We start from the raw sequence: 124,708 nt of genomic DNA, 5'->3' as shown, positions 1-124,708 counted from the left end.
AATCAACTGTGTCTTGTTCTTCTTGTTGCTTTTTTGTGTCTTTGGCTATTACTGAAGAATTTGCTACTGTCAAGTTCTGTTTAGCATCAAACCAATCTTCATTCTCTTCTTCATTTTTCACACAGCCTTGATGGTTGAAATAATTTTCAGTGTGTTAAAATTCAGACCATGGTATGTCATGTGAATGAATAACAAATCTGGATCTTCTCTGAACAGCTGGCAAAGAAAAGATTTGTCTTAATTTTCTGAGGAAAAGAATTTATATTGAAAACAAAAAGCAATTAAGAAATTATCTCGCAGGAGACATAAGAAGACTACATTTGGAAGAACTTCATCTTAACCGATAGCGGAGAAAGTGCCCAGCCCAGCCCAGCCCAGTCCAGCTAAGGTGGATTCCCATGTTAGTAGCACTCTTCCTAATCTCACCATGTAGGTGATGTCCAGCACCAGGATATTCTTCTGACACCTTAGGTGTAGGAGCAGGGACTGGAGACATTTGCACTTTGGGAGCTGTTCTCCAGGACACCTGATAGCACTCTACAGAGGGAGGGGTAAGCAGATATAGTTTTAGGTATCCAAGCAAGGGTGGATTGACATGTTAGTGGCATTGTTCCAGAGAGTACCATGTGTAGGATATGCCCAGCATCAGCTTTCTGTCCTGGCACCTTACACTTAGGATCAGGGTCTGGACGTTCATGCTTTGGAAGCTGGTTTCTCAGTCACCAGAGCGTGCTGTCCAGTGAGGTTTCGCACAGATGGAGTTTTAGGTGGTAAGTGAGGATGTCCGTGTTGGTGGCACTGTTCCGGAGGGCACCATGTGTAGGACATGCCCAGCTCCTGGTTTCATCCTAACACACTAGGCTTAGGAGCAGGGGCTGGACACTGGGACTTAGGGAGCTGGTTTGTCAGCTACCTGAGAGTGCTGTCCAGTGAGGTAAACCAGAGATGGAGGTTTAGGTAGCAAGGTAAAGTACTGGTGCCGGGACTGCGGGATCAGCCTGAGCCGAACAGGCTCCTCGCTGCTGTGTTTGGCCATGGAAAGCGTCGCCTCGTGCCCACCATCCCTGAGGAGCCGCCGTGGGTTGTGCCCCGGCCCAGGGACGCTGGTTCGTCACACGGCTCTCCGGGACCCTGCTGCGGGACCCCGGTTCGTCACACGGCTCTCCGGGACCCTGCTGCAGGACCCCGGGCACGGCGCCGAGGGGCTGAGGGACTCGGGACACGCGGGGCCGCGGAGCTGGTGCTGCAGAGCGGTTCTGAGGTTCACTGGGGTTTCTGTGACCAGCGCCCGGGGACACACAGGTGATGTGATAGAGAAGCGAGGCGGGAGCGCGCTGAGCCCTCCCCAGGGGATGGAGCCCCGCCCGGTTCTTCCTGGGAGCACGGAACGCGTTTCCTGGCTGTCCACGCACAGCCGGGGCCGTCCTGCAGCGGCAGCGGCATCAGCTCCCGGCACACAAAGCCCAGCCGGGAGCCGGGAGCATAGGGGCGTCCATCGGTGCCGGACTGCTCCCGGCTTTGCTGCTCGGGGAGCTCCGTAAGAGGGTCATTGCCCAGAACCGGCCCCGTGGGGCTCCAGCTGACGCCAGGGGCGGGGATGGGTGCCTGTGGAAGGTGGCGTGGCCGTGCGGCGCGGGGAGAAGCCGCTGCCGAGAGCCACGGCCGGGGTTAGAGAGGAGCGGTCGTGGTGGAAACCGGTGTGGAGCTGGCGTTGCCGGGGCTTTGGCTAGAGCTTTCAGTCCAGCTCCGCGTGTTCTGCCCGGGAATGTAGGAAGGAAAAGCAGTGAGCCGGGAACGGGGACCGCGGCTGCAGGTGACGTAGCTGGGGGGAGGCCAGGGGAGGGCGGGATGGGCGAGCAGGCTGGCAGTCGGACCCCAAAAAGCCCCGGCGCGGGAGCGCGACTTGTGAAATTACGGGGCGGGGAGAGGACGGGGGGGTGGGGGGGTGGGGGCAGGGGGGCGGAGTTTCATCTATAAAAGGGGGGGGGGGGGGGGGAGGGCTGGGTGATGCCTATGGTGGGGGCCGGGGGGTGCGCGGTGCGAGTGCGGATGGTGCTGGTGCGGGGCAGCTGGTTGTGGTACAGTCAGGGGCGCTGGGGCCTCCGGGTCCCGGGGAATAAAGCCCGGACTGACGGAATCTGGCGCTCTTACCCTCGCCGTCTACAGGTCACCGGTTCTTTCCCGGTCCCCGGCCGGGCTCGGTGAGTGGGGCCTTTAGGGCTCCAGCGGGGGCTGCAGCTCAGTAGAGCCGGGCCCGAGTTCGGGGACCCCCGTGCTCCCAGGACGTGGCTGGCGGGGGCTCCGAGCCCCGCTCCCCGGGAGAGCCGAGCCCTGCCGGGCTGGAACTGGCTCCGGGCCTGCCCGGGGCTTCCCGATGTGCTAAACACATAAATGTATTGGCTTTCACAAATCATAGGTGTGTTTATGTGGGTATAACTGTACGAGTTTACAATAACAGAAACAAAACTCGATAAAGACACAAGACTAGACAATAAGTTAAAAAGGTTCAGATCTCTTGATCAAAACAGAGTCACATAGCAAAAGAATTTGTAAAGGTAACAGAAAGGGGGGGGGGATGTGAAGCTTGATATAAGGTAAGCTAGTGCCTGGAAAAACATAAAGTACTTTTTTAGCTTAACTTAGGTTGTAGAAAGAGAACAATGTTTATGTTGTTAAGTCTGTGGAATGTAGTGGCCCCACTAAACATGAATTAATTGTTTCACACTAGTCTTCTAAAGTAGTTTTAAAGAACAATGTTTGTGTTGTAAATCTGTGGTGAGATAACAGGATTTAGTGGCCCCGGTAAACATGAATGAGTTATTTCACACCATCCTTCTACTTATCAGTTAGAGGCAGAGCCTCCCAAACATCTGCTAGCTTGGGAGACTCCTTGTCTGCCCATCCTGCAATAAATTTTGCAGGCAGAGCACACAGTTCTAAATCTTTGCTAGTTATCAGAATAATTACAGATATATCTGGTTGTGTGATTACTGGGGGGTCCAACTGGGCCAAAGGTGAAAAGTACACTGTGAGGAAGACTGCTTACTTCATCTTGAAGAACCCTACTCACAAGAGGAACACTGTTTACTTCATCCTCAAGGCCCCTGCCCACAATCACCGCAGAGCAGTGCGCAGATGCCAAAAGGAGGAGACTTATGATATTAAATTCTTGAAGCTAGTTACAATATCCCCTGCCTATACGTGGGAATTATGAATATGTATGTAACTAATGTAATAGTGAAAGTATATAAACCTGTAACAAATACTAATCACTTGCGCCTCTGGGTACGGTCATGCGCCCAGCGCTGTTGCTTTTGTTTTATTGACTTTGTCCCTCAATAAAACCTTGTTATCTCGTTTAGAGGAGTGAGTTCATATTTCACACCGAGAAGAGCATGGGGCTTGCTTGCGGGGAGGGCACCTGGGCTCCGGCACACGTGGCCTGGTCCTGGTGATACGCGGATTGATTCCACAACTCATTAAAAGTTGTAAAGTAGGTATGCTTTTTATTCAGCGCTGAGACGCACGGGGATAATTCCTCAAAGTCATGCGTGCCTCAGTGTTGTTACCCTCTACATTTATTCCCTAAAGTTATATATATTCATAAGGTTGCACAATACGCCTATACATATTCATGTCCTATCCCCGCTTCGTATTATAATGAGTTAGAAGGTCCTTTGCGCCTGCGCAGTACCGCCTCTGGTCATGGGCTTCATCTGGTCAAGATGAAGTAAATGAGTCTTCCTTTTCTTGAACTTTCCACCTTTTAGTTTTCACATATGGCCTTAGGGTTTGGTCGGTGTCCCAGCCATAAACCATCTGCTTCTCCCCCTTCAGGTGTCTGCTTTTCCTTATCAATAGCTGATTATCAGTAGAATTAGGCCTCTGCTTTTCCTTGTCAATAGAACCAGGTGTCTGCTTTTCCTTATCAATAGCTGCTTATCAATAGAATCAGGCCTCTGCTTTTCCTTGTCAATAGAACCAGGTGTCTGCTTTTCCTTATCAATCATTAGTGCCTTTGTTCTGCTTAGTAGGCATGATAGGTACAGACAATACTTTTGTTTAAGCAATTGAATTCCTCTAACCCCCTTGTACAACCCCCTCGTACATTGGCTAACCCTGTATTACTGAGAGAGGAGACTGAGGGCTGAGCCTGGCCTGGAACTGGGCTCGGAGCTGAGCAATAAAGTCCTGAGCGTTGGAGTCTGGAAACCAACCGGCTGCTGGGGCCACTTTGTGTTCAGACACAGAGACCGAGTTCTGCGGTTTGCAGGCTCAAAACCGGGGTCAAGGAAACCACATTTGGGGCTCAGAAATGGAGACCAAGCCCCACGTTTTGGAGTCTGGAGCCTTGCTCATGTGGTCTGTTGCGGGGCTCAAAGACAGCCCAGGTCCTGTGTTTTGCTGCTCAAAATCAGGTTCAGAGCTTAGAAACGAAGTCCCGTGTATGGAAGTCTTGACATGAGGTGGCTCAATGGGCTGATGGCTCAGCGCTTAGAAACGAAGTCCCGTATATGGAAGTCTTGACATGAGGTGGCTCAATGGGCTGATGGCTCAGCTCAGAAACACAGACCAAGTCCTGCACTTTGGGGGCTCAAAACCACGCTCCCTTGGCCAGCTTTGGAGCTCACAGGGACCAAGTCCTGAGTTTCGGGTGCTTGACACCAGACTCCTTGGTAAGCTTTAGCACTAACAGAAAAACAAACAAACAAACAAAAAACCCACTAAAATACTGAGATTTGGGGGTCAAAAAACCGGATTTAGGGCTCATAAAGAGATTAAGTGCTATGGTTTTGGAGTGTGAACTTGGGGTCACTCAGCCAGTTTTAGGGCTCCACCAAAGCCAGGGCCAGGATGCAGGGTTCTGTCCTTGGGGTAGCTGCTGCAACAAAGAGCTGGGGAGCAGAAAGCAGCCAGGGCCTGTACCAGGAACTGCAAGCCCACAGCCACAGCCAGGGTGGGGGACCGGAGGGAGCTGGTGAGAAACCGAGCAGCAGAAGGCAGGGGGAGGCAGTTCTGAGTGCCTTTGGCCACCCACCAGCATCGGGCACTAATGAGCCGCAGCTCCCCTGGTCTCTGCTCCTGCTCTTTGGAGACCCCCAGGAATCTCAGGCAGTCGCTCACTCATCCAGGCTGGGGGTTCTGATGCCAAGGTCATGCCCGGGTGTCCAGGGATGTCCAGCCTGCACAGCCCAAACCGTGCTGGCCTGTGCGGGGCTGGAAACGCTCTGTGTGCAGTCAGAGAACGTGTCTCCTTGCGGGATGTGGCAAATCCACCAGAACTCGCCTCACATGGGACCTTAAAAGCATTAATTGCACCACAAAGCACCCAGGTCGCGACAGGGCCTCCCCCTTTCCGCCCAGGACCATACGGTATCTGCTGCTGCCAGCGCGCCCCCTGATGGCTGCGAGCGGTACCGCGCCCCGGGGCCAGTTGTACCCTTGGGGGCGCTCGGCACTGCCTGGACAGACCAATCAGCGGCTGCCGGGGGGGTGCCGGGGGCTGCCCTGCGGTGCCGCCCTCTAGCGGAGGAAGAGCAGCAAAGCGGCGCCTGCGGCTTTCGTGAGGGAATGGAAGGGAAGGGTAGCGGAAACAAGAGCTGTGGGAGCAGTGAGGTGCTGCGGGAGCATCAGAGCATTCCAGTTGGTACCCTTCCTCTTATCCAGGGATTTCACTGATCAGTCTTCCACCTCTCCTCGAGCCCTGGGAGCTTGAAGAAATTCCTTGCTTCATGGAATTCTAAACTCCAGTTCTACAAAGCTGTCACTTCCACTTCCATTGCCTCAGCAATGTTGTACGTGGTCATTCCCTGCCCAGCCACGGTCAGTCAGTAAAGCATCTTGAGAAACAGAGTGAAGAATTAAGGCAGGAATGAACACATCCCCAAACCTGCTCCAGACAGATTTCCGGCTGCTGGTGCTGGAAACTAGCCCTCACGCCAGCCAGACCTAACCTGAACCCTTCAGAGCCACAAGAGATGTTGCTGCTGGAAATCCGTCTGCAGTGGGATTTGGGCCCCTGCCCTGCCTGCCCAGCCTGGATCCTGGCTGCTTTCGTAAGGCAGGATCTTTAGCGTTGAGCTGAGAGGTGTCCAGCACTTACCTCCCACCTCTGCTGCAGCCTGGCTGCAGCCCCATGGCTGCACCATGGTGTAACACCACATCTGGGTGTGCTGAAGTGAAATGCCAAAGGTGTTGGGTGTCTCAGATCCAACTTCTCTGCCATTCTGCACTCACATTGCATCATATATCCCAGCCTGTGCTGCCCAGCCCACCTGAGCTCCTGTACTCAGGTTGTAAAAGTAACACTGCCCCTGTGTCTCCGCTGGGAGAATGATCCCTGCCCCACAGACAGCAGCAAAGTCACCCCAGGCCCATTTTCCTCCCAGCCCCAAGTGACTGCCTGACTCCAACTCAGTCTCCAGTTACAGCTTTGTCACTGGCTGCAGAAAATGACCGTGGCCAACACCTACTAGTCTAATAAATGATAGAGAATGGCAGTTAAGCCACACAGGAGAAAGAAGAGCACAAAGTGCTCCCTTATACCCACTGGGTGTCCTTTCAGTACTCACCTGGAGCTAAATACGCTGGTTCTCTGTGCTGGTATTTACTTCTGAGATCCAAGAACAGTGACAAATGGGATTGCAAAACAAGATCCTGCCTCAGCACGTGCCCCAAGGGCTACACAGCTGGGAGCTCTTTGCAGTTCCTCTCCTTCAAAGGCACATTCTGCCAATCCCTCAGCAGCACTTCTGTGAATTCAGTTTAAATTGGCCTTTCCTGAACGTGTGGCTGTGACTGACACAGACCAGGTGAGGGCTCCCTAGTGCTCGGGGCATTTCAGAAACCCACCACCTCCATCAGAAACACTTCACCTTGTGCTGTTCTAACTTTCCACTGAGGTACTCACTCACTCCTACTTCCCTTGGGGGAATAAACCTCATCTTCCTTCTTCCCTGGTATTCCTGATGAATGAGCTCCCAGAATTCAGAGCCAGAAATCCTTGCTGCGACATAAATCCTGGCCTGATGCTCAGGATAGATTTTGATACTGATTTTACTCTCTGGCCTGCCCACGTTTTCATTGCCCTCTCAGCCATCATGTGTCACTATGGCACACGTGCCAGTGATGCTGTGCTGGAGCAGTCAGAGAGCAGGCAAGCCGCAGCGTACACACACACGCTATTGCACAGAAACCCAAAAGCACTCACCTTGAGGTGGCTCTATTAACTAACTATTTAGTTAAGGATTGCACCAGGATACAAAGCAGAGGGGATCGGTGTCCTCTGAGGGATCACAAGCATCTACGGTAACGTCCCACGCAACAGCAGTGTCACAGACCCTGCAAGAACAAAACCAAGTCTATAACTCATGTCCCGCACAGCAACTTCCCCTCTAACTGCTATAAGACTTTCAAATCAGGAGGAGAAATCAGAGCACAAGACAGCTCTGCAATGCATCAACATCTTGTGAGCCGTTCTGAGGGGAAAAAGCAAATACTCACCCATCACATCCACAAGCAATTCACCCAGGACACAAATCTGTGTCCTGCTCTACTTTCTGCAGGCTCTGTCCCCACAGCAGCAGCACATCACACATGAGCAGCACTTTCAGCTCCACAGGGGCAGTCCTATTCTGTCCCAGGAGAACAGGCAGCTTTGGAAGGAGGTGTTTCGCTTTCCAGATGATTCTTACTATTCGTCAGGCCAGATGGGACTGTCAGAGCCCCTGAGGCATGTAAATGCCTGATCCAAGCATGGGATCGATGCTCCTGTCCCTGTACATAATCCACAGGGACCTCCTGGCTTCTTAGAGCCACCCGTGCTGCTGGCTGGAAATGGTGACAGCCTGGTGCTGCCCTTGATGTGCTTGGGATGGGTCTGGGATCTGGGAAAGCTGGAGATGTTTCTCCCTTGTCCCCACAGGGATTATTTTAAATGGGTCTTTCTTGTTTCAGCTGTTTTGAGTTGATTTGAAGGGCAGTAGGAAATCAAGTAGTAAATGTTCAGTTCATAGTCTCTGCCCATGATTTGCCTGTTCTAATGAGAACACAAAGGTGTGAACTCCGCACACAAACACTCAGATCTGATGCCACAAATCCCAAAGACTATGGTGTGTGAGGTGACTCTGGGCACCCCACAGACGCTGCTCACCACTAGCCCTCCCTGTGTATCGCTGCTGAGGAGACACTTTGAAATGCTGTTTCTGCTCCCTTTTCCTCCAAGGGTGCTGAGGGCCTGGCTGAGAAGGCAGCCCTGGAGATGGCAGTTGCTCGGTTCCAGCTGCAGCTGATTGTAGGTTTCAGAGTGCCCAGCAGGTCATTATCACCCCTATGGTGTCACCTGAAGCCTCCCCGGGCACACACCTTTCTCCATTGTCCCTACCTCTGTATTTAAGCTCAGGTCAGGGTCTGCTTTTCATTTCCCTGACAGCTGTGTTATACATCTTTTGTTTTTTCTATTTAATTGGTGTATTCATTTTCTGTCTTTATTGCAAGAGTGCTGTTGGGCTGCCTTTAACTCCTGTTTAGGTACTGTGGGGTTGTGAATATGGGGGACAGTCTCTGTTTTCCTGCTGTCCTTTAGTTTAAGGTTTTTTGTTTTCTGATTTCATTGCCATTTGCCTGCATTGCTGAGCCGGTACCAGTGTGTGATTTCATAGGGGTTTTGATTCTATTGCCTAATACAAGAAGGCTGGAGCATGTTTTTTTTAACACATGCTGGTTAACTTTTGCCATACTGATTGCACCTAGAAATGTGCAGTTTGCTCACAGCACAATGGCAGAGCTTCTTCTTATCCTATCTCTGGTAAACTACTTATCTTTTTAAGCCTAGTTCAGATTAAAGGGGCTCTTCTGGTGACCTGTACCTGTGGAGGGGACGATAGGAGACCTCCTGAGAGTAAGGACATTTTTTCCAGTTGAAGTCAGAGTTGAAGCTTGTGTTCTTGCTCTGTATGTGGAGATGTAAGTAGGGTCTGGAGCACTCACTGTCATTCCTGAGATTCCTTTCCTCCACCCATAATCTGTATGAGGAGGGAGAAAGCGTGCAGTGATAATGGTGGGATGACTATTACCAATTCTGATACGAGGTCTGGATTTTGGGGGAGGCAGGAACAGGAAAGGCAAAACCTGCCATCCCAGATACAAAGGCCACCTACACCTAGTTCAACCTGGGCTATACAGACTATTCTTTCACCTTCTGCCTCCTGCCATGGAATTTTAGGTGGCCAAGCAAGGGTGGATTGCCATGTTGGTGGCACTGTTCCAGAGCTCACCATGTGTAGGTGATGCCCAGTACTAGCTGGCACTTTAGGCTTAGCATCAGGGTCTGGACATTCACACTTAGGGAGCTGGTTTCTGGGGCACCTGGGTGCACTCAGTGTAGGCAGTACACAGATAGACTTTAACGTGCCTAAGCAAGGGTGGATTCCCGTGTCGGTGGCACTGTTCTGGTGGTCACCATGTGTAGGTGATGCCCCACACCAGCTTTCTGTCCAGATACAGGCACTTTAGGCTTAGGAGCCAGGGCTGGACATTTGCACTTTGGGAGTTCTGCACCCTTTCTACAGGTCAACAACCTGATGCCGATTGCAAGTGACCAGTTGTGTCCTTTTGCAACTGGTGGTATTCTTCATGAGTCTGCGCAACTCACTGTGAATTATGTGAACATCCCAAACTTCATGGGCTCCTTACAGTTTTTTTTAGGCTTGCCTGTTCAATCTGGCAGGCTGCAGATTGCAGTTACATGCATGTTATTGCTGCATATATCTAACCTTTCCCTAGAAGACCCCCAGGTAAACTCTGCAACTCCATAGGAAGTAGCCTGCTACTCTCACTTTGGATTAATGGAGCCAGTTATGTTGGCTTCAAAGGATGGGGAAAATACAATTCCTGCAAAGGAATCGATAATATTGAGGGCTAAAGGGCAACCAGTGTTTGAGTATTAGAGAAAAAGAGGGAATAGGGGGGACTTCATAAAATTTCCAGAAATTTTACCAGACTAATAAGAATTTCACAGAAAACAAACCAAAACAAACCCCACCAAGTAATATTTTAATATTTCAATGGAAATAGAGCAAGTATCTGCTATTTCAAGTTCAGGAAACAATCTTGCAGTTGAACAAACAAGAAAATGATCATTTACACACATAGACCTAAGCATCTGTTGGCTATAGATAAACTACAGTGGGACTAGAAGTTTCCCTGCATCATCTTCTTGAGCAACAGGAAAGTGTGAGCTTGCAGAGGAAAGCAGTCATGTTTCCTGGGTTGTGAAAATAACATAATGGAAAGGGATACATAGCCCACTACAAAGAGAGAGGGGACATCTCAGAAGGGGACAAAATAGCAGTAAGGTTATAGGGGTCTGACTTGAATAGTAGGCAGGAACTGAAGGTCTGTTTTCCCACTATTAGGAGAACTATAAATAAGGAAGTTCGGAGCATTAGCACACCAGAGCAGGCAGAGTACTTGAAAGAGAGTTGGGTTTGTGGAGGTACAGGAAATATTCATATTTCAAGCTATTACAAACTTATTAATTAAATACCATAACATATACTTATGTCTCTTCATTTATATCCACCACCTTAGATTATAGATGTAGCTACAGGTAAGCAAGTAAAGGAAATTTGTAACATTAACAACAGAAGTAGATATTTCAAGCAAACTTCCGAATGGCCTGTGCTCAGTATGTAGCTTTTTTCCCCTGTATCTGTATCCTATTTCAAGGGTGAATCTGTTCCAGCAGTCTGGTACAGAATTCATCTGGGAAATGCTGGAGGAAAGTCTAATATTGCAAGTATTTTTGTTCACCCATCCTCTTTAGTTCCTGTTACTTGCCTGCAGAATTGGGTCTTATGTTAAAAGTATTAATAACCCCATTGTATCTTCTCTTGCTGCTTAAATAACTGGAATTCCAAACAATGGTCACATCAGAAAGTTTGCCCCTTTCTTGCCTGGATAAATAAGGAAAACTGTTGATTTTCAGCAACTGCACAGTGTCAAACCCCTGCCGCATGTCATTTCTCAGTGCTAAGGAAAATGCAGAATAAGGCTGCATTGACTGCTGCTGCCCTTGAGCCATCACATGTTATCTCAGGCTGTATTTAAGGATAAAGCAGGAGGAGGAGCCTACGTGCTGCTTTCACAGCTCTGTAGTGCACTGAAGGTAACTGCTTATATTGAATCGTAGTGATGGACACCATCACCCCACTGCTTTGGAAGATCAGTCCAGTTTCATGTTTGCTTTACTTTTTTCTGGGGGGTAGGACAGCATTAAGGTTTGAATGCAATGTTAGAAACTAAAAAATTATTTTTTTCTTCATGTGACTTTTAGCCTGAAATAAAGTATTTCTTTCAACTTCACTTGTTATACAAAGATATTCACAAATATATTTTACCTGCACTGTTTATTACAAATCCAGTTACACCATAACATTAGATGAGATATAGCATTTGGCAGGCTTTAGAAGACCACAGATGACAGATACAATAAACTGTTGTCACCATGAGGATGGTCAGACACTGGAGCAGACTGCAGAATCTCCATCCTTGGAAATGTGCAAAACTCTAGTGGACAAACTCGAACAACCTGATCTAACCAGATTTAGATGACTTCCAGTGGTCTCTTCATTCCTATTATTCTACTTTTCTGTTGATTTCAGACATTGGTAGGAGTTCCCCAAAAACATAAGAGAAAGTTTCACAACGGCTGAGCTCATTGATAACTTTCTGAGAGTAAGAAAAAGCCAAAATATGGGATGGCACTTAGTTAGTAGGAGGCTCCCCTCTGTTAGAAGGTGAACTAAGTGCTGGCACGTAGTCCTTTATGTACCACACTTCCTGCAGGAAAGCAAATCATAATCATAGATGTTCTCATGCACAAGGATAGTTCCTGCATCTCTGTTTGGACCCTATCATGTAAATACTCTTACTACCCTAAGAAGATAATTAAGCATAAAAGAGGTCATAACTGCCAATTCAGATACCTGAGCCTACCTAGTAGAACACATTGGAAAAGAAGATGCTTTGTATGGCAAGGTGTCTCCAAATTTCTAAATTCATCCTATTTATGTACTTGAGAGTGGTTTTCCTGCACTGTTTACAAGCTGCTAATGGGAACTTGCCTGCATTATTTTTGAAAGAATGAAAGGAATTAAGAATAAGAAGCTTTTGGGGCTTGGAATTTCCCTGTTCTTGGGACCGCTCAAAAATCCTTGGCTTCCAGTCAATTCCTGCTCTTATGGTGAAACCAGGAAAGTAAAATTTAAAAACTGATTTCTAACACAGATGTAACAAAAAAAAAAAAAAAACAGAAACAAACAAACAAACAAAACCCCAAACAAACAACGCACAAAAAAAAAAGGAAAGAAAGTTCTAATAGAAAAAAGCACTTGGCTATATTTTTGTAGTGTTGCTCTGAAACACTGATCTTCTGGACTCATAATTCACTTGAGAAAGGCTATTTTGTGTATGCTCTGTCTCCATCAGTAACTTATCAATAATGTTACAGTAGTAGAACAATACTATAACTTGGCAGGAAACACTTATTAGCCAATACATTTCCTCAAAACTACAAAAGTTCCCTTTTTCCATGTTGGAACAACCCCCTATTGTGACTTTTTTCATTCCATGCCAAGCAGCAAAGGCAGGGAAGACCTTGCTGGAGGTTCATAGCAGGGCCAATTAGGTGAAGAGCTTTCAGCTTGGGTCTTTCTTCTCCCTTCCCTACCTCGTTCAAGTTGTGACCCAGAAGTCTGTCTACCCAATGAAATATTACCATTTGGATGGCCCAGGAAAGATGACCTGGCTGTACTCCCATTGAGTTAGTCCAATAATATGGCTCTGACATCTTCTCTGGAGAAAGAATCACACATGTAGGAACAGGCAGCCATTCAGACATGTAAAAGGAAACACAAAGCTAGGCATTCTCCTTGAAAACTCAGGTTAAAAAAGAGAAATTTGCCTCCCAGCTAAGCCTTTAACTTGTAGCGTATCCCACAGTCTTCCCCAGCTATCTAAAGGGCAGAACTTCTAATGAGGTCATTTGGGAATGCATAGTTAGCATATTTTTTAATCTCTGTGCTTAAAAGTAGATTTGTTTTCTTAACAAGTGCTCTTTCATCAACCTGATGTGCAACATCCATAAAGACTGACCTATTTTCAAACCCAATTTGAGTCAGTCAGAGTCTCTACACAAGTTAGATCAAGTAATCTTCCAAAATATAGTTAACAGAAGTAAGATAAACAGCATCTCCCAAGTCTTTGGAAAGTATGATGCATCTCTGGTTTATGCACTTATTTCCCTCTAAAGAGATTACAACACAGAATGAATAGTTAATATGCATTCTTAACCAATATATTACTCAGTTTGTTTGAAAGGTTCAATTTCTATTATGATGTATCCTGCTGACAAATTTCAAGTAGGCAGAATTCAGGAATGCTTTTGGGAGTTAGGAAAGGGTAAACGTGTGTCCTTTCTGTGCATCCAAGAGTCTGGATATTTTCATTCTGCCCAGCTTTATTAAAGGAGAAAAAAAACACTGACAAACACCACCACCAAAACACAAAAAACCAGCACCAAAACCCAACATCAACAATAAAACTAAACAAAAAACCCACCCCAAAAATCCCACCGCAACACACATAGGACACTGTATTAAAAACCCCAAAGAAACAACAAAAAAACCTTAGTAGGAAAAACACACTGAAAACCCCAACCCCTCCTATTCCAAGAATATCAAGACTGTTAATAAGTGGCAACATTAAACAAGAAGATTATTATTATTAACAGAAATGTCATCTTCTTGGCTCATATGGACCTTATTCACCATGTAGTATCTACATTAAGTGTAGCATAGACATTAGGCATCCTGAGAAATGTGAACAAGGTGACACTGGGTAGAACTGGAGAACTTTGTGTTGTCTCCTTTCTTTCACTAAATTCTGAATGTTATTACTGATGCTTTGTGTTAAACAGATAAAGAGAATAAAATTCTCGGTGCTAGACACCAAGACTCACCATGAAACAGCTAAGGCATTCTTAACTTCCTCACATTAAGATTCAGAGCAGAGTAGGAAATGGTGAAGAGCCTACAGACAGCATAAAGACTTTTTTGCCTTTACAAACATAACTGAGAACCAAGAGTTAAGTTTTCTACTCTATTTCACCAGACAGTCGTTATCATTAGTTTTGGCAAGGCTCCTTCCCACAACTTTACTTTTTCCAATAAATAAACATATTTTACCACAGTGCTGTCACTGTATTTATCATATCACTAGGATGTACCACTTCAAAATTAAATAGAAAGCAACTGTAAATAAAGCTACAATTATAACAAGAGCTCCTAGCACTTACTTAGGTCCTTTAGACCCTGGTCTGAAACCCACTTCAGTAATGAGAGTCTTAAGGAACCTTAAGCTTCATCTTCTGGAGCACAGTGTCAGTATCAGTTGTGGTAGTGCAATGTCAACCATAGAATCATAGAATAGTTAGGGTTAGAAAGGACCTTAACATCACCTAGTTCCAGCCCCCCTGCCATGGGCAGGGACACCTCACACTAAAACCATGTTAGAGAATTAAATATTCCCATCACTTCCCATAATGAATCCTCACAATAATTAACCACTTTCAATACTATTTATCCGTGTTCACTCTGGAGAGAGAAAAGAACTTGCTATTGTTTAATAGAAGCTATGGATCAAGACCAGATTTTTTTACAATTATTTCATATTGTCTTTATTTTTTTGAGGTTTTAGCTTATAAGCATCTGAGATGCTGGGAATTAGGTATGACCTATATGAACTATACCATATATACCATATATGAGTTAGATATAGTCTTGCTCAGCCTACTTTGCATTAACTTTGTACACCAGTTTCACTGCACAGCCATCTTCAGCGTTGCCCTCCAAAATGCACCTTACAAAGTGTCCAGTTTTCATCAGTTCACACTGAATTAGCATCCTGCTTTCCACCCTACACCTTAAAACTCATCCTTCCTCTTAAAAAAAAACACCCAACCAACAAATTCCTGTGTGAAAATCTCCACAGAAGAATTCTACTATCAGCAAGCTTCTACATGAAAACCTCCAGCATAATTCCCTACCATCAACACATTCTTATCAGAAAACTTCACATTACCACAAAGATTCCCACTTGAAAAACATCTGGAAACAAAGCTCCACTGTCCCAATAAAAGCTAACCCAACCCCAATGCTGAGTGCAAACTTAAAACCAGGAGCACACTGTGATTATGTTGGCATGTGTTAACGCAGAGCTGGGTTTGAAAGCTGCCAGTTGTGTGCCTTACAGCTTCACATGGCATTCGGTATAACATCAGTATTTGCACTATATCAGCATTTGTGGCTCCTACCAGAACTTCTGCTTGCATTACAAGCCTGTAGACCCATACCCCAAGCAGAGAAATGTCCCTGCACATCTGAAAAGGTGCAAGTAACATGCAAATTCAGCATATTCAGAACTTCATAGCCACAGTCGCAAAAATTATCATCATCATCATCATAAAATTAGAGCAAAACCTTCAGTTCACCCTGTTAAGGTTCTCTGGCTCTGGTGCTCACACACAGACCCTCCAACACTGAATACTGCTCTCACTGCAGAAGGTGAAAATTGCAGAAATATAGTTAAAAAAACATAACCACTCCATGATTCTATGAAAAAACCCAAACCAAACAAGAAGTGACACAGCTGTGAGCCAAACCTGATGCTGTTTTACGAGACTAGAACTGGCAGTAATTTCTGGGTCACTTTCAGGAACAACATTTGCAAGCTTGATAAAACATTTATAGCTCCTCTAGCAGAGGATTCTCATTCCTACAGACCTTTACCACTGATGAAAGCACATGGCCCAAACACACCATCATAAAGCAAACAAAAAAACCCTAATCAGTATACTCCATTCTAAGGTACTCACTTTTTGTTACTGCAGGAGGCAAAACACAGCTGTGCCCTAACAGCTTCATTTTACCAAACTCTATAACGACTTTCCCCTTTTTCTTTCCCTGAACTACTGGGAGGGCCAGTAATGGGCCACAGCTTGTGGCATTTAATTTTATGCTGCTTCTGGCATAACAGGGCAGCTGCAGCCCTTGCTTCACTTTGGGCACAATTTTAATGAGCTCTGATGCTTTGGGTGTAATTACAGCTTACAGTTGATTTTTCTGGTTTTTTTTTAAGGAATTATTAACAAACAACAAATTCTCTCTCACTGTGAAAGGAGATGTGAATATTAAAGTTGTTTAGTCTGGAGAAGTTGTTTAGTCTGGAGAAGTTGTTTAGTCTAGCTTGGGGGACACCTTATTGCTCTCTACAAGAAGGGTGGAGCCAGGAGGTGCCTGGTCTCTTCTCCCAAGAAACAAGTGATGGGACAAGAAGAATCAGCCTCAAGCTGCACCAGAGGAGGTTTAGACTGGAGACTAGGAAAAATTTCTTCGCTGAAAGGGCTGTCAAGCATTGGAACAGGCTGTCCAGGGTAGTGGTAGAATTCCGTCCCTGGAGGTATTTATAAGAAGTGTAGATGCCCTTAGTGACATGGTTTAGTGGTGGACTTGGTAGTCCTGGAGGAACAGTTGGACTTGATAATCTTAAAGATCTTTTCCAGCCTAATTGATTTTGTGGTTCATTAAAAAGGGTACACTGGTAACCTAAAGAAAGCTTATACTTCAGGAAGATGCTGCTCATCATCATATGATGCTATGCAGGCAAATATCCCTGGTAAGCTCACTGGGGCTTGTCCCTTCCTTGGGGAATGGTGCAAGCAGTAAGACACAAGCCTAGAGGCCCACAGTGTAGATACAGAGTTGGAGTTTTCTATACCCCTTTGGTTTACAGGCTTGCCAGACAAGGAAATGCACAGTACTGGTCATAACTTTAAAAAATCATGCTTGTAATTTTCAAGAGAGCCTGAAAATACTGAAAAATAGCATTTCAGTGGCTCTGTTATCATTGTAGAGGTATGGAAAACACTTCCCATGCTAATAATGCTCACCATTCAAAGCACTTTGCTATTTAACTGAGAATTTCAAGTATGCTCAAGATACTGCAGCCTAAACCTCTTCCTTTAGGCAGAGCTGACTGCTATCTCTGAGGACACATCCTTCTGTGATTAAATATATCAGTGTACAGGAAAACCTCCCACCTTGTTATTGCTCTGGCTTTTGTGAATGGAGCAGAAAACACTGTTTGCCTACCCTGAAGTCACAAAGCCCCATTGTGTGGCATGGATAAATGAAACTCTTGAGAGGAATGAGCTGTTTCTTATTTTACTGACAGCTGCTAAGAGTCCCAGTTAACAGCACAATGCTGGCACAAGCTAGCACACATCCTAAAATCCACATTATAATAAAAATTTGAAATGAATATTGTAGCAAAATGCTGTCTTGGTATTTTTAATACATGTAAGCTAAAAAAAAAGAGCTTTTTTTTTTTTCTTTCTGAAGCAAATTGTTAATTAATAATCACTAAAATTAATACTTACATTAATAAATAGCACTGAACCCTGAGGTTCCTAAATAGACATCTGGGAAGCCACTGTCTGAAATACCTATTTCCAGGCTGCCAGTCCATCTGGGAGACAGTGGGTGAAGTCTGCCAACCGGAAAGCTCACCTCCACACAGAAAAAGTGTGCAGTTTATTGGCATTTCAATGTAATGCTCTCTCATTATCCAATTATACTTTATTTTGAGACAATCTTCTGTGACAATAGTTCATTGTGAAAACTTCACTGCCTGGACACACTTCCATTTGGTCAACATTTTTGCTAGAAGTGATAGAATCATTTAGGTTGAAAGGGACCTTTAATATCATAAATGATTGTAGATATTGTAAAAACAGGATTAGGAAAAAAAATTTCTTCTCTTTATACGGAGACTTGTTAGCATGTGGCCTTTTCAGATGCAAGCAGTTCCATTGTGATAAACTGGCATTAACATCTAACAACACTACTAGCTTCTGCTTCTGGTTTTCACTTTGGATGCCCATCAAAGTGGTATTACTGATTTGAATCAGCACTGCCTCATTTTGAGGCTGGTAGCTATGTTATGTTAGGCATTTTTTGTCGTATCACATCATTACCACAGAAATCAATTTTTAAAAAATTATATTTTTTACATGATAAATCCAGTCTTCATCATGAAGGTATAGTCCTCATCAGAGTTCAGCTGCTTTACACTTCCAGATACCACTTTTGAACTGTGTGAGATCTTTCTTCTTCATTCAAAGTGACATTCAGCTAATATTTATTAACTTTTCCACTGAAAACAGAAACTCTTCACTTGCAGACACTGCAAACTTTATATATACGTATGTATGCATAAAAGACCCTGCATGTATATAGCTTAAAGCTTGATTCCCTGTTACTCCAGTTTTACATTTGCCTTCATTTTGCTCAGCATCCAGCAAATTCAAAGGAAGCCAAAGAAAACCAGTAATACTTGTATCAAGATTTTTATTTTTTTATTTAATTTATCCAACCTTTTTGCCATGAAATGAACCATTGTACCTGTGGGCAACGTACAACCCAAAGCAGCTTTACCAGTCTGTAACATGTCATGTGGGAATGTAATAAACTTTTTTACTTACCCAGGTAAGCAATACCACAGAGACATATGCATTGATTTAATATATATCCTTAATACCTGGCACAGCAATGGTAACTCCTGTTAGATTTCTGCCTTGGTTAAACAAGCAGACAGACATGAGATTCCCAAGATGAGCCTTCAGGTCGTGCAGCAGAATGTAAGGGGACAGTTTAACTCTCTAGCAAGTGATTTTCCATTCTTGGCACCAGGCAGTGTTCCAGGAATAACCCTGTGGTTTCTCCCCAGAATCTTTGCAAAGATGTGCATCTTTTGGTGATTCACAAGCTTGTTTTTTCCTGGATTTTGCTGCCTGCAGGGTTATGAAGGCATTTTCCTAACTGGTTCTCTGGCATCCTTGGGAGAGACAGCAGGTAGCCCACAACTAAGTTTGTGTAGCTTAAGACGATAGTTTTAGCTGTCTGTTTTGCTTTGGTTAGCATTGACTTCGCAATGGCCAAGCACAGAAAGCCTGCAAGATGGAAATGGCTTAGCAGTAGAGGAGCAGGCATGCATATGGATAAGACTAACTAGGGTATTTCAGAAGTATTGCAGGGTCCTACTAAACCTCGTATTCTTTAGATCCAGCTCATTGCATAAGACAAACCCCAACACATCATTAGCTGGATGCACCAGTCAAAAAGTCAACTAGAATTCATTAAGTTCTGCTATTTAAAACTAGCTTTCTTATTTAAATGAGATAGGTCAGCACACATTTGTTCGGATTGCTCCATTAGTTTCCTATAAAACTACAACTGCTACAACTAAATTTTGAATGTAGGTTGGTATTTGACTGTAAAGTCTTTGATGCTGAAGGTGTCACTTTAACTGTGCCTGGTAATACAGGATGTTGTCTGGGGTCCACTGCAAGGTAAGTAAGGGGTTTGATAAATAAATTTCTTCTCTATATTAGTTTGACACCTGAATGTGGAAAAAGACAAACAGTTCATAGTAAAGAGATCTGGAAATAGGGAGATCATTTCCTTCTTCCAGCAGAGGCTGTGCTCATACTTTAACTGCTTTCTTATGGAAGCTTCTTGGACCCCTGCCAGTTGTTTATTAAGGGGATTAGGACTTCTGGCAACAGTCCTTGCAGAATCTAAGTGAAGTCTGAGGCAGTGAGGTTTGGCTGCAGTGCCAGTGTTGATTATCTTGTTGACTTACTTTGCCTTCCTGGAAAGGAGCATGATACAGTGAGACACTGATGTAATAAACCCCTACCTTATTATGGCTGGGATTTTATCCCACCCAGAGCTCACTGCCATTTATCTTCAAGTTGCCTGCATAGTGCATCACTCATGCTAAGTGATTCTGCCCCGAGATATATATCCACCTCTTTCCCAACTCCCTTAGTCCCCCAGCCATCAGCTTCTGTGAGCCTTGAAGTCCCAAAGGAGACCTGTGCTAAACATTAACCCTTCCCTTTCCACAAAACATAAAACCCAACAACTTTACCGCATGTCAAAGTCCTTATAAAACACACACCTGACATACAGCAGCACTGGGGCCAGTTTTGGATGTGCTTCAATGATGAAACTTACTTTTTATTACACATCAGTGTAAGTAATAGATTGGCAAAATTCAAACTTACCTCACAGGTCTGAATCTGATTTGTTGGAGTTGCACACATCCCTGGGTTAATGTATTACCATGTAATTTCTTACCCCAGTTTCAGACTGGGCTACACCATTTCAAGCCACATCACAATTTTCTTCTATTTTCAAAAAAGCACGTTTTCCAAAATTAATGGACTTTTCATCTGAAAGATATGCTTTACTCTCAAAGCTCTGTGGCTAATATAGCTTTCACAGAATGATTCACAGTTTGTTCTTTAACTGACTGTTGGAGATAGGTCTTTAAAGGTTTTGCATAATTTTTTTGTCTAAAAAGCTAAAATCTATCCTCAAAAGTATGGAATTTAAGGGGATTTTAACCTGAACCATGTAATTTACAACAACATGAAGCGAATCTACATCAGTTGTGTTTATAGGTGGAAGTGTCTTCCACATACCACCAAAGCATATCAAATAACCCATTATGAAACAGTTTCAGAATCAGCCACAGTCCAAATAAACACTCTTAGAATATGATCAGATTAAGTTGTTTAAAATACTGGGCATCTGGAAGTCATCAAACACTGACATCAGATGGAAATCAAGCTTCTCTTCTGAAAGAGCGAAACACAGGGTAGGTCTTAGTGTAAGATCAGCAACTTTTCTGGGCTGTTTCCTGCTCTGAAATGATTTAGAAAATGCTTTTAAAAAGCGTCATAGACATCCAAAAGGGTTCTATAAAGTGTTGTCGAACTGTTTGTATCATTTTGTCACATACTAGGGTGGCTACTTTAAAAAGAACAATGCAAGTAGGAAAAACCCCCACTGTCAAACAGAAATCAGCCCTAAAACATACATGAGACTCAACAGAATAGGTCAGCATGGAAAGCCCACTACAAGCATGCCAGCAGACCCCAAAGGACCTCTCTAGCATTTTGCTGGACAGAATACCTGGAAAAAGCATGTCTTTGACAATGATGCACATTTCTCTTCCTGCAGAAATTTAATTAGATGTGTTTTCCATGAGTGACAATGTGATATTTGAGGATACCTGTGGATAATAGAAGCAGTGAATACCCTTTACAGGCATAGCCTGCGTCTCTTAAGAAGCTGTAAGGGGAAGAAATTTAGAAACATTTGGGACATAAAAATATTTGTAATAAATTAGTTTAAGGTGATTAGAAACACAACAGTGATGATGACCTCCTCTGTAGCGTCTGATGCTCAATGAGACGATTCCTTTGATGCCCATGCAAAAAGTCCACTGCGGGATGATTTTTTTCCTAATCTGAAAAGTGAAAGGAAATATTTATTCATCTTCTTAATGGCAACACACAAAAACCTCTTAGTTGAGTTACAGAGGAAGGCAATATGCCCTTCAGCTCTTCTAGAAGATAGTATGCTACCAGGCTTTTCCTCCGAGCCACAGATATTCCAAGCCTGAGGACACGCCTGCCCCTGCCTCCCTGACACATTTGTGCCATTCAGCTCCATTCAGTGCAGCATTTACTGGGCTGAACATTGGAAAGACAGGACATCACACAGCAGAAGTGGATTTATATATCTAGTCCCCAGCTTTATTAGTCCCCTCCCCACCACATCCTCCTTCACCCTGGCTTGCAGACGCAGCCTGGGGTGTTACTCCTGCAGCTGTTAATGGCCATGAACAGAGCAGAGGAGCAGAAGCCAGGATCCAGCTGTGGGTTGCAGCTGTGCAGGGCAGAGGAGGATTCCTGTGTGGCCTAGGAATAACCATAGAGGGAATTGCCCAGGAGAGGATGAGAGGTGCAATATGGAAGATGCATTGCTGAAAAAAAATGTAGTGGAGCACATGGAACTAAGGGGAGAGATATGAAGTGCTGGTGGAGGGTAGGGATGGCAAAAAAGGAGAGGGAAAACTGCTTCAAAGCCTGCAATGCTTTGGTGAACAGTGCATTAAGAGATCCCCAAGGGGTTGAATGAGATCCTTGACTGGGGAGGGAGCACCAACTAAGAGCAGTGACAGGGAAAGCAGTTTGTTAAATAGGTTTTCCATGAACATACCAGCAAAGACAGAAATAACCTGACATTTACCTTCTCAGCCTTCCAGGAACAAAGTACTCTGAAATCCAGCTGAAGGCAGAGATATGTCTACTGTCTCCTCTGGATGGCAAATCTGTTAGCAAAGATGTGTATCCTTCTTCTAGCACACGGAGGCTATGAATTAATTATCCATGGTTGATTCAACCCTCTAACTCTGCAAAAATGCCTGCGCTAAAACTAAGAATTTCCTTGCTCCCAGGCAGAAAAGGTTAACTCCTTCCTTGCTGAAACTGCAACCTTTAAAAACCAACATTGAGTTTCAGATAGATTCAGGCCAATCAGCAGGAGCAGAAAAAAAGCTTTGGACAGACTTTAAAGCATGTGTTGAATTTGATTTTTGGAACAGAGGAGTTCTTGCTGGTTACACAGAATGCTGCAGGACTTGGTATCACTTGTAAACTATTCTACAGCAGTAGGGGAGAAAGAGTTTCCTCTGTAATAGAGGGTGGTTTCAGACATGCCCAAGTGGTGGCTCAAACAAGCAACAAATTCCATCCTTTTTTTCTTGCAAATGCCTGAAATCACATAGGATGCCCATCTGTCTTGTGTGGCTGATGCTTGGATATTTCCCATTATTTCTATTCATCCCATTCACAGATCACTGGAGAAACTTCCTCCTATCTGACAAGTGGTGCCTGAAGAAAACAAATGAACTCTCCTGGAGCCAAACATCTGACCGGTCTCAGAAGGACAGGGAATGGCAAGAAAACCCCTACCTCCAAGCACATGGGCTGGCACAGTAAAGCAGTGTGAAACCTATTCACCATTGGGTTCATCCTGTGTATTCTCCAGGAGCCCTCACAAAGCCTTAATTACAAACGTAAATCTAAATTCTCAAAAAGATGGGGAAGCAAATCATGAGGAAGGACATCAAAAGTGGAAAAGAATTTTAGCTTAAGGTAGACAAACAGCCTTCTGCGAATTAACAGAGACTTTACAGTGGATAAGAGAGGGTTACCAGGGATTCAACATGAAAAGTCAAGGATTAAAGGACTTTGAGTTAACCTTTTTTCAGGAATGTGGGCATCAGCACTTGCTTCTCATTTATTGTGTGATTTTAAGTAGGGAAGGACCAAAAGCCTGACCTTCAGGGCCATTTAAGGTAAACCAGCACGTTTTGGCTGTATGTGGAAGGCGTGAGAACATTTGGGGCTCCAGCTGATGCCAGGCGGTTGTCACAGCAGCCACGTGCTGGATGGATGGGAACTTCTCTGCAGCAGAACTTGTAGCCTGACGAGCCTCCCCAACCCCATTCAGAGCTGGTCCTCCTGACAGCTGCAGATGCATAGTGACATTAAACAAGAATGAATGTGCTAAAACCATGGACTGAAATTCAACCGGCAAATGCTAGCTTTTTTTTTTTTTTTTTGTCTTTTTTCTTTTTCCTTAGTGGTATGTTAAGAACATCCTGTGCTGTGTTTTGTACTGGAGAAGAAACTGTCCATGCTGAGCAATGGGTTACTCAGTACTTACACATCAGCTGAAAGGCTTCTTCTCACACTGTGGTATTTAAGGCTGCCCAATACTTCTAATAACACCCAGCTCTCCATTGCCAAGATGTAAGCCCTGAGCTGAAATATTTAGTAACTGAATAGCTGCACAGACTGAAACATTAAATATCATCTGGTTTTGGGCTGGGGTTGTTTTGTTTTGCTCTGGTTTCAGACACAGTCATTTCCAGGAGCAAAGCTAGGGAAGAATGCTTCGTCCACCCACACAGGCAAGGAGAAGCCAGACCTCTCTCAGCAGCTCCAGCACTTTCATTCCTTTGCAGTCTGGAGTGGGGGGAGAAATCTGACATTAAATCCTGAAGGCTGCCGCAAGGTCAGTGATATACCAAGAGCTGCTGAGCATTTTTGTTTAAATTCTCCAAAGATCAAGCAAATTTCCCTGTAACTGATACACTTTCAAACCACCTTGAAAGGAGACAGAAGGCAATGGAAGGAAGCAAATGTCCCTGGTATGCATCAGCCTGTGGCAGGAGGCTTGACTCCAGCCGCAGGGTTGGGGGACAATGAACGGAAGAAAGGGAGATAAGCAGCCAGGAAACAGCAGGGAAGAGTGAGTCAGAAAGACACAACAGTGCAGAAAGGGAGAGGTGAGAGAGGAAAAGCAAGACCAGCATCCAGCGGTGAACAGGAGGGAAGCCCACATCAGAGAGGAAGCCCTCAGGAAACATTGGATAGGATGTAGGAGCAAGGCTGCTGGGATAAAGGCTCCAGGAGGCCAGGGGGAGCAGGAAAACAACACTGGGAAAGGGGAGCAGAGGGACTAGAAGCTTCTCTGTGTAGTCCCTGGAGCATGGGATGGAGAAGCCTGGTTATCCCTTCACTCAGACAAACAACCTCCCAGAAGGAAAAGCTGGAACAAGCCGGGATTATGGATGGAAGACCTGCTGACCAGTGTCCATTTAGGGATACTCAGTCTGGGACAAATAAAAATAGGTGGTGCAGATTTGCCTGTCTCAGCAAAGAAAGGGCCATAAGAAGACACACCACCTGAGCCAGAAATGGGTCCATATTGAGGACAAAGATGTTCAGTCTTCCCACTGGACCATATAGGATCACATAACCAAAATCTCTCCAAGTCTCCTATTTTAAACCCTAGATAGCCACACACAAATCTTTATATGGGGAGGACAGATTTGCTATGTTAAGTGTTCAACATTTAGGAAGTCCTAATGTTAGAGCTGTTGATGGTTTGTGCATTCAGTCCCACTATATTCACCTATGATGGCATGATGCTGTCTTACAGTAACATATTATCTCATCTGTGGAAACCTGAATTTTTTAACTACTCGGCACCTCCTGAGGCTGCTGAAAACCCACCCATTGTACAGCATTTTGGTGGCATTCTCAGTGGCAAAATTACTCACAGGAATGAACAACTTTATCTTCCATGAGAAATTATCATCCAGAAAGCTAAACTGAAACCCCCAGAAATACCCCATAGCTGCAGGGACCCAGTTTGAGGCAGAATGTTTCAGAGTCTCACATTTTTACTGCATTTCACATATAGGATGTGGAAGGTTACTCCTTTATGCTTGCAAGCATATGGCATCTTCTGCCCAGGAATGGAGATGTGGTGCATCACTTGCTGTTCACAGTGCATTGCTTGGGAAAGGTGCTCAAGAGCAGAGCCACATCTCACCCCTGTCTCCCTTCAGTATCGCCCATTAAAGTGGGTGAGGTGGCAGCTGCCTGGCCTGAAGCACCATATCTGCCAGCACAGGATTACTCTAAATGAATAATCTCTCCTGCACGACAAGGCTTATTTGGGCCTTGTGTAGGCATTAAGAGCTGCTCTGTGAAGTAGTTATTCAGTTTTCCATGACCAACCTTGGATTGCAACAGTGGGTTTAGTTGGTGCTGACATGGAGTCTTTCCGCTGGGTTTTACTGCATAACCTGGGCTCATTCATAGGGAATTGCTGAGGGAGTCATTCAGCCTCAGAATTTCCTACGTCCTCACCTGCCCTATTTCATAACCATAGAGAAGCTGCCCATCAAAATAGCTACGGCTCCTAACGTGGTGCGGCTGATTCTGCATCTATAACATTCCACCAGGATGAGCTGAAAAATCGGGGTGTACTTTACGTCCAGGAAGAATTGTGCAAGGCAGCTCCAGGTTTGGAGCATGGGCTGATGCTCTTCAGAGGTTAGGAAGCTTGGAAAGAACTAGACACTGATTAATCCAGTGCTCAGGGGAGTGGGGTTGCCATCCCCAGGGTGACGGGTCAGAGGGGCTATCAACTGCGTCTCACCCAAGAACCCTACAGAGAACAAAGCTATTTTTTTTTCCCCCTGAAATAGAGAGAACAAGAACATTTTGACAAGGAGAGTCAAGTCCAAGCAGTTTTGCTGCCAGCCTTGGTATGAGCAGTGCCTGGTCAGCGCTGCTGCAGACGATGCGGTTACAAACAGCTTTCTGGATGTGTTACTATTTGGTGTTGTCCTTGTTAATACTCTGATGCAGTAACCATTCAGGAATGCATCTTATGCATTATCTCTATTCTATATCCTCAGGAAAGGGCAACTGTATTTCAGGGATGGTATCACTTTGTTCTTCTTCTTCTGTTCATTCATTTTATGTTGAAGGCTTGCAAAGCACCGGTATGAAGAAAAAGGTAGACATGGCTTATATGCAGCAGGACAGCAATTGTCACCAGAGCCTGCACCTACCCGTGCTTCAGCATCACTGTCCAAAGGAAATAATAATCAAGTAACCTGTACCATATGACGGTGAGAATGAAAATCCCCCTACATGGATTACAAAGCTCTCTCCTGCAGGACAGGGAGCTGTTGTACTGTCATACAGATGAAGCAAAGGACTTCTTTTACGTTACACAGCAGCACTGCCAGAGTGGGAAGAAAAGCCAGGCATCCCAAGTCTATGTGCTCCACAGACTATCAGGACTGCACTGTGAGCAGACATGACCAGCTGACATGAAATTTATTTCATGTGAGGGAAGAGAAACAGCTAATAGCCAGTAAATCTCTCCCACACAGCTGGATTTAAGTGTCACCAGCTGTATTACTTCCACAGTGCATAATGTTCATTTATTCATTCATTCTTACTATGTCGTTGACTTACCTGCCTAATTTATAATATACAAACCCTTTAAGGAGTGGATTTTGGTATCTTACAGGACAGCAGCAATGAGCAGGGGAACCAGACAATGGCACTGGCAGCCCTGCAGAGATGAGGACCCTTGCAGCCTGCTTTTTTCCAGCAGGCACTGGATTCACCCAGGGTGTAACTCAGAGCATACATATTTCATCCCATCATCAATGTTATGTTTGACTAACACTTTTCTCAAGCTTGATACACTAGAATCTTATAGTCCTCCCCAATTCCAGCTGAGTTCTATTACATGAGCTGTTTGATATCCTCCCTTTAAAACTGCTGACATCCTTCCCTTGCCCTTGCTCCCTGTCCCTTCCCCAGGGATGTTGATCTTGCATTTTTCTCTGAACAAAGGCTTTCTGAAAGCAGGAGCACCCCCGGCTGCCTCCTGCTACTGGCTCCCCCTGCAACCCTGCTCAACTGAATTGTGCTCTTCTCATTAGCATCAATGTAAAAGTTGTTCTCACCCTATAGACTCTGCTTATTATTGGCTTTAACAGAAGGAATTGTACACCTAAATAACAACACCCAGGCTGAAATCAAGTTCTGTTGTTTCCTTCCTATTGCTAACGTGTCCAGAGCAGATTTATTAAAACCAGGAGTCAACCCCTGGAGAAGCTAGAGACATTGCCTGTGAATACACAACTTTGGTGTTTGTTCCTCCTGCCTCCTCCACTGCTGAGCTGCCTTCTGATAAGCAACTTGCCAGGGTAATTATCCACAGAGATTTTAAGCTGCATGTTTTTCTCTCTCTGGGCTAATATAACCCAGATGTGGGAAAGGCATGGTTTTAATCAGTCCTTCCATACATCCCATGACACTTGGTCACATGTGCACATGTAGGTATTTGCATCACCCAGTAAAATAACTAGATTGTACACAATTAACAAGCTGGCTGTCACATACCATTTAGTTTGCCCTTCTTTTGTAGGAGTTTAGTACTGCCTTTGAACAAATTAGTTCTGCAATGAAACAAGTAAATACTCCTAATGATTATAGACTGCTCTTTCCATAGCTACAAAAGTTTTTCTAATAGATTGACTATGACCTTCAAGTAGCTTCACTGCAGGTAAAAAGGGAAGGTTAAAAGCTATATAAACGTATACAGACAACATATAAGAGCTTGGGAAACAGGTAAACCAGTGTTCTTCCAGCACTTGGACAGTCATTTAAGGGAGACACACCGTCAGAGCCCATATTAGAAGTGCTCTATAACCATCCAGGGTCTTTTTTTCCCGAAGCCAGTGATGAAGCCAGACTCTAGGGAGAACAGAGCCCTGCATGAACTGCAGGGTCACTTACTAGCACCACACTGAACAGCACAGGAATGACAGCTGCTTCTCTTCCCTGGTAACACCCATGGCCAGATGATGTTTTGGCAGGTTTGCTCCCAGATGACTCCTCCTCCGGTACAAATACTCTCAATATCAAACTTGGATCCAGAAAGTTAAAGGAATCAGCTCAATACGCATGGGTTCACATGGATTTCCATGGATTCCCAGCCATTCCAGCACTTGCTGCATGGGAAACCCCTACACGTAACAGCCCCAGACAAGATGTTCCTCACCCACCATCCATCTCAGGCGACTGCTGCCAAGACCTTGACCTTACAGAAGTGAATGCATCTCAGCAAGCTACCCTTACCTCTTCAACTGCTCCCTTAGCTGAGGGAAGAGTCAGGTAACCAAGCCTCCTGGCTGACATAGTGCAGAGAGGAGCAAACCCACCACTAGCACCACTGCTGTCCTTCAGAGGAAGCCACATCACCCTCTCCTCCTCACTGGGGATGCAAAAGACCAGCAGTCAGTGACATCAAAAACACCTGCTTCATCTTCTGGTCAGCAGCTTGTTGATCACATGAAGAATGGGCACGAGTTTCAGCCTAGCAAATAAAACATTAAGGACTTGCAGATGATCAGAAACCAGTTCACATCAGGAGATAAAGTAGATCTGTTTCTTTCCTTTAACCCTAGCAAGGGGAAAAAAATATGAAGCAAGAGTATTTTACTTTAAGAGAGGACTGAAGTAGATTCTGAATGGGAAGCAGGACCTTTACAAATAATTTGAGTAAAACATTACCTGTTAGCAGACACTGATGTGCCTTGAGTGCAGGACTGGGGTGACAGCGAGGGGAGGCACAAAGCAAAGCTCAGCACAACTTGGGGAAGATAAAAAGGATAACATTTACACCATAGACTCCAATTCTAAATTAGGTCTTGGGTCGAGAATTGAGTCTTGACCTAAAACCTAATTAAGCGAGATGTAAAATAACAACCTGCTTTCTTCAGAAGGATCAGAAAATGGGGACAGGAGGACAGCAGTAAACAAGATTAATCAGAAGTTTGGTTTTCTTGGCTTTTTGTACAGCAGATTTTCCTTCTCTCATTAAATGTCTGCTATTCACTGATTTCTCAAAAAGAGAATAAGTAAGTCCAAAGCTCAATAATTAAATAACCTTGACTATTGGCTTCATAGGACTTGCTGCTTCAGGGATGATGCTGACCTTGCCATGCCTACTGTGACCATCACAGGCCTGCTTGCTGCTAGTGTGGCTGGAAAACAAAGGAACCAGGAAAGAGAGCAGATGAAAACAGAAACACCAAGCCACAAAGCTCAAGATGCATCACAATGATGTTTCCAAATGCCAATAGCTTTGTTGTTGTTGTTTAAATAATTTTCATTCTTCTAATTCAGCTTCTGCTTTGAAGTCCTTCTGCTGCTTCCAAGCCAGCCTGTTGCAGCACCCTGAGCAAACACTGAACTAGCCAGAGGATTAATATTCCACTGCTAGCCTTTAGAGCCATCTTTCCCCTAAGTTACCTCCTCATTTTTAATTACCAAAAATAAAATAAAATTTAAAAAAATCAGTATTGCAGGAAACAGTTACATGCTTCAACTTGTTTGGTTGACAGCCCAGTGGAAAACTTACCCTGAAACTTGTGGTTATTAACTGAAATATTAAACCAGCATGATTCTAAATATTCTGTGTTTACTTATTATCATCATATTTTCAAAATACCTAACAATTCAATACTGTCTTCTTAATGAAAGGCAGCCCTAATGCACCTGAGACAATACTGACAGGTAGAACCCAACAGCCATTTACATCTTAGAGTGGGTTCCCCTCTGTAGATAGACTGCAGCAAAGAGGGCTGCTCTTTTACTTACCTGATTTTGATTTCTTTTAAACATGGGAAAATAGGAAAACAGATTATTTCCAATATGTTGACTCTGCAAAAGAAAAATCTATAAAAGCACAAGAATTAAGTTTTTTTCCGCTTTTTTATATTTTCAACTGTAATATAAAAATATGATGTTGATTCAAAAGTCAGAGAAGGTCCATGTTGATAACTACAATTCTTTTATTGGACATATTTTACTGAGCATTGAACACTTGTTTATGTAGGCACAGATTTAAGAATAAACCACAAAATCGAAAGGATAAAGTGCAGACCTGTACCGATAAGCAGGCCTGGTAAAGTCAGTATACTCTTTCAACTCAGCAGAGAAAAGAAAGAAAAAGGGGGAAAAAACTGCCATTATAAGAGAAGTATATTATAAATTACATTCTGTGGTAGGAGAACTATACAACCTTTCCTGTGAGGTCCACAGCACTGGAAGACTCAAGTCCCCTGTGTACAAGCACACTGAGTTTGCCACAGGAAATATCTTAAGACTCTGACTTACACAAGTCGTTCCTTTATATGAAAACTTAAAGGGATATTGATTAAAACAGTTCTCTTAACATCATTTCTTTATATATTTCAGAATAGAAAATTATGCACTCGAACAACCTCCCCCCAACAAAATGTTTCAGCAAATACTGATTGAGATGAGAATGAGTGAAAGCGGAAGTGAGTGCAAGCCATGACTTTAAGCGATGGTCTTTGCTAGATTTCATTCCTGCTTACATCTGAATTTTCTCATTAAGAAGATTCAGAAATAAAATGGTAAATTGGACATATCCTTGTCTTTCCCCATCTCATAAGGGCAGTTTTCTACAGCTATTAGTAACAGCAAAAAAAATATATATTTCCAGAGCTTGCACAAATGAAAAAAAAAATAAAAATGCAGAAAACAAGAGGGAGAATAAAAACTAATATAACCTAAAACATTATTTTGTAGTAAACAATAGAATATAACGTGCAATAGTGCAATTTCTCCTTTGCTGCTCCAACAATGAAGTCTTGGTAGATAGTCCACTGCAAGTCAAGGTACGGCATTCCACATCTAACTACGTGCTTGTCGGGCACTGCTGGGTTTGCCAGGCTTTGGAGCCAAGTCACTGTGTCCAGGCTCTCCCTTCCCCTTCCCGAGGTGGTGGAGTTTCTGATCCCAGCGCTGCATATTGAAAGGCAAAGAAATTACTAAAGAGATTGCAAAAGAAAAACTAAGTAAGTAACTTGTATGTAAATCAACTTCATGTCTTTACAAACAGCAGCAACAAAACATAAACCTTTGCTGTTTCCACTGTGTTAGCCTGGAGGAATGCGAGGTCACTGGTAAATAGAAAAACCAACTCCTGGCTTTCTTGTAGCCTCTGTGAATGAAAGGTTCTGGTGTCCCCAGCATAAGAAGAACATGGAGCTGTGGGAGCAAGTCAAGAGAAGGCCACGAGGATGATCACTGGAGAAGCTCCCATATGACAGGCTGAGAAAGTTGGGGCTCTCCAGCCTGGAGAAGAGAAGGCTGTGTGGAGACCTCACAGCAGCCTTCCAGTATCTGAAGGGGGCTACAAAGATACCAGAGGGGGACTCTTCATCAGGAACTGTAGCAATCGGACAAGGGGTGATAGGTTCAAACTTAAGCAGGGGAGATTTAGGTTAGATATAAGGAAAGAAGTTCTTCCATGTGAGGGTGCTGAGGCGCTGGCACAGGGTGCCCAGAGAAGCTGTGGCTGCCCCATCCCTGGCAGTGTTCAAGGCCAAGTTGGACACAGGGGCTTGGAGCAACCTGGTCTAGTGGAAGGTGTCCTTGCCTGTAGCAGGGGCTTGGAACTGGATGATCTTAAGGTCCCTTCCAACCTGAATGATTCCATGATTCTCCAAGTGAGAAAATAACTGAGTTCCAGAAAAAAAAAAAAAAAAGCAACCAACAAATGACACTGCCACTTGAGACCTAAAACTAAACAGAAGTCAGCCCACAGTGGTAATGTGGTACTCTGCGGCCCTGGATTTTGTGAGGTTCTGCCAAATCAAACAACAATTTGAATAAGATCTTCATATCTTTTCACTCATGTCATCTCTGTTGATGTGACAAATTCGCACACAGAGAAAATCCTGCATTTGTAATCAGAACAGTATTTTCCTGCCAGTCACCATTAGCGCTCTTGAAAAAAGTGTTGAGTGGAAGAGGAGACTGGTTTGCACTGGCACAACCATTAGGTCAAATCAACAGCAGAGCAGTTAGGTCAAAGTAAGAATATTCTGTGTAAAGTGACAATCCTAACAACATTGAAGTCATCTGACACTTTGCTGTTCATCAAAACATAAAAAGGAAATCCTTCCAGATCTTGCAAGGCATTAGAATACATTTAAATTAGAAAACATTAAAATACATTTTCATATATTGCTTGCATTTGAGCTCATTGCTTCCAATTCACCATGACATGACTACCTTACCATGAACCTCATTCATCTAAGCCAGGAAAGTAAATTTAAAATAGCTGCTAATCCACACAATTTGGTAAATGTACTGTATTTAAATAAATTACACTAAAAAGTGTAATTTTGTCTTGTTCTGGGAAACACTTGTAAAGCCCTTTTTTAATTAATCAGTATCACAATCCCAATGAAACAGGCCTGTGTTGCAGAATTCACAGCTTGCCTACAGAGATAAAACACTCCCACTGTTTGTTTTTTGAGACAGGTTTTGATTGCTGATGCACTAGTGTATTTTGGATAATTCAGTGTATCTCTTCAGTTCATTCAGCACGCATTTCTACGTAATATAGCAAATAACACACAAAGTTAACTTTTAACATGTGTACTTTGTTCCCTCATTTTGAAAAGATTAGGTAGATGGTTCACGGTATCTGCTACAATTGACTTTTGGTGAGGTATTTTCTTACCTTTACTTTTTTACCAAGACGATCCTTCCATTTCTCAGCTATGGAGCCTTCCACCAAGAGTAACCTACACAACAGAGACAACCAGTTACTCCATCAACAGGTACACACAAGCTATACAACCCAATATATGCAAGACTAAGATCTGTGTACCTGAAGAGACCCCTGTGCCCCACTGAATACCATTAAGGAGATGTAAAGAGTCTCACCAAGTTTCCCTTTCCTGGTGGCTCGGAAGTTCAGCTTTATTGGCAAGGAAACAAACAACAAATATGCTCCAAGGACAATCAGAAAGTTACCTGGAGCGCTCCTCGTCTTCATAGCCCATAATGATGTACTCTTCGTTGGCACTGAGTGGTGGGCACAGGCAGCCGGAGTTTGTGTGGAGGTTTACAGTGTCCTTTGGGATATTCACCAGCGAAGATTTTAGGATCTCCTTTACTTCCACTACTGCAGTGACGTCGTGACATTTAGTCTTCACCTCCTTCACTTTAGCCCGAATGACTGGGAAAAAGTCACAAAGAGTGTAGTTAGCAGCAGCAGATAATGCAGGTCACCCCTAAGCCATTCTTGGTGATCTCTAGGATTAGTCTTTTGCATGGTCCATTATCTAAAGCTCAGCTGAACTCCAGCAATGTCCCTGCCCCCATCACTTTATTACTTCATCCTCTACTAATACAGTCCAGGTAGCTTAGTATATCTCATAATAGTACTCCCATGAGCAAGAGTTAGATATCAGTTGAATTATGTCCTGCTTAAGTTGGGCTTTAACTTTAGCATCCCTTCTTCTTTGCCATTTCCCCTTTAAATATATTTTATTCATTCCTTATAGGATCTCCTTCTCCCTCAGGCTGTCACTGCTCCTTCTTGACTGCTTGCAGTACAAGGGACCAAACTTTATTTGTCACTCTCAGCCTTTCATGAAACATGAATGTGCATTAAAACTTCTCACATCTCATCCAACTACTGCTGGATGACAAGCCCTTACCTTTTTTTTCTCTCTCCAGTGACCCAGCACCAATCTGCTCTGCTCTTTATGAGCTCCAAATGCTCCTGATCTTGACCCGATGACCTGTCTAATTGTTTCCTCCCTCACCCTTTCTTTTTGCCTTAAGTTGCATAGAAAGAAAGTTGCCTTTCACAGGGAACACTTTTCATTCTTTCATGGTCACCAAGTGAACTGATACTACATGCAAATGCAAAGCCAATCCAGAGGTCATGCTCTAGAGAATGCCACATCTTTCACAAATAGCAGATTCCCTGGATACCAAATTTCTTCCAATCTATGTGAAAAAGGTATTATGGGAGAAAACCATGGACTTACACATCTTCTTTCTTCACATGCATTGCCCATAAGGACCATCAACTACCATGTATTGCAACCACATTAAATATAGCTGTCAACAATTAATTAGTTGTGCATTTAATATACACAATTTATCCCAAGTGATTCACTTCCTTAAAGCCTTTTAAGATTTTGAAACAAAGTCTTGCTGTGGTTCACAGTTATTTCAAATGCATTTTGAAGCCTCTTTAATTTCAAGAGCTTGACAAGATGGGCAGTAGCATTGTCAGTGACTTTGTACCATGTGCGGGTACTAGTCAATTTGTAATAAAACAACATAAAACCAACTAGTCATCTAAAAAAACCATTGATGTCTGAATAATATCATAATATTTTTAGCTTTTAATAGGATCTATTTTTAAAAGAAGTTTATCTGACCATAGTTGCATAAATGCATAATCTTAATAAATATTACATAATCTCTACCATTTAAATGAAGTCTTTAAGTTCACTGAGCTTAAGGGTATTCACATCATTAATGGGAAAAAGGATGGGCCTGATTGTTCAGTTCCTGCAACATGTATTCATTGGCTTCATTGACTTAATTGACTTAAAATAGTATGAAGAAAAGTAGCAGCCTGGACCTTTCATATGCCTGAAGACCAGGACAGTCTGGACAACAAAAGATATAATATGCACTTTTACAGATGTTACTGACAGCATAACAGGTGCTTGCTGCTGGCTCTGATATGCAAGAAGGAAAGAACCTTGTATGCCTGTTAGATCCCATGGTGAGTTTGCAGGCACGAAAGTGAGTAAAAACATCCTTTCCTGCAAAAGCAGAGCATACAGGAGCTGGAAATCAAAGAGACAGTTCAGACACAGCAGCCCACAGCGTCACTTTTGTCATATCCCCTTTCACACTAAAGAAGTGCATGAATCCCAGCTGCGTGTGCTGACACTGAAATAACACTCAATGTCAACAAAGATACTCTTTCACTAACACTAAGCTAATCCCCTCCAACCTTCTTACTTGGACATGTTTTGGGCCACATCCTCCATCTGTAATAAGTGCCATTGGATTTGCTATCATAACTGGGACCAGAGGCTTTTTTAATGAGAATCTTCCCCTTACTGTAGCCTTAAAAATGTTGGGAGCTGGCCATGCAGCTGTTCTTACCGTAGTTATAGTTGTTGCGTAGGTAGGTCTTCTGGGTTGCTTTTATAGGCTTGCATTTGCAGCGCTCTGCAAAATCAGACAGTTTTGTTCAGCATGAAAACAGCACATGTTCAGTGACCATCTCTCTAAAGCTCACTCCTAACGAAACAACTTCTTTATTACAGGAAAGTGAAATATTAAAAACCACAGGGCATTCCTGAGCTGTTCTGTTGGAAGATGTTGTGGAACTCATGGCTGGAAGATGTTGAGGTCTCATGTACCTCAAAGGTTTCCAGGAGAAAACTTGACATGCTGAAATTTAAGAAACCAAAGTAAACTACTTCAACCAACTAACCCTGTAACAACAAAGACAAAAAGACTTGGGAGTATGAAGGGACAAAATCTTCCATTTTAGGGCAATTCAAGGTTCAGTCTTGGTCTCTTCTGTGCTTGCAGGAGCTGCAGCTCTACATCCTTCTCTCTTCAGTATTGCACTTACTGAATGCCCTCCTTTCTGCATCTTTAATTGCACAGGCTGTAATACAGACACAGAAAGCAAATACTATGACAAAGCATGACTCGACATTTGATTGGAGACTACATAGCTCAGCTCAGTTTAGCAAACTGGGATATTCTGGCCAGCAGGCCTTCACTGTAAGGAACAGGACTTTTGTGGCTAATTCTCAACATACATTCCATCTTTGGAGTTGTATACTGTAAGATTTCCTACAGTGGCACAGCCCCTTTATAAGTTGTCCAAGAACTACAGTCAACAGATGAAGCATGTTGGAGCATAGTGGGACCAAGTGGCTCCCTGCTCCGAACACTTCTGGGATGGTCCCAACTAAATGGAACCTCAACTATGTCCCTTCAGCAGTGTCTGGCAGGAGGTTCAAGACAGACTGAGTTTAAGAGGTTGAACAGCTTCACTTTACTATTTCAGGTGTTTGGTGTCACCTTTGATCCTGCTCTGGACTCTTCCTCAATTTTTGTGTAAATTTTACACAGTTTTATTATCACCCAGAACCTCAGGTTGAATTAAAATAGAAGCATTATTAGGCCATCCCTATGGTGGAAAGGATGGCCTTCAAAAGGTAAATCAAATGAGCACTGTTGAAGCAGCATTTCCAGTAGTGCAGCTTCCAGACAGCTGGGAACTATAATGGAGGTAAAAACATTTTCATTAGTGCCCAGGGAGTGCTCATGCTGAAGCTCCAGGCTCATGTGTTCATTAACACCACCAATACTGCATGGCTATTGTTCTAAAGCAAATATTTACTTATTTCAACCTAGTGTCTAAGTGGAGTTTGGTGGAGCCATTTCAAACAGCAGGCCCCAGTATTACATGATCATCTATTTTGACATTTGACTTAATATTTAATTGGAAGTAGACATAATGCAGCCTATTTCTATACACCATCATGCTAAAATACCAATGCATATAAGCTAGTGATTTAGTTAAACCTAACATGAAGAGTCTGAAAAAGAACTTTTTTTTGCTATATAAGATTCTTGCATATTAAAAAAAAAAATAAATGAATCTTGGTTATGGACTTCTCAAATCATTATTTTCTATTGAAAGAATTTTTGTAGCTGAAAATACAAAAAGAAGAAAACAAAACAGGAAAAGAGAAGAACATTTCTGAAGAAGAGTGTATTGTTTCCTTGAATTTCAAACACATCCTCAGGAATCTACATATAGAGTCCTACAGACTTCAGCTTTTGTATGAGTCTTTATTACAATAACAAAGGCAACGAACGGAAGTGATTTTTGGCTTCCCTTCTGCCTCTGGGAGCTCATGCATACTTTAGGCCAAAGTATGCCCTGTTTTATAAGCTGCCTTGAAACAGACCATAAAAGATGTGCTCCTATGACCTACACTTCCACAGGCATCTCAGCATTCAAGTCCAACAAGTCGTACACTTCAATGTTCTCCTGCTCTACAGTTCTTTGCTCTATGGCACAAGTAGAATAAACCAGTCTAAATTACAAGCCAAGAATACACAGCCTGAAACTTCCCTTGATTTTAAGATTAGCCTCAAATTTCCCTTAATTTTAAGATGGCATTGGATTATTTTTATTAATTTTTTTTAGTCTTGTTATAGAAACAAATTGTAGACCTGCCTGTGTTTTTAAAGAAGGGTAACTCCTAGCTGCCCCAATGCTTTTCAAATTTACACTTCAAAGAACTTTACAAAACGCTGCATTATTCCTAATTACTATCTAGACATACAGAAACTAACACAGAGTCACTTGCCAAGGTCAGTTATAAAGTCAATTTTAGAGGTAGAACCAGCTCCTCTCTCCCAGTTTCTGTTTCAGTGACGTTCAAAGAAAGCACAATGTGAGTATTAGAGAACATATATTTGATCAGTGCCTGTTTCTGGCAAAGCTGACTTTTTCTCAGGTTAATGGGAGTTTTGCCATTAGCTACAGAGTGTCAAACTTAACCCACAAGTTTTAAGTCAGAATTAGCCATTATCTTCTCTGGTTTTGCCCAGTGAAAATCCATTTAGTGATTATTCTCACTGTTCAGTACAAAATGTCTCATGAAATCAGCACAGCCCTCTTGATTTCTTGTAGATTTTGCCCTGACAAAAGCAGAAGAGAAAGCACTAAATGGTGGGCTAAAGAGTTAACTGAGTTGTGGACCTCTTGGTCCACAGGATGAGAAGCCCCAACTCTCACCTGCCCATGGGATACACAAAAGAACAATGTATAGGATTCCCAGACAAGATAGAGTATTTAAACAACACCCAATACCCCTCTTACTTAATCAAATATTAAAGAGATGGAAAAACTATAGCTTGTTATGCAGCTTTATTAATGTCTACTTACCAATGCCGGCGCCTCTACAATTGCCATTATTGGAATCCATAGGGAAATCTGGCATGTATATAAAGAAATGTTAGTATTCTTAATTTGGTATTACTTCAATATACCCACATTGCCATCTTTTCTTATTCTCCAATATTTTGTATATTAAAACGTCATCACTTAATTAATAAACAGATTGTAACGATCTACAGGTCAGCCTGTTAAAGTTGACACGTTATCTTATCTGAACTTCACCCAAATCCAGAACATGATGTTAAATGCTTTCGCAAATTAAATATCCCATTTCTACTAGGGGAGGATGAGGATGGAAATTTATAGCATGTCTACAAAAAGTATGTGTACTGTTTGCATTTAATTAGATGATGAAGGAGAAATTACTTTTGGTTTGTTTTTTGGGTTACTGAGGAAATCAAACCAACCAACCACAATCACATCATTGAAGCAACTGCCAAGGCAAATGTTTCAGACCTTTCCCTTCCCCTCAGTTTAAAAACATGCTGATTAGTTTGAAGGACAGATAAGGAACAGAAGGAAAAAAAGGCACTATGTCCAAAGCACTGCTTTTAGACACATTCGTAAGTGGAATGTGTCCCACATTAGTAAAATGCCCCATTTCAAACCTATTGTTTATTAAATCATACAATTTAATGGATTTATACATACACTTAATGATAAAAACCAAGTATGTTAATGCATAGAATGTTGTACAAGTTAGGGGGAAAAAAATTCAAGAGAAACAAGATTTGAGAGAGCCAGTATACTTTATTAAAATGATACATAAAATGGGAAAACAAATGAGCTTGCAAAGGAAAAGCATTTCTTTAAGTTTGCATGCCCAAATGTTTATGCAGGCTTTTTGCAGTTCTGGAAGCTGGTATCATACAAACATCATGTTTATTATATCCTTATATGATCCCTCACACAACACCACTGCTTTTACAATACAGGACAAATGAATACCTGACCGTGTAACAAAAGCTCCTCTCTTGCAGCTTGAGCTGTAAGGATCTGGCCGTAAGACAGCCCAGGACACTGATAATACTTGGTATAGGTGAAGGTATAGGTTTAGATGTGTGAGCTAAGTTTTAAGGGCTGAGGCCATCATTTAATCACAAATTCTGTAAATATATATTTAAAATACCTGCTTACAAGAAATCTACTATTACTTACTTAATCTTCTAATTTGGCCATACTTCTTTTTTAAAAAAATATTAAAAACCTCCACCGTAATACATATTTATACTACTCACAGCATCATGAAACTTCCTTTACATAAATGAGGATATGACTAAATGACAGGGCAAGAGTAAATCTGAAAAACAACTAATTCCCTCACTAACATAATAATTAACTTCAGAAAAATTCAGACCTCAGGCATAACTATTCATACCAACATAAAGAACAAAGGATATAGAAAATAGGATAGAATAGATGCTCTTATGTCCAATATCCTGTTGCTAATAAAAAAATTCACATCAATTTTCTTCCAAAGAAAGTTCCAAACTACCACAAGATTTTAGTTTATAGAACAAGCCCAACATTTTCATGGAGCCGGCTTCGTCTTTGGTTAGCAGGTACTTCCATGGCAGCCGTAAGGCTTCCCCATGCTACCTTGCACCAAACCAAATTACACACGCTAATTCCTACTTACTGCACCTAAGCTATTCTCACATTAAAAATATCCCTGTTGTTATCACTGGTATTTAAAAATTGTGACCTCTACCATTATTATAAGATTGAAAAAAAAGAGGTCTTCATCGAATTTAAATGTTTTTTATGGTGCATCAGGTGCTTTCTGGTATTCCAGGACATGAAGAGAGTGGAATTTAAACGGTTTTCCTCTTGCAAATGGTAACTAAAAGGATGACCACATTTATTCTCATTCTTCCTCTCCTGGACCAATCCTCTGTTGCCCTGTTCATTTAGACAAATTGTAGCTTTAAACCTGCAATTCCTTTTGACATAGTAAAAGCACAAGAGAGCGCTTGGGTCCATACACTGACCATCCTCCCATCTGCTCCCACTGCAGACAGAAGTCTGTAAAACCTCCAAGCCACCAACCAGGAGAGGTGCCTCTACCTCTCCATGTGCCTAAGACTGTCCTGAGATGTTTCATCACTCCCTGGGCATTCAAGACCCCTGCAGAGAAAGCTCTCCACATTCACTGCTCGCCTCATTTGGTTGTCTTAGCCAGCTTCTCAGGTTGCCTTCAAGGCTGCCTGACTTTGCATATGGACAAGGCAACCCTTTCTGGTGCTTCATGTGGCCCAGCAAGCTACAATTCCTACCAAAACAGATACTTCAGTTATGAACAAAAGGATGGTTTGTTCACACCTTCAACGCATATCCCCAATGTAAATAAAATGGTTACTGGGGTGTCCTGGTTTTGGTGCAGAAAAAATCTTCATCAGCAGAGGAGCCATGGGAAAGTATCATATTAAATGTTTTACATCTTTACATCCACAGAGGGAACATGGAAGGATAAAGAAGCCCTGAAGTGAACTCTCCCCTCCTAAATCATGGCTGATCCAAGTAGTCACGGCTTTATGATATTCAAGCAAACCAAGTCAAGTCACTCTGGAAGTACAACTCAAAATCAACCAGAGCCCAGTAAGGGGGTCACAGCCTTCCCTGGCCACACCTGGATGTACAATACCCATGTGTCTTGGCTGAAGAACTGTCCTTCAAACTCACACCAATGCAAGGAGGACTGGTAAACACTTAACACACCCAATATAAACCTGGTCCTGCAAACAAACACAGAACTAAACTGCTTTCCACCAGAAGCTGATTTCCACTCCTAGGTACACCACTCATTATATTTGTACCAAATTACAACATGCCAGAACCTCAACCCATTCCTAATTCTGCAGTAATTCATTCATTCACCAGGTCACTCATCCTGCCCCAAACCAGAGGTTGCAGATATCTGATGAAGCAGCTGGTTGAGCAACAGGAGCAATTCAGACATGGTGTTCAGAACAGCTTTTAATGGAAACAGCTGCCACTTCAGATCCTGTATGTAGGCTATGGTGTACAAGATGCTGTGCTCTGCAACTGTGGCGGGGTGTCTGTCAATGACAAAAGAAGGAGTAAACAGGTACTGATACGTTGTGTCATGATTCATTTCCCTGCTTATGAGGGCTTGGGCGAGTCAAGCACTGACCTTGCCTTGATGCTTACCTTTCCTAGCACATTCATCCTTATTTAGGGAGCAGTTTCTACTGATAAAAGAGTGGGCTTGTGGAGGGGACCGGTGACCTCCACCACTGTACGACACGTCTTGGGAAAGGCTTCCCACCTCCCTGATCCTTCCCCTAGTCAAGCTCATACCGGCTGGTCCCTTCTCAGAGGGAACAGATGGGAAAAGGGTCTTGGGCCAGTACCGCCACCACAAAATCCCACTCCGTGACCCCAGCAGGCTAAGGGGCAGAGACCTCTCTCCATCAGGAGATGCACACTGCTCATTCTTCCAGTTGTAATGCAGATGGGGGTAAGGAGGGAGGAAAGAAAGCTATTTTTAAAGATAAACCACTGACTTCCTATTGTTCCACTTCTCCTCAGAGGCGACCTCTGTGCCAAGTCTTGTCTGTGCAAAACAATCTTTCTGAAAGAAGTATCTGTCACTGATGATCAGCAGGATTGCCAAAGAGGAAGTATTATCCAGAGTTGCAATCCAAAGGCTTCCTATTAAATGTTGTTTAAGAGGAGGGGGAAAAATCCGAACTGTTTTTTTTCCAATAAGCCATTTTCATTAACTGCTTTTCAGAGGGATGCTATGTAAAACACCGTAATCAACCAAGCAAAAAACCCAAAGAAACCACTAACTCATCCAGGCAGACAGGCAGGTATGGAGGACTTGAACTACACAGAGTAATCACGGATTAATATGATTCTATAAATATTTATATGATTATGGGTTTATATAGGTTTATTTTACCTTAAAATAAGATTTCAGAAAAAATGTCTCCATCACTAGAATAATATTTCATTTTCTTTAATGTTTAAGGGTGGCTTTTATTTTTTTTTCCAAGAAATCCAAGAGTTCTCCTCAGCCATCCTATGACAGTCACCCTAAATGGCTCAGACACTATCTATACATGGTTGATACCTTGTGATGCTGCTTCTCCTTTCTCCAACATCTCATTGATGTGTCTTCAAGCTATTTTTCTACCTAAATAAGATATGGTGGCACAGACCCAACAGACAGATTTGTTCTCCAGTATACATGGTACCGATCACACTGCTCTGGTCTTACTGATAGTTGCCTCTTCAGAACAGAAATAAACATGTTGCTTGAGTTATAAACACTCTGATAGACAGTATAGCCAAGCACACGTGCTTAAGTGCTTTCCTGAATCAGCATTCCAACACCAATGATGGCTGTGGTCAGGCTGGTCATTTATTATGTGTAATATCACAGACGGGTCCCAGTACTGAAATTTTAGATTCAAGACAGTATTTCTATCTGCACTTCTTGCTGCTTTACAGACTAAAGATCTGACAGGACCCTGAACAAAGGAAGCAGATAACCTGATAGATGTAAGGAGTCGTCAGCTTACGCACACAGAGGCTGAAATATATGGAGCAAGCAAATGGGACATCCTGCAGATGAAGACAGCTTGAACCAATGTCTGCTAGCAGAACTGCTTTCATCCTCAAAAGCATGGGACAGAGATGCAGGATCAAAGCTATAGGAGACATCAGCATGCAGCAATCTGACATTTGGGATGTTAACGTATTGTCAAGAGACATTTTCAGCCTCCATCCTGGCCTATGATTTGTTGGATCCTCCACAAAAAGCCACAACAATCAGTGTTACACCTGCCTCCAGCACATTCATACCAAACCTGGAGCATCCCTCTGCTGCCTGGCTGTAAAGGAACCTGGGTGTTTCCCAAAGATAATGAAAAGTCAAGCTTCCCACATGACATTTGAAGGTGGTCTCTGTAACTTGAGGAACTTCAGCCCCCCAGATCCCTGTTGCAGTACATCAGCTCACACTCGTTCTGGAAACCAGCACAAGCTATCCCTCTAACCAAGCCTTAAATAAGCAGTGGCTTGTTTAGACACAGCAGAGGCCACTCATCCCTTTCAACGAGTGAGCAGCCCTGAAGAACACTATAGAATATCATTTGTTCCTGCAAAGAGGAAGTCTTAGATCTTAACACCCAGGCTGCACTTGGGAAGAGGTTCCAGAGGATGTTTGTGGAGGAATCACAACCTGTGCCCCAATAGCCAAAAGGAAATCTCTTGCTGGGATTTGCCACAGATTTTATAAACCACAGTTTCTCCACATTTTGCAACAATCTATTGGGCACGGGGAATGCACCTCACCAGAGGGGAGCTTCTCATCTTTTACTGCAACGTTAGCCAAAAAAGTCAAATGAACTTCAAACAATCTTCAACTTGGCACCACTGAAATAAGAGTCAAGACCAATTACTTTAATTTTCATGAGCATCTGTACAACCTCTTCCTGGGCACAGAGGAGCAGATGGCAACTGACCCAGCATGATGTTCACCCATTGCAGCTTCCAGCAGGCCACTCAACCTGACTCTGCATACAGCTAAACCATGCACCTGGAAAGATGTATGGTCTAATATTGGAAAGGGAATGGAAACTGGGCTTCCCAAAACCCTGCACCTGCTCCAACAAGGACAAACATCTGGCAAAGTTCCTTCAGGCTGCTGCCTTACGGAAGGGACTAGATAAATGCATTAACTCTCACCAGTACTAATGTACAGACCTCAAAAGGAAAGGAAACAGTAGACTCCTGTTAACTTTGCAGGTAGCTAAAAATTGAAGAAAAATTGAGGTTTCACTTCTGAAGAATAAAAGGACCCTCTTCTACAACAGAAACCCATGAAACAATGGATTTGTAGTTCTGCCTGCTCTGTGAGATGGCGTTTACAGACAGCACGAGGAGCAGGAGTGCTCAGGAGATAAAACAAGAGCAGGTATTCTGTACGCTCCCCATTAGGCAGCTGGTTATTCGTGTCTTCTATTTGGCTGTAATCCTTTATTTGTAGAATTGAATTTGGAAGTGTTCACCTTACTTCTTCCTAGAACAGGAATCCTTCACTCTTCTTTCTAAGGAGCAGTTTTAGTCCCTCAAGAAGGATTCTTTCAGTCTGGTGCATAATGCAACAGTTCAAAATTTTCAGCCCAGAAATGAGAATGTCATCAGGTTCTCATTCACTGAAAGAGAGTTTTCATGGATCCAGCCCTGGAATCCCTCAAAGAGAGTATTGTACTGCTGAGGTCCTCAGAAATAGGTAACTTGGGGGCAATTTTAGCCAAACTTCCTCCCTCCAGATTTGAATGCGATTGCTTTCAGATCGCTGAAGACCTGCCAAGCCTCGCACAGTCTGGAGCCATTTTTAAGGTGGTTTTGAAAGCACCTCAATGTTGTGGAGAAAGGTGCTCCGTGTTCAAAGCCACACTGCCCCAAAACATCACAGCAGGTCTGCGGCCCCCAGAGAGCAGCAACAGCAGTGAGGGAGCAAAAATAGCTGGTTGGGTTCACAGGCTGGGGACAACTGTGGGGGAAGGAAGGATGGAAAGGTGTGAGGGGAGTAGTTAGAAGAGTTAAGAGAGAAACAGTAGTAACCACTGGAGATACCAGCGTGTATAGTCACCAAGATGACTGGAGATACCAGCGTGCATAGTCACTGAGATAAGACCTCAAGAGGTAGAGAGGTGAACTTGATAGAGTCAGAGAAGGAATGGGGTTAGTCTGGCCTACAAATAAACGAGGAAGAGTGGAAAGAGCAGCTTACCTGGGAAGGCTGAGCTGGGGAGCACAGTCAGGAAATTGAAGCGTGAGGTTTCGTTAGGAAAGGAAAACAGGAATTACAGTGTTTGGCACTGCTGGCAGTGGGATACATAAAGCATTGGTAATGGGACAGAAGCACAGTCAAATACTGTGCTGTGCATAACATGGTAAAAAACCCCTTTCATTCACAGGCCACTGCTGGGGAAGGATAGAGAGGTGGGATGGTGGGATCCACTGCCCAGAGTTCCCACAGCCTGGCAGCACAAGGAGCCTGCAGGGTGTGTGGGTGCTGCTCTGCCTCAGGCTCCAGCCCCCCATGCGCCAGTTTTGCTCACCCACTCCTGTGACGGAGAGGTCCAGCAGACCCACCAACACTACAGCTTTGCAGCAAGGAAATGGAGCTTGGTTCCACCAGCAGCAAATGCTTTCCTCGAGTAAGACGGGAACTGTGGTCATTTCGTAAAGGTCAAAGCTCACTCGGGATAACAGCAGATGCTCCTGGCTCCTAGTACCCATAGACGGCAGCTGGACACCTGGCATCAGCCAGCCTGTGGGACCACAATGAGTGCAGCCAGTGACACAGACGCAGAAAAAATGCCATGGGGCTCCAACAGCCCCTTGGAGGCTGCAGGGGTCAGGTACCACCAGAGCTGCCTCAGTGCTGGAAGCAGCTAAGAATGAGTAGTAGTGGAAGGCTGCATCTCAGCTGGGTTCCTCTTTAGACTGTAACTTGTGAGCCCAGGGACCTAATGGGGAACCTGTGCTGTAACTGTGCCTCCAACGCCGACCCCAAAGATGAGCTTGTTTTCTGCCCGTCAGCTGTGCACCTCCAGCACTGGCACGGGAGGAGGCTGAGGGGACCATGTCCTCCACTGGACACGGCTCCTTCCAACAACCCGCCTGCTGCGCCCAGGGCGTGATGGGCGGGGGGGAGCAGCCCCTCTGGGGTGGTGAGTGGCCGGGGATGCGGCAGGGGCTGCTGTGAAGGCCACCACACCGCTCCCGGGCAGCTCTGCCTTCCGAACAGGCACCGCTGCCGGCGGAACAGCAGCACGGGGCATCGAGACACTTCCCGTTTGCACGGAACGAGGGTTGCCGCTCCCGCACTTTTAAGGGTTCCCCGCCACGACGGCAGGGCTGTCACCTGACACACACCCTCCATCCCAAGAGCAAAACTTTTCCAGCAGCGATGAGGCTGGTGAAAGCGGAGAGAGGAGAGAAGCGTGTGTGCGTGGGCAGAACACAGGCTCGGAGAAAGCCTGAAAGAGCGGAGAGGACAGGACCCCCCGGGCGGGCTCCCCTCCCTCCCTCCCACTCGCCGGCGCCCATTGTCCGGACTGGCGGGCACAGAGCGGTCCTGTGAACTCACCGGCGCCCTCGGCGGTGACGATGGCCTCAGGGGAGATGCAGACGCCGCGGTCGTAGAGCGGGAGCTCGTCGCAGGCCAGGCTCTCGGGCCAGGCGTGGCGGTACCGGACGAGGACGGGCTCGCAGCCAGCGCGGGCGCGCTCGCACACTGACTTGCAGGGCTTGATGGGCTCGTGTTGGAAGTCGATGGTGCAGATGGGCGCGTACATGGCGCAGAGAAAGAAGAGGAGGTCGGGGCTGCAGTTGGTGCCCAGCAGTCCCTCGAACTGCTCCATGGCCAGCACGGCATTGGCCTGCGTGCTGTGGTGCAGGTGGTTCGGCATCTTGGTCATGTTCCAGGGCAGTGGCTTGCACAGCGGGATGCGCACCGGCTCGCAGGCCGCCGCCCGCCCCGCCGGCGCCCGGCCCAGCACCAGCAGCCCGGCCAGGGCTAGCACCGGCAGACCCTGCCACATGCCCCCGCCGCGCCGCGCCGCGCCCAGCGCAGCGGAGGGGCCGAGCGGCCAGACCTCGGCGCGGGGGGCGGCTCCTCCGGCCGCGGCGCCCGCGCTGCCCCCGGCGCCCCGCCCGCAGACCGGCCCCTCCGCGCCGGGCGGGACGGGACGGGACGGGGCGGGGGTGCTGCCGGGCCCGCCTCTGCTCTCCGGCCGTGCCGGGGAGCCCTGCGCCGACCCGCAGCCTGGCACCGAACAAAGGAGAGGTGCTCGGCGCCGGGCATGGACGGGAAAGAGTCCCTGTGCGGTGTGAATGGGCTAGCGTGTTTACACTGAAACAGGGGAAGTTCAGGTTAGGTATAAGGCAGAAGCTCTTTACTGTGAGGGTGGTGAGGCACTGGCGCAGGCTGCTCAAAGAAACTACACCCCTGGACAGAGCCTTGGGTGACATGGTCTGGTGTGAGGCATCCCTGCCCGTGGCAGGGGGTTGGAACTGGATAATCTTCCATTTTTTTCCAACCCTAAACATTCTATGGTCGTACATCCCTCTAAGGCAGACATACCTCCCCATCCTCTTGGAACAGTAAGCACTTGCTTCAAGAAAACGCTAAAAACGTTGCTGAGAACATAGGCACAAACACAGTGATTTCAGATCAGTCTCCCATATTCACATATTATTTGGAAGTGCTGCATACAGTTCTCGTGTCACTGGCGTAAGAAGAACATGGAGCTGTTGGAGCAAGTCCAGAGAAGGCCACGAGGATGATCAGGGGTTGGAGCAGCTCCCATACAAAGACAGGTTGAGAGCACTGGGGCTGTTGAGCCTGGAGAAGAGAAGCTGCACGGAGACTTCATAGCAGCCTACGGGCATGAGAGATGGGGTAAGGGATGGGGCAGCCACGGTTTTTCTGGGCAACCTGTGCCTGTGCCTCACCCCCATCACAGGAAGTTTCTTTCTTATATCTAGTCTATATCTACAACTGCAAATACTTTCTCAGTACAGCAAATGCTGACATCCCACAAACTCATGAGCACTAACGTATGTTCCAATGAGATCTGCCTTTAAATCTTTCAGCATCAGTGTGAAGGTACCTCCTATGCATTTAGCTGGCAAATTATCACCTACCTGGTGCCAAAATTTCACCTCTGACTGAAACTTGGCAAATGCAATCTGGCTACTGACCTGGAACACTGTCGTTTTTACCAAATACCTATACTTCAATGTCTGCTGAGTTATCTGCTGTTACACAGAAGCACTACAGTCAGCCTCGACACCTTTTTAAACTGGTGAGAAGGTTGGTAAAGAAAGAAAAGGGGCAATGAAGAGGAGAGCCTGTGGTTCCATGCTATGGTTGTAGTGCTTTGGAGAGGTTACCTTAGGGAAAATGAAGTGGCTGGAGCAAAAGAGCAAAGAAAGAACCTGCTCTCTGCCTTCACATGCAGTTGCTGCAAAAACACTGGAACTGTTAACCGGAGCTAAAATGAGGAACATGGAGTTCATTTGATAGCTGAGCTGCGTGCTGCAGCATCTAGAATTTGGCATCAGCCTCAAAATACTGTATGGGAGAGGTCAAACCCACCAGCCCCATTTGGCAGAGGGAGAGGGAAAAGTTTTGCTCCCCACCGTCCAGGCTGTCTGCTCCTGTACCATGCAGCCCTGGGGGTGCACGCTATCCAGATGACCACAGGCGGTACGCAGGTTCGCACCCAAAGTTCATATACAGGCACAAAGGTTGGCAGGAAAGTAGCTTTTACTGTGGATGCCTCCACACTGCTGATAGGAATTGCATCCCGTTGGAAAAGGCTACCCAAAGAAGTGGTAAATCCCTGGCAGTGCTCAAGGCCAGGTTGGACAGAGCCTTGGGTGACATGGCAGGGGGGTTGGAACTGGGTGATCTTAAGGCCCTTTACAGCCCAAACCATTCTGCGATTTTCTGATTTCGGAGGAAAACAAAATCTCTTTCTACAGCTTGCATCAGCAAGGGCAAAGTTAAACTGATAACGATCAGATCCCTAATCTGGTACACCTCCAACAGGTTAGTCAAATTATTGTATTATCATTGTATAAGCTTGATGTCCTGTAAGACTAGCAAGAATGTCTTCATAAAAGCATGCCCAAACAGCAGTTTGGGATGAGCACTGCCTGACTGCAAGTTTCCTGGTGGGCTTTGAGGGGGTGGTACCGACCTATACATTTAAAGAATAATAATATAACCAATACTATCACACAGACTCATTTCCTAGAACAATCAAGTCCTTGGTGGAGCTGAGGAAGCAGGCAAGGATTTATCCCTCATATGAAAGTTACAGAAAGAGTTTATTGTTGTTATTATGCCCCACAGGAATCACAGTAACCCACAGCAGTGCAGACCACAGCCCGGAGCCACGCTGCCTCAGTTGCTCATCTATAACCCATTGGAAAACCAACTCAGTGGCTTTGCAGCGGCACAAGGATGGATTTCTGTGGGAAGGGCTGGATAACCCTCACAGCCAGGGGGGTGTCCAAGCGACTTTATTTGGGAACAGAAACAGAGCAGCATGAGGAGGGCTCCAGAGAACATATAATGGGATTGAGGACTTTGATCTTTGTACCCTTCCCCAAAAGGAGACAGAGTAAGGAGCTGCTTCCAGACAGCTGTCATTAATTAATTCCTTCACTAGTTTTTCCTTAAGGAGTGTCTACTCTCTCCCCACCCCACTTGTTTTTCTCTCGGGGAACTCGGGTAAACAGCAAGGGGCTTAAGAAGCTGGAGCTGGTTTTATGAGATGCTCTGATGCCCAGCTCAGCTGGTAGAACTGTGCATTACCAAAGCTTCACCACTTAAAATACAGAAATGCGCATATTTTAAATTTAAGCTGGAAGAACTACATTCTGAACAGAAATATTACCTTGTTAAAACTGAAATTCAAACCCTTCCTTGTAACAGTAAGAAACACATACAGGTTTGGCCAAGAGAAATGGGTTGTAGCCAGGGCATGCACCTGCGTGTGTTTGTTGGCATAAGTTCTGTCTTCAAGTGCCTCAGTATCCCTTCAGGTATATGAAACATCCCCATATATACATCCCAGCAGCTTACTCTGTGGGGCAGGAGGTGTTCATAGGCCAGAGAAGGCACAGGGATGACAAGAGCCCAGCATCTACTCTGGCTTGGGGCACAGTTCAGCAGATCAACAAATCTGTAGTTACATTTCAAAGGGGAATGATAGATAGATACCGTGGATGTTCTAAACCCTACTGGCACCATAGCGCAGAGCCTGTGATAGGCTGCAAGCTCTAGGTGACATTATTGTCAGTCACCTTTTCCCTTTCAGTTTCTTGTTCTGCCAGACCCTTCAGACCAGCAACCAGAGTTCAGAGAAGACACAAGCTCATCCTATGTTTGGTGAGCTTCCTGTCATCTTCCTGCTTTGGGCTGCACAGGGGGCTGCTGTTTATAAACCAGGCACTGTTTTATGGTCTGCTCCTGCCCATTCCAAATAGAAAAAGAAATGAAAACATGACCATAGCTATTCAGACTGTTCCTAAGGAGAAAACTAGCTGAGATAAAAATACTTCTTCAGAACAGGTTTGTGCTTTCCTGAACCTTTCTATAGCAATCTCAGGATTACATACAGTTTAATTTGCTTACATGCACTGCTTTGAAAAAACAAACACAAAGCCACAAACAAAAAAAAAAAACACCAAGAAACTCACCAAAACCAACCCCTAAAATACTTTGTGCACAGCTGTTACTAAAACCATAAAATCATTGACTTACAGAGTCATAAAAATGGGATTTATTGTACATTTCCTGTTCCAGCCCAGGTCTTGTTCCAGCTCTCTCAGGTAGAGAAAACACATGGGACTATTAACTTATTTAATCATCTTTCAGGCTTCTCAGTGGATGACTTGGAAGTAGCGGGGAAGAAGAAGAGGTTCTTTTAATGCAGCCTTTCAGACTTGTAATTTTGGGGGGCTGTTTTGATTAGACAGCTCATTATTAACTAGCTCATGCCCTCAGGGGCTGCATACCTCGTAGAATAATACATTCATATTAATATTGCTCACATTACCTACCTCTTGAAGTCCCAGCAAAAAACAAGCCAACCCTATTCACCCAGTATTTTGCATCCTATGTAAAATTAATAGTATGGCTAGGAAAATATGTTGGGTTTACCTTTAAGTACAAAGAAGTCCAACTCACATGCATTTCAAAGACAAAATGATGCCAACAGCAATTCCATTTCATATTACCTGTTACAGGCATTCAGTCTGCCGACACAAACTCACTTGTGTTTCACTTGTACACATCTCCCACGGCAGCCTCATTTTGCAGGGTGAATTAGTTTGCTGCTTGGGTTTCTCCCAGATTTTTGAGTTCATGGCAGGGTTTACAGCATCTTGATACTGAAGTTTGGTACCTGCAATGCTGATTTCCCACCTGGATGTTGGAACTTGTATTGGTGATCCTGCAGGAAGGCACAGCCCTGTTTATTGAAAGTGGTTTGTGCTTCTCAAAGCACTCAGGCATAGTTAAAAGCAAAGGACAAAAAGCTGAACCTCCTGGCATGCCTTTGCAATCCTCCTTTGAGTCCTCCCAGCTCATTTTCTGTGCAATATGTTGTGCAAATCTGAGAAACGCTCCTGTTTCTTGTTTAGCTGAGATCAGGATGTCCACAACTTTCCTCATCCCTTGGTTTAGCATGCATTAAGTTAATTCCAACAAGCAAAAGCCATGGATGGACCTTCCATCTTTTCCTCTGGGAGAGCACATCTTAAATTCAGAGGAAATATTTCTATCTATAATCTATAGTTGCTAAATCCATGAGCATTGCACCAGTCAGAATTCATACCAGAGAGCTTTTTATTGTTTCTAATCTTTAATTCATCTGATTATCACATCCCCTGTAATTCTCTCTTCTTTGTAGAGGAATTGCCTACAACCTGTGATCCCATTCAGAACTACGTTTTCACATTTCAAAATGCAGAAAAGCAGAAGTACTTCTGCATAGCATCATCTATGCAGCTCTGTTTCCATTTAAGTCAGAAGCTGTGCATAAAGCCATGCTGGAGCCAAGCGTGTGATCACGGATAAGCTCAGGAGAGAGCAGGACCTAAGACTGGGAAAGCATTTGCCTGTGTTTCAGAGCAAAGTAGCTCCATTTCCACTTAATTCCACCATTCCTCTGTGTTAATATAGCAATTCCCCAGTGCAGAGATGAAGAACAACCATCTACAGTCACTCAACTGTACTGATTGAAATGTAATTGATGTCCTGATGGCAGTTCTGGTGCTTGTAGGGGCAGACCTGCTGCTGCATCGCAGTATTGATGCTCAAGTATTGCTGACTGGGAGCTAGCCTCCATGGTAGTACTATGTACAGGTGTTCAATTTAAGCAGGCATTCAATGTGTTATTCTAATGCGACAAATTATTACACTGTATTGGGGTGACCATGCAGATAATGAAAATGACGTCATTTGCTCTCACTGTGGGCCATTCAGGCCCAACAGAATCCACTGAACCCTCTCTGAGTTACAGTTGCCTCCAGATGGAGCATTTAAGGCAAAAGAAACCCACAACCCCTGCAAAGCTCTATAATACCACATACATTACGCAGCATTTCTAATCTGACCTCTGCAGAAAAAATTTGAGATGCCCAGCTTAGAGGCCATAATGACTCCGAATTTAGTTACACCATAAATCAACTATTTCAGATTTACAGCCTCTCCCATTGCATGGCCCAAGTCTGCCCTTGCTCCCACTTACCCAGATTTATTAGCAGTATTAAGCACCAAATCACACCCATGCCTAAAAATAAGCCCTGCACAAGCAGCTGAGTTTTACAGGGACAGCTAGTATCGCCAGGTGCTGAAACTCAGTCTCACCCCTGATTGTGGTGGGAGCCGATTGGGTTTGACACGCTCTAGGATCAAGCATTACCTATAAATAGACGCCAACACAGTTCATGTGTTTTTTACTCCTGTTTTTAGCAGTTACTGGTGAGATCACAAAGGGCTCTAGGGGAACCTCAGCAAATTCAGGAAGAGAAACATCACCTTTCCTGAGGGTTTTTGCTCCCACCTGCAAGCCACACAAACAGCAGATGCTGCAAGCAGCTGAAAACTGAAATCAAATCCTGTAAAAACAATTCCACTTGAAGTCAACACACACATTTAACTCTTCCGAGTCCAGATTCCCAGCTGCTTGAGGTGCGTGCCTCACTTGCTCCATCAGACCCATGGAGCAGGAACCACACAGAGTCAGTGGTGCTTTCCAGATGAGGAGCTCCTCAATGCTAATTTTTAACCTCAAAGCTCAGGTTCTTGCCTTGTTTCTGATTTACTGGAAAGCTTTAAATTTGGGCAGAGTTGCTGAGGCTGCAGCTGTGACTTTGTATTTCACCAATTCATTCTTCTGTAAGGTATCACAGTATCACAGTATGCTAGAGATTGGAAGGGACCTCGAAAGATCATCTAGTCCAATCCCCCTGCCAGAGCAGGAACACCTAGATAAGGTTACACAGGAATGTCTCCAGGGAAGGAGACTCCACAACCTCCCTGGGCAGCCTGTTCCAGTGTTCCGTCACCCTCACTGAGAAGAAGTTTCTTCTCAAGTTTAAGTGGAACCTCTTGTGTTCCAGTTTGTACCCATTACCCCTTGTCCTATCATTGTTTGCCACTGAGTAGAGCCGGCTCCATCCTCGTGACACTCCCCCTTTATATATTTATAGACACTTATAAGGTCACCCCTCAGTCTCCTCTTCTCCAAACAATAGAGACCCAGCTCCCTCAGTCTTTCCTCATAAGGGAGATGCTCCACTCCCTTAATCATCTTAGTTGCCCTGCGCTGGACTCTCTCCAGCAGCTCCCTGTCCTTCTTGAACTGAGGGGCCCAGAACTGGACACAATATTCCAGATGGGGTCTCACCAGGGCAGAGTAGAGGGGAAGGAGGACCTCTCTCAACCTACTAACCACCCCCCTTCTAATACACCCCAGGATGCCATTGGCCTTCTTAGCCACAAGGGCACAGTGTTGGCTCATGGTCATCCTGTTGTCCACTAGGACCCCCAGGTCCCTCTCCCCTACACTGCTCTCTAACAGGTCGTTCCCCAACCTATACTGGAACCTGGGGTTGTTCCTGCCCAGATGCAGGACTCTACACTTTCCCTTCTTATATTTCATCAAGTTATTCCCTGCCCAACTCTCCAGCCTGTCCAGGTCTCGCTGGATGGCAGCACAGCCTTCTGGCGTGTCAGCCACTCCTCCCAGCTTAGTGTCATCAGCAAACTTGCTGATAGTACTCTCAATTCCCTCATCTAAATCGTTGATGGATATATTAAATAATACCGGTCCCAGTACTGACCCTTGAGGCACTCCACTAGTTACAGGCCTCCAACTAGACTCAGCCCCATAGACTACAACTCTCCTTCAGCCAGTTCGCAGTCCACCTCACTACCTGATCATCCAGTCCACACTTCCTCAATTTAGCCGTGAGGATGCTGTGGGAGACTGTGTCAAATGCTTTGCTGAAGTCAAGGTAGACCACATCCACCGCTCTGCCATCATCCATCCACCGTGTTATTTCCTCATAAAAGGCTAAGAGATTGGTCAAACATGATTTAACCTGGTGAAGCCATGTTGACTGCCCCTCATAACCCTCTTATCCTTGATATGCCTTAAGATGGCACCAAGGATAAGGTGTTCCATCACTTTCCCAGGGATGGAGGTGAGGCTGACTGGTCTATAGTTACCCGGGTCCTCCTTCTTGCCCTTTTTGAAGACTGGAGTGACATTTGCTTTCCTCCAGTCCTCAGGCACCTCTCCCATTTCCCAAGACTTGGTAAAGATGATGGAGAGTGGGTATAGAAATGTATATATATAAAAATAGGTACAGAAAGACTCTTCAAAATTAAGGAAGAGCTGGTAGCACGTATAATCATAAAATTTCAAACCAAGCACGTAGAATCATAAAATAATTAGGGTTGGAAAGGATCTTAAGATCATCTAGTTCCAACCCCTTGCCATGGCCAGGGACACCTCACACTAAACCATGTCACCGAAGGCTCTGGCCAACCTGGCCTTGAACACCTCCAGGGTTGGAGCATTCACAACTTCCTTGGGCAACCCATTCCGGTGCCTCACCACCCTTACAGAAAAGAACTTCTTCCTCATATCCAATCAAAACTTCCTCTGTTTAAGTCTGAACCCGTTACCCCTTGTCCTATCACTACACTCCCTAATGAAGAGTCCCTCCCCAGCATCCCTGTAGGCCCCCTTCAGATACTGGAAGGCTGCTAGGAGGTCTCCACGCAGCCCTCTCTTCTCCAGGCTGAACAGCCCCAACTTTCTCAGCCTATCTTCATACAGGAGGTGCTCCAGTCCCCTGATCATCCTCGTGGCCTCCTCTGGATTTGTTCCAGCAGTTCCATATCCCTTTTATGCTGAGGACACCAGAACTGCACACAATACTCCAAGTGAGGTCTCATAAGAGCAGAGTAGAGGGGCAGGATCACCTCCTTTGACCTGCTGGTCGCGCTCCTTTTGATGCAGCCCAGGATACAGTTGGCTTTCTGGGCTGCGAGCGCACACTGAATCCAGCTCATGTTCATTTTCTCATCGACCAACACCCCCAAGTCCTTCTCCTCAGGGCTGCTCTGAATCTCTTCTCTGCCCAACCTGTAGCTGTGCCTGGGATTGCTCTGACCCAGTGTAGGACCTTGCACTTGGCATGGTTAAACTTCGTAAGGTTGGCATCAGCCCACCTCTCAAGCATGTCAATGTCCCTCTGGATGGCATTCCTTCCCTCCAGCGTATCAACCGAACCACACAGCTTGGTGTCATCGGCAAACTTGCTGAGGGTGCACTCAATCCCACTGTCCATGTCACTGACAAAGATGTTGAACAAGACTGGTCCCAACACCGATCCCTGAGGGACACCACTCGTTACTGGTCTCCAGCCGGACACTGAGCCATTGACCACAGCACTTTGTGTGTGGCCATCCAGGCAGTTCTTTATGCACCGAGTGGTCCATCCATCAAATTGATGTCTCTCCAGTTTAGAGACAAGGATGTCGTGTGGGACAGTGTCAAACGCTTTGCACAAGTCCAGGTAGATGACATCAACTGCTCTACCCCTGTCCATCAGTTCTGTAGCCCCATCTGAGAAGGCCACCAAATTGGTCAGGCAGGATTTCCCCTTAGTGAAGACATGCTGGCTGTCACCAAGCACCTTGTTGTTCTTCATGGGCCTTAGCATGCCTTCCAGGAGAATCTGCTCCAAGATTTTGCCAGGCACAGAGGTGAGACTGACTGGTCTGTAGTACCCTGGGTCATCCATTTTCCCCTTCTTGAAAATGGGGGTTGTATTTCCCTTTTTCCAGTTGTCAGGAACTTCACATGACTGCCATGATTTTTTAAATGTGATGGCCAGTGGCTTAGCAACTTCATTCGCCAGCTCCTTCAGGACCCGCGAATGGATTTCATCAGGTCCCATGGACTTGTCCACATTCAGGTTCTAGGAACCAGACCCTCTCCTACGGTGGGACTAGAGTTAAGTGTGAAGTCATTACATAATAACATAATCCACAGCCCAGCTTAAAGTAAGTGCCCAGCCTCTCCCCAGAACCTTATTTTTCTGCAGAACCTTTTCATTGCTCACCAGATCTTTTATCCCTTGGCTGCAGTCTACAGCATTCAGCACAACCAGTGATTTACAGTCACTTCCAGGTATGCAGTGGGCCATGCTAAAGCTCTTCCTCCCCAGAAAGAAGTTATTTAGGGGATATTTTGGGAGCCTTGGGACTTTCTGATCATAGTTCATAATCTCCACAATGTTTTAGCTGAGGCGGAATAAAAATCATGCCCTAAAAATTATGAATTTATCTTCATCCAGTTCCCTGATGATTTAAAAAAAATAAAAATGGGGGGGGTGGTGTTGAGAACTGAATGTGTTGAAGTTACTTCTCAACAAACTTCCGTATCTCAACTAATACCAAGGCAAAAAGCTAGTAGCATTTTCTCAGCAAGTATTTATAAGATTTGAAGTGTGGCCATTTCTCTGTCCCTGCCCTAGCATTGATTTCACAGGATCCATAAAACTAACCTCTCAACAAGCTTTTCTCAAGCCAGGCTGTTGTTTTGTTTCCCACGTTTACAGACTGTCCATTCAACAGTGCTGCTCTTCTCCTCTCCCCAAGACCATAGGCTCACTTACTAATACTGGAAGCACAACTCCTTCTTTAGCAGTAGAGCTCACAAACATACACACAAGAATCTGCAAGTTTGACTGGACAGGAACAAACCTCATCAAGGTTTTGTGACTTAGAAAAGCTTACTTATTTTACCTGCTTGCCAAGAACTAATTTAACACCTGGTGAGTTCCTCCTCTGATGACAGGGGTGTCTGTCACCACACTGGTATCATTCGAACACAAGTTTAGAGGAAGACATTTTCCAGTACCGCAAGATGGTTTATTGGTAGCTTTCCTCAGGGAGAAGGCAGCATGTTTTCCCTGCTTTGCTTCTCAGCTCCAGTGCTTTTGCAACTACCCACATGCTCCAGCATCCAGCAGCATGTATCATGGTTTAGAGATGGTCCTCAGGGGTTATCAGTGGCTTTAGTTTCATGCAGATCTAGAAGTTGAGGTCCAGGTACCTAAGCACCACGCCAGAGGCTATGTCTTTACTCACTGTTCTCCACCCCCATCACCTTCCTGAAAAATAAGAACATTGAGACACAACTTTTCCTTTTTGCTGCTTGGATCTGGGATTTTGAGCAGCTCTAACGTGATGTTGGTTTGAAATGCTCCAGGATCCTTCTTCAAAGGCATCTGATACCTACTGCAGCTATGCTAGTGTCAGCTTGGCCAGTGCAATCCACACGGGATGGTGTCTTATCTCCACCAGCTGAAGTGACCAATTAAACCCCGATGAACTCTGATCCCACAGAGCCCTTAGCAAATGGTTGTGACAACTTTCAACCAGTGCCTGTGCCAGCACAGGTTAGTCAGCAATTAGTATTATATGACAAATGCATTATTACAGTCTTGTCACTATGGTTTCCCTCTGAACTTTAGGTGCAAATTCATCTATTGTCTTGGCATTCAGAATTGTTATGAGAACAGAGGTACAATTATTTCCTGAAGAAAGTCACCTCTAAAGCAAGTGTCAGAGGCTCAGCCCATTTTCTCAGCTGCTTTTTGGCTATTTGAAGTACTTTGTTATCCAAATTAACTGCTGAGGTGAACTATTTCACCTACCTGGTCTCATTTTAACACTAAACATCATTCTTCCATTTCGAAGACATAAACAGAACCAAATCCAAACAGCACAGACCATCTTCAGTATTTCACAGTAACAAGCATGAGATGTTCATGACCAGCCTTGCTGACTCCATCTTAGCAAACATGTGCTCACACTAAGGTGCCTTACTCAAAGTTTTATACTTTCAGGCATCCTTTGTCCTTATTTAAATGATCTTAAAGCTGAATGCCTTTTGTACAGAGTGGAAAACAGATGACACCCAAGAATTTTAAATGCAATTCTGACATCTGGGATTTCAATATAGACTGAATCCATGAAGCGTCAAAGACACGTTCAGAATTACTAAATGGACTGAGAGTCACTGAGCATCTTCCCCAACTTTTCTGAGCATGCTTAGCACCACTTTCCACTCTCCCATTACTTCCCTTTTCACTCCTCTTTTCTATTGCCATAATTAGCACAAAAGTAATTTACAGTACATTCTTGGTTTTACTTCTCTTGTGCAAGGAATGGTTTCCTTGTTGGTCTGTTGTGTCCTAATTATACATTACAATTCAATTTTTATTTAGAAATAATGCTGCTCTTTCCAAGTCTTCTGCTCTCCGCATTGGCTGGAGTTCACCTCAAACTACGTAAATCCCTTTGTGTTATGGCAAGTTCAACACAGGCTTTTCATTCCAATACCAATATTTTCTATTACAGAACTGTGCAAGACACACTGACACTATATCCAGGGAGCAAGTCATTTTGACCTAGTAACACTAGGAACAGCACAACTAACAGCAAATGAATATGGTTTTGCACACAGGTCAGGGGGCCATTTTCATTTTGTTCTGTGATAGTACAAATACTTACAGACTTTATAGCATGATGAAGAACAAAAGCTTACAGAATGGGTCAGTTGAAGTGAAAACCTGTTATTTCAGGGGAGGATTTACCTTTATCAGAAATGATTCAAAAATTGTACTTGAAATGAAGAAAACCAGAACTTCAGTGTTTTTGAAAACTGGTTATTTGACAACATGGAAAAGTGTGGTCCTTATCCATGAAACCAAACATGTGGCTGTCTTTTAAGTTACGTTGCTCTGCACAGCCAGCTGTATTGGTGTTTCAGGGCTAGCCACGAGGACTGACATAAAAGCAGTTTCCCTGTATTCATTCAGTCCTTAAGTGAATGCAACTACCATAAATTACTTCTGTAGTATCTGAAGTGTATTAGAGTTAAAAGCTGTTTGCTCTGAGTTTGCTTCTGCTTGATGGAGCCATTCACCAAAAAACATTATAGTGCTAGTTCAGACAAAGCCAAACTTACAGAGCTTTAAAAGTTACTGGTAAGTAACTCAGAGCATTTTAGTCTACATCACAGGACCAGGGAAACTTTTGGCAAAAATACAGTTCAGAGGCAAGGCGTACTTACTGTTAAGAATTCTTGACTCTGGAATGGATAAGCTCCGAAGTCATACAAGTCCACGATGACCTGCTGAAGAAGACTCCTATCTTTCCTCAAATCATCAGCCTCATGTCAACATTTTCTGGGGAGAATGCCATTCCCCAGTACATCAAAGCCAGTCTAATCCAAGTGTCTCCAATCTGGTTACCAACTCCTTTTCATATCTACAGAACAAATAGCTACAGCAACAAAATATTAAGAGTAGCCCTTGTTTTCATTGGCAATATTTTGTCCCAATGCACACATCTTTTTAAGTTACAAAAACAGCATTCTGGGCAGCAACAGGACATTCTTCTTCCATGCTCTCTCTCAGATGAGGCAGAGCTCTCCCCCATGGGTAGACATTTGATCCAAAGTGTCTCCGTATGGGCCCAGCTCAGCCGTCTTAGCTTGATGCTCCAGGAATTACAAACACTTCTGGAAAGGCACCAAAGGCCACCTGAGATGACTCAATGTACTATGCCAGCAGTTGAATTTACTAAGTTGTGGACATGGTGTTGCTGGCTCTGGAAGAAGAATTCCTTCTCTACCTTCTTCCCCAACAAACTTGGTTTAGAAGACTGTTTCTGTTGGGCATGGACACAGGTTTGACCTGAGGACTATGCCTGATGGGCTGAACGCTAAATAGCTCTGGAGTAGCCCAGCTGAAACCAGAAATAACAAAAATACAGCAGAGAATAAGAAGCAAGGACACCCTCCCAACTCACCCCCTTCTAAAACCCAACCAAAACATGGAGGAGTCCACACAATTCTCCCCCAGTTTCCCTCCCCATTTTCTGGTTCGGTGCTGAGAGCGCTCCCAGTTCTTGCACGAAGGGTGGTTTAGAAAGGCATCATCTTAGGCATTTGTGTGCCAGGCAGCATAGCAAAGATCATGTCAGAGATCCCGCAGGAACTACTGAATCTAAAAGGTTCATGACTAATCTCATCTCTGTTAGAAGCAGCTTCTTGCAGAGATTCTGCACTTGCTACCTGTTTGTCAGAGATCACCTATTTTCTAGGCTTAGTTCAGTGATACCTTAGACAGTGGAAAGCTGACAGGGCCCTGAGGTCAATGACCAAATACAACTGCTTTGTACTTAGAAAGATTAAAAGACACAAAGAAGGCTATTTCTTAAAGCTGAGTTTTTCAAGAGTCAGTCCTGAAACAGGCATTATTTTTCCACAAAAGGATACATTACAATCAAAATCTTAATTAAAATCAAGACATTTGAACGTATTAGATCATAAATATTACAGAATAGAACTCTCAAGTCTTGCTTTTGACCTAAGTTCTTTATAAGCAAACTTATTTGTTATGGTACAAAATTATCAATTTAAAAACTCCATGGTTATAACATAAAATGCATTAATTAGAAAAAATATAGATGTACTGTCTTACTTCCTTAGGATAATTTTATTCCAGTGCTTTCTTCCTCTGGACAGAGGAAGCTATTGTAACTGAGCACACTACAGCTCTTTCATAACAGAAAAAGTTACCAGCATGCACAGAAACTGCATCAAAAACAGGAGCTCTATACAACTGTCCAGAGCCAGTTGAGAAACACACTGCTTTTATATGCTGGGGATTGAAGAGCACAACCATCTGTCAGCTTTCAGGCTAAATGAGCCAATGCTTCCTGCATGCCAATTTGCACCACTGACAGAAAAAGGCCTATTGTACATCTGCTTCAGGAATGCCTGATGTTACACTTTTAGCAACACTCTCCTGTTTTATGATCAATTTAAGTTTTATACCTTAACAATACACTTATTTCTATGGGTACAACTGGCATCACTATGTACTGTATAAAGCTTTTTCTCACTTTATTATGCAAAATTAAGATTCAAAGAACAACGGCACTAAACTGACACTTTTTACATTGTTTTTAGTTCCTTCTTCCAACTTTTTGCAAGATTCACTATCGCAGAAGCCAAAAGGGGAAGGATTAAAAGAAGCCTTTGCATAAAAGCTCTAAGGGTTGATATTTAATGAGCTGTGAGATATAAATCAATGAACAGTATAGTTTAAGCTTAAAATACCAGGATAACATTTATATTAAAAATAATTCACCTACAGATAATACAGTCTAGTGTTTATTGTATGTTATGGAAGGTACACCTGAATTTCAAAAATTTAAAACATATAAAAAGTGGTTAAGGGCTAACATTTTATCAACATGTGATAACTGTGTAAGAATGTTTATTATACAGCAGGGTACAATGGTAGTGTTAATGCCAACAGGGCACCACAGAAGTTAGTTAAAAAAAAAAATTCCACTATGCTTTATACAAACAACATCACTTGCTGTTGTTTAAGAGTATTGGGAGAGGATCTGTTGGGAGGATAAGCAGGTCCTAGAGCATTTGTAATGTTAGATAGTGTCAGTATGTAGATTGGTGAATGTTTCAAAATAAAGCTAGAAATGCTGTAATTACTTCACAGAAATACACATCCAATATTTGTTTTCAAGAAGAACAATAGGTACAAGATTATAACTCTCCCTATATGAAATAATTTACACACAGATGAAAGCTACACTATCTAAAATAATCACTAAATACATTTTTCCTCTGGGAAATAAACAAGCAATTTTTGTTTTGCATGATCAATATCAAAAAAACATATAGCAGAAGTAGTATCTTTTAAACATAACTGATGCTCTAAAGTTAAAAAAAAATAGAACAAAATAAAAGTAGTGAGAAAAGAGATTTTCCATGAATGTGCAACCTAAAATCAACCAAGCTTATATTTTGCAGTACAACCATAATAAGAAACCACTGATCAGAAATACAACTTTATGGAAAAAAGTTTATAATCCACAAAACTGTTCATCAGGCCATGAAGTAAAATAGCTCCACAGTTTACAGATAAAACTGAGGCCACACAGAAGCGTGCTATGTCTTATCTCCACTAAGTAGATCCTTAGGCAGAGGATGTGACGCTTTGTTTGTAGACAGCATGGTATGCATTTCTCAGCAAGACGTAAGGGAAACAAGACTCCAAGAGATCCATTGTTAGGAAGGGAGACTCCTGCACAATCTGAAACACACCAGAAATACAAGGTTTTGCAGAACACCTTCCACTGCCTGTTGCTGATAATCTATTTCATGCAGATACTTCTGGTCTGCACCACACCACCACTCATGTTTCACAGCAAAAAGAAATAACATAAAGTTTAAATGCTGGGGAAAAACACAGTGCTACAAAGTCACTGCTTCTCAAAGCTAGTCATCAAGCTTTCCTGCATATACAGCACTTCTGCCATTCCCAGAAGATACAGAATACTGAAAGGAAAACAGAGAGGTTTCTCTCCCACACACTCTGAACAGTGCTTCCTGTGTGTGAAATTTCAGTTTAACATTGTATGTCGTAAGTGAACAATGAAAATGGTCTGAACAATGTCATACAATGTTCTAGGCAACAAAGGTACAAATGTGTGTCTGTGTTGGGGGAATGAAAAATATTAATTCCTGACATTAGAATGCTGGGAAGAATGACATAATTATTTCTACTGGTTCATGAGCTACAACCAAGGTGACACCTAATCCCCCCTTGTTAAATGATGCAATGCAGAGCCTGCTCCTTCAGTTAGTAACACAGGTAGAACAAACACTTACCATGTCTAGTAGTAGGTAAACAGATTCTCTGTTCCTCGTAGTAGTTTTGTCCGTCTCCTGGCCAATCTTCAGTAGACTAGAGGATGCAAGCTACATGAAATGCATATTTTAAAGGAATAAAACAATGTGTTGATCAGTTTCTGTTGTTTTGTTACACACACACACACACACACACACACACACACACTACCTTTCTAAAGAAACCAATACCCCAGCCAGTGGATGCCAAGTTGTACTAGCAACAACCAAGGACAGTAAGCCTGAGCACATGAACAATCACCAAGCTTTAGTCTCAGTGAGCCATTTTTGTTTATTTCTAGTAGTGCTATCATTACAAGTATATGCTATTCTAATAGAAAAAGTGTCAGAATTAATTGTGAAGAACTGTTCACTGTAATCACTGGTTGACCATTACAAAGTCTACTGAAATCAATGACAGAACTCCCACAGGACCAGGATCTTGCTTCTTCTGTCATTCCCAATATGCAGGTAAACTTACTGCATTTTCATAAGTTTTGAAGAGACTCAAGTTTCTAACTGTTTGAAGTTAAACTCATTTTGCAATAGAAGATTGAGTTCTACTTCCTAAGCTCTATTTTCAACTGAGGAAATGTCATCCTAAATGTAAATGGATAGTATTTTATCAGACCATGAGCAACCCCACAGATACTAGTTTTAGGAGATATCCTAGAAACTTCTAACATGTACTTAGGTATTTACAAGTTCAGGGTGACAGAATATAGTAAACTAGGTAATTTGCAGATGTAAGTTTTTTTTCTATATTTAATTAACTTTGATAGGAAGGTGGATCATTTCCTGCTGTACATTTTCCTCCTGAGACATGTTTTATTTCAGACTAACAGTAACTGATACATAAAAGGTGCTAGAAAAGAAAGATTAACAAAATATCCGAAGGAGCAAGTCATGGTCTGTGCAGTAAAAGCAGTGGTCTGAAACCAGTTCGTAAACACTGAAAAAATGCAAACCTTATACCAAAAGTGTTTAAATCACATGGAACTATACTGGTTTTCTTCACTTGTCAAATGCATGCAACTTGACACAACCATTTGTCCTTCATCCTTTACAGCCAGCAGTTGTATTAGACAAGGTGAACAGCAAAAGGTTTTTTCTTTTTTACAAAATGCAATGAGTGAAAGAACCTTTTAAGTAGAATTAAAAAAAAGGAAAAAAATGTCTTTCTGTGGACTTCTAGGGACAGACAGTTGCCATTATCCCACCCTCTTAAGTGTGTAAGGCATCTAAAATGAAGAGGTAATATTTTTTCACATTTCAAGGCCAAACAGCAAAAATCAAGAATCACTCAAGATCAGTAGTAATTTTTAGAAATTCAAGTGAAGCTGCTGTTTTAGCCTTTAGTGTCCCTTTGAGTACTGACTAATTAAGAGCCACTTGAAAAATTCTGTTTCTGCCAGCACACAAAAAAATATTGCAAATGCATCACCACCACCTAAAGGGTTTTGATTTTTTTTTTTCTAAGTATCACTAAGGATTTCAGCAGCTTTCATTTTTAACCTTCTCTGAAGCATACAAATTCCTCTTCCCAAGTATCCCCATAACATCCTGCTATCAGAGAGTTACTGTTTCAGAAGGGCAGACATGTCAAAAGGTACAAACTCAAGAGCCACTCTGGAGTTACCTTCCTTGAAAAAGTGAGCTAAAGAGTCCAACCCATCATGCAAAAAAGTCTGCTAGACAGAATCTTGATTTTATATGCACTGTACATTTCTTTTTCCAATCAAGGACCACATAATGTAAGAGCCAGTATATGCTAAAATACTAAAGATTATATTAAAATAAAAATTGTGACACTTGTACTGATTTGCTGCTGTTACCTTCCAATACCCCACAGAGCTGACTATTGCTAAAGGACTGCTACTCAATTTAATCTACATATTGACCTGCATTAATAATAATTATGTTGTTTTGTTACACACACACACAATATTATTAATAATAATTAATAATGATTCTCTCTTGTGCACCAAACCCAGATTTATATGAAATCACCTACACTATGTCCTAAATTAGCATTACATTTTCTACTTGAATTTCAAATACTTCCTGAAGTCAACAGATATTTTTCTTGTTAAGATATGAATTTTACCCTATTGTCAGACCAAAATCTTACCCACACCTGATTTTCTCCTAGTCAAAAAATCAACACTTTATTATACAATAACTTTAGTTTCTCTGCCATCTATAACAACAGGAAACTAAGTAACATGACAGACATTATGAAGCAGTACTGTTATTGGAGCAAATGCTGGTAAATTAATAATCATTCATGCTAATCTAAACCTTTATAGTATGCCTCTGTGATTAAGATTACTCATGGCTGATTGCCACTGTAAAGCTAACATTTGCCATGACAAACGCATGGAAAATTTCATGACAGATTACGTATGGATTGAGGGGCATTAGGGGGCGAGAGTTTGTTCCCCTCTTTTTGGACAGGGTAGCTCTAGAAATGAAATTATACATACGGCCAAAAATTCTTTCAGACGGTCTTCAATGCTTCCCTTGTGGATGGTAAATAATGCTGCAGCAATCTGGTTGATAGCTTTTGCCAAGCAATGAATGTTGTTGCAATGCCCTGAACAAAAACATATACAAATCACCTCAGCATTATGCTTGAAAGTAACAGTATGCTTTGGAAAACATCATGGAAAAGTAAATGAACTTGTCACAACGAAAAATAAATGTTTAGCATCTTACACAACGGGACCGAAGCACTCTTTCACACTGAACTTGGCAACAGTTAAGCTACTAGAAGTACAGATCTCCCTTCTGAATGCTGTAATGGTCACAACAACCTGACAAAGATCTCTGTGGTTTTTAGAAATTAGGAAACATAGTATCTAGGAGGTTTATTTGTTTTCTACAAAACTTGAGAGTATTACCGCTTGACTAGGCTAAAACGCCAAGTGGCAAGCAGGACTTTTTCAAGCTAAATTGGCTATTTTTCTTTCCTCTGTGTAGATGAACATGGCATGATGCCCAGACAGCATTCACCCAAGACATCTACAAGAACTGGAGAACAAAATTGTTGAATTGCTCATTGCCATGCATAACATCTTGCCTAAAATTCACCCAGGCTTCAGACGCCTGGGGTATGATTAGATTATACCAGTTTTCAAAGACAGCAGAACAACTGCTCCTCAGTAAGTATCTCTTCCAGGCAAAGCTAAGTCAAATCTACCACTTTAAAACAAAACTAATAAACACCTGGGCAAGTACCTTGTGATAGTGCTAGCATATGAAAAAAAGGTGGTCTCTGAAGGAGCTAACAAGTATTCATGCGCTCAAGCATTGCTGGTTTTTACCATTTTTTTCTGACCACTGCTGAGCACTGAACTCTTTTTCATTCAGTCATTTATCTTAACTCCAAAATCCCACTTAAACAACAAGGTCAGTAGACCCCATCACTCTGACACCCATGAAAAATGATCACTATTGTTACTGAAAATGAATTTTTTCTGTCATTTTATTGCCCAGTTTACTCAGCATCATAATAATATCTACCTGCAGCTCTTCACTCCTCTAACACTCTCAATAACTTTATATGACACCAACATTTTCTCACCTCACTGTTCAGCCCCTGTTCCGGCTGCCTATGAATATGCTGATTAGTAGGTCCCAATGAGCATCTCTCTGGATCTCCACCAGCAGTCCCCCTTGTTCCCCCCTCCCTCCCAGTTGATACTCCTATTCCATCTCCTATTTTTAATTAAATATTGCTGCATGAATATACTAGTCCAAAAAAGAATCACAGAATCCCTTTCCTTCTACATCAGTCAAGAACACCTGTAGTGCTTGATTCTGCTGATACAAATTTGAATTTGTTTTTGAGTGGCTGGCTTTTTTTAAGTGACTTCATTTTTTGTCGCAGACTGTTGTCTGCAAGGGAATTCAGCTGAGGAACTGTTGTCTTCCAACAGCTTTCAAGTATTTAGAAACAACTATGTCTCTTGCAGACCAAGGTCATATTCTAGCCTCTAGACAACAAATTAGTTCTCTAGCCTGACATTTGACTAGCAGTTCAGACTTCTTACAGGGAACAAGAGAGTCTGAGCCTTTATCTGGAGTTAGTAGAAGAAGCAGGCTTAATCTTGAAGTAGGCAGAGAGAACACAGACATTGCTGAAACTGTCTAAGAACTGTTTGTATTCGGGAGGTATGCTTGCCAGATTAGAAGGCTGAAACTCCTTCAAATCCGTGACTTGTTCATGGATAAATTCAGGATTTCTCCAGGGAATTTTACTTCATAAAAAGCAGCATTTATGAAGTTCTCATTCTGGAAACAGCATCTATATTAAGTATCTAAAGCCAAGTGTTCTACAATAACAGCAAAACACAAGAAAAAGTAGCCTCATGCAAGGCAGCCAGGACTGACAAGGTCTATCCCACTGGTTCAGTTAGTTTTGTAGAGTGAACAGATTTTATGCATTCCTTTTGCCAGACTCTTTCCTCTCAATAGAAAAGAGCCCACTCAGGAAAGAATTCCATAGTACAGAGGCCACATGTCATAAAACCAGTAGCAACTCCTAACAGGCTTATTTGAGTTCTAGATGTTACTTCTCTCCAGTCACAGTTTTGAGATCTTAACAACTGTACTTTAAGAACCCACTTGAAAACAAGGCTTTACCTGACTTCATGTTAAGTTACTGCATGTAAATAAAATCACAGAAACTGGAATATTTAAGCTACATGAAACAAAACAGACAGAAGATAAGAATTATATGTTGTTTCAGCCTGCTAAGAACCTGAGGGCTAAGATGGTCTTTGGAAGAGAGGAAGCCTGAGGAAGATGAGCCTGCATGAGTTCTTACCTGCTGGAGAACCTTACTCATGTGAGGTGCTGAGGGCTGAATGTGAAAATGTAATCACTGTTAAAAACCTTTAGTACTGTCCCCCTGGGCCAGTTTTGAGACTCTGCAGTAGGTAAGATGCTTTTGAAGGAGAAACTGGTGCCACAAAGTGCTTCCAGGGGATTTATTTTACAAAACTATGAAGCAGTAGCATTTAAGAGATGCGCTCTTGAATCAAGTTCATTTGGAGTTAACAGATTCCTAATCTCTCAAAGTGAAGAATACAATTAACCCCCATTTAAGAAAACAATCTTGGGTCTCTCAAAAAAAGTGTTTTTCATATTACACTAAGTGACATAGAAGGCTTTCGGAAGTTCTGGTACTTTAAATTTTCAGAAGTTCAGACATTCTTTGAGAGCTAAATTTTGACTGGATTAAAAATAATACAACCTGAAAGAAAAAAAAAAAAGTAGTAGAAAAAAACATGCTGTACCCAGTAAATGGCTGCAGAATAAACATGGTCTTTTATGCAAGCCGTGATACACATCACAAAGAAAATAGCTTGGACATCTCAAAGGTGACTTTTGTATGTGTTGGAACAGCTTTGTCAGTCCTTTTTTTCAACTTAGTCTGTGGATTACATGCAAAGAATTTCCTTGAGGCAAAGATTTTATTTTTAATAAGGAAGTTGACCTACTCTTAGGATATAATCCTGTTATATACAGCTTTCACCTTCCAGATTCTGTTTTAAAAAAATTATGCTTACTAATATGAACAGTTTTAAATATAGGAAAGATTCCTTGTATGACTGGCCCAAAGCCAATGTAAAGATTACTCAAACATCTACACTAACTAGTCTCACACTAACTAGTGTGGAATGTATACTCTAGCAATTCCACACACTAGGATGAGACTGCCCCCTACAGTTTTTTGACTGTTCTTATAATTTCAAGTGGAAGACTTGTTTTTCATATAAAGTTACCTTAAATAAGAGTTGAGTAAATGCTTTTTAAAGTAACTTTCAGACAAACTTTCCTGGATAAGGGCTAATTTAACTGGGTGTTGCATTTTATTCACTACAAAACATAATATTTAAAGCAAACGTATTCCAGAAACTACCAGGACTATTATGAAGGAACCATCACAGCAAATACGTAGCTGAATCCACATTACCTTCAATGGCGGGGCTATACTGAGACATCACATTACTAGCCAAAGTCGGCAAGGAGACTGCCACAAAGACCATGAGAAGGCAAGCAATCTTATATTCTTCTTCTGGACTAATGTTTTCTAAAAACACAAAAACAATAAAGCTCTTTTAATTAAAAAAGTAACTTGCAGTATTTCCTTTCAACTGCAGGAAGTTCAGAATGTAAAATTTTGACAAAACTGAAATGTAAACCCAAGAACAAACTCAGTGTTTGTATTGTGAAAGGAGGAATATTATGTCAGTCTTGCCAAAAGACACAGGGTAGACACCTTTAAAAATTTTCCAGTTTGTTATCTATAAGAATGAGGGCAAGCTGCTAACACACTAGCACTTCTAACAATTTAGTTACGAAGATTTTAATAGGCTGAGCAGAATGGTATTTTTTCATGTGCTTTGAGGTGAGCATTACTCTAGCAGTCTCTCTTTGGTGAATAAGCAGGTGATATGCACTCACCTCAATTCACACTAAAACCTTGTTTTCAAGAACAGCAGCATCACCATGCACAAGCATGAGATTACTTTCAGAAAAAGTAAACAGTTGGTGAAATACAGTACTCTTATCTGTGTAAACTGAATTACTAAAAACCAAGTATCTCAAACTGCAAAGGTAAGAATCAAAATATGAACTCATAACCCATCATGAAAATACACAGAAATTCCCCTTTTCACCCAGCTTAAACATTTCACAGCTAAACCACAGTGAAAATAATCTATTTTAAATGGTATTTCAGATTCTACTTATCTTACAAAGAGACACCTACTTATATTATGCACATAATCAATATAAAATACACTTTTTTTTGAGGTACACAAAGAAATTGTGCTTGACATTCAAGTTTGAATATTAAAATGCTGCTTGAAATTAGCAGTGTTTCCTGCTCCCAAAAGATCTACTACTAAAGCAAGAAAAAACAACATTCATGATCTGATAATAACATTAACTTTCCATTACACACAGTGGGAAAAACAATAAAGTAAAAAAAGCTGAAGACTGTCAGAGAGCACTTAAGAGTCTTAATTCATGCCTTCAAATCTGCCAGAGTAAACAAAACTGAAAAATTTAGACAGTGGTGCTTTAAAGTGAGTGAGAGGAAGCACTATACATGTTAGAACATTAATATGTTTATTTTAACATGTTTCCCCTTGTCAGCTCCATGTTAACACTTGCATAACACAGTGTTGCGAAGTTCACGAAGAGCAGCACTCTGGCATTTCAGATCCCAATATCTACTTACCTGACACAGACCTATTACACATCTGTAACAAAACTAATCATATCCATAACTATTCACAATAGCGTCCTATTTTCATTGTCCTTAGATTACAGCAGTTTCCACCATTAGCTATCGAACAACTTCAACATGTACCCATTATGTATTTCTGGGTCAACAAGTTAATTTGGATGTGGTTGAGAAGATCCTCAAGCTAACACATCAGTAAGCAGCAGGCTTACATGTTCTTCTGCCATTTATAAAGTCTAAAGGAATATAAAGGACTCAAGATACAGATGTCTCCTCCCAGCATCTGAAACTTCTATGCCTTAGTGCATTTTTTTTTCCTCCCTCTATTCTAACACGTTTTTTAATTTGGAACTTCCTACCTGATTTTTGGGAAGACAGTGCTACGACCAAGGCAGGATCAATCTCACAAGGCAATCCAGCAGCTGATGACAGTTCATATACATTCATTGCCACCTGAGGACCAGAAGAAAGATAAGTACAACACTGAATGCTTCTGTGTAAACGTGATCAATCCGTCATGTTTAAAACGTTCATGTTAGTGTCTGAGGCACGGAGGAATTGCAGAGACTTGGCTATATAAAGAGACTCTAGATTTTGGTTGTTTCTAACCTACACTGAACAGCTGGGTCAGTACTTTGAGTATTTTGTACTTTGAGTAGTTTTTACTTTTGAGTATTTTTTAGTACTTTGAGTATTAGATTTTCTTTTTGTCAAGCCAAACAAAGCTTGTATAATTTTCAACACTACCTCTAAAGCAAACATCCTGACTTTGAATCAGCTATTTCTACATATTTCTTTACTGTTCAAAAGAAACTAACATTTTCTTTACTAGATCTAAAGTATCAGCTAACCTCTGCAAATACAGCATTTTTAGACAAAAACTGAAAGTCAATCTAGTGAAAAAGTGAGGCAGAAATCTTACAACAGTCAAATTTCATATACATTCAGTGTCCAGGAATTCCAAGTGCCAAGAATTAGACTCTATGTGGCCCCAACAATAACATCTTGAAATGTATTCCATTTTCCACAGCGCATCCCAGGCTGTATCTTTCACTGCTATTAACAAATGTTCCACAGTTCTCTTTTCCCAATTTACATCTTGGACAATATATCTGAAGCTGTAGCTCAGCAGAATCTCTGAAAAAGCAACTTTACACCAATTACAAAAGACTACAGGGAATGTAAGCAATGTGTCTTATATGTGAGACGCGTTACACTTTGCCCATAAATCCTCACATATAACTCTATCAGTTGCACATAGGAGATACTGTGCAGACTAACCTTATCCGTGTGCTTTAGCCTGGCTACTCAAGGACAAGTTCTGATATGAAAAGCACACAATATGAAAAGTATTGTTTAGTAAATGCTATGCCACCAGCAGGGCTTATCATATTAGCCTGGGTACAGTCCTGCATTAAAAGAATTACAGAGCATCCGGACAGGAGCTAATTCACAATTAAGTGGTTAATGAGCAAGAGTGGAACAAATGCAAGCCTGCTTCTAAAAGCCTGTGTAGACATCCCAATAATTTAATATTAAAAACCCCAAGTAAACAAAAGGAGAAGAAACCCCCATTTCACCAGTTACCCCAAATCGTAAGTTTCAGGGACACCAAAACAGGAATAAGACTTCATAAGATACATTCATTGGATATGAAAATAAAAATAACATTTCATAACAAGTATTTATTCCATCAACAGCTTTAAAGCTATTTACGCTCTGCTTGGTAAATTCAGTACATAGGAAATTACTAAGTCCTAAAATATGCCCAATTACAACTTATTGGGCAATTATCCCAGTAAGTTGTATATTGTACAAAGCCTTAGAAAGATCTGTCTGTTGACATGCTTTCATTTAAGTGAAAAAACCCAACCCTGACTTATTGTCCTAAAAGAAGTCTTTGTTGCCTGCAATTGTACTGCTGTATGAGAAAAGGCCAGGAGAAAGCTCAATGAGCTGCCGATTGTCCATAGGGCTTAATTGTTAGCAGGCTCATAGCACAGCTCTGGCCCTTCCAACAGGATGTTTTCAAGACAAAGCTTGGGCAGAGTGGCTGGGTAGCACATGTCAGAGTTCCCAGTATTCCCAGCAGGCACTACGGACAAGATTACATAGGTTTGGCTCCTTCTCCATGCACAGTCCTCCAATGTTATCCAGCAAGCTATGTACTCTCAAACAAGCTTACATGGCATCATGCCACACCACAAGACATGACATCTGTGTTGGTATCATGCAACCAGCCTGGTGGACTCCACCACAGCACTCATTTGTTTGAGACACTTGGAGCTAGGAAACATACACACACAAAGTATATTCAGAAATCACAGCAGAACTACAGCAGACTCGGAGAGGGCCAACAGCCAGATACTACATGAAGCAGACAACTAGGTGGTGCTACGAAGCAGAGAACAGTCCTCAGCATGGTTTCATTTACAATTAGATAGCTTTTTTTCCCATCCAATTGTTTCAGTGACTTCCCCAAAGAGAAGCAGCAAGTACTATACTTTTTCATACCTGCTGACACAAATGAGTTCAGTGGTATCTTTAGAGATCCACTGAGATGTTTCAAGTTATCTGTTAGCATCAGCTTAAAAATATTAATGGTAAAATACTGCCTTCAATGATTAGTATTGCAGCCTTTACCCCACTGTATCTTTCAGCACCCCTTTGATACCACAGGGTGTCTAGTAGGAGGTATGGAGGTCTTTCTAAAAATATCAAGCAAAGCAAGCAGTGAATTTCCCTTCTCATTTCTTTTGCATACTGATTCCTCAAGTTCAATAATGGAACAGGATGTTTTGGTGATCAGTGATTTTCCCTGTAACTAAAGGCGAGAATTACAAAAAGGCTGAGAAGTGGAAAGGAACTTACATAATTTAGATACAATTTTTATCATGAGCCAGTATCCTCTAAGTTTAATTTTCCACTGCATTTCCACAGAATTCCTCTACTATTATATGAAATCCAGGCTTTTCTGGGACATCAAACATTTATGGCCGATTTATCAGCATTGTGAGTTTCAAAGAGCACACGATAATATTTGGGAATGAAACAGCACACATGAAGTTTCAGTAACTTATATTTTTCATGCAATCTCTGACTCATTTTCAAGACAGACTGCCAAACCCTCTTCTGAAATCATGAGGCCTACAATAATGAACTTGAACTTTTACAGAGGGAAAAGATGTTTTCTATTTAGTGAATCTTCATATGCAAGAGAACTGTAGTTTCTTTCCTCAAGAGTAAACTGCAATACGTAAACCTGAACTTCAGGAATAACAATATATTCCGTTGCTCAAAACCCATACTGCGTTCAAGAGCAGACTTTTGAAACTTGTTTCTGTGGAAGTGAATCAAGAGTTGCACAATGTATATCCCACTACCCATTTTCCGCAAATCAAACTGCCATGATACCATTACCATTAAGAACCCTGCAAATCTTCATAGGCCATATGACAATAACAGATTAAAAATCAGCTAGGTTTCAGGTACCATGCGTACCTCTCCAAGAGCCATGTGATGTAATGGCACAGGTTTCTGGATTGAAACATGCTACCATTCAGAAGCAAAGCACCTGATTTAGGCTGCTAACTTTTTTTCCAAACATTTTAGACAGTGAGCTCATACAAATTTTTAATTTAATGTCAAAATCAGACTTGCAGCTTTACACGCATAGAGCTCCAACTACAGAGTCCTTGAAATATCTAGTTTTACCAGTTATGCTGCTCACAGTAAGAAGCAGCTCAGTGTTGTTCTCTTATATCACTTAGTCATAATAAATTTCTATTCTTAGTTCTTTCCATCAAAGTTTTCAAATGTGGTCACAACCAGAGACTCGTGCTTACCCTATCAGTTATTTGTTGGGTTTTATTCCCCAGAACAGTAGGAGGCTGCAGATGCAGGACTACTTAGCAGTTTGTAAGAAAAGGGTGTTCTTTGTTTTTTTGATTTTTCACACTAAGCATGGAAGTCTTGCCCCTTAAGTATTTTCAGTAAGCTCCAAAAATGACTCCATCACCCTCTAGGCCAAACATTACCTTCATGTCAGTCTCTCTTGGAATGTGATCTTTAAAGTCTTCGATGGAACTTACAAGGAAAGGAATGTGGTACGATAAGACCTAAGAGAGACAAACACAAAATGAGAAAAAATACTTCCCATGTTAATGATCAATTAGACACTACCATTACCTTACTGGACTAGAATTTTTTTGAGTTTTTATTTTACACATTAATTTGGTTTTAGATTTAAGACATTAAAGCCTAATAAACACAAAATCAAGCTGTTTGCACACAAAGGGAAATGAAAGCTTTTAAAAGGTACTAAAGACAGAAAACACTGAGGCATGCTCAAACTAAAACCTGTATGTTTTAACGTAACATTTCTCTGAACAGTACTCAAAAAATAGATTCTCCCATCCCCAACTTCCAGTTTAGAGTTCAGTTATGACTGAGTATTGCCATTTTATCCACATACCAACCTCTTAAGAGGTAGAATTTCTAAACAGTGAAGCTTCAAATACCCTGTAATTCCATTAAACCCAATGAAACTTATTCAGAACGTATTCAGTTATTTCTTACATCTCTAAGTGCTTCCTGTGCCAAGGACCGAAAAGACAAGATAACACCAATAATTGTCATTCTCTTCAGAACACTGTCAACAGCTGAAAAGAGAACAACAGTGAACAAGAACATGTTGATCTTTACAAGCTCAATAATTCAAAAACCAGAAAGAAAACATTCACCGAAATACTGAAAAAGGAAAGGTACTGAAACAATGGCATTCCTTAAAAGAGCTAAAATAAACAGTGCTAAAGCACGTTTTTATAGCTGAGTTGACAATGCGATTTTCAGAATACCACTATTAACCACTTATTGGAATAAGCCTCCTTAACACGCAGCTGACAATACTGGATGCTAACATTAGTTCTGTGTTTTCTTGAGGCCAAAAATGTCTACAATAATTATTTTCATTTAAAATGTTTATGTTAATTACCTGTTAAAGCCCTTAAAAATAATGCCGTAATTTACATTGTGTTGCAATCAGAACAGAAACCTGCGTCAAAAAAACCTGTGTTTTATATTTGTTTTCTACAGCCATGCACCTCATTTGCAGATCACTGCTGTTACAGCTACATGTTATCACTCCTGAAAAGACACTCAAAGCCCACCACTACTATAATGCCCTAATTAACACTAAATCTCATTAACTAAATTAGCACTAATTAACACTAAATCTCATTTTGCCTGTATATGAAAAGACTAGAAAATTTTTAAAAGATGCACTGGTTTATATGACGGCACTTTTTTTTTTTTGGTGTTTTAGTATACCTGATACAGAAAAGCACTTTTTCTTATTCTCTTTACAAAGGGCAAGATAAAAACGCAATTCTGTATCTTTATTCTTCTTCTCAGTGAGGGTGACGGAACACTGGAACAGGCTGCCCAGGGAGGTTGTGGAGTCTCCTTCCCTGGAGACATTCAAAACCCGCCTGGACACATTCCTGTGTAACATTATCTAGGTGTTCCTGCTCCGGCAGGGGGATTGGACTAGATGATCTTTCGAGGTCCCTTCCAATCTCTAGCATACTGTGATACTGTGATTAGGACCCTGCTAGTTACCCACATGATAATCTTTTAAAGAGTGCTGCCATCTGGTCTGGCTTGTCGAAGCTGGTCCTCATTTGTGTGAGAACTTCAACATTCTCCACCACAAGTTTCTAAAAAGAAGAAAGGATTCAGGTCAGCTATACATTTCAGCATGTTAAAAGGATAAATAAACTGTGTCGGATATTTCAGTCTGGCACAGAGACAACCAAACTCATGGAATACAGATGTTTTCTAATGGGACTACAATATCAGTATTATCACCAGGCACTACTCAACACAAAAGCAAGCTCTGAAATAAAATGCAGAGGATTAGATACCCCTTGGAACATGATATTTATATTCAACAATGTGTAGAACTTCTTAAAGCAAGGGATTGAAGCTCAGTGAAACAAGTCAACATCTCCTCATGCTATTCAGCTTTTTATAAGAAGAGTATACATATATCAAGAAATATACAGATTCACAAAATAATACATTCTTCTGGATTGCTCTTTCCACTAGTTATGCTGTAAGGATTAGAAATTTAATGGTAATAAAGTTGAAAAATGGCATTAAGAATGTAAGAGTCAGATTGTTACATCTTAGTGCAGTTTACTTGAAATTTTCTTCCACTAAAACGTAAAATAAAAACAAAGACATTCATTCAAGCTCCAACACCTTAGCCTGAAACAGTTAAATTCAAGTGCAATATTCTTCATGTCAGTTTGACCGAAAGAGAATGCATGTCTGTTTCCAATTTGTAACTGCTCTCATTCATGCCACTTGGGGTAAATGCGATAACTTTCCCAAGATCATTCTCCAAATATGTATCAGATTTAAATTTAAATTACAGAGATTGAATAATCACATCTATAAAATGTCAGATCCAAAATGGGTTTCTTGCTAACTGAGGAATTTACGTTGTGCCAAGTAGTATTTCTAAACCTCTCGAAGCAAGAAACAGTACTTTATTCTTACATAAAAATATTTTTTAGTTTGAATGCAAAGTATTCTATTTCAGAAGTGGAAAACATTATCTCTGTTTAGGTAGAGGACGTCCAGCAGTCAAGAAAATGTAGGTATCTTGCGTGTTTTTAAGCATTAAATGAAGTGTTTCCTTTCATTTTAGTGCTTTGTATACTAAACAGTATCAACAGAAAAGAACTGAAAGACAGAGCAAGAAAACAAGATATTCTGGATTGGGGAGGATCCTCCAAAGTGATTATTAATAGTTTTCTTTTTCAAGTAGGTGGGTTCCCATATATCTTAATTACCAGGCAGCACAAAGGGAGCAATGAAGAGGGATCAGGAAGAATCTAATGTACATCAAACATATAGGCCACTATAAGCATGGCACATAAGATATATCATATAAAAATCTAATAGAAGACATAGCTGCACAAACCTACTACTAAGGATCCAAGAGTGTCTGATATGTGATAGTTCTACCTGCTTTAATAGTTTTATTTTACTTCACTTCAACCCACACTGAAAACAGGGCAGAACATAGCAACTGGCAAGCAGGGAAATTAATTTTAGATTAAGTATTCCTATGACTACAGAAAGAGTAAAAAACAATGCAACTTCAATTATAATGCTGCTGTGAAAGCAGTGGTGGTCTATGTTTACCCCCATCTCCCAGTCAAGCAGCCTGCGCAAAGCAAATCTGTCCAACAGCACAGACCTCTCAGATTCATTGTGTCATGGTCGTGCTATTACCATATGCTCAAATGTACTCATAATCCACCCTGTCTTCCCACTTTTATCTTTCTTGTCTTCAGTGAGAAGCAAGGATAGAAGTAACCTATACAAGATGCAGCAAACTAGCCACCTCCAAGAACGTGTGCACATGTGCACGCAGACACAAAAGATGTACTTCTATGCTGAAAGCCAAAGTGATACTGGTGTGCACTGAAATAAAGATGGTCAATTTTAAACCAACTGATGTATCGGAAGTTGGCAGAAGTGCCACATTTAATTTAAATCCCACAAAGCTCTCCAGAATGCAAGACTGAAGGCAACAGCCCACGCACATTGTTACTGAGTCAAGCTTTCAGCTTTACCAGCGTATTAGTTTAAGGTTTAAAAGGAATGGGCTGAATACAGTTTGAGTATTACTTAAATGAGGCAAACTTTCTCTCCTTGCCCCAGTCTTAAAACTTCAGAAATAAAACCAACACCTGGTCCCACAGCAGGAAGCAAAGCAAACATGTTGAACCCTACTCTTAATAAATTCCTTATTCTATCCTCTTGTTGCTTCCTTCTCCCAAACACAGATGTTTCTCAGTGCTCTTTTGCTAAGCCAAATGCATCTCAGCCAAACAGACGAACATTTTATTACTTAATTTTTTCTCTCCAAATATGTAGTCATGTGCATGGGGATCTACATTATGTTCTGCTTATCCTTAGCAGCACCAGAAAAAAAGCACAAAAATACTACTTAAAGTTGCTTTTTAAAAAAAAAGAAAAAAAATCTACAGTATCAGTTGTGCTGGTTTTGAGGATGTATGACAACTCCACAGGGAGTGAACAAACACTTGCCTTCAAAAGTAAACAGGGGAGATTTACATTAGATGTAAGGAAGAAGTTCTTCCCTGTGAGGGTGCTGAGGCACTGGCACAGGGTGCCCAGAGAAGCTGTGGCTGCCCCATCCCTGGCAGTGTTCAAGGCCAGGTTGGACGGGGCTTGGAGCAACCTGCTCTAGTGGAAGGTGTCCCTGCCCATGGCAGGGGCTTAGAACTGGGTGAGCTTTAAGGTCCCTTCCAATTCAAATCAGTCTGTGATTCTATGAAACACAGCAGCAGCCAACTAACAGCTACCCAATGGCTTTGTGTTCTACTTGAAATGCAACAGATATCAATTTATGCATGACCGGGAGTTACAAAATTTAACTGTAAAAATAGTGTTGTCACCTGGAGAGTCTTATCCTGAAACTCAAAAATTGGACTGTAATCAACTGCCCTGGCTGGCTGGTCATTCAGGTATCTGCACACTCTTCTGCAGTGGCTTGGAAAAGATGAGCAGCCCCTTTCCTTGAGCTGTGACACTGAATAAAGGCTTCAAATCATTCAGGGCATCCTACATCCTAGCAACTCAGCAGCACTGAAATTCACAGTGTTTACAGAGAAAACAAGATCTTTGAAACTATAAAATTGGATATATTAAAACCACACACCTTTAAAGGCCCAGTATGTTAGTAATAATAAATTGTTGAAGAAAAAAAAGAAAGAGAAGGTTCATTAGATCTCTTAAGCATTCTGAACTGAACATGAGCCAGCAGTGTTTGCTCACAGCCCAGAAAGCCAACCGCATCCTGGGCTGCATCAAAACAAGCATGACCAGCAGGTCGAAGGAGGCGATCCTGCCCCTCTGCTCTTGTGAGACCTCACTTGGAGTACTGTGTACAGTTCTGGTGTCCTCAACATAGGGACATGGAGCTGTTGGAGCAAGCCAGTGGAGGCCATGAGCATGATAAGGGGACTCAAGCACATCTCACATGAAGACAGGCTGAGAGAGTTGGAGCTGTTCAGCCTGGAAGAGGGAAGGCTGGATGGAGACCTCATAGCAGCCTTCGAATATCTGAAGGGGGCCTACAAGGATGCTGGAGAAGGACTCTTCATCAGGCATTGTAGTGACCAAGCAAGGGGTTTAAACTTAAACAGAGGAAATTCAGGTTAGACTTAGGAACAAGCTCTTTACTGTGAAGGTGGTGAGGCACTGGAATGGGTTGCCCAAGGAAGCTGTGAATGCTCCATCCACTGCAGAGATCAAGGCCAGATTGGGCAGAGCCCTGGGTGTGTTTAGTGTGAGGTGTGCCTTCCCATTGCGGGGGGGTTGGAACTGGAAGAGCTTTAAGGTCCCTTCTAAACCAACCATTCTGTGATTTATGTGTATTTTTTAAACAGCGTGTATGAATCATTACAAAAATGCCCTTATTGTAATAAGGGTTTAAATAAATTAAAAATTATGAGCTGTAATACCATCTTGGAATTTAATTCAGAACTGGCACTAAAGTCAGCCAAAAGCAAATACGTGCTTAGTGACATTTTTATAGTATGACTATCCAGGGATAGTAGTACACGTTATTAAATCTATTAAAACCTCTTTCCAAAAAAAGTTAAAGAGGCACCAAGTGCTTCCTTTGTCATTATTTGCTGTTCTGAGTATACATGCAACTAGCTTCCCTGACATGTCCATACTTCCCGTATTTTTTCATAGCACCAAGTTTATCATTTGTTGGTGTTGCTGAGACAATCAGGTTATTATTTATCAGAATACAGACAATTATAATAAATTGATACACCTCAGCCAGAGCAAAAGATGTATCTAAACCCAAGGAAAAATAACAAAGAAAAAAGACCTGAAGTCTCCCATCCATGCAAACTGAACAGCAGGTGCTAACACGCATGGTAAAGAAAGTAAGTCCTTACAGATGACTGACACATGAGATTTTCATGCTGATTTTTGAGAATCAACACTTGAGCAGGTGCTTCACAAGTGCCTGGGGATATTGAAAAGCCTATCTCTTCCCACTGGTGATACAAAGAGACTTGACTCCTAACTTAGGGTATCCGAGGTAGAAATCAACAGAGCCTGCATGATGTCCTGTCCATTCACCTGCTGAAGACTCTGGGATACACACATACACATGCAAGTGTACTACAAAGTAAGAGTAAAATTCACAGTTTTATCTGTTTGCTTGATGCAGTCATTTCACAAAGATGGACTGCAGAAACACAGCTATGGAATATCCTAAAGGAAGCTTAAACAGACAACTACTCGCCTTCCCACCCACCAACTTCCCAAGGTTACCTTAAGCTCAGCAACCTGTGAAGAAATGTGCCACATCAGACTTTCACTTAGGAACTTCATGCCATATGGTCCCAGAAGTTCAGAAAGGGCTCTCATTTCTGAGAAATAAACAAAATGTTCTACTTCAAACATTCCTTCAATTATTTGATGCTTATCATTTATCTAGCACTTATATTTTAACTGCAAAAGTATTTTACCACAAAACAGAACTTCAGATATGAGAACTTGTAACATAACTGAAGCAGCAGCCAACACCACATCGTAGGCCTATCTCTGTAAAATAAATGCAACAACCATACTTTGATCAAAAACAGGAAAAGCAAACTCCCTTGAGACATTGAGGCAGCACGAATAGAAAGTATTTTAAATACTACTGAAGGTTACGAAATACTCTCTAATAGAATGCTCTAGCAGTAGCTGTTATTCCAAATACTCAAGCACAGGGTAACTATCCCTCACATGCAGTAGAAATATCAAAGTTTACCTGATATGTCAGAGTACTCCTCAGCATTAAATGTCAGCTCATTTTCTGTAGGCAAATTCACAAATGCTTTCATGGCTGGAAAATAGGCTATGTGACCGTTGCTGACTTGCCGTAGCAAAGTTTCCAAATACCTTGGCAGAAAGGGAAGAAGTTTTAGATGAAAAGACACATGTTCACCAATACTGTATAGAGGTGAAGTGTGTTTGTGTGAAAATGGACAGCAAAGCCTGTAGACTAAAGTTTTACTTTCATAGTTCAACTGTTATCTGTATCTTACTCTACATTTCCCCCCTATAAAACATACATTTCACAACATGCAAACCCGGAAGTGCTTTATAAGGTAATGGGAGAAGTAAACTCAAGTTGCAAACTTAAGAACATTTCTAACTCCACTTCTCCAATTGCAGACATTTTATTAAATAAAAATAATATAAAAATATGTTACAGGTGTTCATATAAATTACTTACCAATTTGTGTACAGACTGGTAATGGTTGGCTCACCATGACTATCTAAATGCTGGGTTTGCTGAAGCAGAACATTGTTAAATACTCGTGTGATGTCGATCTGTACATAATTTTCTATTGACTGGAGGACTGTCATATAGGCTCTTACACTGGTTAACAGCTCTGAAGGCTTTGCAATCTCTTGTGTTGCTTGATTATACATAGTCATTCCAACAATTGACCTTAGAGAAACAAATTGCATTTATTAAAATTCAGAGACAAAGATGCAGCTATAAAAACGATTTTGTATTCAAAGATTTTACCTGAAAACATACTACACCAGCACTTTTAAAATTAGCTCTAGATGCTGAAGACAAGTGTATTTGTGGTTCCAGCAAAAATTTCATGACACTGAGATATTCACCAAGCATTTTTTAAATAAAACTTTACCCATATATGTAAGAGCAATCCACAACATGGAAGACCTATTTATCAAAGTAGTTGTTAATATAGTAAAGGTCTTTTTAAATGCAAAACTTCCAGGAAATGTAAAATCAATGATGTATTAAAGTGTTCAAAGCATAGTAACTAATGCAAAAATTCTTTGACCACAGTTGCTGTCGTAGTTTTAGTTTGAAGTATCTGTCAAAAAATCATATAATTACGTACTGAAAACATTCAAAGCAAATCTATCTTGTGTTGCTTTGCGCAAGTATTTAGAGGCATGTCTATTTTGTAATAATAACTGTGCCTACTGTATTTGGGCACCTAAACAATGGCACAGACCATACCACCGAATCTCCTTTCTGCCCCAGCTCACACAGTATTAAAAAAAAACAAAACAACAAAAAAAAAAAAACCTTGAAAGATCCCTCGGAAGATCCCTTTTGCAATACAGATAAGCTTTCCTAGAGCATCCTTTTTTCTCGTTCTAATTACATTTTAACTGTTCTAAATAACTTTTCGGAAACAATACTTGTAGCATTCATTTTAGGGTTATAATGGTCTCAGACTTTCAGAACTAAGCTCCTGAGTGGTGTGTACTTTTCTAAGGCAGAACAGCAACTACAACAACAAAAAGAAATCAGTACCTTCATCAGAGGTGAACAGAAGAGTTATTCTAGAGGAGGAGATGAGCTTATTTAATTAAATTTTTGTTTGGAAATGCGTATTTTCACAAGTTTCTCTTGTTTTAAAATCAATTCAAAATTGTTATAATTACAAGATCAAGTAGCATAATAATAATCTCTAGTCCTATCATACATAAAAGAGCAGGTTAAAACAGGAAACAAAAAAAACCTCCTAACACTAAACCACAATTTATTCAAAAGTCAACTGTAAACCTCTGGAAGAAATGACACTTAAATAGCTGAAAATAATTATAAAGGAACATTTACTCTGTTTGGCTTGTGAGTCAGGGCCGAAGCCACAGGCTTCAGATTTTCAGAGACTGCTTTCTTTTTCCTTGCCTCATGAACAAAATGAGATTTGTCAGCCAACCTCCCCCTCAAATTAAAAAAATACGCACAAGTGACCACCACTGGTTTAAATCCACAAATCTGAAGATTACAGACTTCTTCTAAAGCCGTGAAGTTATCTTCATTTTATGCCACCCTGTCTTATGCGAAAGATGAAGTGCTCTAATGACCTAATACTATGTCTTGATAATTAAAACTTATGTCTCATACTCTGCTTGAAAAATATATGCCTAGCAATCCTTGGCGTAAAATACAACTATTTGATTGTTGGCTGTTTTAATATGAAATCCTCTCCAGAAATTGCCATTTGTCTATTTCTGTAAGTAGCAATGGGAAGATCAAGGTAAAAACACAGGAATATCAAGTGGCAACACTTTTTTATTTTAAGAAAAGAGGTAATTAAAATATCCTTTAATTTGGCCTTTCCAGGTCTTGGGTTCTCATTTTTAGATATCCTTTCTGCAAGCCAGTAAACTCAAACACTTAAGACAACCCAGCAGTGTGCAAAAGAATAGTGGGAAGAGAGTCCTTACACATGCCTAAAAATAGGCATCATCAAATCCTACAAAATACTCAGGACTAGGAATGCAGGATCAGACTGTTAAACAGGTGACATGTATTTCAACATATTTTGTTTTACAGTAGGAACTATTGCATGTGTGCGCATACAACTTAACTGTCATATAGCTGGAATTTCACTTCCGAGTTTCACTATCCACCTTTAAAAACTAGTTTTATGTAGTAAGTATACAACACTTCCAACAGCAAATCAGTAAAGGCTTATCTTGTATAGGAATACTTCACAATATTTCTTACTTGGTAAAGCGGATTTCCAGGTGAGATGTTAAATACTCTCTTGGTGTAAACGTGTGCTCCCAAACCACCATGTTGGGTACGTAATTGATAGAGAAGCAGAGCTCAGAAAGTGCAGTGTGCAGTTTGTCCAGGCTTTAAGAACAGGCAACAAGAAATCAAATATTTAAAGAAACATTATGGAAAGTACATGCTGGATGTAGGACACCAAGAGCAGGTACGGCTCTAACTCCTCCTTTCAGTATCTTTTTCTGCTTTCAGACACTTTTCTAGCTTACTTAAAAAACAGCATTTTGGGTAAGAATGCATCCTACAGCTGCATACTGATTTGCATCACATAGAGTGATGCCAGATATATATACATATTTTTCCCCTCAAAAAACAACAGTCTGCAAAGGTGTTTTTTCCTAAGTGAGCTGAGCAATACAGTAATTATTGCTACTAGCTACTAAGAACGTAAAAATACCGGGGAAGGAATCTTAAGCTACAGTAAATTCTTTTCCCTCAACTTCTCCAATCTTCACAGTTCACTGATGGCTGGCTGTTGCAACTGAGCAAAATCACTTCCTTTTCAGCAGTGTGTGTGCTTAGGCACTGCCAGCCACAGCACTAAATGTTTATTGCTTCCTTTTCTTAGATTCCTTCCTCTTAATACTTTTATAACTCTGATCTCTTCTAACAATTATCTTCTACCTTTTCCTCCCTTATCATCTCTTACACCCCAAACTGTAGGAATTAATCTTTCCTCTTATCTCTTTCAGGTGTTTTTTTTTTTTCTGGTTCTGTTATCAATTTGCTGGTGTTTTCAATTCTTCTGTAGCCACCAAAAAGGAAACCTCCAGCTGGTACAGGCACTGGAGCCCAAATGCATCCCAGCAGCTGAAGGCAGCAAACAGCTTTTTGGCAGCACTTCCAGCCCAGAGTGTGCTTTACCTGGTTAACCCAGTTAAAGCAAGGCAGAAACCATCCACTCCTTGGACTCTCACAAAAATTAGTATGCATACACAGGAAACCTAGCTACAGCACTGGGATCCTTTCTGCTCAGGAAAGGAAACGGCCAAGGGATAAATTCAATGCATAATAGAATGCAGTCTCTATACAAGTAACAGATGCATCATATACTCACAAACTACAAAGCTGTTGTATTTACAGATAGTTAAACTCACCCAAATACATTAAGCAAGAAGCATTCAATATGCAGAACATACATATTTTGACTTGGTATTCAAGGTGAAAGGAACTGAAGAGGCAGCTTACTTTGTCACAACCAGTCTATTTTTCCTCATGCTTTCTACTCCTGGTTTCTCCCTTTCGGGTTCTCCTTTCTTTCCGGTCTGTTTTTTTGACTTTTTGTTCACTGCTTGACTGATTGTTTTGGCACAATGCTTTGGCAGCAACTAGCAAACAAAAAGAAACAGCCCCTCCAAATTAAAATCCATCTTTTCAGCAACCATGACATAGAAAATAAGCTTATGGTACAGGTGGAGATTTCATCACACAGGTAGCGCATTCTTCCTTGGACTAGTAACTAATTCTAGTATTAAAGTATTCCTCAAATCACCTATTTTATATACAGAAAAACTCCCCAAAATGGGGGCGGGGAGGGAAGGCAAGCAGGAAGTAGAACCATAAAAATTCAGAAAGTTGAACAGAGAAAAATCTTAAAAGGAAACACAACCACTCACCTGATCACTCAGTGTACATTGTTCTGTGCATATGTCTGTGATAAGATTTCGAGCTTGCTTAGCCATTTCATCCAAGAACATGTTGCACAAGGAAAGACTACGATCTCCAATATGATGTCGCTGTTAAAGAAGGAAACAAAAGGAAGTCTGATGGTCAGTTTCCCATTAGTCCTGGACTGAAAATAACAGTTCACTAAATCATATAACAATGGTATGAGAAATTATAAACTTATTAGCCCTCAATCTCAGCTCCAGGTTTGTTTTTTTTTCTTCTGAAGTAACCATAGCATTTTCAAAGCCATGGACATGGCATATTGTCACTAAAAATATTCCGCTTACTATATTTTGCAAAATACTTTCTGGAAAAGGAGGCAAGTAAATTTTAAAAAGTAGGATTTCCTGGTTAATTTTGGACCAGATCTAGTTTAACGTATTCCATCCCCAAGGTTTCTGTTTAATCTCCTCTTCATTAATTTGTACCAGTACTAAATCTAGAAGAAAAAGAACATGAAACTTAAGTTGTAGTAAAAGCACAATGTCCTTCACACCACTGAAAAATAAATAAATAAAATAAATAAAAATATCAATAAGGAAGCCCTCCTGCATTCACTTCTGGATTTAGTTTGTCACTGGATCTGCACAAGCACAGTCTGTGCTTCACTAAAATCCTTCTTTCACCACCCAGGTTTGCTTTCTAACAGCCACACCACCACACATTGTACACACTACAGCAAAGATTATTTTCCAGAATGATAATAATTACCAAGTTATACAATTCAGATATTGAATTCAAAGTTCTGCTGGCTGTGGCAGAATGTGCTTGCTGCAGCTGAATTCACAGTAACTAGTGTAAGGGGGATTTTGGCTACTAATTCCTTACTGCTATTAGAATTGTTCTGAAAGACATTTCTTGTCCTGAAGGGAAGCTTTCCTGGAATCTTTTTAGGGTTTCTCTAGTATAAATAGAGTTTGCAGCTGTTTAAAGCAAAGTATACAGAGAAAATAATGATCTAGTCATACACTGAGATAAGAGTTCAACAGAAGAGGATTTAATGTTTTAGTATGAAAAACCACATCATGCATATTACAATAGTTTTTATTCATCTAATTGAGATGAGCATTGCTAAGAATGAAACCACACTTTCATGAGCACTACACAAAACTGGTGAAGTTAACTCCCAGAGTAATTCCAAAGTCAATGGACATACAGGAAATGTACTACAGGATCAATTTCATTACAACAAGAATAGAAAGAATTTCCTCAGAATTAAACTACTTCCTTTAACAAACAGTCCATTTCTTTCAGCAATACTCTGCATTTTTTCCTTTGTAGTTCTAACCAAGGAGGACTTGCATTACCTAGTTCTTACCAAAACAAGTGCTTGCATTATACCGTATATCACTTGGGATTATTCTTTTTTGTTATAATTTTTTTAATCTTAATTAAAGAAACGTTATTTAGAACAAGCCATACAGGACTCCCAACTTCCTATTTCCTTTTTCTAACTAGGAGCTTATAAACCACTTGAAAGCAAAACTGCTGCTTATAACTTTCAATAGGCATATGGGATTTATTAGCATCTAAGCCTGAATGACCCCAGAAAAGTCATCTAACCTTTGGACCTTAGCTTAATTTCTCTTTAGCGCAAAGATAATAATGCTTACTCATTTCAGAAAAGGATTTTGAGAACAGTGGATGGAGAACCACGTAAGAAAGTACTGACTTATTTTACCTCCCTTTTTACCACTCTCCTCCCTTGAATCTTATCATACTGAAACAAATACCTTCTTGCAGTGTTCAGCTCTGGTCCTCTCTACTTTCAAAAGAGATGAAAATAACTAAGACAATATATTTAAAAATTACCTCTTCTGGGCACAGCTCATGGGTACAGCTCATAAAATGAGTACAAAGCAGTGGGAATGCAATTGAGTATCTTGACTGAGATGGAAGCTCCAAACACTGCTGAAACATCTTCTCAAAAGCACGACTATAAAAACTGATCAGAAATAGACATTTAAATGGAATATATACACACTTTTGCTGCAAACGAAGTCTGCTTCACATGCAAACATACTATTTGTGTCAAATTTGTGGTTATACCAAAAGCCATATCATGCTTTTGAAGTTATTATCTGCTTCTGCTTCTTACATATTTTACTTGCATTTCTCTACTACCATCATATTTTCACTCTGATGGTTGCCACACAAGCACTGCAAAAAAACTTGCACATTTTGCAAAAACATATTAAGGAACAATCTGCAAATGACTCCAGACAAATTATGTGACTGCTTGGAGAATCCCTGTGACAGTTCTTCAGAAATAGCTTCATTTGATAAAATTCATTTGATAAAATTAATTCTAATGGAAACTAGAAAGTCTCATTGATTCTCCCACTGGCTTATCTTCCTACCAAGTCTGCTATTTAAAAATGACACTTGCAAGGACAAACCAAACAATAAATAATAAAAAGCTTCTAGTCAGATTAGTAACATACCAAAATATAGAAAGATCTGAGGTTTCGACCAACATCTCCACCAAAGAATCCACCATTTTTGTGTGGAAGATGATTGTGTTCATCATCTTTCCTAGTTCTCTATGGTCTGCCAGACCAAGTGAAGCTTTAGAAACACTGGTGTAGGCCTAGAAAGACACAAGAAAAATGTTAAGATTGCATCTACAGCTGCCTTTTTTGCAAATTCCTTGTTATTGCCCAATACAAATGTTAAATGCTGACTATGCTACGCATAGGACACCTGTGTACTTAAAGACCATGGACAGACTATTTTATCTTTCCACTACAGCTTAAGAGCAAATTGCCTTTCAGTTGAGTCTCTGAACGTCACCCGAATACGACACCAATTCACAGATAAACCGCGGAACAAATTTATTGACAAAGCACTAACATGCACTTGTGAGCCCCCACTTTAACCACCAGGTTTTGCGAGGCAAGAAAATGTGTATTTTGAAAATATAAGAATAACGTGTCTACCAAAACTTGATACAATTGCTTTACAGTCTAAACAGTACACATACACATATCCCCTCTTTATAAAGTGGGGATAGTTATTGCAATACACAGGAGTGATCTCACTGAACAGCTTCTACCTTCCCCTGGCTGGGCACAGCCTGTACAGTGCGCAGTCATCAACTGCTCATCCTCAACACAGTATTTCTGAACTGTTACAAACACCTCAAAGAATGACTTATAAAAAGCACACAATGCAGACCGCTACAAAATGTAGCAAATTATCTGTTTAAGTAATTGCCTGATTTTAAATAAATAGGTTCTTAGCCTGTCACCCACTTGCAGTGAGAGTAATCTAGAAGAGCAGTAATTTATTAAACATTTTAGTTTTAAGTTAGGAAAGTGTCACACATACTTACAAAGACTTACCTGCAATCTAAACCAATCTAGTCTCATTCCTCTGAAGTCAAACACCTCTCCATCCTCAACTGCATCACAGAAAAAAATATAGAACATACAACCTTTAGAAAAACAAACTACAAATTCCGATACGCTGTATCAGACCTTCTAAGAAACCCGAAAGTACTCAATCATTACTTGGGTGCTGAACCCCATGCGTTTACCTACAAATTTCAGTCCAGCACAGCCATGCTAATAGAAGTCAAAATATTTAGATGAAGATGTGTGTGACATGCTGTCTAAATTAAAGGTAGGACTGCTTCCCAATAGCGTTCTTCAAAAGCTCTGCCTATATAGAACTGCCCTGGGAAAGGGACACAACAAGCAGATATTGTCACAAACAAGAAACACGGGAACAAATTCAGTTTATGCAAGTTATCTCCTTCTACTGGTGGCATGAGACAAAAAGAGATGAAGCTTCCCAGAGGAATCTGCTATTCTGTTACCATTTTCCCAAGCTAAACTTACCTTGTTTCACGCTTAGTGAAGTCATTGTGTTCACAAAAGACGACATGATAATTGATTCATCCTCTGGGCACACTGAAAGATTCTAAAATAAATGGTGTTGCTATTATTATTTAAAACTTGGTTTACAAAACAATGTCAATACCCATGCCCTATTTATCAGCTGTGCTCTGAAATGTACAAAACTTTACACAATTAAATTAATCCACAGAATATTTCAAATGGTGCTATTTAACAGCTTTCACTTTTCAACTCATTGCTTGATGACAGGAAAGCTTGCTTCCAAACCAATATCTGCTCAAAATTGAAATATCTGTCAGCAAATGTGCTCATGCACTTTTACACTGCTGTCACTTACAAACTGGACACCAAATATTTTCCTGTTACACAGCAGACACCAAACATTTTTCTGACCTCTACAGGCACCTGATTTGTCTGCAAAGAAAACTGGCTGTGGCAGGATATAGCGGAGCCCACATCAGCATTGCTTTGCTTCCCACAAGGCCCCCTCTCAGCAGTTTTATTACTAACCTTGACTTCAGTGACTGATACCACCTGAAATATTTTGTCAAAGTTTGCCACTTTTACAAAATGCAACAGTTCACAAAAAAGCAATTTCAGCAACTAATAATATCATATTTCTATTAAATAATATAATACAGAAATTTCTCATAATTCCAGCTGTGACCAATACTTTGATGTAAAGGCTGAAAAAAATCCAAGTTGTCACTCAACCATCTGTCTAGCCTTGTGTTGGATACATGTTATGAATTAATTACAACTAAAATTCAAGCCATCTTTTCCCCTCATTTTAGTGTGATCCTAAGGATTAGCCTATCAAGACAGAACACTTGTGTCACTTGTAAGTTTCTAGAAGTCACTGACTAAATCCAGAAAGTAATTTCCCCAGAAATCAATGGTAAGTGTAAAAAATACTTAATTCTGTCACTCAAACATCTATTAATATGTAAGTATTAAGAGTTATAAGGATAAAATACCAAACCACTTTTTTTTAGTATTGAAAGTAAACCCAAGGATTCAGCTACATTTTGTAATTTATACAGTGATACAAACTGGTATTTCAGCTGTTTAAACAGATTGTTTAACTGAACAGTAATTTAGTTCCACCTTCTAGTAATTGATGGAATGCCTGAAGTGAGAAATTGATTTCTGAACCCAACATAAAAAGCTTACAGGACACACTCGGCAAGTTTGAGTAGCTCAGCTAGGCGGGAAATTTGGGCTCCATCTGGTGGTCGCTACAGATTAAAACTAAAACAGGTCAGAAGGCCCATCATACGTTCGTCAGGCTAAGCAAGGAAAGTTTTCAAGTTCCTTTAGTGGCCATACCCGTTTCATTGTCTCTAAACATACATACATAGTCTCTAAACATACATACATACATACAATAGTTTGGGTTGGAAGGGACCCTAAAGATCATCCAGTTCCAACACCCTGCCAAAGGGCAGAGACGAGCCCCATACAACCTGGGCTTGAATACTGCCAGGGATGGGGCAGCCACAGCTTCTCTGGGCACCCTGTGCCAGCACCTCAGCACCCTCACAGGGAACAACTTCTGCCTGAAATCTCATCTCAATCTCCTCTCTGGCAGGTTAAAGCCAATCCCCCTTGTCCTGTCCCTACAGGCCCTTGTCCAAAGCCCCTCTCCAGGTTTCTTGTAGCCCTTTTAGACACTGGGAGCTGCCCTAAGGTCTTCTCAGAGCCTTCTCTTCTCCAGGCTGAAGAGAAGCCCAGCTCCCTCTGCCTGTCTCCAGAGCAGAGGTGCCTCAGCCCTCTGGACTTGCTCAAGCAGGTCTGTGTCCCTCTTGTGTTATGTTTACAGCAATCAAAGGTACAACTCTCAATTCCAGCATTAAACAGGAAGTTAATTTGCTATATTCCATAGTGTTCACCAAAATCTACAAACCAGAATGTGTTTCATAAAGTCATTCTGGACAAAGAAAAACCTTTACAGTTCGCATTTGAGAACCCAAACCCCCAGTCTTGTCATACCTGAACAAGCTCATTCAAGACCACTGCATCAAAGCCAGAGAGATACTGCACATAGTATCTCTGCATCACAGGTCCGTATTTTCGCACATGTGCTCTGAGCTCCTCCATGTAGAATATTAGCTCGGCTATGTGTCTAGGCAAGAAGACGAGGAAAAGCTTACAAATATGAAACACCCAAAATATGAAAACCTATTTGTATCAGTGGAATACTTCTCAAGAGGATTTCCTCTTATACCTGGCTTTTAAAACTATTTATTAACAGGTAATTGCTGTATGAAAATACCTTTTAACATTGTAAAATAAGTTTTCATAGACAATTTTCTCTGCAAGGTAAAATCCACTCAACAGGAGGTAAGTTAACAGGATACTATCATGATAATCCTCAAAGGTTTGTATAACTATTCATTCAATATTTTGAATAAGAAGTGCTTTTATAACACTCAATCTGAAAAAATTTGCAGTTTTTCCTCAAAAAGAAATTAAATCTGAAAATTACTACTGTAATAGCCACTTTTCAGGTTTTTATATTCTTTTTTTTTTAACCATGAGGATGGCTAAATACTTGCACAGGCTGTTTCAGAGCAGGTCTGGGACCTCCATCCCTCCCTACCACCTAAAGTCCAGTGAAGAAACCGCAATGTTATTACAATCACAAATAGCCATGTGATTGTCACTTGTTTAAATTCCTGCCATCAATACAGCCATTCAGGCTGATCTTGTGTTCAATAACCTTGAGAACTCAAAGACAACCAAACAGGCTTTCTGCCTATCCACATTTGTAAGATCTCATCATCCCATTTTTTATTTTTAGCTTGTTTATGATGACACTAATGCTGTATTACATAAATCTTACCAGATTTAAAAGCCAGTTTTACTACAAGAGGCATTTTACAAATCGACAAATCAAGCTTTTTGACAGTTTCCTTCCCTCCACCATTGACTTGCCCAAAGCAAAAATCACTGAAAACACATGATAAAGCTTTAATTTTGCTTATTCTGGGGAAAAAACACATTCAACTTTTATACAGTATTTTTATTTCATAATTAAATTTTCTGCAGAGAATGAATTTTCACTGATGTGCTCTATTTTCTACTAGAATACTTGAAGTTTTCTGGTTTGATGGGAAGCTTAATATTTCCATATTAGGATTTTTTGAACAATCCCAACTCTTCCATACAGGCAACCTTCTCTGAGATTCCCTTCTCTTCAAATGCATTTTTTTCTGTGAATTCTCAAAAATTTAAGGTATCACACTAAAAATTAACATACTTATCTATGAAATCATCTGCGCTCTTCTTTGGCATATTATCTGCATGACGAAGAAGCCAAATAATTTCATCACGAGCAAAGGATAATGCCATGAATACAAAAAGTGCCTGAAAAAACAGAAATTGTTCAGAAGTTTATAGATACATGCAACAGCTGAACAGCTTGCGTACACTAAGAGTCAACCAGACTCTAAACCCAAATATCTTAAAACCTAGGTAGGTTTCTCAGAGTAAAGTGCATGTTTTCCCCTGCCCCCATACACACTAAGTGGCATATTATCATTGACACACAGACTGTAGGATTGCATAAACGCAAAACAAAAACCACAATTACCTTGGGACCCAACAAGCCTGGCTGATCAGATAGGACAGTAGCCAGTTCTTTGAGTGCAGAACGTAAAAACTTGCGTCTCTCTCTATGCATTGAACCGCTGCATCAAAAGAGCAAACCGAGAAATCATCCGATGTGCTAACAACAGATTTGATTTTTTCCAAACATGTAAGCCCAAGCATAGGCAACTCATACCAGCTTCTAAAGTTCACTATTTCAAAGGATGTGGCTCAATTAAAATTGGCACCCCCATCCCCAAGACTGTATATTTCTGAAGTCTGGTAACTTTAAAATCCAAGTTCTCTGCCCCTGCTCTGTGATGTGCATTTGACTCCACTAAAACATTTCTGTTTTAACGGCATTAAGTAATTAGATAAAAAGAAACTGGAGAAAAAACTAAATGTATCCATCTGATAATTTGAAAAATAATCTAAAACTTTGTAAGTTAAATCAATAACATCATTAAGCAAATCCAGATTTAAAACATCAGTACATTATATCATTTGAAAATGGGCAACTAAGCAGTCAAGAAACCATTCCTTATGGGTTCAGACATTCTTTACAGCTTTAAGAAAATCAACACTAAAATATGACAGAAAACTTTGTATACAGACACTTACGCATGTGAAACAGCAGCTTCTTTGCATTCCCTGATGTCATTAATACGCTTGTTGTAGCTGCAAGTGAAAAACAATCCAATACCATAGTAAGTACCAGTAGCACAAGTTAGCAAGGGCCAATTGGGATGAACTGCAACGCCACAGCATGCAAGATACAGCAAAAAGCTCACAGGAGGCTTATTTCCCTGAACAGAGCACACTGGTAGAAGTCTCAGCTCTGTTTCTGAGTTTTCATATATTACAGCAACATGCAATTTTTCAAGCAAACTGTACATTCATTTCTCTTCACTAGATTAAGATTTGTGGACTTTTGCCATTTCAGACTGATTCTTCAGACTGTCTCATAACTGAGATTAAAAAAAAAAAAAAAAAGACATGATCGTTATGAAATCAGGCTCCTGAAAGTTACACATTGAAGAAACAATCAGGATATTAAGCAAAAACATTTGTGTGCTAACTATCCTTAAGCAGACTTTACATGAAGTCAAAGCAACATTTTCAAAACAGTTCTTCAAGGAATTTTTAATTTTTAACAGAAATTCTGAAAGGTGAAAAAAAAAAGAAAAGAACATACCCTCGTATGTTTACAAACAAGTCTTCTGCAGCTTTGTGAATATGGAATACTTCATCTCTAAACAGAGCCAAACAAGAGCTGCTTTGAAGTGCAAGTTTCCAAAGGTTCAAAGCTGTAGCATCACTATTTAGGATTCCATGGCACAAAATAAATCCAACTTCAGAAGTCACATTGATGTATGTCACAAACCAGATGCACAAAGACAGTGAGAGAACAGACATTGTTATGTGTTTTCTCCTGAACAGTTCAAACAGCTAATTAATAATCAGTTTAATGGATAACATCGTTTTATATATTAAAAAAACACCCCACACTGTTCTAGTGGAGGTATTTTTGTAATGTTTTTGTAACATGAATTATTTCATGCTGATTCTACTTGGCTATTTTCATCAGGTTTACTAAAGCACTCACTTCTAGTGAAAGTCTGTACTAAACTGATGACAAACTTGGTTTCAGCAGCACTTGCTGAATTCTAAACTTTACTGCAGGTAAAAGTATGGTACATGAGATTTGATCAAGTTCTCTAGAATCTCAGTAAAACAGCTTTTGTACAGTACAGAAAAGTAAGTTATCTTTTCAATGTTAACTGATTTTTAAAAAAACAACCATGAGCTGTTTCAGAATGTTACTCACAAATGATCCATTTTTCCATTGCATCCAGAGAGAGGTATTCACATGGCATCTGTTGGAAAAGCAGTAATTTGTAGAAAACTGATTATGTAAAAGACAATACATTTCACGAGAAGTACTTTTTAGAAAAAAGGGACAAGTAAATCCTTAAATGCTAAGTAATCATGAAAGACTGCTGCTGATTACTAACAAGGCTCTGTTTCGTCTCTTTAGAACTGAGGGTTTGAACATTAAATGAGCTTCCATACCTTGAAGTAGACAGTGAACTGATCTTGACAAATGTTTAGTTTTGACAAACACTGTATTTAAGAGCAAAAGGCTTGTGATGTATACTAATCACAACCTGACAGCTATTAATGCTTGAATTCTTTCACAATGATTATACAAATATAGAATGATTAGGGGTGGAAAGGACCTTAAGACTTTTCATATCACAGCTGAAGCAGCAAATGCAAACAGTCAAAATTTAAAAGAATTAGCTCCATTTTCATCTGTTGGTCCACAGACATCTGAGACAGCACACATGGTCTCTTCCTTCACAACTGCAGAAGTTAACATCGTTTCCCTTCATCATTTGATCATCAAATACTGGAAATGAAGGCATGAGCTAAAGCAATAGAAGCTTTAATTAATGCAAGAAAATTTTTTCTCTGTATTCTCCAAAACAGCCTATTTACTTCTCTGATTAAAACCCACACAGAATCATAGGATCAACTAGGTTGGAAAAGACTTTTAAGATCAGCAAGTCCAGCCACTCCCCCAGGACTGCCAAGTCCACCGCTAAACCATGTCACTATAAACACTGTCCTTTACTATTGTAGTGTTTCTAACGCATCTATCATTTTACCCATATGGAGCTCTATAAATACCATTACACGGTAAATCATATCTGCATAAGATTAATCTTACGTTATTCTCGTAACAGAAGAGAATAATGGATGTTATTCAGAAGAGAATAAAGGATGTTATTCTCATCACAGAAGAGAATAATGGATCTGGGTTTTGGCTTTTCGTGGTTTACAGATAAAGGTAATGAAACAGAAAATTAAAACACCCCCACGTTATTTCACAGAAAACTGCCTAACTTTATCATACAGCGCAAATTAAAAGGCCATACTGTGTCAGACTGTGCAGGATTAAGCATTGTACTGGGGGCACTGATGAGGCTCAGTAGCTGTGCGTTTCTCCACTGGTCAGCTGAGAGATTTCTTCGAGGGTAAACCATCTGGAGCGAAATCAGAGCATCTGAAAGGGACTAAAAATAAGACCAATGTTGAGTTGAGGTCCAAAGGACATGGGAGGGCAGGAGGAATCAATCAGGGAAACAAATCTGTGACACACAACTGCAAGTTGTTCATTATTTATTCAAGCATCCCAATTACTGTGTTATTCCCTTCTCTGCCACTTCATTTAGTATGTCCTTTCCTCTTTGCTAGCAAATTAGAATTATTTTGAGCAGATACTGCTTACAGGAGACCTTGGCAGCAGATTAAGCTTCTTATCTGAGTTAAGTGTGGTCCTACCTGTTTCCCTGCCTTTTGCATCAATACTGGTACATGTTTGAGTCCTCAGGGAGCCAGGTCTAAGTGCTAAGCCAGCAGAAAAGATCACCCAGGGAGGCGAGGGATTCATCTGCTGAAGCTAATTTAAAAGACTAAACAACTGTCATGTCTTCTGCAAACTAGTGAGATGGATGAAAAGGACAACTTCAGTGTGCAGTTCCATGAGAGTGCAGCCTAAGAATGTGTTTCTATAGCACAGTGCCTGAAGGTATCCCTGACCCCAATTTATACCTCCAGTACAGGATAAGCAGAAAAGCAAATGAGAATGACTGAAGAATGGCTTTACAAACATTAAGGGAATGGACTGGTCCACTATTAAACAAGAGCATAAACAAACAAAATGCTAAAAAGTAAAGCATCTTTCCTAACAGTGCAAAAGAAAAGATTAATTGCAAATGAGATCCTTAGCTGAGTAAGTCTTAAGGCAGGAATCGTCCAGAGGAAAGTAAAAAAAATCTGATTATTTAGACAAATGAGATATATTCAAAACTGTTTGACTTCAGACGACTGAGAGAAGTAGCTGGGAATCTCTCTGAACTTCTAGTTACTACCTTGAAAAATTTAAGGAAATTAAGAAAAAAATCTCAAGACTAGAGAAGAAAAAACAACCAGTACCTAGACTTCAAAACAGGAACAAACAAACACAAACCTTAAAATCTTTAGGCAATAATTTAGCATTTAACTTCAATTCCTGCCAAAGATTCCAAAATAAGGTGTTAGGGAATCAATTTGCAAGCACCTAGAAAATAACACCACTATAAACAACAGTCAGTCAGTACTGATCAAACAAATCTAGTTTCCTCTGACAGACAGAGTAGCAAGCCTGGTGGACAAATGGGAAGTGATAAGCAGGATAAGCCTTGCCGAAGTCAACGAATGGATCAGTCTCTTTTCCAAGGTATTCTCATATGAAGATACAGTGTAGATATACCATCACAGAACTGCAGCACAACCAGCTGCGTAAGAGTGCAAGCTTAAAAGCATTTGTAAAGGCTAAAGGAATTGGGTTCATTTAACTTGGTGAAGTCAACTGAGCATGATACTCAGCTAGCTTTTGAGTGTAGGAGCTATTATTCAAGAGGCAGTGGTGATATCCAGGATCCCCAGTTCAAGGAAAGCCGAAGCAAAAGCCCTCAGGTTACAAAGCAGAAAAACACATTCATCTAGGATGGTAAACTAGCAAAAATCTGGTTTCATAGAAACATTTGCAATCTCCTTCATTTCAAGCTACAAACTAAAACAGAACATGCATGCAGGTATTCACAGATGATCCAGAACTAATTTTTAATCAATTGTTAATCCTTAGTAAATAAAACAGAATCTTACCAATGTGTCTTAACATTGCTGTGTTTCTATAGGTTCTGTTATTTAACAGGATATCAATCCCCAGCCTCAGACATCCATTATAAATAAGAATTTAAACTTTATACCTAATGGCCTTTGACAAAACAAAGGATTATTATCTTGCTTATTCATATTTTTATCTCTGCTTCTCTCAGTTAAGGTTAAGTGCCTGTGAAAAGTTGTTACATACTTTACTGTGAGGTACAAATTCCTCCATCATTTTCTTTAAAGGATTTTCATAATCCACAATCATCTGGCCAAGGCGTGGATATTCTCTGTCACTAAAAGCAACAACAAACAATTTACTCAGGTGCAGCTGTTACTATTATTACTATCCCTATACACGTTACTTCTGTAACAGATTTTTACCTTGCTCCATGTGTCATTTCATGGGCATAGTTATACAATCCAATGATAGCCTTCCTTTCTTCAATTCGAGACAGCAATATCATCAGAGTTGTGTAGGTTATAATCAAATCTAGGTAGTTCTTTGTTAAATCAAAGTTTACAGTCTAGAGATAAAAAACAGTGAATCATAACTCCCAAACTTTTAGAAACAAGCACAAAACTTTTTCTTTACCTTATCACTTATTTTCAGCATTTTTTAAATACAATGGACTGTCCTGGACAAAAGTTTTTTCCTGGTTGCATACAGACCTTCGTATTGTCCTCATTTATTCACTCAGATCTTCAGAACTGTTTGCATTCATGAAAGCAAGCATGCACATAAATCCTTCCAGGCTTACATGTCACAGGTTAGCTGACAGATAGTAAAACTTCTTCTGGATGCAACTAAACAGTCATAAAGTGCCTTGCCTATGAATTATATTTAAATATGACTTGATAACATAAAAAGCTAGCATATATCCCACCAGCATGGTAATATCATCCCATAGGATATATACTCGCTTCTCTTTCATATTATGAGCTTAAGTCAGCCAAATTTAGAATAATGGCTAAAAGTAACAAGGTGACATTATACACAATAAGAAAGCTAAACCCATGAGGAAAAGGTGTTTGAGATTTGGTGGTTTTTTGGTTTAGTGGTTTGTTTTGTTTTTTTTTTAAATGTATATAGCTGCTCTTGTATGTATTTTAGCCAATGCCAGAAGTGACATCCTCACACAGCTTAGGTGGACACCAGTAATATTACTGCCTTGTGGCTTACGCATACATATGGCAGTAAACCCCCAAAATTAACTTGCAGATGCAACAAAGCAAAAATTACAGAAAGATATGTATGTCTGGTAACAGACAATGCTGTCCATAGCAGCTTGTTTCAGACAGTATCATCTGATTTCAAGCTGTTATACAAGTTAGAGATGTAATGATTACTGTGGTTTTATTTCTCCTGCATTTATAATTAGAGCCCAAGAAACTAAGTCCATTCAATTCTCCACACAGGGCTCTGATTCGAAGTGTTTTAAGAGACACTTGAAAGTTTAAACCCAGAAACTTACAATATCAAAGAAGACTTGGCAAGCATCAATAGTGTTCAGCAGCTCACAAACATGGTCCTTGAAAAACAAAGGAATAACCTCAGTTTAAAACGATCTAAGTAAATCACTTTACTATGCTTAGTGATGGAGACTGATTTTTTATTTTAAGAACTGAGCTACAAGTTCAACTATTTTACCAATAAAAAGACAGAAAACTGATGTGACAGAACAACTGCTGTATTTCTAACACCTTACCTTAAATTCCATAACATCAACAAAGGTGAAGTAGTATAATGCCAGGTTCTTCAGAATCTCTGATTTTTCTTTCTGGAGCTGAGCAAGCTGTTGCTAAAAGAAAAACATAAACATGCACACTGTTCTTAGAAGACCTGGAGAAGCCTGCTGAAAAATAATACCTGTGAAGCGCAGAATAACCACCAGGCTATGCAAAGAAGCCTTAACATGGTTTTCTAAGGCTGAGGTTCTGTGTCTCAAATCCACACAGAGTTCTCAGAACAGATCATTTTAACAGCTGCCAACTATGCTTGGAGATAAAAGTCAAATTAGTACACATTAGTACCGAAGTCATACTGTTTAGCTCTGCAAGAGATGAAAATGGGTTGTTAGGAAAACAGTGCTACCATATGTAGAATTAGCCAAAGCAGAACAGTACATGAGCACAAATCAGCATGACAAGAAAAAAAAAAAAAAATAGTGACGATGTTACTTGAGGTGGGAGAAAAGGTGGCAGGTTACAAACTTGACTACAGAAAAACATTATGCTTTTAAATTCTGAACTTACCAAAAAGAATATCCAGGCAAAGCCACGTTAAGCATGCAAAATAAAATGTAGATACAAACGTAAAATACAGTAACGGTTCTTTGACCAGTTCCATATAAACACAATAATACATTCAAACAAAAGCAACAAAATAAAGAAACAAAAGAAGCAGCAAAACACTAGCATTAGACACTGGTGGATAAAATGGAAAAGGCAAAAGTGAATACAAAGGCATTAAGATAGTTCACGTGGATTGCTTTATTATTTAAACGGACAATGAAATATGACTGAATTTCCATATTTATCGAAATTTGCTGCAGGAACCAGAGATCACTGAATCACAATAACACACAAAAAGCAGCTGTTACTCAACAGCCATTCTGTTTATGTATGCATTAGTCTCGCAGCACTGCAAGAATACAGTTATTTAACTTGAAATATACAGCTACAAATTAAAGTCTCTTTCCTGATACATGAACTGGGTTAAAGCAGTCGTAACACTGGCAAGAAAAAGTGCTCTCCGAAAAGCAGCAAGACTTTAAATTAAAGACCAATCAAGTTAAACAGGATTTCCTTCTCAGTGAGAGAAATCAATTACAATTAAGATTAAGATGTTTCAAATTGGTTAGTTTGTTTTCAGGAGAGGTTAGAAGGGAATACGCTTCTTCATCTCTCACTCCTTGTAAAGCTGTGCTCTTGCTTGTATGTGAAGCACTAAAATGACTCTAAATTAAAAAAGACTGCCTGGACCACTACTGCATATCATATATAAGATAATTTTTGCTTATTTCCTCTGATTTTTTAAAGGTGATAATGATTTTTAGAAGCCTTGAGCCATAAGATTTCCATTATAGCCAAGGAAGACTAGCATACAGAGTTATGAATTAGAATGATCACATCACGAAATACTCCTGCTTTCTCTTAAACCAGTACAAAGGATTTTACTCTCAACACCGACTTCAAATGCCTACCCTATATAATATTAAGTTTCCCTCACACAGTCATTAGCTGTGACTTAAATGAAAAATGGGTGCACGTATACGTTTATTTTGTAACTTCTCCTGATAACCACATGCACTAGGAAACAGGATATTTCCACGTAAACTGCTGCTGTGCAAAACCTGTCTTCAAACGTTAAATGCCTCGTGTTCAGAGAGCGGAGCACCCAGCATCATCATGTGCAGAGCCTGGAGCTCCTGCAGCTCTGCACAGCTCTGGTACACTTCCAGGTAAACTGGCGTCTACACCTGGGAGCTCCCCAGAGCAAAGAGCATTTTGTACCTTCAGAGCTGCTTTGGCAGTCAACAGTTCTTACACAATGAACATTCATTAACTAAGATGCTTTGTTTTAATCTTCACCCTGGTCCTATGGCTTAAAGGGTTTCTTGCAGCTGGTTTGTTTTCAGAACAGTTGAGCAGAAATAAGTTTGTTTCTGTGCAACCAACACAAGTGGGAATGGGATGAATTTGGGAAGTCGTCTCACAAATTTTCAGGAGCAGACCACATGGCATTATTCAGAAATAACACTAATTCTAGTGTAGAGTAGAAGACAAAACCAGAGCTCACATTACAACCGCACATAATGCCTTAACTTTTTTCCTACTGCAATCCTAACTCATACTAAGCAAGGTGTAATGCTAAGCGAGACTATCAAGACTGCTGCTGCTCTGGAGACAGGCTGAGAGAGTTGGGCTTGTTCAGCCTGGAGAAGAGAAGGCTCCAGGAGACCTTAGAGCAGCTCCCAGTGCCTAAAGGGGCTACAAGAAACCTGGAGAGGGACTTTGGACAAGGGCCTGCAGCAACAGGACAGGGAAGAATGGCTTTAAACTCACAGAGGGTAGATTTAGGTTAGATTTAAGGAAGAAATTCTTCCCTGTGAAAGCAGTGAGATGCTGGCACAGGGTGCCCTGAGAGGCTGTGGCTGCCCCATGTATAGAGTTAAGGTGGTCATTCTTGGGGTGCTAAGGTGTCAGTGAACTTTGATATTAATATTTTAAATAGAACACATCAATTCTCATGACAAATCAGCACGGAGCAAATAGCTGAATTCATACAGGACAGCCTGTATGTGACATTTAAAAGTGCAGCTTACAGCATGTAGTGTCTTGGATGTTTGCATTTTATCACTCAAGAATGTGGGTGTAGCTCTTTCCACACCCACTGCAACAAAACTTTAGATTACTAATTTCCTAACAGCTGTTTAGAAATAGCTGGTGCTATTGAGGCTTTTTTCCTTAGCTTGCAATTCATTATGAGCAAACATTTCTGCTTCCAGTATTCAACAAGTTTTAAAATAGGATAAGCTGAAGAACCAACTCTTATAACATTACTAACATCAAAACATTATTTTCCCTATAGCTAACCATGCCTTGCTGATGGGTCAGACCAAAGTGTTTTAACTGTTCTTAAAGAAACTGAAGTGAATTCACCAAGAAGGCCAATGATATTTTTGTTGAATGAAGTGAATCAGATTTAAGACATATGAAAAGCTGTAGAAATTTCAGCATAATAGTGCAAGATCTAAAAAAAAAATAAAAATTATTTTGTCTATTAAATACCACATCTCTGATCACATATATACTATATATAAATCAGGACTTTAAATACCAGAGAGCAAAGCTGACACTTTGCCAAGCAGGTTATCTACAAGAGAAGGAACTGATTTTTTACTAAGCTGTCTTGTGCCCTATCTTCTTCACATGAAGTCCCCAAAATTTCTACACAACTGGTTAGGTACACAAAGTACATTAGAAGAAGTATGTTAATAGAAGCCCAAACCAAGTAAGAAAATGCAAGACAGCCTCAACTTAAAGCTTACATGAACACAATGGCTCGGAGACAAGCAAGCAATGGCTCAAAGACAAGAAAACAATGAAAATGTTACCAGTGTTAATCAACTTATTTAGTATGAATGTTCAGGAAAAGTATGAGATAACTAGAAATGGTTGTTCAGAGGATTTTAATGTGTGGCAAACCAGATGGTAACTGCAGCTGCATAACTATTTTATCAAAATTATTAGACTGATAGCAGTAGTATGTAAACAAATATCTTATTTCATGGTCCAGGAACAGACTGTAGGTATAGGAATTTTCTCCTTGTATCACTGTGATTTTTTTCCCAGCAAGTATATGATTATTAAACACTTGCATTTGATTTCTACAAACCAACACCATATATATCACCATGTCCTCGGAGAAGACACTATCAACCTCATCTTACTAGCTGTAATACAAGACCCCAAAAGCAATACTACAAACTGACTGTTAAAATTCTGGGAACAGGGGTAAATAATCACTGCCAACTATTCTTACTGTCATTTATTATCCTCACTATGCTTGCCACCTGTAGATTCTTCAAATGAAGATTTTTTTAAATTCAACTCATCTGAACAAAGCTCTGTGCCTACAAAATCCATAGCAGAACAAAAGGGAGAGAGATGGATCTAATTAAATAAAGAGAATTAGGTTGAAATTCAGTAAAGTAACTGTACAATGATGTCCTTGGTTTCTTACTTCCAATTAAAAGCAGCTTCTGAAGTGACATGCTCCATATGAAAAGATGTAATAGAATATTTAACATGTTTACTAACTGATGTATTTCTACAGCATGATCTACTTTTGGTTTGTTTTCAGGTTTCTAGCACTAAGTTAACTATTCTGAAAAGGAAATTGCCACTCAGGTCTCTCCGCAAATGCTCCTGGGGTGGTCCAGGTTTTTAATCATGGCAGACAACTGGAGCACTGATCGACCTGTCAGCCATAAGCAACAGCTCCTCCATTCTCTTTCTTTTGCATTAATTCATACAGCAATTCCTACATTAGGCTCATCACATATGATCATATCACACAAGCTTTGGTCACAGGTCTCGACATGTTCCAGGTGACTATTCAGAGAATGAAAGTCTCATCTGCGCTATATAGATAAAAATGTTTTGGACATACTTTTGTAGCTGCCTGCATTCTTACACTTCTGTCATGAAATCATGAAAGAACTATTCATTTAAAATGCACAAAAACTAACTTTGGAATGGCATCTTAGAAACACTGCTTAACTAAAACACTGTTCAGGTATTAATGAGAGGGGTTTGTTTCTTTGTTTTTTAATGGCCTAAAGCTGTCAATCACCAAATCAAAAAGTCTTCATGGATGAAGCGGTTAAGTATTACACACATTCATTCCTTTGCAGGTATTGCTTATACTATTAAGCAAGAAGAGTGAGTACGTGACCGGTATGCCTTGGCGAGTAATTCACATGGGCTGATCCAATTTATAGAGGTGTACTACAATGATTTATTACAAATAATTATGAAAATTAAATGGTATTTGGATGCTACTCCATCTCACATTCATACACAATCATGGGTTAAGCCATGAATATAAACATCATTGTTGACAGCATTTAGGATTTTGAAAAAATGTATGTTACATTAATTACTTATAAGTTACATTATGAGTTTTGTTTGGCAAAACATTTTAAAGAGGTCTCATGGTTTCACATTACCGTTTGGAATCGCAGTGAAAAAATGCTCACTTTCAAATGACTATAGGCTGAAAACGTTTACATACTATTCTCTGATTATACTACAGTGCAAGTCATTTTAGGCTGCAAAGTCATTCTTATGCAAAAGACTGAAGACATATGTGCTACTGCATAGGAAATCAAAACAGCAGGTGTGATTGTATCCGGACACAGCATTAGCAGAGCAATTTCAATTCTGAGTGACTTTTTAGTAAAAAAGTAGATAAAATTTTATTTATTGCAGATATCTTGCAGTTTCTTCTCAGGCACAACTGCTTGTACAAAGCTGAACAGGGACTAATTTCTCATCAGATGGCTCTACTTATGTAGGGGTTAACTCCCATAACCTAAATCAGTGCCCCAGTAAGTTCTGGAAAAATCAATCTCATTTGTGGTTCCTTCAGCACTGTAAATTCCTTGAGCAGTAGCAGAGTTGAACAGGCAGCTATGCACAAAAAGCATGGCATACTCTTACCTGATCAGGATTTTAGTCTTCATGGCCAGGAGGCCAGTTTGTTTTATGGCGGAATGCGGGTTTTTATTGCTTAAGCAAGCAGTAAGTTATCTGAAAAATCAAGTCTCCCATACAAGAAACGTAGCACTCTAGAAATCTGGAGAAAAATATTAACAGTTCAATGATTTGGGGGATTTAAGTGACTTAAGTCACTCTTAAGAAACCAGCTACCACAGTAGTAATGACCACATAATTTCCTCAAAAATAAAACGATCATGTCCTAGCGAAAAAGCTTTACCAATACATGAGGCAGAACAGTCAAGACTCCAATGCTATTTTTCCCCTGAAGAGAATTTCCCCTGAAGAGAATTTCCCCTGAAGAGAACTTTTCCCCTGAAGAGAACTTTTCCCCTGAAGAGAACTTTTCCCCTGAAGAGAACTTTTCCCCTGAAGAGAACTTTTCCCCTGAAGAGAACTTTTCCCCTGAAGAGAACTTTTCCCCTGAAGAGAACTTTTCCCCTGAAGAGAACTTTTCCCCTGAAGAGAACTTTTCCCCTGAAGAGAACTTTTCCCCTGAAGAGAACTTTTCCCCTGAAGAGAACTTTTCCCCTGAAGAGAATTTCTGTATCTTTACAAACACCAAGCAAATTCCAAAATTAGAAGCTTCATTAGAAACAAGCAAAGGAAGAGCATTTTCCTTTAGGCACTGGACCCCTTGCAGGGGCTGAAAGGAGTACTTTTAAAGGTGAGTAAGTTACTTGTATTTAGTTAAGTGCTTTGAAAAAGAATAATTACTACAAGCACCTATCCCAAATTAAAATCGAGACTGGTTATAAAGTGTGCATTTCAGACATTTTATTATAAAAGAAAGCGTTTAATAAAAGCATGCTTTAATGCATTCCGATAAAGCTTGGGCCAAGGTGGTCCAGCCACTCTGTGCCCACAATGCCTCTCCCACATTCAGCTCATTTGCTATGCAACCAGCTCACTGTGGAAGACACAGTAAGCAGACCAGGCATACATACTTGCATCTTAAAGGAAAAAGCTAACACTCTCATGAAGTAAAAATGTAAAAGTGAACTAATTCATATCTACAGATATAAGCCAGGCAGGCTGGAGACACTTGCACTGCTTCTATGTACTTTACTCCCATATGATCTTATTTCCAGTCTCCCTTGACACAATATAGCAGAAAAATGTTGCAGTTAAATCAGGTAACTAAACCCTCAAAATATTAACTCCTAAGAAACTGAATGTGCAGTCAATGCATTAACATAAAAGTACTGGGAAGACAGCTACTAGAAAGAAGATGAAGATTAGTAGTATCTGGAAAACACAGATACTTCTCCCACTAAGCACCAACTTAGAAACTTCTGAGTGACGCTTCACTTGCCTGCTTACCACCAAGCAATGACTAAGCCTCAACTTCTTCAAGAGACATTTAAAAATATAGCAAGTTTTCCTACAGGAAAACTCCTGAGGAGCAATCCGACTGAAAGAAAAACATACGTTCAAGAAAGAAGGCAGATATTCTCACTACTTCCTACCTGTGGTGTTTTAGAAACACAAAGACACAGAGCTTGACCTGTGCATGCAGCAGATTTTCAAGACCCTACCCACTATCAAAAAACAATCTACTTCTTTTCTCTCAGCATCTCCAATGCTCCATTGTGAAGTATTATTCTGGTTTTGCAATGGCATTAAACAATTGGATTGACTAAGAAGAGAGAACCTTTTAGCTCACTTTTTTTTTGTTGTTGTTTGGTATGTGCTCTTTAGATTTCTGTGGTGATAACCTTGCCTGTATGGCTTAAAGGAGGATGAGGTCTACAAATCCTTCAGAAAAATCAGGCTGCTTCCACGTCCCTTACTTTGGAACTTTACTGCTGAAGATAGTGAAGGAAACTCAGTAAAAATAAGCATTACCCTGAGTACTAGCACAATCGGATCACTGATCTGACCAAGAACAAAGGCACTATAAAGCTTTTTGGAAGGCTTTTCCAGCTTGGAAGGCTTTTTCAAAACAAAGCTTTAGTCAGTTTAAAATAATTATAAATACTAAAGTTTCCCAGACACTGAAGATGGGAACTGTATAATAATAAAAAGTTATCTTTTCCAAATAGGACTTTAAAATGTTGGTTTCTCACTTTGTCAATCCTTCCATTATTTTTCTATACATACATACCATATCCTCTGCAAGTTATTTCATACACTATTAAGCAATACTGTATTGCTGGCCAACATTGTTAACAGTTGATTTAAGAGCTCAGTCATCAAACTGCACATTTTCAAGGTTATATGGTACATAATGGTGATTGGAGAAGAAAGGGCAAGTGTAAGACCACATGGACTGCTCTCAGACAACAGGAGAGAGCGAGTTATGAACTGATGAGGTCCAGAGTTATCTATAATCGACTCTTTGGAAGATGAACTACTCTGTATTATTTTTCAGCCCCATCAACAAGGATTCATCAGGCACATCACTGTTTGAACTGCTCATAAACTTGAACTCTTGGTACAATTTTGAAGCCCAGCGATTGTCAGACATTGCTCTAGTTTGACTCAGCATGCCAAATTCTGAAGGAGGAACAAAAAACCAGGAGCTGTATTTTTTTGTGAATAAAGATGTAAAAGCCGTTATCAGCAAACATCACAAAATCACTTGTCTTAAAGGAATAAAAATGCAGGCTTTTCAAGATAACTGATTACAGAAAACACTGCTCATACTCTTCGATAAAACCTGTTATTCACCTCCAAGACAAAACACTGTAAATGCCCATACCTGAGAAAAAAACCAAACAGCTAAAAGTGGGTTAAAAGTAAAAATCAAGAAAGCAGGCACAGCCTATTCTCTAACTGAATGCAAGCTTGTTTGGTAACATCACCTACGGACATGTCAATAGGTCCTACTAACTGCATAAATGCATAATGCTAAGCAATGATGACTGCTGCAGTTGAATGCACAAAAGCCAAAACCTCTCACAGAAAGGCTGTCCTGGAATTTTCACTGCAAGGAGGAAACAGGTTATGATTTCTCAACAACTTCCCCATCTGTTATCTCCCATAATAGTTCATTAACTGATGTGCCCTGTCCCAGTAAGCTTCTTGTCTCAGATCCACTGTTTCCTTACTGAAGGAACTCCTTGGTGTGCCCTAATACATGGAGGGCTGGTTGTTTGCAAGTGGTAGGAGGAAGACAAGGGAAGGGCAAGGAGGGGAACATATTCCTGACCAGGAGCTAGATGCTTACAACTTCTTGAAGCTAAGGTTTACAAATGAAAATCGATCTGACATCAAACTAGAACTTTCTCTGCACATGGTATCGCTTGTCTCATCAGGAATATGTTCTGGGTAAAGGTTTCTTTTAGGAGATACAACTAAGACAAGCGAACTGCCACCAGCTCTCACTCCATGGAGGGAAACCCCAGCTGCTTATTGCTAGAACTCAAAATCCCTACTTTTAAGCTGTGACCATACATGAGGAGGGTAGGCTTTTGATAATTTTAATAAACGCAAGCCTGGCTGGCTCATGGTAAATAAACACAAAGGAATGACAAAACATTACGAGCATAAGCTTTTCCATAATTTTCACAGTACCAAATCCTTAAGTATCTGTCATTAGTTTAGCTCCAAATTCATAATCAACAACCAAAACACATATAGAGCATACATACAACTGCATTAAATAAATTTTATGTCTATAATTTTTCATTAATAGATCTGCCACTGAAGCTTACAGAATGTAAGCTTCTGTAGAAGCATTTACCAAACGTAGAAGTATTTACCAAACGCTACTTAAGGATTGCCTATTTTTACATAAATTTTATAAAGAATTTGCCATCTTTGTTTACTAACACAATCAAATTCAATATAAAAATGGGCAACAAACATGTACCAGTTTTAAAGTGCATTGTTACTGAAACTGTTTCCTCCATAACGGAAGGTTTTTCTCTTCTTTTTTTCCCCCACTGGCATTACTGAAGACATTGCATAAAAATTCTAGTTGGTATTGTAAAATAAATGAATTATTTCAGCTACCATTCAGCAGAAACCTGAATGCTTAAAGCATGCCTAAACCTCTCAAGCACACATGCAAGTAGCTGCATGCAGGGAACATGCAAACCCAACACCTACCTCCACTTTCCACCTTTGGAATAAAATGTGAGCAGGTAAAACAAACATCTTTTTCCCTTGACTTCCAAATTGAAATAGAGAAACAAGCGTGTATCACCTGCCAAAATGCCTGCCTGTAATCCAGTAATTGCCTCTAAAGGATACATGTCAAATTCAGCAATACTGAATCCCTCAGAGGGTGAAAAATAATTTCCTATTGCAACTGAACTCGCTACACCTGAAGAAACAATTATATTCCTGTATTGTTGTACTTCAACAAGGTTTCTCCTTATGTACTAAAGCATTCTTTATTCCCACAGGGATTGACCCCATACACAAGGGCACCTGTAAGGCACATGCACCTCTGAAGTACTAACACATTTTTCCACTTTGCCGTCAGGTGTCTTTTCTTGATCTGCTGGACAGGTCTCTTCACTAATCAAGTTATGCCACTTCCCTCTTCTGCAATCAGTCTGGTCACCAAGAATTTCTGCTATCTAAGTGAGGCATGACTTTTACAAGGATTAAATTCATTTCACAGTTCTTTGACATGGAACAGAAGAGAGTAGGCAAAGAGAAAATGAGAAAGTGTCCTAAGGTAAAAGAAAATGACTCAGACTTACAGTATACTACACTCTCTTTGGAGACAGCTCTTTCTGAAGCACCCTGTCAGACATTTTATTCAACTACTATACTCCAAACGCAACTGTTGACATCAGATACTTCATAAGAACACATAAACCCTCACAGATTTGAGCACCAAGTGCCAAAGGACATTGAGAAAAATCTGTATATAGCCATTTGGTTACTTACATTGTTGTTGCGTGTTTCTACTGCTGGGAACTTCCTGACTATGAATTTGACAGCAGATTCCAGGTTTTTGTCAATAAGATAGGATGGTTTAGCTTTGGGGTCACCGCATGCCTATAAAAAAATACAATAAAAAAATGAAGTAAAACCAGAGTCATTCATCTAAAGCTAAGTGAAAGTTGCAAGTCTGAAGACAAAATAGAAAGATTCTTTTTTTGTTTGATTTTAGTGAGCAGGTGATAAAATGGAAGGCAAAGTGCAGGGACTGTCACAGCTGAAATATGCAATGGGAAACAGTACAGAGATGCTCTTCTACTGAAAAAGATGCATGGAAGTATCAAAGCAGTTAGTGCAGAACAGCAGTGAGGGAAAACACTCAATCCTAAAAGAAGGAGGAAAAAAAAAGAAGGTTTCCTTTTAATGCTATTCCTGGTTTGAGGTAGTGTTGTATTCATCTGGAGTTAAACTGTTAGAAAATTCAATCATGTCATCATCTGTGGAGGACAGTGCTGGGCACAGTAAATGATTCAAATATCCTTCGTGAAACAAAGCTAAGAGCCCCACCACCAATCTGCATTTAGTTTCCATCTCACAATAAAACCACCAGTACTTCCTAAAGTATCCTAGTTCCTTGGATTAAGAAGTCAGGGTTTGCCGATTTTCTTTACTCCTACTGTAGCATAGCATAGGCTGCGCTTTAAAAGCAGCAATCAATAAATTTCATTAAATTCTGATTTGAACAGAAGTCACAACTAAGTGTCAGGACTCTTAAATAACTTATATAGACACATCAGAACAGCTGCTGTGGACAAAGGACCGAGGAAGCACCTACTTTCGCCAGCTATAGTGCATGGTGTCAGACACACTACTCAACTACACTGACCAGCGAGCCATGCTATACCATTTAGTTTGGAGAAACAAAAGCAGTGCTACTTACATGACAAGATTTGTGTTCAAATGGTATTTTCTCTCAAAGATTCATTTAGTTTTATAGTCCTCAGGGATTTGCAAAAGAGTTAAGTGTCTCATGCAAAACTAAATTACATGCTAGGCACTTCTACGCTCAAATGACAGCTCGTTAAAGAACTTTTCCACACTGATTTCTATGACCGAGTTGTGGACCGTAGAGACAGAAGTCATGGAGTATGAGACCGATTCTGAAAGCGGGCAAGCGGGCAAAGGGAAGGTGAAAAGCTTTGCAAACCTTCCAAACTTGTCCTTGCTGGGAAAGCAGTGCAATAAAAAGAGAGAAAAATTACATATAAACAAATTACTCTTAACTTCTAAAATATGTTACATTTAAGTGAACTAATAGACTACTACCTACATCCAAGAGAACATAATGACCATCTGTTACCTAAGCAGAATACTTTCTACAGGGTGGTGATTATTCTGACACAATCAACTCTGCACAACAGTAAAATTCTAGTAAGTGCTATGTATATACTGAGACATGTAACTTCGAACAGTACTTCCAAACTAAGTTCACGTAGGGAGAGGAAAAAAAAATAAAATAATGTTTTAACAGACACCACATGCAACTACAGGGGGGAAAAAACGGAGAGAAACTCAGTGAAGTTTTACATACCTGAAAAAGAAACGGTAGCCAAGAAAAAAAAAAAAACAAACACAAAAGTCATTATTTTAATTTTCTAAAATTCCTACTGGCAGTACATGACCATCATGATGTATGCTAATGTACTACTCTAACAGCAGAACTTCCCCATTTGCTTATTTCCCCACAAAAAAAAAAACAACTGTATTTATAATGAAAATAAACTCAGCAACATCCACAGTATCAGTTAGATATTAAATAGTTGCTTTGATATTCTTACAGCAGCAAACAACGTGTGCCACAAAAGATCTGTTCTTTACACACTTTAGTCTTCACACAGTTTCAAAACTAAAAAATTATACTGTAAATAGGCATCAGAAAATTAAACAGTGTGCTTCAAACTGATGAAGTCTTAATTTAACCAGACATCATGGGTTTGTCAGAATCTGTCAGATTATTTTAATTTGTTGTCCAAAAGAAGGATTACAAACTAAGAAAACACCCTTATAAAAAACATAGATTTGTGGCCTGTTAAATTCCAAAATGGTTGCTGCTAGGAGGCAAGAAATCTGTCACTGCTGACTTCCTGAATTTTTCAGGCTGAATTCAAACACTAGCAAATAAACCCCTTACTCTTCCTAGCAACGGATGGTTTTCCTCCTATAAATCAGCTTTTCAATATGTTTACTAAAAATTATGCTCTCCCCAAGCCCTTACACATAGATCATTCACACAGACATCTGAAAACACAAACATGCACATCCTCTTGTGCCTTCAGGGGCTCACTTCCCATAGATGATGAATATTATTACCAGTCTAACTGGCAATCCCCTCGATACATCTGAATATGCAAGACAGTGCTTTGCTCCTTCCCCTTGTTTGTTTGCTAACATTACACTTAAAGCAACCATAATTCTTCCCACTAATAAACTACTACATATTGATCCATACATAAGAAAGAAAACTGCTGCAAGATGTTAAAGGTATCCTTCATACATTTCAAAGAAAGCTGTACAAGCCTACCTACGTGGAATAGAAAGAAGAAAAGTCACCACTAAATTAGTGGGTTAATTCTTTTTCCATTCCTCTCCCATATTCCACAGCAGCTCAGCTCCTTTCTAAGAACCAATATTATTTGATTACCAGCTGTTGCAGCATCAGTACCATTTTCATCCATGCTGTTACCTGCATTTAGTATAACATATAAAACACTCTACATAAGCTAAACCTTTCCTACATGGCAAACAGACCTATAAAGCTCTAGCTCACTATGGCTTACTCCAGAAAGCATAAAAGAATGAAAATAAAAACCCCAACCCCTGCACTTTCACACAAATGTTGTAAGGCACATAACCAGATTTTGCACTGTAGAAAGAACAAAGACATTGAGGGCAATAGTCTTAGAATACAGGCAAGAAAGGTAGCTTTTGCTTTTAATAGCTGTATTAGTCAATAAAAAACCCTCTTGTCACTACTGTAATACATTATATTGTGTATATTTATAACATATATGTATATGCATAATATATATGTGCGTGTATATATATAATATAATGTAATACATTGCGGTACAGCATACGAAGATAACTTTGCCATATACAGCTCCCTAGTATTCACACAAGTCTTTGGAATTAGCCAAATGCAGTAGCCTTTTCTCAATCGGCCTCAAATATCACTGCTTCTCCTAAGTGGGCTGCAGTAACTTTCTTCATTTCTTACCTTTTTAAAATAAAGCCAGAATGGCCATATTTTTTGAGCATTAGGAAGAAAATTAATGTTCTTATTAATGCAGCATTCACGAAATACAGCTCTGAAGCTATGGAATTCCATCTGCTTCAGCCCTGAAATATTATACTGGAAGAATCTCCCAGCAGTCATCTCTAAATTCCTTTGTACATTACTGAACAGCTGTCAACCAGTTATGCTGATGATGCAAAGCTACTGTTGGAGACTAACCTAAGTAATTAAAATAACAAAAAAGACTCAATCACTGGTTTTCTATCAGGTTACACAGCATTTTTTCCCACAGCACTTTAGAATGGAAGTTGAATAAGCTCTCAACTAAGAGAGCATATATAATTCTGTGTATTCAACTCTTAACAAGAACAATACAATTTCTATGGCTAAGAGATTCGTTGTCCAGAATATTCACTTGCAATCATATGTACAGGTCATCAAACTTCAGAGAGATCAGACTACATGTACTGTTTAGAGATGCTTCACTATCCCATATGTTTTGAACTAAAGCAGCATTTTCCTAACTTCTCTAATAATCTAGATAACTACATTAAATAAAACATTTAACATTTTACTCCCTAATTGAGGGCAGAGGATGGAGGAGGAGAACAACCACCACCAAAAAAATCCATCACCAAAATTACTACATATATCCAGCTGATGTGACATGAATAAAAAGCAAGCTTATGTCCAGGTACAGTTGTCGAAAGTCAGAACCACAGTACAGCATACAGGGTGCAAACTTGCCTTTACAACACCTAAACTGCTTTCTTTTACTTAAACATGACACATGTCCTTGAGTAAGAACACTGGAAAGTACTGGCCAAGCTACATGGTATCGTATGATTAAAAAAAATCACCAACAAAATAACAACCTAAATGTGTTACTACATTATGGAAATACAGTAATATAATTAAGTCCAACCTATTCCAAATTATTAGCAGGGCTGCTTCCCAATAATGGGGAGACAAGGCCACTTGACTCAATAATGTCCTATTTTCATCCCCCAAAACTCCTACATCAGCAGATGATCACAAAACATGTCATATTTTGCAGCAATGTAACTTGACTGCAGAGTCAAGATAAAACACTGCTGAGTACAGTTCCACTGGACAGTATCAACATATACTGAAATAGTGAACAAATCCCCTTATCTTCAAATTTCATTTACAAATGAGTCTGCATTAAAAAAAACATGAATTTAAATTTGTAATTGATAGAAGTTCAATAACAATAAAACGTAATTTTCAGCTGTAAATGGAAACACACTAAGATTTCTCAAATTAAAAAAAAATGAGAAAAGCTTCTTTATGTACCATTTATAGTTTACTACAGCATATTCTCTTAACACTCAAAAAAGACACACAGAGTAAAACTGCTCTTCTTCTCTTGTAGTAGCTGCTGGCATAAAAGACTTCACCCTAAAATGCAGCTGTAAGTTTGCCTGGTTTGAGGGTATGCATCTTATAAATTATACTAAATAATACATGGCAAACAAACATTCAAAGAGACAGGTTCATTATTAACTCTAGATTTCTGCAGGATAAACCGCATTATTTATTCTCTTTCCATTGTGCATTTAAAAAAATGAGATTACCAACTGACAATCTCTAATTTTTAGAAAGCAAAAACTACAGAGAGAGTAAGGTGAGTAATCAGTGAAGACTGAATTCTTTCAATAGTGAGTATGTAAAGAAACTGTTCAAACTGTATTTGTCTTAGTATCTCTGACCAAGCCTAGAGTAATGGCTTTGCTATATTTTAGGTTTTGAGGAAGCTTAAGTTTATTATTAACAGGCTAGTCCCGGATAAGCTTTGTGAATGAAGCCTTGTCCCTTCCTAATAGCTATGTAAGCAGATGCAACTCAGTCAGTCACACATGGACAAATTACTAGAGTACAGTTTAATACTTTTGACAGCTAAAATTTAATGTTCCTATACCAGTATCACTTGGATAATCTTGTACTAACTACATAACTCTACTGATGTATGCAGTTACATAAACAATATTTGTACAAAAAGTAAGCCTGTATTTTGATAGATAAACTGTAATATTAAAATTCAACAAGAACTGTACTGCTCCCATGATCCAAGAAGGATCTGGAATCAGAAGAAAGTCTCTAACTAATTTTCATAGTCTCTATAGGCATTGGACATATCAAAAATATAGCTCAAAATTATTATAAATTTAATAGCTATTGCATTTTACATGCACTAAGGTTCAAAAGTGTGAAAGGTTTCATATTAATTCAAAATTACAATTAAAGGTGTTAAAAGTTAGTCCAGTGTCTCCTAGAGCTAAGCAAGCCATCTTCTCCACCATTACTCGTTATTTGGCGTGTCCTGAACCCCAAAGTATACACTAGAATTTAAAATAAAGTATATCTCTACTCCAAGATCAAACCCATTACAATTTAAATTCACGTGAAATCAGAAGATAACAACAGAAAGAACCTTGAGAAACTGCCTACCCTACTTTCCAGTTCCAAGGCAGCCTTGACTGTATCTGTGTCACTCCTAGGAGATGCCTGCCAACTCGTTACTTGCAGGTCTCCAATAGGCTACATTCAAAAACATTCTCACAGTCTTGTACTGTATCTAAAAATCTTTTCCATTAGAAAGTTCTCAGACCTAACCAACTTGTTCCACTACAATTTAATCCACCACTTCTTTACATCTGTGGCCATAAGGAATTGCAAGAACTATACAGCAGTCCTTAACTACTTAAGAACTTGTACCACTTATTAATTTACTTTAAAAAAAGTTTTCCATATTCTTAACAGGTAAAATTTTCTGCTCCACTGGTCTTTCTTATTATTATGCTCTGGACTTTCTCCACATCTCTCTCGAAAAGTGCATCAGATCATCTTCACTGCGGATGAGTCTCAACACATACCATACAGAAGAAAAGGATTACTCTCCTCTGTCTTCAGACTACCTTGCTGACACATCTATAAAACCTCATGTCATCCCTGGTATTTTGCAGTGACACTTAGCTGGCTCACCTTTGCCCTGGCAGGTGAAATGCAAAGGTGTCCTGGGTTCAGCAGTAGCAGGCATTTTTCTCCTTCTTAGTAACTGGTGCACTGCTGTGGTTTTGACTTTCAGCCTGGAAACAGTGCTGATAACACCGATGTTTTTAGTTGCTGCTTAGTAATGTTTGCGTTGACCAAGGACTTTGTGAGTCTCGCGCTCTGCCAGGGAGGCGGGGAAGCTGGGAGGAAGCAGAGACAGGACACCGGACCAAGGAGGTATTCCATACCACAGCACATCATGACGCTATATAAACTGGGGGCAGCTACCCAGAAGGGTTAGATCACTGCTTGGTCACGCTGGGTATCAGTTGGCGGGTGGTGAGTGGTTGTATTCTCTTCCCTTGTTATTTCCCTTATCATTATTATTACTGGTGGTAGCAGCAGTGATCTGTGTTATACCTTAGTTACTGGACTGTTCTTACCTCAACCCGTGGGAGTTACATTCTTTCGATTCTCCTCCCCATCCCTCCCGGATCAGGGGGAGGAAGCAAGGGGAAGTGAGGAAGTGAGAGAGCGGCTGTGTGGTTTCTGAGTGACAGGCTGGGCTTAAACCACGACAAAACAAAAAATGAAGGTTTCACCACCACAAAACTTTCCCTAAAGTATAAAGAAACTCCTAATAAAATAAACCAAGGCAATGCCCTCTCTATTCTGAATCTAAAATGGGATCTGAATTCAGGTGCATCTCCTGTGCATATGATCTTAAAAACCTAAAATTGGATTTAGTTTTGTGTCAACATAAGACAGGGCAAAGAGTAGTAACTGGGGGGTGGGGAGGAGGTAATTCCTGTAAATGAAGAAACAATGAAAAAGAATTCTGGTCATCTACACTCGATGCAAAAGGATAAATCCACCTGGTTTTCTCTCTGTGTATTTTAGAAGGTATCATGGGACACTTTTGTATTATATGAAAAAGCCATATTGTTTCTTTACAAAATTAGTTTCTCTTCCAAGTTAAAAATACAATGTGACCTGGTATCATCAATGTGACATGGTACTTGTGTTTGCTTCCTGAGTCAAGGAATTTGTTTTATTTTTAGTTGATAGCACTTACTGTGACTTTGTTTAGGACTTCCTCCTCCTACCAGTGGGACACTATTCTGAGCCATTCCTCCAAGATCACAGGCACAAACAGATGAACATAGACTGTCATCTTAATCTTTCAGGAACTGCTGACATGTATCAAGCACTGGAAGCAATACTGCCCCACCCTAAGATGCTTCCTGATAACCTGAAGACATCATCTGTTCTTTCCAATACCAACCATCCAATTCAAAAGGTATTTGTGAGCTTTTCCCCCCAGCTCAAAGCTCTGCACTCCAGCTCAGAGTCAAGAGGGTGATCTAATCCTACACCCTTCCAAACTTCAGAGCTCTGCAGATCAGAAACTTCCCCTCCTTCTGCCAGCCACCTAAAAGCTCTCCTACTTTCTCCTGAAGAACCACTCTGGTGCCTGAGCAGAACAGTGCATTTCATCCACTGGTTCTATTCAAACCACTAATCAAACCACCAACTGGCTTTTACAACTGTCCCTGCAATGTTTAGGCTTTGTCAAGTCTTCTCCAGCCCAGTATCAGAATCTTTGGAAGCTTTTTTTCTTCATCCTTATCTCAGAAGCAGCATAGAAGACTAGTGAATTAAGACGTGACTTCTATTCAGCCTTGGCTGGTCAACTTACCATTTACCACAGCAAACTCGATGCAGGCCCTTTTTCCCCTCACAGCATATGCTCTCCCTTGTTCTTTTGAAAAGAGCATATACTTTAACTGTGTCCTGGGTTCAGCAATAGCAGTCATTTTTCTCCTTCTTGGTAGCTGGTGCAGTGCTGTGTTTTTGACTTTCGGCTCGGGAACAGAGCTGATAACAAGGATGTTTTGGTTTGGCCAAGGACTTTGTGAGCCTCATGCTCTGCCAGGGAGGAGGGGAAGCCAGGAGGAAACAGAGACAGGACACCTGACCCAAACTGACCAAAGAGGTATTCCATACCACAGCACGTCATGCCCAGGATGTAACTGAGAGTTAGCTGGAAGGACTGGGAGACTGCGGGGTTGGAGGAGGGATCAGTCAGAGCTTGGTCGGGCTGGGGGGGGGGGGCAAGTTATCAGTTGGCTGGTGGTGAGGTGATGTATTCTCTTCTCTTGTTATTTCCTTTATCATTATTATTACTGGTGGTAGCAGTAGTGATTTATGCTATACCTTAGTTACTAAACTGTTCTTATCTCAACCCATGGGAGCTGCATTCTTTTCGATTCTCCTCTTGTCCCTCCGGGAGTAGGGGGAGGGAAAGAAGGGGGAGAGTCAGTGAACGAGCCCTCTGCCTGGTTTTAAACCACGACAAACTGATACAGAAGAGAAAGTAAACAGGGAAAATGAGAAGTGTTCAGTCTTTACAATGGCCAACAGTAACATCCTCAATACATGTAAAAATCCAATATTCCCACTACTGCATCTTTAAAGAACTAACTGGCAACTAATCACCTGCTAAATGATTTTAAATGTGGCTTCATACAAAGTTATGTGGTGCTCACAATAGGTTTTGGGACAACATTTTTTGTTTGGAAAGATAAAGATCAAGTCAGCTAAAGCCCCTGCAAATACTTACTCTGCTCCTTATCTATGACTTCTGTTTTGTTATGCAGTTTATATCTAAGAATTAGTTTAAGTTTCTCATTCTCCAGATTCCATATAATCATCAGAATTTTGAAAGTCAAAAGAATTTATGACATTTTAAGAAAAAAAATTTCACAAAACCATAAAACCTGCACCGTGAAGAACAGCAGGACATTGCTAACAAAGCAATTAATGCTAAATACAGACTCACCATGTCTGAATTAACATATAATCTAAATAATTCAAAACCTCAACTTTCACCCCTAGCAGTTGTGTTTACAATAGCAGTACTCTGACATTCAGCAAAAGCGCACTCTTGGTTTGCTCCAGCTAAATCTCTACTTCTGGTATTTTAAGATGAAATCTTTTATTGTAAATACTTCCCAGTATGCAAGTGCTTTATAAACAAACAGAAGACAGGCCCACAGAAAACAAGATTATTTCTCTGCCACCACTCTTGAACAATACTTATTTGACAGTACTGACAATGTTACACAAAGCTTACCAACACCACCTCGGTCTGCTCTGAAAGCTAACGACAAAATCCAATCTTCATCTGAGCCAGGATATCATGAAAAGATCCTGCTGTCTTTGATTTATACAAGTTTAGTCATAGGCAAGTGATGACAGAAGAGTTACACGGTAAATTATAATACAGTTGCTAGCCTGAGTAACCAAGGATGAATTCTTTAAAAGTAGAAGGTACAAACCAGGAGAGAAACCACAATGGCAGGATTCCCAAGTTTGGGACTAATACAGTACAAAAGACAGCCGAAAGCAGACAGCAAACAATCATCCTTCAAAACAACAGCAGCAACAAAAATTCTACCTACAATGAATTTTGTCTCAACATCCACCATTACCTTAGTAACTCTTACTTTTCACGTTTTCCGTGTCACTCTCTCAGGAAAAACTCTATCCATTCATATACTCTAGCTTAAAGCCAGCAAGCTTTAAACTATTTCAGAAGGCAGCAACATCATAGAATTTCAGTAAACAGGAAATGATGAACAATGTACAGCTATAAGCACAATGACATCAAACCTCAAACTTATACAGGAAGACAAAGTATAAGTTTCTAACTGCTTTTAACAACTTCAGCAATTCCTTGGGAAGTAAAGTTTTCCTGTTTGGATTTTAACAGTCAACAAAATTCTTGCTCCATTAAAATCTGTACTCCCTAGACAGTATGTAGAGCAATCTGTAAGGCAGCCTACAAATACTTCACTTCTCATTTCCTCTTATTAAAAATAGTCTTAACCATTTCCTTTAACCGCAATACCACATATTGTGCGGTTATCTCTAGTTTCGAGATCATCTTCAATGGAGGAAGCTATGTGAACCTTCAACAGCAGTTTTGGAATTGACTTTTTAGAGGGGGAAGAAGTATGTATATGGCGAAATAAAGAAAACCAAAGTGTTCCAAGCAGCCAGCTATGCTGCTGCTTGGCTGAAAAGAGATTCCCAAAAAAACACAGTGATCAATCGCAAGACATCTAGGGTTTACCATCAGACCTAGCCAGTTACCACTGGCAAGCAATGCTGACTGCAGCTTAAGAAAACAACTATTTGAATCACAAATCACTACATGGATACACAGAGCTGTGGCTGGGACACCTCCAGATTTGCAAAACTGTATGCTACACAATAATCAAGCTGCTTGGCCACGCCTCTTTTTTCTCTGTAAGAACTATGCAATTTCGGATTCAGGTCATAGCATCTGCAGGAATACTGGTAACACCTCCAGTGCTGATGCTCCCCTACCGAGAACCTATCCATTTGAAGCACTTCACTGGCACACGTAACAGCAGAAGCAGCTACCACCATATGCGCAAATTTGCCCAGGACTCTGCCATCTAAGCATGCCAGCAAAAATGTATGTGTAGGCACTGGACCACTCAACACAAGTGTTCCCAAATCAGAACACTGGTTATGAAAATAAGAGCCCAAAATGGGTAAGACACAGCTGTATATCAAGACGAGGTATGATTCTTCCTGTCTTGTTTCCTGCCTTCTCCCCCCCAAACCCTGCTGTGCTCAGCCTGTTCTTCATCTGGGGTATTTTTCTCAAAGCAGAACAAGCGCACACGCAAATGACTCTCCTGATTTTACTTCCTCCATAAATAAGGAATTTGTTTTATGTAACAAGAGAATCTCACTTTTAACAATTATTAAGCATACAAAACCACAAACTAAAAGGGACCTCGCTTCTATTTCAGAAAGACAGGAATTAGAAATAATTTAGTTTAAATAATTTATTTTTGTCAGTGAAGATTTGCAAAATACCTCAAGTGTACATAAACTACTGACATTGCTTTGGATCAACACTGACTTCTGAATACTTCAATCATTTCTTTTATTTCCTGTAAACACCACCTTAATTAAAATCAACCCTGCACCTGGTACAGCTAAGTAGCTCTTACTGCTTCTGGAGTGCCAGTCTCCCATATGAGCAAAGCAACCTGACAAAGCACATCCTTGAGGTCAGACCTGTTTGGCAGGATGACCCCTGGCAGAAGCCTGGCTTCAGAAGTAATCAGGTAAACACCTAAGCCTTCTCTCTCTGCTATTGCTACAAGTGCAGCATGTGAATGGAACAAAAATTGTAACAGGCTAAACCTGCTCACTGCTTGAGTGGAATAACTAATATTTTCTTTAAATTAATAAACTCTCAGAAATAACTGCGTTCAAATCAAAACAATAAATTCCTAACCTATCCATTGCTGTAAGTGGATTGAGCAGCTGTACACATTCAGATGACGGATAGCACGTTAGGAAAATTAAGCCTGTAAGGATGTACGAAGGACCCGGAGCAGGGGCTGGCCATGAACTACGTTCTTCCCTATGGGAAAGCACACCGATTACCCTCCGGAAGAGAAATTAACCAAGCTGGGAGGCGTACCCCGTCCTCCCCGTCACTACCGAGACCTACCGAACCACCTCACCTAGGCTAACTCCGATATTCTCCATTTCGGGAAAGAGGGGAGCAGCTCTGGCACCCACGGCAGCTTCAAACATCTGCTCCATCTCACGCCAGGAGCTGCTAAGCAACCGCGCGCCTCGAACTTATTGAAATTAAACTTACTAATTTTACCCCAAATCCTTCCCTTCGGTGTCTCAACGCGGCGTGGGAAAGCCCGTGCCGAGCAGCCCACTCCCACCTCCCGTGACTCACGCTTGGCGGGGCCGGGAGCGGCTCCGGGCGGCACCGGCTGTCTCGGGGAACAGGCCTGGCCTAGTCCCCGCAGCGGGGGAAGCCAGGCCTGCGGGCGCTCCGCAGCACCGGGCCTCCCTTCCTACCGCCCGCCAAGTAGCGAAGCCCCGGCCGCGCCCCTCGCCGACCCACAGGCGGCGCAGCGTCGTGCCGGGTCGGAGCTCCCGACCGCCCCGGCAGCTCCCCGCCCGGCCCGTCGGGCCCCGCCGCTAGGCCGCAGCCCGGCCGGGTCAGCCGCAAGCCGCGCAATGTCGGCGGAGCGCCGGGCTGGCTAGGGCCCGGCGGGGAGGCAGCGGCGGCGGAGATCGCGCCGGAGCGGTTCCACCCCCCGCCTCCCCGCCGGGGCCCCCGCACCTTCTTGATGTTGTAGAGGCGGGTGAGCATGCCGACGCCCCGGTCGTTCAGGATGGTGAGCTTCTCCGCCAGCTTTTGCTGGCTCGGCTGCAGCACGGACCGCGACATCCTGCCCCGGTGCACTCCGCGCCGCAGCCAGCCCGGGACCCGCCGCTCGCAGCCCCGCCGTGGCGCGGCCGCCGGCCCGGCGCTACCGCCTCGCCGCCACCGGCCTCCCTCGCTGCGGCCTCCGCGGGGCGTGGCCACGGCGGGGCGGCGCAAGTCACGTGGAGAGGTTCTCGGGCGCCCTCTGCCGGCGCCGCCCGGGATGTCAGCGCTCCGTGCCCCCAGAAGCGCCTCCACAGCGGGCAACCACCGAGCGCCGACGAGGGGGTCCCTACAGGTGGTGGCGAGTCATAGATCCATAGAATCAACCGGGTTGGAAAAGACCTTTAAGATCATCAAGCCCAACCGTTCCCCAGCACTGCCAAGGCCACCACTAACCCATGGCACTGAGGCCTTGTCTCCACGGTGTGTGAACACTTGCAGGGACGGTGACTCCAGCCCTGCCCTGGGCAGCCTGTTCCAATGCCTGAGCACCCTCTGGGGAAGCAATTGTTCCTAATATCTAGTCTGAACCTCCTGGTGCAGCTTAAAGCCATTACCCTCTTGTCCTAAAGTCCACGGCTGGCTGCTTTAGCTGTGGTTTTTAACAGCAGACCCATTGAGCTGCGTTGCAGGTGGAGCCCCAAGGTGTGTGTGAAGAATATCCATTTTTCTTCAAGGTTAATTACAGAACCTCTCTGTAGGATTTTTTTTTTTAAATCAACTGCAATCGAGATCTGAAGCTCAGAAAAGCATTGCACAACTATCATCATTCAGTGACCTTCCACCACTTGTGCAGCCAGACAGGGGCTCTTCACCAGGTGACTGTAGCGACAGGACAAGGGGTAATGGGTTCAAACTTAAACAAGGGAAGTTCAGGTGAGCTTTTAGGCAGAAGCTCTTCCCTGTGAGGCTGCTGAGGTGCTGGCACAGGGTGCCCAGAGAAGCTGTGGCTGCCCCATCCCTGGCAGTGTTCAAGGCCAGGTTGGACACAGGGGCTTGCAGTAACCTGCTCTAGTGGAAGGTGTCCCTGCCCACGGCAGGGAGTTTGGACTGGATGAGCTTTAAGATCCCTTCCAACCCAAACCAGTCTGTGGTTCTATGAAATACCATTTCATCAATTAGATGAGTCACTTTTTTTTTTTTTTTTTCTCTTGAAGCCACAGGAGCAAAAGCATAGATCTTTAAGAAACAGTGGTATTTCCATGCTCTGAATGTCAATGAAAGGCTTCCATGAGAGCTACTCGTCACCACAACCTGGTACTGAAACAGTTGCATTGCTGAGCTGCCAGCACAGCCAGCTGGCATGCAGGGCTCCTGACTGCAGTTACTGGGAGATAGGCTTCAGAATCAACCTTCTAATCTCTTTTATTTTTTTCTATAGTGGCACTACCATCTGTGCCTTTTCTTGCATGTTAATACTTTTATTTAATTTTCAGGTTGCATTTTCACATTAGAAATCAGAATCAGAGGATATCCATCCTTTAGTGTTTTTAAACTAATCGATTTTTAGAAACCATAGAAATGAATGTGAGAAGCCTAACTGTAATTAAATTACTAGCCTCCTCCATTTTTAGCAGTTACAAGATAATTTATGATTAAGAATGAAACCAGGAAGCAAGAACTTGGGGGTTTCAATCTGAAGTCTGCTATTGACTCATTCTTTGGCCTTTATCAGATGATTTTCTGCCTCAGCTTTGTGTCCAAGAGTGAGGAATACCTGTCAACAATGCTGTAATGATTGATTAGGTTAGACCTGACCTTTCAGTACTGGAGTCAATGGAAAACATTAGAAGCATTCAGATAGCTGTTTAAATTTATAAAGCATAAAATGCTATGTAACGTCACAGTATTTAATGTATAATATCTATAGTAATATTTTTTACATAAAACATCTTCCATTATTATTTTTTTTAAATATCAAATATAATCTTTCTAGTTGCAATTTAGATGTTTCCCATGGAGTTGCACTGCAAACTAAGAACAAATACTACTACTGAGAGCAATTTTTTTGTTTCTCACCTACAGCTGAAACAACAGCAGCCAATTCTTAATTCCACTTCCAATTATTTCTTTAGCCATACTGAATCTTCTAGAAGTTTCAAA

The 124,708-nt window shown here is 41.2% G+C and overlaps 2 protein-coding genes and 1 long non-coding RNA gene across 8 annotated transcripts; all 3 read right to left on the bottom strand.

The window, feature by feature from the left end:
* Positions 1-30,201: 30,201 nt before the first annotated feature.
* FRZB (frizzled related protein) lies at positions 30,202-46,856 on the bottom strand. The gene is made up of 6 exons (XM_062621997.1): positions 46,354-46,856; positions 38,208-38,255; positions 35,390-35,455; positions 33,224-33,428; positions 32,928-32,991; positions 30,202-31,198 (listed from the first exon to the last, which is right to left on the bottom strand). The coding sequence occupies exons 1-6, from the start codon at positions 46,805-46,807 to the stop codon at positions 31,088-31,090; spliced, it is 948 nt and encodes a 315-aa protein (XP_062477981.1). The 5' UTR covers positions 46,808-46,856; the 3' UTR covers positions 30,202-31,087.
* A 14,576-nt stretch (positions 46,857-61,432) lies between these two features.
* Positions 61,433-122,746, bottom strand: NCKAP1 (NCK associated protein 1). 6 transcript variants are annotated; one of them, XM_062621992.1, is made up of 32 exons: positions 122,519-122,746; positions 111,217-111,234; positions 110,016-110,126; positions 99,590-99,676; positions 99,356-99,412; positions 98,265-98,407; positions 98,086-98,176; positions 96,107-96,244; positions 94,993-95,041; positions 94,360-94,516; positions 93,786-93,842; positions 93,169-93,265; positions 92,836-92,942; positions 91,566-91,698; positions 89,556-89,637; positions 89,058-89,116; positions 88,158-88,303; positions 87,526-87,658; positions 85,662-85,781; positions 85,234-85,373; positions 83,980-84,111; positions 81,709-81,927; positions 81,241-81,371; positions 80,757-80,854; positions 75,982-76,075; positions 74,937-75,019; positions 74,396-74,476; positions 70,718-70,811; positions 69,081-69,197; positions 65,584-65,693; positions 63,080-63,169; positions 61,433-62,501 (listed from the first exon to the last, which is right to left on the bottom strand). In XM_062621992.1, the coding sequence occupies exons 1-32, from the start codon at positions 122,624-122,626 to the stop codon at positions 62,385-62,387; spliced, it is 3,399 nt and encodes a 1,132-aa protein (XP_062477976.1). In that variant the 5' UTR covers positions 122,627-122,746; the 3' UTR covers positions 61,433-62,384. The 6 variants fall into 6 exon arrangements, with proteins under 6 accessions (XP_062477976.1, XP_062477975.1, XP_062477979.1 ...); XM_062621991.1 differs by having other exon boundaries at positions 99,590-99,682; positions 122,519-122,745; XM_062621995.1 differs by lacking the exon at positions 99,590-99,676.
* Positions 68,078-68,529, bottom strand: LOC134165334 (uncharacterized). The gene is made up of 2 exons (XR_009965481.1): positions 68,291-68,529; positions 68,078-68,254 (listed from the first exon to the last, which is right to left on the bottom strand). It is a non-coding gene; the product is annotated as an uncharacterized LOC134165334 (long non-coding RNA).
* Positions 122,747-124,708: the final 1,962 nt, after the last annotated feature.

This window comes from Pezoporus occidentalis, unplaced genomic scaffold, assembly GCF_034315485.1.
Source record: "Pezoporus occidentalis ecotype Australia unplaced genomic scaffold, CSIRO_AGI_Poc_V1 ctg237, whole genome shotgun sequence".
Lineage (NCBI taxonomy): Eukaryota > Metazoa > Chordata > Aves > Psittaciformes > Psittacidae > Pezoporus > Pezoporus occidentalis.
The sequence above is the reverse complement of the archived record's forward strand: the minus strand, read 5'-3'. Positions and strand labels throughout refer to the sequence as shown.

Coding starts and splice junctions, on each gene's coding strand:
- NCKAP1 (XM_062621991.1), bottom strand. CDS start 122,626: ATGTCGCGGTCCGTGCTGCAGCCGAGCCAGCAAAAGCTGGCGGAGAAG. Junction 96,245..98,085: donor AATTTGTACCTCACAGTAAA/GTATGTAACAAC, acceptor TCTTATTTTTAG/TCCCTTTCAGATGCTCTGAT. Junction 89,638..91,565: donor TCTTGAATGAGCTTGTTCAG/GTATGACAAGAC, acceptor CATTTATTTTAG/AATCTTTCAGTGTGCCCAGA.
- FRZB (XM_062621997.1), bottom strand. CDS start 46,807: ATGTGGCAGGGTCTGCCGGTGCTAGCCCTGGCCGGGCTGCTGGTGCTG. Junction 38,256..46,353: donor CGTCACCGCCGAGGGCGCCG/GTGAGTTCACAG, acceptor TATACATGCCAG/ATTTCCCTATGGATTCCAAT. Junction 31,199..32,927: donor GTCTTGGTAAAAAAGTAAAG/GTAAGAAAATAC, acceptor TTCAATATGCAG/CGCTGGGATCAGAAACTCCA.